This window comes from Phasianus colchicus, chromosome 1 (assembly GCF_987193195.1).
Source record: "Phasianus colchicus chromosome 1, bPhaCol1.hap1.1, whole genome shotgun sequence".
Lineage (NCBI taxonomy): Eukaryota > Metazoa > Chordata > Aves > Galliformes > Phasianidae > Phasianus > Phasianus colchicus.
Window position 1 is genome coordinate 124,767,483 of NC_143436.1, and position 144,179 is coordinate 124,911,661.

The 144,179-nt window shown below is 39.8% G+C and overlaps 4 protein-coding genes across 15 annotated transcripts in view; 1 reads left to right on the forward strand and 3 right to left on the reverse strand.

Moving 5' to 3' along the window:
- Window positions 1-629: 629 nt before the first annotated feature.
- LOC116230739 (toll-like receptor 7) lies at window positions 630-24,351 on the reverse strand. 6 transcript variants are annotated; one of them, XR_016460181.1, is made up of 5 exons: window positions 23,989-24,351; window positions 23,077-23,260; window positions 20,448-20,504; window positions 16,401-19,857; window positions 630-1,304 (listed from the first exon to the last, which is right to left on the reverse strand). XR_016460181.1 is itself a non-coding variant. In XM_090125632.1 (4 exons), the coding sequence occupies exons 2-4, from the start codon at window positions 23,077-23,079 to the stop codon at window positions 16,717-16,719; spliced, it is 3,201 nt and encodes a 1,066-aa protein (XP_089981758.1). In that variant the 5' UTR covers window positions 23,080-23,123; window positions 23,989-24,351; the 3' UTR covers window positions 15,781-16,716. The 6 variants fall into 6 exon arrangements, 4 of the variants coding, with proteins under 4 accessions (XP_089981758.1, XP_089981750.1, XP_089981775.1 ...); XR_016460182.1 differs by lacking the exon at window positions 630-1,304 and adding an exon at window positions 1,315-8,499; XM_090125632.1 differs by lacking the exon at window positions 630-1,304 and having other exon boundaries at window positions 15,781-19,857; window positions 23,077-23,123.
- Window positions 24,352-27,668: 3,317 nt separating this feature from the next.
- On the reverse strand, window positions 27,669-54,400 carry PRPS2 (phosphoribosyl pyrophosphate synthetase 2). 3 transcript variants are annotated; one of them, XM_090125654.1, is made up of 8 exons: window positions 54,192-54,400; window positions 44,217-44,400; window positions 41,429-41,449; window positions 37,771-37,869; window positions 36,533-36,657; window positions 33,754-33,927; window positions 30,612-30,771; window positions 29,467-29,668 (listed from the first exon to the last, which is right to left on the reverse strand). In XM_090125654.1, exons 1-8 carry the CDS (start codon window positions 54,311-54,313, stop codon window positions 29,576-29,578), a joined length of 978 nt encoding a protein of 325 aa, XP_089981780.1. In that variant the 5' UTR covers window positions 54,314-54,400; the 3' UTR covers window positions 29,467-29,575. The 3 variants fall into 3 exon arrangements, with proteins under 3 accessions (XP_089981789.1, XP_031451954.1, XP_089981780.1); XM_031596094.2 differs by lacking the exon at window positions 41,429-41,449 and having other exon boundaries at window positions 29,466-29,668; XM_090125663.1 differs by lacking the exons at window positions 36,533-36,657; window positions 37,771-37,869; window positions 41,429-41,449; window positions 44,217-44,400; window positions 54,192-54,400 and adding an exon at window positions 36,137-36,250 and having other exon boundaries at window positions 27,669-29,668.
- Window positions 54,401-59,247: 4,847 nt separating this feature from the next.
- On the forward strand, window positions 59,248-69,881 carry LOC149920014 (maestro heat-like repeat-containing protein family member 2B). Of its 3 annotated transcripts, XM_090125613.1 has the most exons (31): window positions 59,248-59,327; window positions 59,615-59,736; window positions 59,876-59,998; window positions 60,134-60,299; window positions 60,449-60,547; window positions 60,695-60,846; window positions 61,191-61,334; window positions 61,854-61,946; window positions 62,232-62,301; window positions 62,417-62,530; window positions 62,616-62,689; window positions 63,018-63,137; window positions 63,283-63,390; window positions 63,580-63,739; window positions 63,867-63,907; window positions 64,081-64,222; window positions 64,620-64,672; window positions 65,003-65,110; window positions 65,378-65,497; window positions 65,696-65,818; window positions 65,949-66,104; window positions 66,328-66,450; window positions 66,761-66,840; window positions 67,245-67,380; window positions 67,496-67,588; window positions 67,979-68,074; window positions 68,249-68,372; window positions 68,577-68,686; window positions 69,109-69,261; window positions 69,518-69,672; window positions 69,785-69,881. In XM_090125613.1, exons 1-31 carry the CDS (start codon window positions 59,303-59,305, stop codon window positions 69,834-69,836), a joined length of 3,435 nt encoding a protein of 1,144 aa, XP_089981739.1. In that variant the 5' UTR covers window positions 59,248-59,302; the 3' UTR covers window positions 69,837-69,881. The 3 variants fall into 3 exon arrangements, with proteins under 3 accessions (XP_089981739.1, XP_089981733.1, XP_089981746.1); XM_090125607.1 differs by lacking the exon at window positions 59,248-59,327 and having other exon boundaries at window positions 59,557-59,736; XM_090125620.1 differs by lacking the exons at window positions 59,248-59,327; window positions 69,518-69,672; window positions 69,785-69,881 and having other exon boundaries at window positions 59,557-59,736; window positions 69,109-69,399.
- A 33,434-nt stretch (window positions 69,882-103,315) lies between these two features.
- FRMPD4 (FERM and PDZ domain containing 4) overlaps window positions 103,316-144,179 on the reverse strand; it is a 295,873-nt gene continuing 255,009 nt past the window's right edge. For 2 of the 3 annotated variants that reach the window (XM_090125667.1, XM_090125670.1), the window contains exons 5-17: window positions 135,299-135,344; window positions 127,016-127,120; window positions 125,827-125,934; window positions 122,539-122,670; window positions 118,732-118,851; window positions 117,923-118,059; window positions 116,707-116,833; window positions 114,295-114,384; window positions 113,535-113,717; window positions 110,019-110,157; window positions 108,393-109,451; window positions 106,813-108,084; window positions 103,316-105,587 (exon numbers count right to left, since the gene is read on the reverse strand). In XM_090125667.1, coding sequence (XP_089981793.1) covers window positions 104,236-105,587; window positions 106,813-108,084; window positions 108,393-109,451; window positions 110,019-110,157; window positions 113,535-113,717; window positions 114,295-114,384; window positions 116,707-116,833; window positions 117,923-118,059; window positions 118,732-118,851; window positions 122,539-122,670; window positions 125,827-125,934; window positions 127,016-127,120; window positions 135,299-135,344 — 4,870 coding nt within the window. In that variant the 3' untranslated portion in view covers window positions 103,316-104,235. Of the gene's footprint in view, window positions 105,588-106,812; window positions 108,085-108,392; window positions 109,452-110,018; window positions 110,158-113,534; window positions 113,718-114,294; window positions 114,385-116,706; window positions 116,834-117,922; window positions 118,060-118,220; window positions 118,424-118,731; window positions 118,852-122,538; window positions 122,671-125,826; window positions 125,935-127,015; window positions 127,121-135,298; window positions 135,345-144,179 lie in introns of those variants that run through there. The other variant, XM_031596107.2, reaches the window with a different exon arrangement.

A 144,179-nucleotide genomic window follows, 5' to 3' on the forward strand; every position in this document is an offset into this window, starting at 1 on the left:
ATTTAGATCAACAATGCACACTCCTTTTCTGGCCTTTGTTGTCTCCATTGTCTGACCTGAATTGTCCCCTTATGGCATTGAAAACAAAGATGGAAATGTTAGCAGCAGTGCATGAGAAAATGAGTACTGTTCTTTCTCATTTTGAGCGTCTGTTCAACACAAAAACAGATTTAAACCTTTACAGCATGTTTATGTGGAAATTTTCAAAAGATTGGTGAGTCTTTACAAGTTTGTATAAATCAAAACTGAAATATTCCAACTTTTTCAAATAAAAATAAGACTGTATGCCACTTGCAAGAATTGTGATACCTTACTAAATGTGGTAAGTTTGCTGAAAGACTCTCATGTTCCTGCAGTACACCTCATGTCCTTGGAAACTGGCTGCATGAGTTTGACTTGTACATTGCTGCAGAGTACATAAACTCTATCTTTGATAAATCCTTTCCAGAATTTAAAACTGTCTAATGACAAGAATTTAATACCAAAATTTCCTCAAGCAGACTCAAGTACCAAAGCAAATATATTAACTAAAATGGGAACTCCATCAAGCTACCTGCAGAATAAATACAGGAACAATTTCTTTTCAGAGTATGTAATTGGATATCTTAAAATCAGGAAGTGAAAGAAGGATTAAAGGGAAGTCTGAAACTTTTGATGGAATCAAAAACTATGAAACAGGAACCAGGTGCTATGCAATTTTTTATTGTTGGTGAAAGGAGAAGGAAGATAAAGTGAAAACATGAGTATAGTGGCATACAATTAGTCCGCAGTATAAATGAGCCAATTCTGAATTTAAAAGATCTTAAATCTGTTCATTAGAGAACAATACTGCAGGCAGGACTGCTCTGCATCAAACTCAACGTCAATACCAAGCTTGCAGCCAACAGGGCAGCACCTGACAGGACAGCTACATGCAGCACCAGCTCTGTTGCAGAGAATGCAGAGTAATCAGCTACAGAAAGGTCAACCTCATGAATGGAGAACTGATTTTTGTGGGAATGTTCCAGCACAGTGTGAGGAAAGCAGAATCTGGCCATAAGTGGGGGAGGGACCCCTCTACAGGAAAGAAGTGTGGCTATGAGTCAGATAGGTTTGTTCTCTTTGGTCTGCCTCCTCAGTTTTAAATATACTGACACCAAGGATTTTCTGTAGCTGTGAAGGCCTTCTGGATGTGCATTAGCAGTAGCCAATCAATCCTTGCTGCACATGCGAAGTGGTGCAGGGCAATCAGTCAAGAGCATGCAGATAGCATAAATTTGACACCCGTGTAACAGCTTCAACATTGCTGGGAAACATCAGATGTCCTGCAAAAAAAAAAAAACAACCCTCCGTAGTTTGTTAGCTCACAAGCATTAAGTCTTACCCACACAAATATTACAGATGACATACACTCTGTATTTCTTTGCAACGTCCACAACATGATCATCTTCATTGCCAGAGGGAGGATCAATATTTACATTACAGATGTTTGCCAGCTGTGGGTTGTAAGCAAACTTAGCAGCTAGCCTTGTCTGCCCATGTGAGACATGAAGTTCACAGCTTGTGTAGGATTCATTTGTTAAAATACAAATGTCACAAATTTCATGTTTTCACAGAACTATAAAATCACTGATTTTGGAAAAGACCTCAAATATCATTCTAGCCCAACCATCAGCCCATCATCGCCATGTCCACTAACTGTCCCTCAGTGCCACATCTATAAGTGGCTCTTGAACACCCCCAGGGATGGTGACTCCACCACCTCCTTGGACAGCCTGTGCCACTGCCTGACTACTCTTTTGGAGAAGAAAACTTTTCTTGATATCCAACCTGAATTTCCTCTGGCACAACTTGAGGCTGTTTCCTCTCATCCTTTTGCTGTTACCTGGGAGAAGAGTCCAACTCCCACCTTATCACAATCAGTGCAGTGTGGTCTCCACTGAGCCTCCTCTACTCCAGACTAAAGAATCCCAGTTCCCTGGGCTGCTTCCATAAGAGCTCTGTTCCAAACATACCTTAGCTTTGTTGCCCCTCTCAGAGTACACTCCAGGGCCTTCATGAATTCCTTTGTAATTGGTGGGGAGAAAAGAGCATTTCCAAAACATAAACCATCTCCTTCTAATGCAAACACTGCAACAAGGTAAGATGACTACAGTTGTGACATTGCATACAGAAAGTCAGTAGGTCTGAAAATGGCAGCACAAAACTTCAATGAAAGGAAAATTTATGACATTTCTGTTTTTAATAGCAATCTATAGTATTGAGGATCACCAATTAAAAATTCTTCAATAATTCTGCCCTCCCTCAGACAGCTGTCACAGTTCCATGTTCACAGTATTTCCACTGACCCTTTCTTACATTTCTCATGGGACAGGCACTGTATTTCTGCCACTCAGACACTCTGCACCCATCTGCTGGCCACAGCTTTGCCCATCTCTCAGGTCCTTCCTTCTGGACACATCAAGACCTGTTTGTCCCCTTTTCCTTTCGGTGAAATGAAAGCTCAGCACTTTCTGGCCAGTCATGCTGCTTCTCAGATGTCCTATGGAATATGTTTGGTTAAGTGAATTCTTGTGGATGGTATGAGGGCTTCTCCAAAAGTAACACCTAGTGTGCTATTATGTTGCTCCACAACATCAGAAGCGGATGTTGGTGGTATGGCAGTAGAGGCTGACCCTTTCTACCAATATTCCATTACATGTTTTTACCATGAGACAAATGGCAGTAGAGGGGCAGTCTGACACAATGGCATCTGACATGGAAGTGGGAATGAAGTAATGGTGTGGCACTGAATCCCTCCAGGTGGAAAAAATGGCACCCAGTGACATCCATTGACAGTTGCTGAACTTTTATGGAGACCACCAGTGATGTGAGCTCAGTGAAGCAGTGGGTGGTGCATTTCAGCAGAGACAGCAACAGTGGGTCACTTCCAATGGTGCAGGTTGTTATGAGCATGGCATGCAGGGTCTTGTACTTCACTAGTGAAAATGCGTGGCTTATGGTCATTACTACATTGAAAAAGAGTGTTTTCTTGTTGAGAATTTGCTTTATCAGTGTTGATGTGCTCTTTATATCTGTTGTAGTTTCCATGGAAATAAATAGGACGCATTGTACAGTTGCAAGATAGGAATTTTGTCTTTTCTGAAATGAACAAGCGTGATGAAAATTGTTCCCTTTTCATTTAAGAGAACTTCTCTAATTTCCACTGGGAATGTTGATTTGTCTGAGCCTTGGAGCCGCTTACAACTCAAATCTGGATTTAGTGATCTGCAACTCCATTAGTCAACTCAATAGAAATCATATCAATTTTGTTCTGTTTCAGAATCAGAGTATGAAATAGCTGTGTGAAATTATATAGTAGACATAATTGCATATCTGTCTTTAATCAGTTCTAACTCAAGCAGCTTCATGGATTTAAAGTAGCTAAGTTTTTCCCAGATGGGAATGTGTACTTTGTTGTTATTGAAATACAGTTGAGTTAAGCTCTTTGGCAGATTTTCAAACGCCCTCAGAGAGATATATAAAGGATTATTATAAGAAGAGTTCTAACCTATATAATCCTATATAATTTGTTTCCATTTTGTCATATAATAAAAATATACCTTTCCCTGAAGCTTCATTTCTGAAGGGAAGAACTTCCTAGTTAAAATGTTAATGATGGAGAAATCTCATTCAAGTTTAAATGAGAAATCTTTAATTCAGGAATGTTTTCAATAAATATGCCAAATCTACCACTAAAATATATAATTTGTAATAGCTGCAGTATATTACTTTGAGATTATGCACCTCTTTAAATGCAAAATAACTGGTGTGTTCAATTTGCTAAGAGATGTAAATATCACATTAGGCGAAAGATTAATTCAATGTTGTTGAAAGCCTCACTACAGTATTTGAAGAAAAAAGCAAACAAGCTACACCCTTAAGAAATTTAAACTCATTTATATTAATGAAGAAAATATTTTTCCCCAAATCCAAGATACTTTGGTATTGTTTACAGTGTTGATTATCTGAATAGTACATATGCTCTTTTTATCCATCAGATTATGTTAGTGATGCCTGTGACTTGAGTTTCTCTATCAGCTGAGGGTAATCATTTATACTTATTAAGAAAAATACTATTTCCCCTTGATTGTGGGAATATATGCTTTTTCTTTCAAGAATAGGTCTGCAAGATTATCTAATTCCTTGTATACATGCCTGTCAGTTTTTCTAATGAAGTTTGGACCAAGATCAAGGACATTTACTTTTTTTAAGGGTAAACTGAGGTTTGCATATGCTTTGTTTAGCTCTTTGAAAATGCCCTTTAAGCACATAATTACTTCAATCATAAGTTCATATGCTGCAATGATATCAGGGTTAACAAGTGCTGAGAAAGCTTTAGATAATGGTATTACATTTGCTTCTGGTAATTGAAAGATAAATCCTCTTCCACAAGAGTGCATGAACTCTGTATGAGCTCTTCGAAGGCTATCACCCATGTGTAGTAATCATCCACAGAAGGGAGATTTTTACAGCTCTGCCAATTCTGAAAGCAGATGGCAGGTATTTGGGGAAATGTAATGCTAGTCAAAATTGAAATCTTTGTTAAGGATGCATTTGAATGGGCTTCCAGAGCTGTGTTCACATGGAAAAGTAGCGCTGAGGCATTAAGACTTAGATCAAGGTGCTGCAGAGAAATGGATAAGTAGCATGGCACACGTGTCAGGTTACAGTGAGACAGTGTCCGCAATGTCATGTTGGTGAGAGTGAGAAAGTCCCATATAGTGTGGGAAGAGATTTTCCAGAGCAGATACCATAGCATCAGTTTTCTTCCCCTCCTATCTCCTTCGATTTTGTTGTGCTCAGAAACAGTTGTTATGCACACAGTACTGCTTGTCACAAACCTCAACCATGTAACAGTAGGTGGAGGACCTCCAGGTAGTGTGTTCAGTACTGATTGAATTTCAAATATCATTTCTTTAACTTTTTTTAAGTTGATAAAATTGCCTTTGATGTACAAAAAGGCTGGAGACCTTTCTTAGTGTATTCTTTAGGCTTAACGTATCAATTCCAGTCCAATGTAAAAATCTGAAAGTTCTAAAAGTTGTCAAAAAACACTTGAGTAATCCCTTGAATGCTCTTAAACTGTCATGATTTTAGGATACTTTATTTCTTTAGTTCTCCCAAGCCTCGCTTAAACTCAAAGCTCAGTGATGTTGCTTTTCACATACTAAAATAAGGAATTACAGTAGTGCAGACGAAGCAGTGTGCCCATCATCTGTATTAAAATGGCCAGCGTGAATATAGATTGTATTCTGGTCATTGACTTGTGGGCAAATACCTCCACATGAATAAAATATGTAGGGAACATTTGCATGAGCTACTGCAAGTCTTCAAAGACTCTCCAGTAAGATAAGAAGTAGCCTGAAGGAAAAGCTTTTATGATGAAAAATGTTAAGAAGTCAGTATCTTAGTGTAACTACTATACTAGTTGCTACATAATTCAAAAAATGTTTACATTTACAACAGATGCAGAAATAAGCTTGAAATATAGTTCAATTTGCTAGGATGGCTCTTCCTACCCTACACTGCAAGGCACAACAACACAAATTTAAAATAACCTAAAGCATTTTCATGATGAACAGAAAAAAAATTAAATATGGATTCATGCTGAAGGAGATAACTATTTATTTGTAGAAATGACAAATAAATGGTGGTAACAAGTTTAGTGTTTTTTCTGCAATGAACTGAACAAGAAATGCCTGTGGACTTGCAACGTAAGCATGTCTCTTCTTTATCCATTTAAAATGATATGAAGTTGCTTCCTGGATATACTTTGATTTTGTGTAATATGCAACATGCAATGTGCAAAATCATATGCAATATGATTTTATTTAATGCATAGGCATATGGGTGCATATGAAATATCTCAAAGCGAATACTGCCATGAGAAATTTTATCATCTAAAATGAGGATAAAGCATAATGCAGAACATAGGCATCTGAGATTAATGTTGAGTCCATTTGTTTGCTCTGCAGAAAGAGTTCCCATGAAACAAGAAGTGGAAATAAGATAAAGGAGAAGGTCAATAAAAAGTATAAAGAAAAATAAGAAGTAGAATCAATAAGTTCACTTGCTGGGTGGGCAGGCACATGATGATCAGCAGGCAGGGGAATGTGGGGATTTATTGAGAACTAACCATCTCTAGAACAGGAATACATCAGATTCAAATTCTGATCATGCTGCAGTTTGTATTGTTTCATTCTGCCACCATACAATTTCTATTCAGCTATAGTGGAAGAAATTTTCCAGACCTGTGCATGAAAAATAACTACTATATTGCTGAGACACAAGAGCTACTCTGCTCTGCTGTGTATTTGGCGATGTATTATGATCCATTATGATTAACTTTGATGCCAGGGGGAAGTTCTTTACAGAGAGAGTAGTAAGGCACTGGAACAGGCTGCCCAGAGAATCTGTGGATGCCTCAACCCTGGAGGTGTTCAAGACCAGGTTGGATGGGGCTCTGGGCAGCCTGGTCTAGTGCCAGATCTGGAGGTTGGTGGCTCTGCCTGTGGCAGAGGGTTGGAACTTGATGATCCTTGGGGTCTCTTCCAACCCAAGACATTCTATTCTATTCTATTCTATCATATTCTTCATTAGGGAAGAAGAGAGAAAGAGAGTGCAAGAAGTTACCAGAAATTTAGGAATTTATGAACAAAAGTAAATGTAATTTTAAACTTAAGATGTATATATATATGACCAATGCATCATAGTTAAAAAACACATAGAAGATTTGGAAATTAGTGTGATGCTTTCATGGGATCCATATACAGTTATCTTTCATTCAGGGGTTCTTTGTGTCTGCAGTATTCCATAGTCTCTGCTCATCCTTCTTAAGCTTACTTTCTTCAGTAGAAAGGCTGAGAAAACAGTCAAGCCTGGTGGCCTAAAATGTGACTTTTGGTTTACCCAAGGAAAGAGCTTTAAGGAGAACCTAGGAGTCCACAGCAGATGGTGGCAGCCCAGCTCTTTCTGGAGTTGCTGCTTGTGGCAAAAGCTGGGCTGGGGCTCCCCAGGCTGCTCCCTCCTAGCTTTGTCATGCAACACAGCTGCTTCCATCTGAAGCAAGCTGAGCATTGCTTCTTTTACCTCTCTGCTCATTGTGCCACTTGCTAGTTCAAATGTCTTCCCATGAGAAACTGAAAAAGAGGAGCTTTATTTTTTCTTGTTTGAAAAGCAGAGCTGATTTATTCAAGAGAGAGAAAATTAAGAATTGATTTGATCATAACTCAGGGATAAAAAATGGGGGAAAGTGTCTGTAAGGAGCACATTCTCCAGTCTACTAGATGAAGGGATAGAAGGGGAAAGATGAGACCAGAGAAATACAAAAGAGAAATTGTGTTTGCATTTCTTTTTTTCAAAATGATGAGAAGGCATTAATGGTGGAATAACCAAATACAATTTAAGGTCTTTAGAGCATACTCATCTTGGATAATATACTGTAATATAGGAAGTCTAACAGTGAACAATAGGTGTCATGCTGATAAGAAATGAATATATTTCCATAGTAGATAATGCAGAAGTTGTATTAGTTTTGAATAAAATATACAGTTGCAAAAGAAGCTCAGTGATTAAAAATAAGTGTATAAATTTCTGTAAGAAACGGATGACAAAAAAGCCCTCCGTTCTCCCTATATATTTCTGCCACTCACTGCGTGTAAAATTACTAATACAAGAAAATACTTGAGAACTGCTCCAGTCTTAGACCATCAGTTCATTTTTTGTTCCTGAGAATAGAATGTTACTTCAAGAAAATGTGTTTGTTTTGCACTTTTAGGTTCTTCTTTCTTTAGAATTATTTATGTATTTAGCATAATTTATGGGGTTTGTGTTCTGGATTTTTTTCCTACGAATACATTCCACCACATTCTTTCCGTGAAATTTGTTGACGGATTATTCAAAATAGGTAAAATTGAGTTAATATGACATCAAAAATTACTTTTTTTTCTTTATAGCTGAAGGTGTTTTGGATATACGTGTATATGTACATATATGTCTACATACGCTTACATAACTGCTATGGGATTAATGTCTTTGCTTGAAGGTCAAGAATCTTGAAAAGACTGGATTTCACCTCAGAATAGGATTTTGTTCACAGAATTTCAGCCACGGAAAGTAGAAGTAAATTGTTTGGGAAGGAGTGTGTCTTCAGTCTGTGTTTGCAACTTGTTTGTCCAATAGAGCAAGGGTTGCTAAAATCCTTTTTTGAAAGTTGCTGCTTTTGCATCACAAACATGAGTTCAGAATAAACAAATGAGCACACTCACAAATGAGTGACTGTGTTTCTACCAGCCCTCAAAATATGTTCCAAGATAACTGGAGAATTAAGAATTATGAGATTTTATTATGAATGGGATGTAGCATCCAGCTGCAATGTTCAAAAGCATAATCTTGTCTGAATACAATTCATATATTCAATATAATCCACATAGACCTGTGGATCTCAAATATTCTGAGTCAGTGATGGGTCAGAATAATCTGTGAACAAGAAAACAAGAATATAAGGTAAAAATTCATTTGATTCAACTTTCAGGATTTTTTCCTTCATACACGGAGAGCAATTTCAAAGAAATTGCACACAATTGAAAGTTGAACATTATCAGGAAAAACACAAAACTGGGAATGTGTTTTTAAGCAACACCTACTTCCGGAACCTCTCATTCTTGTGAAATTATTTTAATAATATTAGTTAAGTATGTTAGGCTTGCAGATATCACTATGCGGAGTACAGCACAGATAAACTCAGTAGCTAAGGCAGTGAAAATGAACATAGATTTTAAAAAGAAAGAAAAAGTTCAGAAAAGAAAAAATAACGGAAACCTTAAAACTTCAGTTGTGCAAGTTTACTTCAGTTTCTATGATCATATAAATCCACTGTTAATCCTTTTATCATACCATTGCCAGGAAGAGCCTGAAACATTCTTTCCTTAAATGTTCCTGAGTGAGTTTGCACTGGCAAATATGATTTTTATTTTGTGTATGTTTCCTTTAAAACAGCATAGTTATCTAGGTCTGCTTTTGCTCAGAACTCTGCTATTAGCAGTATGCCTCAGTAACAATAAAGGAAGGAAAGAAAAGAACAAATCGATAAGGCCACAGGTTTATATCATTGGTTATTCTAATATCACATCTTCAGCTGCGTATGTTGAACAAAAATACTCTCCCACCAAAACAAAACAAAAAACATTTTTATGTAACTTAACAGGACTTTCATCTACCTCAGCACAACCTCAATAATCTCTACACACAAATTACAATTTTCTCTCTGTGTACACATTTGATTCTCAGGTTAGCTATATTTCTAAGTAAATAATCCCATGTATAAGTGAATGTGTTCATTAACAAGCAATACATGCAGGTTGCTTTTACAGGTTGGATGGCTACATTCACTTTTCCAGTTTCACCATCAGCAAATGAACGATGTAGAAGTGGATTGACTTCTCTGTACAAGTGGATTGACTTCTCTGTACCTTTTCCCATTTATACTGCTGGAGATAATGGTGGATGAATGTGTATGTCTTTTGCATTTAGACACACAATTTATCTTCCTAAATTAGGAGGCTAACTTCCACACACAATCGATGACGATGAGCTACAACAGAAGCAAGTGGGAAGAACTATAACCTGAATGACCTAATTATCTTGTTCAGCTTATTTCCATAGTTAGGTACCTTCAGATCAACATTTAGGAGAAGAAGAGGCAACCGGTATTCAGAAGACAAAAAATTTTTGCTGTTTTTGATACCCATTACCCAAATGTGAGATCTACTACAGAACAAGGTTTCCTGATCTTTATGGGGTCTTTTAAAGATTCTAAAGTTATTTTACAAGATATCATGTTTCCCACAAAGTATTCCAACTTCATATCATCTGAACAAGGATGTAAGATAATGCTATGTGGAAATTAGACCTGTTTTGACTTCCAGAGGTCCTTTCCAATGTAAATCATTCTCACAGAGAGTCAACTTTAAATTCTTCACATGTGAAGCAAAGTATACATTCATACAAAACTATAATAGAATCATAGAATCATTAAAGTTGGAGAAGACTCTAACATCATCTAGTCCAACCATCCACCCACCACAAATACTGCTCACTAAACCACATCTCTACGTACTTCCTCTACCCTTTCCTTAAACATCTCCAGGGACAGTGATTCCATCATCTCTCTGGGCTGTCTGTTTCAATGCATTGCCATTCTTTCAGAGAAGAAATTCTTTATAATACCCAATCTGAATTTTCCCCGGTGCAGCTTGCAGCTATTCCCTCTAGTCTTATCACTGCTACCTGGCAGAAGAGGCCAACACCCATCTTGCTGCAACCTTCTTTCAGGTAGTTGTAGAGAGCAATAAGGTCTCCCCTGAGCTTTCTCTTCTCCAGATTGAAGAATCCCAGTTTCCTCAGTCACTCTCCATAAGACTTGTGCTCCAGGCTCTTCACAGCTTTGTTCCCCTTCTCTGAACACACTACAGGACCTCAATATCTTTCTTGTAATGAGGGACCCAACACAGAATGCAGTACATGAGGTGCAGCCTCACCAGAGCTGAGAGCAGAAAGACAATCACCTCCAAGCTCCTGCTGACTGCACTATTTCTGATGCAAGCCATGATGCCATTGGCCTTCTTGACCATCTGGGCACACTACTGGCTCGTGTTCAGCTGAGTGTTGACCAACATCCTTGGATTCTTTTCCTCCACACAGATTTCCAGCCACTCTGCTCCAAGCCTGTAGCATTGCCTGGGGCTGCAGTGCAAGATCCGATGCTTGGCCTTGTTAAACTTCATCACTTTGGCTCCAGCCCATTGATCCAGTCTGTCCAGATACCTCTGCAAGGCCCTCCTACTCCAGACAGATCAATACTTTCACTCAACTTGGTGTTGTCCGCATATTTACTGAGATTGCACTCAATTCTCTCATCCAAATAATCAATAAAGATCTTAAACAGAATGGTTCCCAATATCAACCTCTGAGGAACAACACTCACTACCAGTGATCAGCTGGATTTAAACCAGTTCATCACCACTCTCTCTACGCTACATGCATAGTTACATGCCAGTTTTCACTGAGTTTCATTTAGTTTTCATTGTTCTTCTTGTGCCACAATAACGATACCAATATATCCATAAACATTGCATTTTTCTGCTGATAGTACTAGAACTGTAAAAATGTGACAAATTTGCCAACATTCTCCTTCCCTTCTCTTCTTTCTGCTTCTCCCTACTCCATGTGTAGTTGTTTTAGGCCGTGTAGACTAAATACCAAGTGCAGTCATTATGTGGTATAATGACGAAGAACAGTTTTGGTTATCACATTTGCTGTTTATAATATTTCTGATATTTTTCTGTTCACATGATATTGAGGATCAGCTTGGCACTGGCTGCATATGTAAATCTGGAGCAAGATGATGATTCATGTAACTGAAGGCATCTGCAGTGTAGTGGCCCACATCTGACATACTCACCAAAGGAACACTTCATGGCTAATGGGGAGAAATCCTACTTTTGGTGTGGAATTACTTTGACTCACCTTAAGCCTCTGAATTAGGATGACATAAGTGATATTTGTCAAATACCTCTATCTCACCTCTGAAAGGAGAATGAAGTCTAGACCTGTTAATGCAGCTGTAGATGTCTACCTTTAGGTTAGTCAAATATCATTACACTCTTCTTCCTCACTGACTTCACACCAGTTCACAAGATATACCACTATAAAACCTCTCACTCTACAGTGCTGTATAAGTTCAGTCACTCCTACACCAATCATGCAAGCAATACCCAAAGTTCTTTGCCTCAGTCTTCACTGGTGGCCAGGATTCCAGTACTTCTCCCGTCCCTGAGCCCTGCATCCCTACACCTCTGGGTGGGGACTGGGGTGGTAAATACCCCCCCCCCCCCCGCTGTGAGGACAGAGCAGGTCTGAGACTGCCTCATGAGACTGAATGTGTACAAGTCTATGGGGCCAGATGGCGTGCATCCCAGGGTTCTGAAGGAACAGGCTGAGGTGGTTGCCGAGCCACTCTCCATCATATTTGAGGAAGTCGTGGCTGTCTGGTGTGGTCCCGGATGACTGGAGGAAGGGTCACGTCACTCCCATTTACAAGAAATGGAGCAAGGAGGACCCTGGGAACTACAGGCTGGTGAATCTCACCTCTGTGCATGGGAAGATCATGGAACAGATCATCCTGGATGACATGCTTGATCACATGAGGAATAGGTGTGTGATCCATGACATCCAGCACGGCTTCACCAGAGGAAGGTCATGCTTGACCGATCTGGTGGCCTTCTGTGATGGAGTGACGGCATCGGTGGACAAGGGAAAGGCGACCGATGTCATTTACCTGGACTTGAGCAAGGCCTTTGACATGGTCCCCCACCACATCCTTCTCTCCAAAATGGAGGGATGTGGATTTGATGGGTGGACCACTCGATGGCTAAGAAACTGGTTGAAAGGCCACAGACAGAGGGTGGTCATCAATGGCTCTGTGTCCAGGTAGAGGCTGGTAACGAGTGGCGTCCCCCAGGGGTCTGTCTTGGGACCGGTGCTCTTTAACATCTTTATCAATGACATCGATGATGGAATTGAGTGCATCCTCAGCAAGTTTGCTGACGACACCAAGCTGAGTGGTGCGGTTGACATGGTTGAAGGAAGGGATGCCATTCAGAGGGACTTCGAGAGGCTAGAAAGGTGGGCCTGGGTGAACCTGATGAGGTTCAACATGGCAAAGTGCAGAGTTTTGCACTTGGGCTGGAGGAATCCCAAGCATCCCTACAGACTGGAAGGAGAGGTCCTTGAGAGCAGCCCTGTGGAGAAGGACCTGGGGGTCTTGATAGATGAAAAACTTAATGTGAGCCAGCAGTGTGCCCTTGCGGCTCAGAAGGCAAATGGTATCCTGGGCTCCATCAGAAGAGGAGTGGCCAGCAGGGATGATTGTCCCCCTCTACTCTGCTCTTGTGAGGCCCCATCTGGAGTACTGCATCCAAATGAGGAGCCCCCAGTACAGAAAAGACAGGGAGCTGTTGGAGAGGGTACAGAGGAGGGCCACGAAGATGATCAGGGGACTGGAGCACCTCCCCTATGAGGACAGGCAGAGGGAGCTGGGTTTGTTCAGACTGGAGAAAAGAAGGCTGTGGGGTGACCTAATTGCTGCATTTGAATACCTAAAGGGAGCCTACAGAGGGGAGGGGAATCAACTCTTTGAAAGGGTAGATAACAGCAGGATGAGGGGAAATGGTTTTAAGTTGAGGGAAGGGAGATTTAGGTTAGGACGTCAGGGGGAAATTCTTTACAGAGAGAGTGGTGAGGTGCTGGAGCAGGCTGCCCAGAGAGGTTGTGGATGCCCCGTCCCTGGAAGTGTTCAAGGCCAGATTGGATGGGGCCCTGGGCAGCCTGGTCTAGCATTAAATGAGGAGGCTGGTGGCCCTGCATGTGGCAGGGGGGTTGAAGATTCATGATCCTTGAGGTCCCTTCCAACCCTGGCCATTCTGTGATTCTGTGATTCTGTGATTTATGAAATGACTTCAAAAACCAACAATCAATCAATCAATCAAACAACAATAAAACAAAGAAATATTAGAACAAACTCAGTTGTCCTCTGAGTAATCTTTAGCCTGAAAAACATGCAAAGTCCTGGACAATAGGCGGCCTTCTCTGAATATATCCTGAAGCATTTTAAGAGAAGGATGTAGGCCTGTTTCAGCTAATTAGAATCATAGAACCAATCAGGTTGGAAAAGACATTAAAGATCATTGAGTCCAACCACGACCTAACCATACGACTCTAACTGTAACAACCCTCTGCTAAATCATGTCCCTGAGCACCACATCCAAACGGTTTTTAAACACATCCAGCGATGGTGACTCATCCACCTCCCTGGGGAGCCTATTCCAGTGCTTAACAACCCTTTCTGTAAAGAAGTTTTTCCTGATATTCAACCTAAACTTACCCTGGCGCAACTTGAGGCCATAATACATCCTCTCCAAAGTGCCACAGAACACAGAAATAGAATGAGGGACGCAGAAATTATCATTTTAGCTTAAAATAGAAAGAGAGATAGAAATTGGTGTTTCAGTCTTTCTCATTCTCTCCTTATTCCCCTGCCTACATGTTTATTTGCAGGAGAAAAGCACAGATATTCCAAAGTGTTTTGCCACATGAAAGTGGCAGTGGGCTCTATTCTCTGTAATGAAGGATATGTCTGAGAGCACTAGCCCTAACATTGAGCAGTACCATGTCAGTAGATCACTTGATTTCCACTTCAAATCACAGCACAGTTCAACATCTCTCTCATATACTCCCAAAAGGGTTCATGCAGCATCCTTGGCCTGTCTGTGGTCTTGCACTACAGCATGAGTAAGTCCCTTGCCACACCACAAGGTCAGAATTTTGTATATATACCCATTGCCACTCATTGCATACCCATCCTTTGGTCACTTCTCAGTAAAAGAGTAGAAAATACTTCGCTCAACCTCAGGTATGCCAAGCAATTTTATGCCCTGGCACTATCCACTCAGGCTGAAAAAGAGAAAACTGCTCTGGACAGAAGTGCTTTGGGGAGAAAGGGAGGCAGTAACCGAGGGACAGAAGTTCTTAATTTAGCATTCCCTTATGAAGAGAGTTGCATTAGATCTCACGTTATTCTATTTGCAGACACAGATTGTTTAGAATTACAGATACAATCCTTACAAGGTATTACTTAAAATATAACCATAAACACCCACTCTGCTAACTAGGCCCTCCTCTTTCTCAGGCTTCAGATATTCATCAATAAAACTGTTGCGACAAACTGGGAGAAAAATAACTCTCTTATTTTCTGTAACATTAAGTGAAGTGTGTTTTTTTGTTTTGATTTTTTTTTTTGTGTTTGCATTCTTGTGTGCCTGGTTGCCTAGAACTAAATCAAAAAGGAGTTGTTTGAGGAAAGGTCTGGGCAGAAATATAGGTGAATAAGTGCAGGAAGCAGCTAAGTAGGTTCTAAGCAGTAGTGAGGCTTTGAGAGAGATGAGAGAAGCTGTCCAAACTGTACTGTAGACAGAAGTGCAAGGTGTAACACACGTAAGTTTATATTGTCATTGAAAAATCTCCAGCTGAATTACTTCCATGTGTTTGTATGAGGATGCGCTATGAACTAAAGCAGGGAGCAGGCTCAAGTATTTATTTTTCTGAATGGTGTTTCTTTTCCTCTTTAGAATGTGTCTAAAGTCAAGCCCATTCCCAGTCACACTTTCAACAGCTGCTGTGGGAAATAGACCTGCTGGGAGAACAAGGAGGCAAAGGAAGTTTGAAGATGCTCTGGAGCAACAACAATATGGCTAATGAAACAATCAGGTGGGTGCTATCCTTTTACAACTTGGTCTTACATGTTTTGTACTTTGATTGTGTTTTGTTCTGGAGAAAGTCTGGGCAGCCAGAGGCAAATGAATCAGTCATTTTGGCATGGTCCCATGTTCCAGCACTGGCTAGACATGGTTCCAGTTCATAAACACTGAGGGCCTTGATGGAAACAGGGAAGTTGCGCTTCTACAGCTGACTCACAAGACTGGAGAGAAAGTTTGAGACTTCAGGAAGCAGATAGCTCAGAAAGCAATCAAGAAAACCAGTGAAATGCAAAATGAACATATCGTTTGGAAACTACCAGTAAATCAAAGGATTTCTATTACACCATAATGTAGCCATTGTTTTTTGCTATTCTTTCCATCTCTCTCAACTTCTTTTTTCCTACCTTCTTTTCTTTCTCTTCTCTCTTTTCCTTTGCTTTCTTCCTTTCTTTTTTTTTTTTTCTTTTTTTTTTTTTTTTTTGCTTCCCTCTCAGCCTATCTGCTTGCTGTCCTTCCTTCCTTTTTTACTCCCATGTGCCAGCTCCATGCAAAGATTCCCTTTACCTTGTAATTCCTCCTGATCCACAGCTTGCAAGCTCTTCTGACTTGTTTCTCTTCTCTCACACTTTCCCATTTTGGTACATGCAAGTTCTTCAAAATCTTTTCCAATTTACCACCTTTGTGACAATGCAGCAGTGGGAGATGGGAGATCTCCCATACTACATCCAAGCTTCTGCCCTAAGTCCCACCAGCATATCATCTCCCCAGTGGCTAGAGCTGTTGCCCCCTCAAGCAGAATTGGTAGGCTCAGCATCCATGAGTTGCAAAGTTAATCATGCATACATTTCCCCAACTCCTAAACATGAAATTCACTTAAAGTATTTTCTGAAATTAACATGTTGTGTTTTTTCCTATTTTCATAAATACACACAAATGCATTAACAATATTTTTCAATTAAATTACATTTACTCCAACAGTGATCCAAACAGCAGCAACCTCAAGCATAACTGAACTCCTCCTGGCAGCTTGGGAACTAGATTGAGCTGATCAATTGTCTCACTTACATTTGACCCAGCCAGGTGATGTCAGATGTTCTCCAGCGAACTGAAACTGGGAGTGGTGACTCTGTTGCATCTTCTCTTGCTGCAAATGCTGAATGAGGTGTGCAACAGTTAATCATCTGTGCTGGCATCAGTTTATATTTAATGTCGTCATAGCAAAACAATGCAATTATTATCTTTGGGACAGATTGTGCGTTTCATTTTTGGGTATCATATCACCATTATATTTATTCTCTCCACTTTCACATTTTCTCCATAGCAAGTTCAGCATCTTTTCCTCACCACACATAGTAACAGTATTTTACAGGGAGCAGTAAAGCTAAACAGTTTCCTGGAGAAGTTTGTTGTAAGCCAGAGTGTTGTTCATAGCTATGGCATTTTTCAGACACTGCCAGAAGTAGGGCTGAGATCGAGGGTTAGTTGGCCATTCCAGAACAGAACTTCTGCACAGCCTCTTCCTCAGCTGAACATATCGGGACTTCTGTAATACTTTCTCAAGAAATATCAAGATAATCACATCAATTTTTTCATCTAGAAGTCGTTGGTGGGCCATGTAAAATGTTGTCTTGAAAGTGCCACTCTTAATATACTTGTTGGTCAGCACAAATATGGTCTTTTTGCTCAGTTGAATACTCTGGGAAAGGTTGTCAAAGACTGGCTGTCCTGGAAGCCAGTCTCTTTCTTCCAAGCATAAATTGAACTGCCTGGCTTTTTGATCTTCCAGCTTTTCAACCAATTCTGTCATCACCCATTCATTCACAGCCAGATCAGTATTGTCATAGGCAATAAAAGCATCATAGCAGGTGTCTGGTGAAGGTAAACGTCTATAGCCTTTCAACTTGGCAGTGCAGTAATGATAGCTATACCACACATCCCAGAAATAGAGGTGACTCATAACTGCAAACATTATTAAACTTAGGACAGCTGAAGTTGATAAAGCATACATGATCAAATAGGATGTGTCCAGCTCACAGGTATTCAGATCCAGGAAAACCAAGCTCCTTCCTTTGTGTGCCCCTGGGCCAGCACAGGTCACATCTGTGGCCAGAAGAGGAATTGTCACGTGAGTCTGATTGATCCACCCAACAAACCACACTGCATCACAATTGCACTTGAAAGGATTGTTGTGCAAAAGCAGCACCTTCAGGTTGTTTATGATATTTTCAGGGAAGCTAGATCTCTTAATTATTTGGATCTTGTTTGAACTGAGGTCCAAGTATGACAATGTAATGGCACCTCTGAGAAAATATTTGGTTATCCGTGTAATACGGTTGTTTCGGAGTATCAGTTCTTGGAGAGTTGAAGTGCAATTGGATAGCTTTCGGGGAACAGTAGTCAGAAGGTTATTGCTGAGGTCCAGAGTTACTAGCTTGGTCAACAAGTAGAGATTTCCCCAATTGAATGTCTTCAACCGGTTACTGGTTAAGTTTAGTATCTTGAGTTCTGGAGGCATAGCTGAAAAAACATCAGGAGGTAAGAAGCTGAGCATGTTAGAGGAAATATCCAGTTGTTCCAGTTTGGTCAGATTCTTGAAGAATGACAGATATTCGGTCTTCCCATCTGCCCAAAAAATATCTAAACGATTTCCTCTAAATTCTAAAGTTTGAAGAGATTGACTTTCCATCCCCATGCTAATAGAAGTAGAAATCTCATTCTCATTCATCATCAGCTTCTTCAGGTAGGCCAAATTTTTCATAAAACTAAGCACGTGACTAACACCTTCTGCCAGAAAGTAATGTTTGTTATTGCTCAGATCTAGAATTTCTAAAAATTTCAGCTCATTGAAAGCAGTTGAATATAGCAAATCAATCCTGTTGTTAGAAAAATCCAGATATTTCAATCCAGACAGGTAGTAGAATTCGCTTCCATTTAAAGTTTGACTTATGGCATTACCTGACAAGTTGAGGCATTTGAGGAAACTGAGATCCTGGAAGTCTACAGAGTTAACAAAAAATATATTGTTTCTGCTTAAATCGAGAGTTTTTCCATAACTCATGCAATCTCCATTGACTGAAGGTTGGTAGGAATCAGCCTCTTTGTCTTTGGACTTGCAACTTCGACCATACTCATCATACCTAAAGTAATGCATCTCTTGTAAAACTTGCCTGCTGTACTGCTCTACTGTAATTGTGGGGTCAGAGCAAAATCCATAAAAGTTACTTTCACCTGAAGAAGGAGAAATTTTATTCACTGAGAGATCTATGATTTTGAGAGCTTGGAATTTCTTGAACACTCTTAGGTCAGCAATTTTAATAAAATTAGTGCCAAGATCCAACACTGTCAGATTTCTAAGACTGAGTAATGGATCTAGATTTCTTTCTCTCAGTTCTTTAAAGACATAACCCTTGATTCTTAGGGTTTCCAGGTTAGAAAGGGAGGAAAACGTCTTAGACAGATTCAAGGATGGAGAATACATCTGCAATTCAAAATTAAAGGACAGATCCAGCTCTACAAGACTGGGGATAAGCTTCAAAAACTGAGCGTCTCCAATCTCCTTTATGAGGAAGTTTTGGGAGAGGTCAAGATCTTTGAGATTCTTGATGTTTTTAAACCAGCTGCTTGGTATACTCCGAAGAGAGTTACTGTGAAGTCTCAAAATTCTTAATTTTTTCAAGGAATAAAAAGCCTTTGAATGAATCTTAATTGAGATATTAGGGCAGGGAGTACAAGGATATGGGGCGTTATAGCAACGTGGGCAATTGCCACTGAGATCAAGAATTTCTAGGTTGTGAAGGGTACTTAAATCATGTTCCTGAACCTCTTGAATTCTGTTATTGTAAATATACAATTCCTTTAAAGTTGAAGACAAGTTGGGTGGAATAAAAGTTAAGTTGTTAGACTTCAGGGACAGTACTGTCAAATTTTTCAGATTCAGAAAGGCTGTTTTTTCAATTTCAAAAGAAACATTGCATGGATTACGGTAGTAACAATTCTGTCCCAGATACAATAATTCTATATTTCTGAGCTCTGAAAAAGTGTTTTTTTTAATAGAAAAAAATCTGTTTGCTTCCAGACTCAGCAGTCGTAAAGTAGCAGGAAGACCCTGGGGTATTTCTGACAGTTGGTTTGCATCCAAATACAATGACTTCAGTCTTTTCAGAGCAGCAAAACTGCCATTCTCAATTGATGGTGGTGTGCTGCACACGCTATCTTTTGGCCCCAGTCTGGCAGGCACGCAGTTGCATCTGAAGTCAATCTCCACAAGGTTTTCTAGCTGAATAAAGGATGCTGGAGAGATATGGGGGATATGGTTAATAGTCAGGGTCAGGTTAGTAGCATTTCCAGGGATCCCTCTGGGGACTTCCGTGAGGTGACGATCGCTGCAGTCTACTCTCACAGTACCTTCAAAGGCTTCCACATCACAGGGTAAAGTTTTGGGAAACCAATGTCCTGATAGCAGCATTGGAAATAAGAAGAGCAAGATAATCAGCAGTGCATTTGACATCTTTGCATGACGTACCTAAAAATAAGGAAGTAGGGAGGTGTTAATCAAATGCAATGGCAACAAATGTCATAGGACATGTATTGGGGCAAACCAAACACATGGCTAACCTAGCATCTTGTCTCACACTGTCCAGAAATGGATGTGTAGGAAGGATTCTAAGTCTGGGGGAAGGCATGTATTGACATTTCCTCAAATGCTCTTTTTTTCTCTATTATAATTAAATATTGCACTGATTAGACAAATATTACTCTCTAAATAGTGAATCATAAAGAAATTAAGGAATCTGCTAAAAAAAAAAAAAAGACACGGTATGTAGTTAGGTCCGTTTCTGTGAATTTTCTTTATTTAAGGGTAAGCAGTATTAGACAGCTAGCAGAATGCAGCTGTCTAATATACATAAACAAGCAAAGTAAATTTTCAGAAGGAATTGAAACAAAGAAAAAATAGCTAGTTAAAATCTAGTATAAAATTTCAAAAACACACAAACAGCTGCATGCCTAATTCAAATTTCATGCAAGCATTCTTCAGTTGTTATGAGCCAGAACAGATGCAGGGTTGACCAAAACCAGCCAATGAATGTGCTTCAATATTTAATAGCAGCTTACATTTTCACTGTCCAATAAGGAGAGAGAGTCCAGGGGGACCCAGGACTTCCTGTAGGTCTAAATATAAAAATAAAAGGTATTTAAAATTGAGTATGTCTCTTAAAAGTGTTATAGTAATTCAATACATACAAGGACCTGCTCACTGCATAGACAGTATGGGAAAAAACTACTGAGAGTTTCCTTAAACATGTTTTGTATATGACATAGATTAACTGGGACTTCCTGTTTTATGCTCTGTTTACATACAATAGTGTATCCTTTCAGTATGAAAGTGTTTCTTTGTTATTTCAGATAACAATGCTAAATCTCCTGTTCATCTATGTATCTAGAAGAGAGCTCTACTGACTAGCGAGGCAGCAAATGGAAGTGAAGCTAGATCAAATCTCTCACAGCACTGCATTTCTGCTCTCTAGATTCAACAACAAGATAGAATCACTTCAGGGATTCATTCAGTGAGCTTTTGAATACAAGGCCTCAGTATGGATGGAAAAATGCAAAAGTCTAGTGCAGATCTTGAGTTCTCTATTTTTGGACTTGAAAATTATACAATATTCTTAGTACTGGAAGGCTTTCCTCCACTATGATCTCTTTTCCTTTTCTGAGGAAGAGCTACAGAATCTTCTTTTCTTCAGTGAGTCCACGGAAAATGGAAATTTGGTTAAATATCCAGATTGGTAGCCATTATCCAACATTTTTACAATTACTCAAGGAAAGCTGCCCATGAATTCCAAAGCAGTGAGTCATATCTCATTATCTTCAATTCTTGTGAATCATTAGTTGTATCAAAATAATCTTCATTTGGTATACACTAGTTCATTTTAGAAACTCACCCAGACTGAAGACATGGATCTGATCATTCACCAGTGTCTTCAGTACAGTCTAACCAGTCAACTTTACAGGATGCTTAACTTTTCTAATTTCCTAACATAGACAAGCACTTGAATGAAAATGATGAATAAGAATTATCAGAGCAAGATGGGAGCTAATATGGAGAAGATAAAATACATTTGTTTCATTTGACTATCCTACATTTCTTTTTAAAGACTTCCTTATTTCTGAATTAACGTAGAAGAAAGTGGGAGGGAGAAGAAGGGACAGTACACAGAAAACTGAGGGTCTGTCTTGCAATAAAAAGAGACATTTGGGTACGTTATTGTAAAAAATCTGCCTTTCTTCTTTACAAGAAAACACACTGAATTATTAATGTAATGACTAGCAAAAATGCTAAGTAACAGTGCATTTAATTTTATTTACTGGTGCTATTCAACTAAATCCATGCCATGACAGCAAGCCTGGGAAAAAGAATGGCCTTGCCAACCACTGGAATCTGTGTTGAGTGGCTATTTTAAAATAAGGAAGGAAAACCTGCTGTAAACCACAGGTTTGCTGCTGTTGAGGAAAAGTTAGTCAAAATCAAGGTTTTGGGGTTTGCTAAGTTAAACCCCTCCATCCAAGCTCTAAATCAGGATTTGGACAACATGACATTGCTGCCTAGATCATTACCAATTTTCTCTGTGCATTTGTACTCAGATCCTACACTCGGGGACTAAATTCTAGGCACTTATCCATATTCCTCAATGCAGTGCCATCAGCCTGGACTGCACTGGTATATAGGAGTAAGCAGGGGAGGAGGGTGGGGCCTCTCTACAGAGGGAGTTGCCTGGGTGTAGAGGCACTGCACTACTAGTGGCCTGAAGGCAGGTGCAATGAATTTGGGACATCAAAGTCTTCAGGAACATCTTTGAAAGATCCTTGTGGTGTCAAAAAATTGGCTACAGAGACTTGTAAAATGCTCAGATTTTGAATGCACACCTGCTGCTGTATTTTTAGGAATCCAGGCGTCTTTGCAGAGCAAGCCTAGCTCTTACTCTCTTTGCATTTCATTTTTCTGCAAAACTTGCATCTCCATGTCCCTCTAATGTGTTATTTTGCATGCAAATTGTTGCAGTCTGGTGCTGTGTAACTGTTCACATGCAACACGCTTTGTGCCCAATACTGTACTAGAAAAAAATAAAGAAGACAGATGAAATCAAAAGAAATAAACAATCACAGAAAAGGGGTTGGAAGGGACCTCTGGATATCAGAGTCCACTCCCCAGCTAATGCTGGTTTCCAACAGTAGGCAATGCTGACTTGTGCAAAGTCCTTGCATTCAGAAAAGTAGTTTAAACATATTAGTTTAAAAGTACAGCTAAGATACACATGAGAGTTGTCCTTTTCTCTGTGATCTATGGTTTGTTTATAATTTCAGAAATACTTCTATTCCAATATTAACTGAAGATATGCACAAATCCATAACTGAATTCCATCTGATTTGTGGTGTTCTTCAAATATTCAGAAACAGCAGGACTATAAGTGTTCCTTATGCATTTTAAAAGGTGAAAGAGCAAAAGGCCAGAGAGCAATGAGCAACACAGGAATTATAGCTAGTAGAAAACACTTCACTCTACTCTTCCCATAGTACATTAGCATAAAACTCTCATTGCCTATCATTATTAAAACTGCAACTTATAGCCACCCCAGCAAGTTTGGACATTTAAAAGCAGAAATAGAGAATATACTCTTGAAAACTTTTCCCAGCAGTTCCAACCCAAGAGCACTAACAACTTTAAAATGAAAGTTTCACCTACCATTTTCTGTGTGCTGCCACCTCTGAAAGATTTGTCATGAGAAGAAACTGTAAATCAGAGCAGGAAAAAACAGCATAAAAGAGGTCTTCACTGGTTCAGATCCCGTAGAAAGGAGTGGCATAAATCACTCAAGACAACAGCAGCAACCACTGCTTTATCGTTCTTCTCTTCAGCTGAACTGCAGCTTGAGAAATAATTAAACATGAAACAACTGCTGCAATCCACTTCCTCAAATATCTGGCTTTAAAATTAAAACAGCACTACCTCCGTTACTCCTCCACTCCTCATAAAAATAACTGAGTACTCATATTTTTTCCCGTGTTGCTCATAAACCCTCGTGCTGTTGCAACAACAGGGTTTTTTTGTTGTTGTTTATTTTTCATCTCAAGCTGAAACTTTCTCTGTTTTCTGCTACTTCTGAGCATGCTTCTCATTTTAAACTCCATTGTTTACCTGTCCACAGTGTTAGACTTCAAGGATCTATAAAGACTCCAAGATGCCACAGGGAACCCCAAAGGAGTACAATTGTCAAATATTTGGAATGAGAAATTGAGGTTAATCAGACAGGAGGATGTGTTACGCAAGGGCAGCATTCACTTCAGGCAATATAGATTTGCAGAAGCTTGAGTTCCTCTTTTTTTTAAGTGCAAGTTCTATGACCACAAAGAGACAAAGCGAGCCTGACATTAACAGTATTTTAGATTTGAAAGTTCAATCATTTTTTTATTATTATTGAAGGTTCATTTCTGCTGCTAACAGCTTTAAGAACTGGCCTTTAACCGAGACCTGTAAGCAGATAAGTCTCTTTAAGATGAATTCTTAGTGTAAGAATGTCTATTAAGTGAATGAGACTTTCAGAAAGGGAACCAAAACAAAACAGAAAACCAGAGTAGAAAGTGAGCTTTAACTTACCTGTAGCTATTCACCTTGTTGTAAAGCAAACGTGCTTAATTAATTGCGTCATCGTACATAGGAGAATGGCAGGGAGAATGGCAGGGCAAAACTGCAGTTGATTATTTCAAGAATCTAGACGCGTCTCTGGAGCATTACACTGGAACAGACTTTAAGCATGAAGTGCTTCATGCCCACTAACATGAGTTGCACGTCAGTTTTCTAAGGCACAGTGTGCAGCCACTTAACCCAACGACTGTCTATGGCTACTCAGGGCCTTTGGAAACCTCTCTGGCAATCTGCAGCTTCAAACTTTGAAAACTTTGATAGCTGTCACATTGTGCCTCTTTCGGACTAAGACTGATTTAATTTTTCTCATGTTAGGAACTGCCTTTCACTCAGCCAAGAGCTTGAGAGTTTCAATTCCGTGCAGAGTGAAACTGCAACTTTAGCTGAACACAAACTGAATCGCAAAGTGTGATTTTTTTTTTTTTTTTTTTTTTTTTCCCAAGCTAAGAAATATGGTCATATTTTCCTATGGGTGACAGAGTGACATAAGCAAGGGGGAGCTCGGGATTCACAAACTTCAGAGCTATAATTCGTTTCCTAGAGGCAGAGGGAGTCACTAACTTGCTGAGTTTTAAAGCACAGGTTTCCCTCAGACTTTGTGCAAAATCTCTTTGGCCTGCTGTGAAACACAAAGTAATTGAAAGCAGCAAAGTCCTTTCTACTACATCAACCTGTTTGGAAAGGACACATCAGTCACAACGCATGTATTCTGCCACCTCTGTGAACAGAGAATGCAACTTAAACAAAGCAAGGGACTTTAACATCCTTCATTCTCTGGTTTGCCTTTCATTGAGCTTGAAATCAGACTGATGAATGTGGAACTGTTATGTGCTTTTTTCTTCTAAATCAAAACTTACAGAATATTGCTGTAGCTTATTTACAAAATCAGGATGCCACTGCATTTGCTTTAAAGCTGGGTAGCATATTTCAAGTCGTAAAGTTTTACATTAATGTATTTTCTCTAAAGAGATAACCCTCACGCCAATCATTATGATAGCACCCCAAGTATTCATGGTGAATATCCCTTTCAGTTTAGTGTTGCCTAATTTACCAAGGAAATTATTACAGAAATTGCTCAACTTTTAAAATAAATAAGCTGACTCCTTAAACTACTGCAGACAGATGTACAAAGAAAACCACAGAGAAAAATGGATAGCAGAATTGAGGAAATGATAACGAAATCATTTGCAGAAACTTTAAGGAGCACACAAACATAGAATCTCTGCTGATAGCAGTTGTAGAAATGCATTTGTAGACACTAAAAATAACCAAAACAGTAAACTGAAAACAACAGCAGAAAAAAACAGACTATACCAAGGATTGAGAGTGGCTTTCAGCATCACAGAAATAGAAATTCCTATTTCATTTCAGAAATTCCAATTTCTAAAAACCAATTGCCCAGGCAACCACTGCACCAAGATTGACCACCTGATGTTTTCAAATCAATCATGCATTTTCTGAAAGCATAGGTACTTGGCATTTCTGTTCCTGAGTATCCAACAAAGTAGGGAGCAGGCATCTAAAAACGCCCGAAATAAGACAGTTTCTATGCTCAGTGCTGTCTCTGTAGCATTTCTGTTCCCCTCTTCCTAAGGGGTCAGTAGGTAGGATAGGCAGAGGCATGACTTCTTTCCTCTGCACAAGGAACAGAAGTGCTAAGGCAGCAACGCTGGAAGAGCACAAATGCTGACAAATCACACAGCTGGCATGTTCAGGGGGAGTTTGGGCATTTATAGCTTGGATATCCTCCCATCCAATTTCTTCCTGGTGAAGTGCCTAGTCTACAGGACCATGGTGATTTGAAAAGCTTAATGTAGATAATCTCGCCACGGTATATGACATTTTTCTTAAGAAAGAGCTCTGAGGGAGTGCTAAAATAACTTCTGCATAACAAACTGAAACATGGACACTGATAAACCCAATCAAACAAAAAAGAAAGAAAATAGCTTAAGATTAGGCCAAACGATGGAAAGACATACAGATACACCAATCTATCAGGCTTTTAGAGGTGATGCAACCTTATATTCTCATTTATTATGAGGCTTCATATTGTTGCCTTTTAAAAAAAACTTTTAAGGCTTCTCAAGTAAATACATATCTATTTGTATATACACACATTGATGTTAGCTCAATTTTTGCAGTAACTACCTGGGAACTCAAATCAACGTTTAATAATCATTCCCTTCTTTTACCTTACCCTCCAAATACAACACAGCCCTAGAGAAGAGATGACTGAACCCACTCACAGGTGTCTGACTGGGATGAAATAAACTTTCTAATTGCAGCCTGCACATCACTGTTTTGGGTTTGTGACCAACACTGTGTTTTGCTGTTGCCAAGCAGCGATTGCAGCATTGAAGATTTCTCTGTTCCTCACTCTACAGGATTAGGCAAAGATGCTAGGAAAGGGGACAGCTGACCCCAGTTTACCCAAAAGGGACATTCTTTACCCTATGACACTGTGGTCAGGGATAGAACCATGAGGGGAAGTTTCTTCCAAGTAGCCGTTGCTCAGAGTGTGACTCAGGTACCAGGCTGCTAGCAGGAGGTGGCAACTGATTGCTTCTGCACCACATTCACCAACCACACTCCTACCAGCCACACTCCTATCTTCCTTATTAAACTATCATGATCTCCACTCACAAATCTTTCTCAATTTCTGTCCTTCCAAATCTCTCCTCCCACCTGCTACTGTGGAGTGAACAAGCAGCGAGGTGTGAGCCAGCCTGCCAGCCAACAGCAACCCACCTGCTGGCTAATAGAAAGGGACCTGTGCAGCACACATGAACATTCATACCTGTGCTCAGATACATTCCCAATCTCAACAACATAACCTGGTCCTTTGACGTTAAAACACTGGAGTCAATAGCAAAAACTTTCAGAAAGACTGCAAACTTTAAGTACTTTTATTGAGAAAGGCAGAAGTTTGTACTTCCCATTAGGGCAGCAGAATGGAACTAATCAAAACAAGTTTTGTAAATGGCAGCTAAAATTTCTAAATTCAGCTATGCAGTCTAGTACTTTTTTTTTTATCTCAAAATTTCTGTTCATAATTCCTACCTAACTGAACTCTGCTAACTAATCTTCATACAAAAATCCCCAAATGGGCCAGGGAACATTTAAAGCACTAAAAAAACCTTAAAATAATAACATCAAGTTTTCTACCTCCACAAGAGGCTATTTCTATGACTGCTGTCAAAATGGATGGGATATTTCAGAGTTCTTCGAATTCACCAGTAACTTCATGATCACTTCAAACGTGAAAGATGTGGCAGACACAAACATTACTGCATTCTCCTTTTTCTCTTTCCCTACCACCTAATCTTGTTAAATACAGTGAGTGGTCTTGCTTACAACAACTTGAGAAATAAAAGCTTCAGCTGTTCATAAAGCATTAATTCAAATTCCCATAGATATTTAAACATTGTGTCATTCTCAGACTGTATAAAGAAGGATGATCTTACTACTTAGTTGTGTACCAGTCTGGTGTGAATAACAGTTCATTCTTACACCCAAGACAGCTGTGGCGTGATTTGCAAGCAAGGTTTGCATGAGTATCACCACATTCTTCCCTATTTGACCTGTGTAGAAGAAAAAAGTAACTAGAGAAAAAAAGCAATCTCTTTGGACAAGTAATTTAAGTAATTTTAATGTTATTGCTTACAATATTCGTGCACAGTAAGGGCAGACAATTCAGCATAAACAAAGATGTGATTTTTAAGAAGTGCAACTGACATCACATATTAAGTATATTGCAGACCTTATCACTATGCTTAAGGTCTACATTTTAGTATAATTATGCAGCCATAGACTTCAACTGAAAAATTTAACTGCAAGGTAATACTTTCAAGATGGTAGGAAAAATAACCTTACATTTAAGAATTGTTTTACTAGACAGAATAATCTAATTTTCATTGTATTATGAAGTATTTAAAAAAAAAAAAAAAGAGCTCATGAGAACTGAATTCCCATCACAGTATCTTCTACACACATTTCTGTATTCATTACTAGAAGTAGTATGTTTGATTCACAGAATAGAGAAACACAGAGGAAAGTCTTTATTGTCCTTTTAATTATTTTTTCTTCCCCTAAGAAAGTTTCTGGGGAAAATACCATCTGTCTTAAGACTGTCTTACAGGAAAAAAATCCACTTCATAGTACAACACCACATCACTATAAATATACACTAAAATAAGTAAGGTAGCCTTATTTCATCCTATCTTATGCTCTTCCATTTAACAATTGCAACTCCAGATAGAAAATCAGCTTCTCCCATTACCTAGGTGCACAGATGGTACCTCAGCACACACCAACTCTTACAACCTAGCAGGAAGACTGCAAATGCTAGGTTGAAATGCTAGAAAATTTGTAGACCCAGAAGTACGATGTCAGATACATTTTCTCCCCATAATCCATTACTGTCTGCATTACCACTACTTAACCACAGGTTGTAACAACTTAAAAGAGAGACAAAACTGTTTTCATAACAACTTTAATTCTCTAATGCTAAAGGATAAAAGACTGCCTCATCTACCATAATGCACTGATTGCAGAGTTAAGTACTGCAGTACTTCATGATAGCAAACTGAAGCTCTATTGACCATGCAGTTTAAGACCAGTATTTCAGATTCTTTTTAATCAAGTAAATGTGGGTAGAAACCAATGTTCATGAATGTAAGTGTATTTAAGTTTACTGTTTGGACTGTGCATAATGAAGCATTACATTACTGACTGGAAAACAGCCATGAAATGACTTGTATGGACTCATGGAATGTTAAAAACTACAGGAAAAAAAAAATAAAAAATCAAAGCAAACTGCTCAGGATTAAAGATTGGTCCTTATTACTGAAATGCAAGAAATGAATCATCCCAGGATACCTAAGCATAAATCCGACAACAACAGTAACTGCACAAAGTAGACATCAACAAAATGATTTAATTCAATGAAACACAGAGCTTTATAAAAGAAAACAGCAGCCCTATATATCATGTGGAAAAGGAACACGAGGCGTATGAAACAGTTAATACTATGATGTGTCAACAGTTCCTTAAAATTAAGAGGAAGTTTGAACCTCTTATGGCTTACAAAATAGCAGCCTACCATGGTTGTTAAACAAAAGTCGTCATCTGCTTGCCTGAAAGATTAATAGATGCAAGATTTCCAACCCTGCACCACTTAGCTTAATGCAGACAAACTTATGCATAAATTCCATTCAGTTCTGTGAACAGACATTCAGTAGCTCTGTATATAAAAAAGATCTGAAGCAGCAGCTCAGTAGAAAGTGAGGAGTACATAAAAGAACTTGCACAACACAGAAATTTCCCAAACTCCCTGGGGAATCCACAGAAAGTTTCTGCAAGACAGATTTATTGTCCATTTACACAAAAAAAAAGTTAATTACAAGACAAATATAATAATTAAACATACAAGCTCTGGAATTTTACAAGTATATCGATTTCTTGTGTTTGAGATGCATTGCTAAAAACAACAGTGCTAGTTGACAGGACCTTCAAAAAGCTGTGATGTAACCTCCTGCAGTTACAAGGGGACATGACTGAACAGGTAAGATACAGATTCACCATTATGTGTTCTTCGAATGGCTTCAGCCAGGATCATGGAAATGTCAATAAACTGAAAGAAAGAAATACATAAAAATAAGGATGACAATTTCTTACAGGATAACAGGAACAATAAATTACACAGTTTATAGAGAAACTGTATACAAAAATTCAATTTACTATTCTATTCTCTTAGATCTTCTAGGTAGGAAAATTACATTAAAGCATTAGGTAATTAACCTACATGAAAATAACAATACAATAATAATAAAAATTAGAAACTCAAACAAGATAAAAACACTGATTTCCTTCTACACAGGCATACTGCTGAAGACTTCAATGTTGCACAGGGCACATTGCCAAAAGAAACAGAAACTGTTCCAGCCATCAGATGGCAGTGTCCACACAAGTACAGTTTAATGGAGATACATCTTTTAAATGCTTGTCTTGTACCAATAAGTAAAAAAAACAAGTACTTTTTCCTTAATTCAGAGTAACATTTAAAAAGCACTATTTTAGGCTTTCCTCCACTCTGCACTAAGAAACAGGACACAACTTTCCAGAATAACCTCATGTAAAAGTTATTGAGGTAAGCTAACTTTTTACTTTCAGTTTGGTTTTTGAAAGCAAGCATATGTTAAGTTTTTCTTGGACATTTTCTATACTGTATTTTCAAACAAAATGAAGTAGCCTAAGGTTTCTATCATGACAAACTAGAGTTTCTACATTCAGACTTCATATGATTAATATACATTTAAAAAAGAAATCAGCAAATTCTACATTTGCTACTCTTTCAGCCAGGCACACTCTATCTGCTGCAGTATCATACATTTTTAATAATTTATTATGCTACCTCAATCAGCCTTTCTTTAGCATGATTTAGCAGAATGTACTGCAAACAACAAAGCTGCACAGTGTATTTGAGAATATTTTTTTCAGCAAAAGGCACAAATCCTAGCACCAGAGAATAACGAAAGGTAAATCCAGAGTTTAAGCAAGTGACAAAAACAGAGTACCTGAATTTTGGGGCAATGTTTCATTTTCTCTTCCTGGGGGATTGTATTAGTTACCACAACAGCCTCAAATGCTGCATTATTAATCCGAGAAATAGCAGGACCAGAGAAGATGCCATGAGTAAGAATAGCATAAACTTTGGTGGCTCCAGCAGATACTAACCTGCAGAATACAAAGCAGTAAACTGTAATGCGTGTTTAAATATATGGCTATACACAAAGACAGGTCAGACCTTCATGAGGCTAAAATTTCACAAATTGCCCACACTAAGCAATTTTACACATAAAATCCTCTGAAAGCTACAGGAAGATAAAAATATCTACAAAATAATTCTGACAACTTGAACTTTTTCAGTTTACATGACTACTAAGTCTTACCAAAAGTAACTGCTAAAAATCTTATTTAATTAACAAACATCTTATCAGTAGCAGTAATACTAAATGAATATGCTGTACTTATGACCACATGAACAAATCATAGAACTAGTTCACAGCATAACTTTTCCTATCAGAAAGAACTTAAGTATGGATAGTGGTATTCACGACTACGTGCCTCCATTATTGTGCATCTTTGCTTTAATTTGTAATTCAAACTATTCTTCTTGGACAAAGTTACTGAGGAAGAAAAATATTTAATGATTAAAAGCCTAGCTTCTTGCAAAGCTTGTGGGAAGACATGCTGCTGATCCAAGCACACTGCGAAATGATACAGCACAAGAGAAAACCTGCACAGATTGAAGAGCTAGAAAAACTTGTGAATGAGTCACAATCACTTAATTTGGCTTTGATTGGCCTCTCTGCCTCCAGACATTCACAGCTATGAAAGACTACAAATGCAGTTAAGACAGATGGAAGCCATCAACAGTAGATATGTTATCAAATTGTAGCATGAGCACAAAAAGACTGGAAAAAGAAAGAACACAAATATCTTATTTTGAATGACTCATCAGAATCAAAGGATTCTGATCATTCCTTGCACTACATTTGGTAGCTGCAATCTACAAGGAGGGTCACTACAATAGAGCAAGTGTGTACTAGGAGGGCAATATGAACACTTCAGCAAGTTCACCTGCTATATCTAGAAACAAATTCCTTAGTTCACCTGCTAGATATTCATCTATGTTGCTAAGATAAAGAAAGGTCTAAGGTACTTTGACAAACAAGTTTGATTAATCATAATGTACACCCCATTTAGATTTGGCATTAAGGAAAATCACTACTTCCTGACAGGAACATGATATAAGACAGTATCACTCAAAAAGGACCTTTCTTTTTTCCTTCTTCACTCTATTACTTCAGCAGAACTGAAATAACTCAGGCAGGAAGTATCACATGGCCCTATTCTGGGTGCAAGTCTATTCTGTACATTCACAGCATCTACAAATATATCAGGCAGGAAGAAAAATTCCAAATATCTCAATTGAAATATTAGCTCTATAAAGGATTACATGCAAGAGAAGCAATGCTGCAGTAAATGTTCAGCAGTAGGCATTTAAAATAATCCCATGCTTTGTTCCTTCCCACTTTCAAAATGCAACTACATACAGTCATACAAAAGTGGCCTTTGATATCAACTATATCAAGACAAGGTCTTTGAAGCAAAGATTTTAAAACTCAGGCTTTTGGGCCAAATTCAGAATGCAGCCCTCGACCTCCAAAACTTAAGTTGACAGCACATGCAGGGATATAGGTGGAAAAGCTGGAGCACAGCAGTCTAATATTGCTCACTTCTTAATTGCTAACATCTGTTCTTAAAGTTACTTCTATTTCTCCAGCTTCTCAAGATGTCTTTGAAGCTAGAATAGCTGTTATGCATTTTTGAGTTTTCATGAAGCCACAACAGTAAGGATTAGCATTAGCAGTTCTTTTTTTTATTTTTGGGGGGACTTCTTTTTAAGGGGGGGTGAGAGTTACAGGAGATGTTTAAGGCTACAAACATTAACAAAGTTCAGCACAGTCAGTAATTCCAGCTTCCGTAGAAAAAACATACAACTTACTAATACTCTTAAATATACCACTGTAAGGCCAGTCTGAAAGTCATAAGTAATACTTCCTAATGAGCATTAATAGGACCTCAGTTCAGATAGTGAATCTTTCACATACTTTACATCAAGAATTAGACAACCTGAGAAGAACCATGAGGGCATTAGTAAAGAGAAAAGGCCTAGAAGTCTCAGAAAGATTGAAGAAAGAGAGGTTATTTAGTCTGAAGGGGAAGTGGGGGAGGGGGAATGAAAACAATCTTCAACTACCTTCTAAACAAAAAGTGAGAAAACCTATTCTCAACTCCTAGGATGAAAAGGATAACTGTGCTTTAAACTGAAGATGTATGTTAAAAATTTAATGTTAAATCTACACTGAACATCAGGAGAAAATAGTTTTTTTTTTTTTTAATAAATCTAGTGAAGAAAAGAATCATTTTCTAACTGTCATTTTTGCTTCAAAACGGAAAAAAGCACTAGATGGCTAAAGTCCCTTCCACAACTTTTTCTTTATTCTGCCCTCTATCCAAATCCAGATATAGAATAATAGAAGGGCTACAATGATCATTGAGTTTCAACCCCCCCTGCCATGGGCAGGGTCACCAACCACTAGACCAGGCTGCCCAGAGCCATATCCAGCCTGGCCTTGAATGCCAGTTTATACGCTCCCTTCAAGTACTGAAAGGCCACAATGAGGTCTTCCTGCAGCCTTCTCTTCTCCAAGCTAAATAATTCCAGTTCCCTCCACCTTTCCTCATAGGAGAGGTGCTCCAGCCCTCTGATCATCTTAGTGGCCCTCTTCCAGACCCGCTCCAAGAACTCCACATCCTCCCTGTACTAGGGGCCCATTGGGTCCAGATTGGGCCTCATGATCACCTCTTTCTCCCTGCTGGCCACCCCCCCCTTTTTTTTTTTTTTTTTTTTAAAGGCAGCACAGAACACAGCTGGCCTTCCAGGCTGCAAGCACACATTATATTTCTGTAAGTCTTCTCATTTCCATGTTATAAAGAAGAACATGGTTTGATTACAAGACAACGAATCAAGAATCAGAGTGACTTCACTGCACAGAGGTCAGATTGAGTTATAAGTTTGTAGCAGCTGTGTTCATCTGCTATCTGCAGGTTACAGCATGAGACTCTGAACAACTTCATAATAATACTTACTTGTCTGCTGCATGACATATTGTGCCACATGTATCAGCCATATCATCGACAAGAATGGCTACTCTGTCTTTCACATCGCCCACCAAGACCATTCTGTCCACTTCATTTGCCTTCTTTCTTTCCTTGTGAATGAGAGCAAATTCCACATTCAATCTATCAGCAATTGAAGTAACCCTAGATGACAGGGAGAAATACAATACATTCAGAATACTATTTTAAAAGAACAGAACGATACTCAGTTACTTGCCTTGAAACAGTTTGCAAGTTTTCTTGCTTTTAAGTAACTGCACAGATTTTTGCAAGTAGTGAGACATATGAGAAATGCCCTTAATTCACTGTTAACAAACTCAATCAGTGATTTAAGCTGTAGTCCAGATGAATATTTTCTAAATTCTAAAGTTTGGCTTTGAAAACATTTCAGCTGTTCACAAGCTTTCATTAAGTTGCTGCAATACATAGTCTAAGATAGCTGTAATTATAAGCACTTCAGCATCCTAACTCATAATACCCTTGCTGGAACGTGAAACAAAACCTCATGGGAAAAAAACACAAGTAAACAGCAAATAAATCAGTTGATTGTGATTAATAATTCTTTCAGCAGTACATGACAAGCAATCAGTTTAGTGATAGGACAACAGGGAATGGTTTTAAACTAAGACAGAGGAGATTTAGGTTAGATATTAAGAGAAAGTTTTTCACTCAGAGGGTGGTGACACACTGCCCAAGGAGGTTGTGGATGCCCCATCCCTGGAGGCATTCAAGGCCAGGCTGGATGTGGCTCTGGGCAGCCTCGTCTGGTGGCTGGCGACCCTGCACACAGCAGAGGGGTTGAAACCAGATGATCATTGTGGTCCTTTTCAACCCAGGCTATTCTATGATTTGCAAATCAAGTAGCTTACTTCACCAGCAGTTCTCCTAGCAAAACATTGGATTGACAAAAATCTGTTAAAATTCTTCAGGGAAACCTCTGATGGCCAGACTTCCTATAGCAAACTTTGTTATATACTTCTGACTGATCTATTCAAAACTTTCAACATACCAGGGCTAGCAAGATAGCAATAAACACAGGAATAAATAACACTAGCACAGCCTTGCAGCCTGTCTTTTGAAGAATATTTTGATATTGCTGTTAACAAGGTTAGTAACGTGCACATTTAAACAGAAAACAGTTTTTGCCACTTAAAAATGAAGGAGTTTTTTTTGTTATAAACTCACATGGACATTTGTGCGTGTGAATAATAAAGAAACTTCACAGTACATCTCACTAATTCAGAGGCATTGAGGTATCAATAGAATTCATATGCCTTATTTCAGCCACAAAATTTAGTAAGCTACAAAAACAAGCAAATGGTAAGAAAAAAAGATATTTTAAATGAGTGCACATATTTCTTTAATACTTCCGAGTTAAAAGTTATTAGTGTGGAAAAAAAAAGAATTGTCTTCAGTTTCCAGTAACTGAAGAATTATTTTGAAGGTCCACATGTTTCAAATGGAAATGCCCAACCATCTTCTTGTCATCATACCAAATGATGTGAGGGAGAAGCTTTGAATTTACAGAGAGCAAATTCTTTCCCTGCTTCAGCAGCAGCTGCTTGGTTGCCTTGCAGTAAGGTAGCAAAAATAAATTATCATCAACTTGATAAAATACAAATAAAAATAAATGATAGAAATAATATTTGATAAAAATATTTGCTATGAGAAAAAGTGTTTTCTGACTTGATTTTTAACTAGTGGATTATTTTGTAATAAATTGTGTGTATTTTCATTTGAAAAAAATAATATTCACATAGTAATAGAAAGAAATGTAATTGACTGGAGTTCTTTGACAAAGACTGCTTTCTATAGTTCACATTCTTCACATCTTTAACTTGAAGAATCTAAATAGGAACAGCTCTGTAGTTCTAATCATACTTCCAATTATCTGAATATGAACACCATGAACACACTCCAGCAGACAAAAAGACTTCAATTAGAATCACAGTGTGGCAGTGTTTCATTATTTCCCCTAAGTTACACTCCAAACATCTAAATCATTTTGGGATTACAGGATTCTTATTTTATTTCTCTTCATTTCCATTCTGTTTCTAGCAGCCTTGTGACCAGTAACTTGAGAGTAAATCATGGTTATCACCTCTCAGATAGTGTGCTCCTGAGTTTCTGCATTAGTTTTTACTGAAAAGACTAGAAAACAACAAAACAGTTTTCCTAAATGAGTAACACATACTGCAAATGAAGAAATACTCCAATTAATTAGCTTTTCTATTTTCAACTTTAGTCAAACCAAAATTTCATCCTCTTTTTCCAATATACACAACGTGCAACTTGAAGATAGGCTTGCAATAACTTAAAGAAAAAAAGAAACTTGATCCAAGCAAGAGCTTACCTAGATGCCAGCAGGTACAGTGGAGATAGCCAAATGCTTTAAAAGAGAAGGGAAACTTAGGCATTTCCAGAATAAAGCAGGAATAGGTGCAGCAACTGGACTAAAGCAAGCAAGCAGCAGGAAAAGTATCTTCCCTCCTGCATAGGGATTCAGCTAACAAGGTCATATCCAGGGAGAGAGAAAGAGAGAAAGAAAAAATTTCTTTAGAGTACAGAAAACTCCTGAACATTTTCAAGCTTGAAAAACATTGGAAAAGTAGTCATTCTGTTTTTACAATGCAATTAGATTCATCAGACACGTACTCTATATCTTGCAAGTCATAATTGAAAAGATGACTAACAAGTTCATTAATCACTGACCGTATGGAATGCTAATGCTTTTAGTCTTGTATAGTACCTTTTTGCACCACCTGCATCAGGTGAGACTATGATACAGTTTTTCCACTCCAAAATGTTTTCTTTAATCCACTGCAGCACTGCAGGTTCTGCATACAAGTTATCTACTGGAATGTCAAAGAAACCCTAGTTGAAAAAGAAAAAAAGAGTTTCATGAATACACATTTACACCTTACTTCAAATGAAGGCACAGGAAAAGAATCAAGCCTTTGCATTTCAGGTATAGCAAGGTTTTAATTAGTATTTCACAGTGGCCTAGTTCTCCCCTCTCATTTCTACTAAATTCAGTGGAAGTTCAACAAATAGTGAAGTCTCTCAAAATCTCACTCAAGAGCAGAAAATGAAGAATAATTGTTATCAAACGATATTAAATTAGAAAAGATTCCCTTTAGGCACCTGCATAAACTCATGCATATGAAAAGCTCTCAAAAAATCCAGTGAGGAATATTTAATTCCCATAAACTGCAACTACTTGACACAAACAGTAGTATTTAAATATGGAGAATTTAAGTTAGCAATGGTCAGCAGGAAAGGAATGTTTCTTTTTGTGCAGTTTTTAACAACAAATCTATGCTGAACCACAAATAAAACTGCTTTTTATCTACATGACAAACACCTAGCATAACTGAAGCTGTGAGTAAACAGAATGCCAAAAGGGGAAAAGGTGGTATTTCCTTGAAGGAAAAAAGAAACAAAAAGCAAAAGTTAAATTGAGAAGTTTTACATGATAGAATGACAAACAATGTCTGCTCTGTGTCTGAGCAGCAGTTTTGTGATTTTGTGGTTCAGCAGTAGAGCTAGCAAATGAGTTTCCAGTCTCCATCTCCACTTCTTTTAAGTGAATAATATTCCCCTGGCTGTACCAACCAAACTCTGTATTGTGCACTGTGATAAAAACCAGTGTGAGATTGAGAGCTTCTCCCATAACAGTACATTATATGTTCTAGAAGACCATATACTAGCCTTGAAAAATTCCACTAAAGGCTCCAACTTCTAATAACTATTCAAAATGCCTACAAAATCACCCCATAAGAAAAAAGCTGGTCTCCTTCAAAAAGCAGATTAATTTAGAAACTGGTTCTGAGATGATCAAAACTTTCTCTGAACCCTGAGGATTGTGCTTCTGAATACAACCTTTCAAAACAACGAGGAAAAAAAATAGACAGAAGTAGTATTTGTCTTCCATCTTTATTCATTTGAGCACCTACTCACAGTTAAGAAGAACTTATAGTTAGTTACCTGGATCTGAGAAGCATGCAGGTCCATGGTGATGATGTGGTCAGCCCCTGCAACTGACAGCATGTTGGCAACAAGTTTTGCAGAGATTGGAGCACGACTCTGAGAAATAAAGCACAAATATTTACATTATAAAAGCATTTAGGCAGAATACATGGTGTCAGATAATTAGCTACTTTTATCTCTTGTTCTTTAGAATAGCTGGAATCTAGGTATGAAGAGCTTCATAACTTCAGCCAAACTAGCCTGTCAATAGCTACTCGTGCCACTAGGATTTTTGAACTCAGCAAAACATTTAGGAGCTTTAAACTAGTTTGAAAAATCTGCCTAATAATGCCTCCCATTAATTTTTAACAACAAACAGAATTGGAGATATGATTTACCAGCTCCTTTATTTCAAACTTTTAGTTAGCTTTTCCATAGCACAAAAACAGAACCTCAATTTCTCTAAGCCGCTACCCATATGTACATAACCAACTCTCAGGCACCTATCCTGTTTAAAAAATGAATAATTTTTTTTAACCAAATAGGGAGAGCAAAGGGAGAGGAAACCCAATTTTTGAGGAAAAAAGCGCTTTAAAACAACATTAGTATCAAGCATTTCTTCATCACAAAGTAAAGCCTAAAGAGATCCACGAAGGCAGAGGAACAAGCCCCCACCTATTTATTTATTCTTTTTTTGTGAATGCAGGCTTAATTATTGGATGTGATTAGTAATCTAGAACAACCAAAAAAGGCAAGGGAAGGCGTGGAAGATAAAACTACAAAAAAAAAAGAAACAGGGAAGTGAGAAGAGCAAAGGAAGAGTAAAAATATAATTCGCAAAATTAAACTCAAGAGCTTTTTTTAAGCTGACAATGATGCAGAACAAACAGTAATGTGAAAAGAAAAGGAAATCATGACTGGAAGATACCTTTTTTCTTTTTTTTCTTTTTTTTTTTTTTTTTTTTTTTTTTTTTTTTTTTTTGCAATCTTTGTCAACTTTAAAGTTCTTTCAGATTTTTTAGCTATGTTGCCTATTACAGACAATGGGCTGTAATGGAAGCATTAAACGAAACCTCCATTTTTTCTTTTTACCAGTCTTTAAATATGACAGCTAGCACTAACATCATTAGCATTAAAACAGGATCGTAATTCAGAGGTGCCATCTCACTATTAGACTTTGGGTTTTGATGGCAAGGTATTTCCTCCCGCTACAGTTCTTTATCAAATAGCATCATTTAACCTCTCAGGTCCTCCACACATAATTATAAGGTATCTCTGCTCTTCTTCCACTGATGCTCAAAGGCATCACCAAAAATAATCTGAACTATTGCTAATTAAAAATGGATGCTGTTTTGTCCATGTCAAACCAAGGAGACAGTACTTTCCTCAGAACTGTTGGCGATTTAGATACAAACTCAGCACTTCCATGTTTTAAGGTATGGAATGACAACGTATTTCCAGAAAAGAGAACAATATACTGCATTCATTTTTTATAGTTTGAAGTTTATCATCAAGAAAATTCTCACTTAGAAAATGACACTACTTTTGATTTTGCTTTGCACAAAAATATTGTCCCCATTTGGTTTGTCTAAGAAACACCAAAGATGTGAATGGCAGCTGAGCTTCCCTTGATCTCTGCAGTTCATATGCATATGGTTTCCATAGCAGTTCGCAACCACTATAGCTGCAGCAAACATGATTTTCTATTAAGTGAGGACTATGCTGCTCCTCATTTAAGATCAATTCTATAAGGATTCTGTTACATGCACGCTGGTCAAAACTCTCTGAATATTTCTATCAACTAATAGAAATGTTCTAGTTCATGCCATTCAGGTTCCTAATCATCCCAGTTCACCTTAGCAGCTCAAATTGACATTTCAAAGCTAGGATTTGTGATACTCAAATCCCTGGCAACATCCAAAAGAACAAAGATTTAGTACCTACTCCACCACCACGCATTCTCTTACTCCTTGTGAAAGCATGGTTTGATGCTACAGCTGAGGTAGATTAACAGACAATGCTGAAACCAGAAGTCTGCTCCCCTGCTTATCCCATCCCTTCCTTCTTCCCTTGTGTTTGACGTTGCTACTTGTCTGAACCCATAGCAGCCAGACAAGGAAGCTAAAACAGAAGGGAAGATAGCTAAAGAGGACCACTCCTTCTGGTAGAAACCAGTAACTGCTTCAGCCTAGCTGATCAAGGCAAATTCCCATAAACAGTTTGCCATTTCTACCTCCATGTGGAACAGTGAATTTCTTTTGTCCAATTCTGTTGAATGAGATTACCACTTAGCTTGTCTCATGTGTCAATACCACAACTATCATCAGCACAAATAAAAGCCGTAACAACCACCTTTCCTGCACCAAGTACGAATGAATACATTACCAACAGATACTTCTTTCAGCTACTGGCCTTGCAGGCTGAATTCCAGAAGGAAGAACTTGGAAGTTTTACCACTAGGTAACTTCATTTAGTAGTTATGCACATCACAGATTGCCTACATGTTGGACACAGGGTCTCGGAGGGAAAGATAGCCAGACATCAAAACCTGTTTTCCAAGGGTGGGTGGGCTAACAGGAGGTTAAGACAAATGAAGCGTGTGGCCATCTGACAGTTTCCTCTACACAAAATTGTGCATTAAGAAATATACAAAACCAACACATTTGATGACATGTTCAGAAGAATTTAAGTTTTAAAAAAACTTTTTTCTGGGTACGCAATTATTATAAAATGATCAAACTGAAGTTTATTTTCAAATCAAAAGAAGTATATTCATGAGAACCTCAGATAACCTGGCTTCATTATTCAGAAACAAAGATAGATGAGAACTGAAGATTTCCTTTGTATCTCGGAGAATTTGTGATGTTTGCTTCAGATGAGAAGTAAGAACACAAGAAGATTCACTATATTCATTATCTCATTTTTGATACAGTTTGAGATTAGTTTCAGAATTATAAGCATGAAATGACATTAAATTTTGTACAGAAACTAAATTGTAAAAAAAAAAAAAAGCACTGTTTTTAGCTCCTAAGCAAATTTCCCACTCACTTATAGAGACAGTTATATAAATGATTTCTTCCTTTATGATGTGTTACAAAGTTATTTGCAATTTTTAAAATTACCAGGGGCAGAGGAAGAATCCACAAAGCTAATAAAAATACCCTCACAAGAATATCTACACAAAGGAAAGTAAAAGGAGTCTGTCAAGATTAATGTTCCGTTGCCTTTAAGCATCTTATTACATTGCCTTACTCAAAATACATCACATGCAAACCAAACAAACAAAAAAAATAAAAACAACAGTCCAAGAAAATCCCAAGATTTATAACTGGAACTTTCACTTCCAAGAAAGCCAGTTGTGAAATGTACGGATACTGAACATTAACTAATTTATTACCTAAATTTATATTTTGGATATGAGGTAAGCTTTGAAGCTTTAGAAGTTGACATCATTAAACATCCAAGTAAATTTTAAGTAGAAGCTAGGACTTCTCTATTAGCAAATTCCATAGAATTAATATCATGGCCCAGGTGAAACACAACTGAAATCAAGAAGTGAAACTGAAAATGTTTCCAGTTATATATAATGTAACCCAGTAAGTTTCACCCTTTAAGGCCATGTTAATGGAAATATATAGAGTTAGATTTAAAAAATTAAAAAAAAAAAGATACCTACCCAACGTTCCACGGCTCCCTTCTACAAATCAAAAAAACAAAGTTACATGAGCTGCAGAACACCAAACTCACCTGTTGCTATACTTCTAACATCTCATAGGCATCTCTGAAGCATCCTACATAGATGTGTCTTTCCCATGGCTTTGAAGGTTAGCATAATTAGAGGATGTCTAAATGCATGGTCAAAGCACCTGAGCTAAAGTAGCTAGCTTGTGTATCAGAAGTATTCTAGATTATGACAGCACTAGATCACGTCTAAATCAATTCATCAACTTCTCTAGGACTCTGGACAAGTTTTTTTGTTTGTTTTTTTGTTTTTAATATCCTTTTCCCTTTCTTTCTTTCCTCCTTTTTTAAACCTCTGTTTCTTCAGCTGCATAAGCATGAAAACTGGCACAGACCACTGGAACTGCTGTTGACAGCCAAACTACCTCATATATAGTTAGTCCAAGGCTTAATACTAATATTCTCATGGTGAATTACACAGGCCTTGCTCAGAATACGATACTTTACTACAAGGCCCTTTAGTTAAATAAATAAATCAAGACTTGCAATGTTTTGAATCATCTTAACTCCATGAAGAATAAGATGGTATTTCAAACAGCAAGGACTCATTCAATTCATAAAGAACTAAATGGAAGTCAGCAACTTAAATCAGAAGCCAGCATCCAGACTCAATGATAGGGCTTCACTTCACATTCAAACAAGTAACAGCAGTACATGGGCCAGAGAGAAGAAAATTTACTTATAACCATTGTAAGAAAACAGTGAGCACTTCACTGATGCTTCAAGCAGCACACACAGAGCTCAACACAGGCCAAAGACCAAGTGACGTGATGCAATCCACCAGCAATGGGAAAGATCTCATGGTCAATAAGCTGCCTAATGTCGACATCTATGTTATAGCTTACTGTGCAACATGCAGGTTAACTACCAAGGTTAATTTCCAAAGATTACAAATGTTTTCTCAATTGCAAAACAGAGGTCAAAAAGAGGAAAAAAAGAAAAAGTTTGCCTAGAACTGCAGGAGAACACAATGATGACTAGAGAACAGTCTGAAATAATACTCAAAATCTCTATTGGTGCCTTACTTTCCCACACTACTCATCTTCCAATGCTATTTCAAAACAGTATGTTCTTAAGAAAGATACTGAACCACCACAGCAAATGGTTTAACTATCTCTTGAAAGCCTGGTCATGTGGATTTTGGGTATCCCTAACAAGCTATTGCTTAGATGCACATAGAAGTTGGGACATGCTTATCCTTTCCCTCACTAAAAGCTTTTATGATGGTCCAGGAGAACCTTTGAGTACTAATTTGGAAACAAAACCATACCAAAATACCTTCCTTCCCTTTCAGAGAGTTTGTTTTCCTTTCAAGCTCTTTTGAAGAAAAAAAAAAAAATACATTCATCTCTCTGCACTCCTAGTCAAGGGAGAATTTTAATCAATAGAGGAACACAAAATGAAGTTCCAAAAGATCTACATGAATAACAGGGAGGTTCTACCTAACCCCTGAATTCAGTTTTTGGAAGCACAATATCAGTACTGTATAAGAAAGCCTACACTTAAGGTGTAAACATACTAGAAAGTAATTTTGTTCCATTTACCTTTTCCATTAGAGGCTGAGAATTCTGCCTTCCGTAAAACCTGCAAGTATTTTTATCTTCTGCATTGTCAGTCTTGTTACATTATAAATAGTTGAATGAAAGAAACAGAGCTTTCAGATTTTGCCCAGTGTATAAAGCAAAAAGGAAGGGGCAGTCCATTTATACAAAGTATGAGCGAGGAAAACTTTCTCAAAAGACAAGTATTGCAATTTGATTTACACTTGTTAGTTCTTTTCAAGTGAGTTTTGATGAAAGTAACATTCACGTAACATCAGGTTTTTTGTATATATACTGGAAACAAAAGTTTAAGTGTTTCTTATGCTTTGTGAATTTTATTTTTCTTTTTTTTAAAATCAAACTTGTTAGTGTCTTATTAATTTGGCTTAACTGGTATATTATTCATCAGTTAAGCAGACCAAATTCAGGGAATCACAGAATGGCTTGGGTTGGAAGAGACCTCAAGGATCACCAAGCTCCAACCCCCCCTGTCACAGGCAGGGTTGCCAACCTCTATATCTAATAGAAGGTGAGGCTGCCCAGGGACTCATCCAACCTGGCTGAGAAAAATCAGAGAAGTGTTTCAGGTTTTCCACTCAATTTTTGGCCTTCATCAGTTAAAATTAATTTTTCCAAATTGTTACATACAGATAATTCTTTTTTCTTTTTAGATCTACCTTACAGCATAAATAATTGTTTTCATTCATTATTCTCACATATTGTAGAACAAATCAGTTCCTTCCATTTGGGTAAAAACTACCTGCAAAATGCTCACAGCACTGCAAATTTAGGATTTAATTCTATGCAACTGTACTAATTATGTGTACTCTCTTCATATGGAGAGAGGAAAGAAAAAGGAAAACTAGAAAAAAGCAGAAAAAGCAGTCCCACAAAGTGAGGTTTGCTAGTAGAATACTCTGCAATATCCCACACATAGGATCAATCTACTTTTTCAAAGTGAAGGCCTCATCAGTTAAGAAAACATACAAGAAAAAAGTTATGTATTGCATCACTTAATTCACTTGGAAATTATATAATCTCTTGCCACAATAGAACATTAAAGGAAGAGCAAAAGGAAGAACATCTTATAAAACTCTAAAATGTTTATGAAAGTATGTTTAATCTCAAAGTTTTGAAGGAAGAAGCTGAGAGGACACTTCAGAAATCACACTTCTCACCTACCTTGTCTTTCTTATCTTGCCTGGCATATGGAAAACACGGAATTACTGCAGTGACTCTGGAGGATGATGCAATCTTGCAAGCATTGATCATGATGAGCAATTCCATTAAGTTGTCATTTATCTCTCCACAGCCACTCTGGATAATATACACATCTTCTCCTCTCACACTTTCACCAATCTCTACACTGAAAGAGTAGAAGATGGCTGTTTAATCACTAGAATTACAAGAAGAGCATTATTAAAGAGCAGACAAACAGTTTTATTTTAACAAACATAGGTTTATGTCCATTTAGAGTAAGATTTTGGTTTTTTAAAACATAGGTTTAGACAAGTTTGCCCTTGATACAAAGTCTATTGAAATAAAAGCCAGACTAAAATTTACTTCAGCCTAAAAATAGAGCTTTATTTTCTATTATAAAGACAAGAGTAAATTCAAGAAATCACTGCATTTTAGAAGACAAAACTATCAAATTCTCCTTGAAAAAAAAAAAAACCAACAGTTTCAAAAATTAGAAGTTAAAAGGCACACCACAAGATCTAAGCATGGTATTTAAAACAGGAAAAAAAAATCTTAGCAAGAAGTTAAAGCAAAAACCTGTTCACCAACAGCTGAATGCAACTCAAATCTTAGCACATTTCACCAGTTGCTCTGTTTGCTCTACATAAGCTCATGTACTCATGTTGGCATCAAGGAGTTACTTTACTCTTCTATAGATTAAGAAAATTCGAGCAGAGCAGTTGAATATGATTTTTTTCCATTCTAGATCAAATCAAGAGAAATCTACTGTTGAACCATACTCAATTTTTATACCTGTTACTCCAAAAATTACTCACAAAAGTAGTAGACTAATCTGCATTTTCCCCTGATTCCAGGCAAAACACCCAGAAACATAGACAGAATTCCAAAATGAGGCAATCAGATCTATCCAACCCATGCTACCAGAAATTAGTCTAAATCACTGAAAGCTAAATATCTTGGGCCCTTATTTGAAAGGTTAACTACTGATCCAAGACAGAGACAAGCAAAAAGCTCTAGCTGGAAACCATCTAAATGGTCCAGATATGGGTAAAATGGTTTCTCTGACACATTCTTCACAGTGATGCTTGTTCTAGTCAAGCAGAGTCCAAACAGACTTACTTTCTCAGCTTCTAGGGTGCTGTACAAGATTATTAGCTTTTTATAGCTGCAGAACTCAAAGGAATTTACTGCTTAAGAACATCTTAATGAGATGCAAACATATGATTTATTACCATTATGATAGTTGAGTGCAGTATGACTAGCCACATTCTGAAAGCTGCCACAAAGTACCTGTCAGAGAGAGAATGCTTGTCCATTTGAATGTGTGCAAAATAGAATAAAATTAAACTGCAGCAAACAGACTGTGCTGATTTAAGTAGCAGCTATTATTTTGTTTCCTCCTCATTGAGCAATGTGCAGCTTCATGCTGAGCACTGAAAGATTGAGTCTTGTGGAAAATACATGTGATCATGCAATTAAAGACGTCATAAACCAAATGCAGAAGGTAATATACAAGCACCCTTTCTTCATAGCCATATGACCTAAGTGCTTTATTTTGCAACCTTAACTCTAAACCTAATTTCTGGTCCATCTTCCTCCTGGCTACTTGAGCCTGCTCCACTATCCATACTCATACTTGAGCCTACCCTATTAGCCATATCCATCCAGTTGTGGCCTGTGACTCCTTGTATCAGTAGTGGCTCTCTCCTAATTTAATCTGTTTATCTATCCAGTTACATATTATTCTTCAACTTCCTTGACTCTCATCCCATTGTTCAGTCTCTGCCTCACTGCACTCTTCTGCTTTCAGTTTTTGTTCAAGTCACTGTGTTTTCATTTTCACTTCACCTATGGTACCATCAAGAAGGCCACCAAGATCACTAAAGAGAGAATGAGTGGCTCCTTGTCCTCAGTCCTTGTATTCCCAAAACAATTTATAAAAAGAACCTCTCCATCTCATTAATTTAATAACTTTTTGCTTAAGTATGTTACCAACACAATTTCTTATGGCCAAATGAAAACAAAACGTCAAGTAAAGATAAGGAGGGAGGACAGAGATAGTCAGTAACAGTGCCATCTTCAGATAGCTCAGTGGTAGCCTCTCCAATCTTTTGAGGCTCCCATCAAGGTGGAGAGATTAAATTTGTGGTTACACAACTGTTACACACTGTTTTTTCTGAGTCATAGCTCTATTAGAAGAAAAGCGTTTAAATATTCCTGAAATTCTAAATATTTTTCTAGCTTGATTTTTATTCAACACAATTTAAGTTCAGACAGAAGCTAGAGCATCTAGTCCCATGACTAGAAGCTGTTGACCTTAATTAGAAGCTCTGTGCAAAACTGATATGTTGGAGTACCGTGGTCCAATTCCCAGATTAAACAAAATTAAGAAACCTGTCATTCCTCCTCATCTCAGAAGTTTAGCTATGAGTAAAGCATCAACCCATTAGCTTGCATATGCAGCTTTACTCACCATTGATGATTACAGCTATTATGACAAGGCTTAAAAAAAAATTATCATCACTTGGCACTTGCACAAAACTGCTTAAAGCAAGTGCTGTCACATATCAAACCTTTGGAACAGGTTTGAAGACCACCAGCATACAGCAAAAGTTCTATGACAGATGTTTCAACTCAAGACTGTGAAGTTATACTTCTGTTCTTGATGTTAACCTAGGAACCACTGCAAAGGAGAAGTAAGGAGAAAGCAACAAAGAAAATACTGCCAGTTATATGGAAGAATGTCACTGGAGTGACAAAGAACGGCAGTACACAATTTTAGTATGTGCAGAAAAAGATGTAGCCAGTAATTTCCTAGATGCACTATGTAATAGGAAGAAGCTTTGTTGAAAAGCAAAAATATATGATTTTAATGTTCGTTATATACACAAAGAACACCGAATTTATAACATACTGAAAATCCTTTAAAACAGTCATTCCTAAGCACCCCACTAAGAAATAACAAGTTTCAAAAGGGAAGGGAATATATTTTGAGATAAATATAGATCTGGTTGATATAATGGCCCCGAAGTGATGCTTCTTACACTGTCATTAACCACTGTCTTTTCAATGCCCTTGGGTTTGGGATAACTTTTTCATCTTGTAAACAACTTAGAAAATAAAAGTGTTGCTACTTCATCTCTTGGCGCATTTCTGCATTTTTTGCTTATGTTTTTCAGGGCAAAATGACATACAAATTCAGCACACAGAAAGGTAAACTTATCTATATTTATATATATATATGAAAATATATATTTCCTCATGGACACAGAAGGTACGTGCAGATTAAATAAATCAAGTTTAAATTAATACTTGTACGTAGCACTGAGGAGCGATCTAATTACAGCTGCCAGAGAACAACAATGTAATTATTGCACAAATCTCCTCCCAATCAACTAGAAAACAGATTAGCATCTCTCACTGCCTACCTTCTTAAAGTCAGGTATGAGAGCTATTGCCTAGGCTCAGCCAACTGCTGCTTATCTCTACTATTTAAAATTTGTTATTATTTATTTTTAAACACTCAGGTCTGAACAGGCAGACAATAAGACACTATCAACTACAGCATCAAATATTGTATGAGGTATCTTAAATTTCCATTAAAGACCATAAGCTAGCAGCAGACATCCTCATGCTTGTTATTATGTTAGCATTGCTACTAGATTTCATTTCAGCTATCTGTATCATGACCTAATTAACTGTCAATACACTTGGGGCTGTTGTTTAAACAATTTCCCATGGTCAGGGCACAGAGGAAGGACACAAGTACAAGCTATTGCCTTAAGATTACAAGCTCTGTTTGTTTTATGCAACTGAATCAAATTCAGCTATTTGGCAACAGTTTACATAAACTTTTCATTCAAGAAGAGTAAACAGAACTTGTACATTAAAAGCCCTGAAATCACCTAATAGTGTTTTAAAGTAAAAACTACACAGATTAATAGCCCACAAAGTTAACTAAGTTTACTCAACCCAGTTGCATGGAATCCACAACCACATGCTGCTAGCCAGGAAAGATGAGTGCAAGAGAAGACGCAATGAAAATCAAGTCTGAGTGTTGATACTCATTTTCATCTCACGAAGACTGATTCCAGAGCTCAATTTAATAAGCAGGAACTTAGGCTGACTTTTAACCATACGTTAAGGATAAGCTTAGAGAATGACTTATATACAAAACATTTAAATGACTGAAACATTCATAAAGCAAAATTCAAATCTGGGATAACAGCAGGCTGAGCTACAGTACACTCTCAACTGAATTAATAGCACTGGTAATTTTAAATTTGTATATCATAACTCAGAAAGACACTGCAGGGATAGTAAGAAGGTGAAGCCACACTAAATGGGTAAATAATACAAGACAATGGCTAGGATTCAGTCCGAAAATCAAAATCATGCAGTTCCTAGAAAGAAAATATAAAAGCAGATGAGTTTTCTAGCAATACTTGTAATAATTAAGTTTTGTCAAGAAACTTAGGTTGCCAGTAAGAGCTTTGTGCTTCAGACATTTTTGAAACTAACAGATACCACCAAAATTTAGGGTCTAGAGTCCTCACACAGTGTGCAAGAGGAATCAATACCTCAAAAGCAATCTGAAAAAATCCATGTACTGAATCTGCAAGTCATCAAAAAGCATCCAATAGGAAGCGCTAAGCAGAGGGGTGTGCTTGAACTTTACCTTTGTGAACAAATTTGCAGAGCAAAGTCTTTAATGCAAGACCTCCAATTTATTGAGTAAATATTTTAACTGCCATGATGTTATATAATGAACATATCATTTTGTACCAGTATCAAACAATAAAAGTGTCAGATTCATGAGATCCGCCTCCACCAATCATCAGCTCCTGAAGAGCTGCAGAGCTGCTTGATCAGCTGAGCACAGCTGTGTGCTGTAGAGCACAGCTGAAAGTGTGCTGAAAGGAACTACAGGACTGTGGAGCTGCACAGGGGTTACATCAGTCTGGCTGGTTTGGAGACAGGCTGTGGTGAGATTTTGCTCCCTCACAGTACATGAGCTGATATTCTAGGAAAATTCCCAATTTGCTTGATGTTGGAATTTCCCTTGGGAAAAAAAAAATAAAAAATCAGGTCATTTAAGCTGCAGATGCTTTTAAATTCCATTTGGGGCGGGGGATGGGGAATCCCAGTTTCTTCAGCAATTTTCCTGCTCACTCCCATCCCCTGCACTGTGCACAATTTTTTAAATAACAGAACATCAAAGCAGCAAGCAAACAAGAACCATGGCATTTTTATTGTAGGTTTGTAAGTATTCCACACCTCCTGGCACCTGTATTCTCTCTTCAGCTCTTGGCTCTCTCGCTGTGACAAACAGTTCCAAGGCCAATCTCCAACTAGATTTTCATTTCCAACTGCCCCTGTCCTCATGGTGGGAAAAAAAACCAAGCAATTTTCTTTCTTTTTCCCCCTAATTTCATGTGTTTGGCCCCCATAAGAAGCACACAATATAGAAAGTCAATAATGCAGAAGTCTCAAATCAGCTTTCAAGGAGTTTTAGGTCTTTTTATAAGTCTGAGCTATTAGCAATACAGTACACTAGCATATTAACTGTATCTTGAGTTCCTGTGTAAGCAAAACATGCAATCTGAAAGTAATTCTTACCCTAACCAGCCACATAAGTAAAAAAAATATTCCTCCAGTCTCACTATGCTCACTATGGTGAGAACCAGAAATGAGAGACCCAGCCAACTCAGCTACCCCAAGCAGAGTGGTACAGCTCCAGGTGTGAATCATCTGCTAAGTACTTGGGCTGTATGAAAAGAGATGCACATCCCACAATACCCCAAATCCTACCAACTGAGATCGCTTGCACCACGACTAGAGATCTGCAACAGAGCCCAGAGAAACAATAGAGAGGGAAAAATACTAAAGTTGCATCCCAGATATATACAGTAACTGCAAGAAAAGAGTTGAAGTACACCAAGGGGGAAATGGGAAGAAAATGCTATGGACTGTGCTCAAGAAAAGAAAATATCAGCCATTTGAATTGTGCATCCATGGTAAGTATGATAAGTAGCACTGATAAAGTTTCCAGGTTTGTTCTTGATTTATATTACATAACAAACTGATGTCATGATCCCATTTTGAAAAAGAGGGTTACTCATTCTTGTAAAAATTAACTGAGAAAGCATCAGCTATTTTCTCCTCAAATGATTAAAACAGGTAACTTGGACTAAAATGTATTCATTTACAAATGACCCTCACACCAACAGCAGAGCTGTTTTCATACAGTATGCAATGCATCTCTGTAGCCAATACATGCTCCTCTGTAAAAGCTGAACCACACGCACTTTAAGCAGATGATTTGAAAATAACCCAGCTCCAGCAGCCAAAAAATTCTGCAGACAGGCAGCATCCAAATTCACTCCAGCTCCCTTCTTCCTGAGCCTGCTGAGACTAGAAGGACTTCAGTCTGAAAGTTAAGAAATTCATACGAATGGGTGGAAGGCAACTCCTCCCCTGAGAGAGAGGTGTGTGAGAGGATGTAATCTATGACTCCAATTTCTCCATTTTGAGAATAAGAAGTACTTCAGATAGAGAGTTAAAATAAATAGCCTTTAGAAAACTAAACATATAGAATCACAACCACAGAACTGCTTGGGTAGGGAGGAATCATTTAGTCCCATCTCTTGCTAAAGCAGGCTCCCTACAATAAGATTGCACAGGAAACCATAGGTTTTAAATATCTCAAATGGAGATTCCACAATCTCTCCATACAATGTATTTAAGAAGTGACATACAGCATCATTTAATTATGTATCTATTACAATCAGGTACCTTTCTAAGTATCTTTAGAGACAATTTTGTGAAAACAGCGTGTGTGTTTATGTGTTTCTATTATATATCCATCAGTTTCACATGGTGCCTGTTTAAGGATTTCATTCCTGCCCTCTTGCTCCAGCCTTCCAAATTGCAGTGATGGCAGATGCTTGTGGGGATTTGAAGATGACAAACTAAGCACCCACAGCAGTCCTAGCATCTTACTGGGTGAGTGAGTGGGTGGTGCCAACCATGTTCTGAAGATGACACAGTGGCCAGCACACGTGCTTAACGTACAAGCTATAAATAAAAGAATCATCTTCCAGAATCAGATATCATTTAAGAGCTTTCTTCCTGCTTTAGTTAAGGTTAGCTGCTCTGGTAGCTGAAGAAAAGTATTCCCATATTGTTTAGATAGAAAAAGGAGAAAAAAAAAAGGATGATGGACATCTGTCAATGCTACCTGTGACTTCCATCACTTCTTCTAGCTCTGATATGACATTTCTTAGTTCCAAATCTGTAGGAATATTGAATGACTGAAGAACATGAGAACAGGGATACTGACAGATGCCCTAATCTCAGTATAAATTACAATGAGCACTTACAATTTTAAGTTTTCCTGACATTGATAAAGCACCTGCTCATTTAGTTACACTTGTCAATAGCAGCCCTATCCTTGGCTAACCTAAGGGTTTAGTTCTTCAAAATCACTTGCATATGCCAAGGATAGGGACATAGAGCATCTCTGAGCCAAAGTATAATGTAAAATCTTTAATGTCACTTTCCAAGCACTCGATTCTGCAAGCCAGACTAAATGAAGTTCTCAAGTAAAAGGCTTCCAGCTTGGACCCCGTGGCACATATTAAAGCCTACGACTGCACACATTTATCAAGATACACACGATTCAGATTTACTTCTAATATAATGCAACAAACAGCAAAAATGAGATTTTCAACAAAAGAGAATCTTCTCTGAAACCTGTTAGCAGATCTGACGTAATGCAAAAGTCAGTTAACCCTCAGGCCACAGCTTACCTATTTGCACAAGGTTCTGCCCCGACAGCCATTGGAAGGTTTACAGTTTCCCAAGTCCTTTAAATATTAGGTTATATTATTCTGCAATATTGCAGTGTATTCTGCAGTGCCAATTAACTTACACATAAGTTTCCAAGTACTACTTTTTAAAGAACTGGTTTTTATATGGGAAGAAAGACTTCTGTTTATATACACACTAAGAAAACTTGCTAAGGAGACAGTATGATAAACTAGAAAAGGAGCACTGCAGCATAAATATCTTAAACATTTTAGCTGTAGTTTAATTTTAAATATATTGTACAGGAATTCTCATAGTCAGTCTACAAAACTGAAAGGCCAAATATCCTGAATAGTTGTTACTAAAATATCCTGAGTAAGTTGCTCAAGAAAATTAAAAAGATTACCCACTCAAAATTTACAGTACAGTTTATATAGTTGGTAGAAATGTACTTGCTGAAGGGGAAACATGAACTTCATTTCAGAATCTGAGGAGTGTGAAGCTGAACAAGAAAAGAAACACTTAAGAATGTAAGTGTTAAGACATTAAGTTCTTGAGGAAGGGAAAAAAAGCAACAAAAATGCATGTCTGCCTAGCAAAGCTGCAACAGAAGCAACCAGAAATAATTGCTAGATTAGATTCTATCCTCCTATCTATACCACAATATGTCCCTACTTGCCCATGAAAAATAAACTGGCATTGCTAGATTAGCCAAACTACTGACATCTTGCAGCCACCACTACCTACCTACTTGATGGCAGAGACCAGTATTGCTCACCAAGAAAAATAAGCAGAATGGCAGACGAGTTCATTCTATCCTGATGCCTAGCATTTATTTCACTTGCATCAAACTAGATAGGCAAACTTTGGGGATAAGTTTCTACCTTGGACAAAATATAAATCAAAGAATCTCCGCATAAAACTTAGCAAGCTGCAGAACTAAAGAGTCTCTGGAGAGGAAACAAACAAACAAATGAAACAAGTTAGCATGAAAATCATGCAATCAAATACACAACACAAGTTAAGTTTAATCATGCAGAAAAGAGATCCAAAAGCAATAAAGTGATTATGGGGTTGGAAAGAACTGAGATTTAATTTAAAACTTCATTCAATCAAGAATGAAGAGAGTAAGAAGGTGAAAACATCAGGTGGTGTAAATAGTGGAAGAAGAGGGCTTAAAATACTGCCAGTAAGTATAAGTAGTACAAGAGCACGTTGATTAAGAAAAAAGACACAGACTGAACAGAACAGAGAGCTTTGTGATAGCAATTTCAGAGTGCAATATATTAATCTTCCACAGAAAGCAATGTAAACACGTTTGTTTGGGAAATTCAGAGCAAGAACAGATGAAAATAAACATACAGTAATCATAAAGGCTAGCCAGAGTCGGGAACTGGTGTTTCAGAAGCAGGTAAAAACATAGGCTCATACAGAATCAGCCAACATTAGAGGAAGGGAACTCTGGAGCTCATCTGCCCCAGCAGCACACTCAGAACAGGGTGCCAGGCCCATGGCCAAACAGCTCTTAGAGATCTCTAAGGAAGAGACTGCACAGCCCCTCTGGGCAGCGGGTGCCATCTCTGTGCACCTACAAATAATGCTTCAGGTGTTTATAGAATTTGATAAGATAGACCGCTCTGAGCCTTCTCTCCTCCAGGCTGAACAGCCCCAGCTCTCCTCCCAGGCGAGGCACTCCAGCCCTCCAGCACACTGATGGCCCTTCATTGGGCTCCTACCAATACAACCATCTCTCTCGTACTGGGGAGCTCGGAACTGGAGCCAGCACTCAGCAATGTTGAGTAGGATGGAATGATCACCTCTCTTGACCTGCTAGCAATACTTTGCCTAACGTAGTCCTGGATACCATTAGCCTTCTTAGCAGCAAGAGCACGTTGCTGGCCAGGAAGCTAACCTGTCTGTGCCTTCAGCAGCAACACGAAAGCAACACAGCGACTGCACCGTGCACTTTCGGCACTCAGGAAAAGGTCACACGGGAGCTAGATACGACCCTCAAACACAAGACTGCTCACAACCCCGACCGTACCCTCACCGCGCTCCGGCGGCGGAGCTCAAGAGACGGCGCTCCGGGGCCGTGGGCAGGGAGAGGCGGCTCCGCGCGCCCCCAGCGGCCGCCACCGCGCCACACACCTGGTCTCTTGGTTGCTGAACTTCTTGGTGACCACCTTGCCCAGCTCCAGCCCCAGGCGGTCGGCCACCCGCTGGGACAGGTCGTGGTGGGAACTGCCGCTGAACAGCACGATGTTCGGCATGGCGTGGGGGGAAGGGGGGGTGACGGCGAGCGGGCACTCCTGCAGCCGGGACAGAAAGAGAACGATTCCCCCAAGGCGCGGGGTCAAATAAGCGGCGCCGCGGGTCCGCCCCTGTCCTGCCGGGAGCGGGAGGGGCGGGGCGGGGCGAGCCGGGGACGGATGCAGAGGCAGATGTTGGTGGTACGGCAGTAGAGGCTGAACCTTCCCACCAATATCCCGTTACGTGTTGTTGCCGTGTGACAGATGGCGGCAGAGGGGCAGTCTGACGCAGTGATGTCTGACATGGAAATGTGGATGAAGCAAAGGGGTGGGAACTGAGTTCCTCCATTCCTCCACGTGGGAAACAATAGCACCCACTGACGTTCAACGACGTTTGCCAAATGTTGATGGAGACCAACCAGTGAATGTGAGCGCAGCGAGGGGTGGGTGGTGAAACACTGTGAAGCTGTGGGTCAACTCCACTGGTTCACATTTTTATGAGCGTGATATGCAGTCCCTACTTCAGTGCTGTCAAAAATGCTAATGGTGGTGACAACGTTGAAAAATAGTGTTCTGTAAATGAGAACTTGCTCTACCAAACGATGTTATTGTGCTCTTTGTGTCAGTTATTGTCTCTATGGAAATAAATAGGAGGCATTACTTTTGGAGTGACCTATGCAGTATTTGCTACTAGAGGTGTCCTTGAATAACCCAAAGTTAGTGTTATAAATATGCCACTCATTTTCCACTAACGTGTTTATTTTTCTCAGTTACTGCTTAGAAATAGGCTCTACCTACAAACTGCTGTCAGAATACTGAACGAAGACAAAAAGGTGTTAGCTTCCAGATGAAGAAATTTTGCTTTTCTGTATAACAATAAATGTGTTGCACAAGGTAAGTGACATAAAAACCACGTCATTTTTCACGAATTATGCAAAAAAAGAGCAGAGTTCTGAACATAGTGCTTCTTAATACTTCATTGGTGGGATCACTCATGATTATATAATCCCCAGCAGTGCATAGTTCTTCCCTATGGTCAGTTTTAGAGCTGGTAAAAAGGTCCTATCAAAGTAATTTTTTAACTGTTCAGTGGATTTTCAATAAAATGGAATTTTTGAAAAGAAATTTCCTGAAAAGAAATTTTCTTCCCCCCCCCCCCCCCCCCCTTTTTTTTTAATCTTTTCATTTTCTTCTAGTAAGGAACTTTCTTCACCAAAACAAACAAACAAACAAACAAACAAACAAACAAACACAAAATCACTTCCAAAAGAACAAATGTAAATATATGTTCCAAAATGAATGTTTTAACCAACATCTGAGTAATAAATAGTTTGATGTAAGGAGCTAGGAGTTAATAGCTTGAGTGCCATTCTCCAAGGTCTAAGCCATCCAGCCACGTGTATATGTTATGTATATATACCATGGACATTTCTTACTAAGTATTGCTTAATTATAGAGGCAGTATATGTAAAAAGGGGACAAAACTATAGGAAGAATAAGTATTGACTTCCCACAACATAACTTCAGAATCTATTTCTGTATATGATCATAGAATCATAGAATGGCCTGGGTTGAAAAGGACCATAACGATCATCTAGTTCCAGATTCCCTGCTGTTGGCAGGGTCGCCAATCTAGACCAGGCTGCCTAGAACCACATCCAGCATGGCCTTAAATGCCTACAGGGGCATCCTTGTAGGGCATCCACAACCTCTCTGGGCAACCTGTTCCGATGTATTACCACCGTGTGAATGAAAAACTTTCTTCTCATATCTAACCTAAATGTTCTCTGTCTCAGTTTAAAGCCATTCCCCCTTATCCTATCACTATCAGCCCATGCAAACAGTCATTCCCCCTCCTGTTTATACACTCCCTTCAAGTACTGGAAGCCCACAGTGAGGTCTCTGCCAATCCCTTTAGTGTCTTTCCAAGGGATGCAAAGTCTTTTTCTGATGTTCCTCATGGCAGCCTCCCATGACCCTACTTGAATGACAAGAAGCAGATGGTGGATGAACTGGGAACTACTGTTGAGATTTCAGAAGAAAAAGAGAGCCTACATCCTCTGGAAGAAGGGACAGGCTACTTGGGGAGATTACAAGGAAGTTGCTAAGGTATTGTCATGGTTTTGTGATTTTTGGTTTTCGGTATTCCACATCATAACATCGTGTGGGGCAGTGGGAGTTTAACTGTTAATGCTCAAGCTCTGGGTACCTGCCTGGAAGAGAAGAACTACATTCCCCAGGGGACTTTGTGGTCACAGAGAGTCTCGAGGTATAACTCCTGGCAAGGTCACCTGATGCGCTCTTCTTTGCCTGCTCTTCGTCGGCTCTTCCCCTGTCTCCCTGCTGCTCAACTGGACTGCACATCTCACCTCAGCATTGTGGTGAGGCCTATCCACCTTTCGGACATTCTCTCTCTCATTATATTTGATTTATTAGCTTCAATTCTAATTATATTGTATTATAGTGTGTTATCTTGCATTCCGATACTATATTTAGTAAATTTGTTTCTCCTCAGATCATTGCCGCTGTTTTTAATTATTTTGGGGTCCCCTGTTCCCTTTTCCCAGAGGTGCGGATCTGCAGATCCCTCCGCCCTGCTAGTCACGGAACCGGGCCGAACCAGCCCGTAAACCGTTGACAGGTATGCAGGGTGGAAGTTAGGCAGGCAAAAGCCCAACTTGAACTCAGATTGGCGACTGCAGTAAAAGAGAATAAGAAATCCTTTCACGGATATATCAGTGGTAAGAGAAGAACCAAGGAGAACTTCCATCCTTTACTTGATGCAGCAGGGAATGTGAATGCCGAGGATAAGGAGAAGGCTGAGGTCCTCAACGCCTTCTTTATATCTGCCTTTAATAGTCAGATCAGTTATCCTCACGACACTTTACACCCTGATCTAGAAGTCTGGGCTGGTTCTCAGAATACACCCCTGTGATTAAGGTGGGGACAGTTAGAGAGCTCCTCTTCCATCTGGACTGTCACAAGTCCATGGGACTGGATGGGCTCCATCCTAGGGTGCTGAGGGAGCTGGCAGGGTTGACTGCCGAGCCACTCTTTGCCATCTACCAGCATTCCTGGTTATCTGGAGAGGTCCCAGAGGATTGGAGGCTTACCGATATGACTCCCATCTACAGGAAGAGCCATAAGGAGGATCTGGGGAACTACAGGCCTCTCAGCCTGACCTCGGTACCAAGGAAAGTTATGGAGCAAATCATCTTGTGTGAGATCACATGGCACATGCGTGGCATCCAGAGGATCAGTCCCAGCCAACACGGGTTCATGAAAGGCGGGTTGTTCTTGACCAACCTCATCTCCTTCTCTGACTGGGTGACCAGACTTGTAGACGAGGCAAAGGCTGTCAATGTAGTCTATGTAGACTTCAGCAAAGCCTTTGACATGGTCTCTCACAGTATTCTCCTGGGAAAACTGGCTGCTCATGGCCTAGACAGGTACACCTTTTTTTGGGTAAGGAACTGGCTAGAGGGCTGTGCCCAACGGGTAGTGGTTAATGCAGTTAAGTCCAGCTGACAACCTGTTACAAGTGGTGTCTGTCCCCCAGGGGTCGGTACTGGGGCCTATCTTGTTTAATATCTTTACTGATGACCTAGATGAGGGGGTTGAGCGTACCCTCAGTAAGTTTGCAGATGACACCACACTGGAAGGTAGTGTCAATCTGCCTGAGGGTAGGGAGGCATAGATAGAGGGTAGGGAGGCGTAGATAAGCTGGATTGCTTCAGCCAATGGGATGAAGTTCAACAAGGCCAAGTGCTGGGTCCTGCACTTTGGCTACATTAACCCAATGCAGTGCTATAGGCCTGGGGACAAGTGGCTGGATGACTGTGAAAAGGAAAGGGACGTGGGGGTGTTGGTTGATGCTCAGCTGAACATGAGCGAACAGTGTGCTCAGGTGGTCAAGAGGGCCAATGGCATCCTGGCCTGCATTAGAAACAGTGTGGCCAGCAGGAGCAGGGAGGTAATCATCAGCACTGGTGAGGCGGCACCTTCAAGTATTGTGTATTCTAGTATTGTTCAGTTTTGGGCCTCTCACTACAAGAAAGACATTGAGGCCCTGGAATGTGTCCAGAAAAGGGCAATGAAACTTGTGAAGGATCTGGAGCAGCTGAGGGAGCTGGGATTGTTCAGTCTGGAGAAGAGGAAAGTCAGGGGAGACCTCAATGCAATCTACAACTTCTTGAAGGGAGATTGTGATTAGGAGGGGTTTGGCCTCTTCTCCCAGGCAACAAACAGGACCCGAGGAAATGGCCACAAGTTGTGCCGGAGGAGATTTAAATTAGACATAAGAAAAACTTTTTCTCTCAGAGAGTGGTCAGGCACTGGAATGGCCTGCCCAGGGAGGTGGTGGAGTTGCCATCCCTGGCAGTGTTCAAGAGGCGTCTGGATGAGGAGCTACGAGATATGGTTTAGTTTGTGGTAGGAGTGGCAATGGGACGACGGTTGGACTAGATGATCTTGTAGGATTCTTCCAACCTTGTGATTCTAGGATTTTATGATTCTATGATTGTGGTCTTCTTGTTTGGTCAGATGCGGTGGAGTCTCCCTAATGTCTCTGACACGTGCCCCTGGAAGATAGCAAAGCTCTCTGGAGAGGTTGTCTGGGCAACAGATGGGGGCCTCAGTGTTTCTCGGCATGGAGTTCCCAGTCACCAAGACAATGCTAGGCAACAGTGCCCAGCAGCTGCTCCCTGGCAGGGGCTCTCCCTCACCCGCTGAGGTGATTCCCTGCGTCAGCATGGAACTGGAACCCCAGAGCCGAGTGCGTCACAAAAACATGCTGTGTTTGAGGGTCTGCGGGGTTGCCTTGCATGCTGTCTGGTCCCCAGCCCACGACACGTCATTCTCTGTGAGGTGACACTCTGCGGTGTGATGTCACAGTGGCTACCTCATACACCCTTGTGGCAGCGGTGGGAGCGGTGGCTCAGTCCGCTTTTGGGACCCGCAGGAAGTGAACCCAGAGAGAGCGTTGTGTCTGTCTGGACATATCCTGCTGCGATGGAGCGGCTGAGAGCCCTTCGAGGTGAGCTCCCTCCACCTCTCTGGACACCGTGACGCTGCCCGAGCACATGTGTGCCTCCAATGTCTATTTAGGATGTGCCAGCAGCACTGTCCTTGCTCTGCTGAGTGCAGCTGCCCACCGTGGCTTCCCCAGTACCACCACAGGGGGAAGGCTCTCTCCCCTCTCCCCGCCAACCACACTCAGCACTGTGCTGTGGGGCTGGAGGAGAGTTCCTGCCAGAGCTGGTCGGATGCTCAGCCCTGGCTCCAAGCAACACCAGCGGCAGCTGCTCTGCTCTTTCCTTTCAGGTCTCTTTGCCTGTGTGGGCTGCATGCCCAGGCGAACACGTCGCAGGGAGAGAAGCAGGGTGTCAAGCCCTGTCCCTACCTGCGCCGTGACTTTATTGCTGCAGCGCCTGCAAGATCACGAGGTGAGTTGGGGACATCCAACCATCAATCCTTGCCCTCTGGCCCAGTGCCACGGTCCCGTGGGTGCCAGGCCCCAGCAGCACATCCACATAGCGATGGGTGACAGCGGGCAAAGCGAGCGTGACTGATCCTTGTTCCCAGGGTGACCGAGTGCAGGCGTACTGTGAGCTGGAGAGCGCCCTGAGGGAAGCCGACAGCCGCCCGCCCTGCGGAGTGGTGAACCGGCTGCTGGCAGAGGTGTCCCAGGACCTGACAGCAGCCCAGGTGAGGGGTCACTCCCAAAGGCAAAAGGAGCTGCCTGCCCACGCTGTTGTTCTGCTGGCGGATGGCAATGACTTAGGCCTTCCAAGGGCCTCAGGCAGTCTCCCGTGCCACGTGTCACCAGAGACTCTTTTTCAGGGCGTGACAGCCAATGTGAGGACAGCTGCCAGCAATGTCCTGGTGGCTCTGGCTCGGACGCACTTCACCTTGGTGATGGCCGAGCTCCAGAGCCACCTGAAGGCCACGGGGGATGCATCCAAGGAGACTGTGCTCATCACCCTGAGCAAACTCTTCAGCACATATGGTAGAGTGCCCTCAGCCTGACATCTATAATAACTGTGAAAGGGTCTCTCCCCTCCGCGTGTGATCTGTGTTAAGCTGAGGGATGCAGGGCTGCAGCCCCTCCTCCCGCACTGCCAAGACTGACTGTGGCCCTCTCCTTCCTCTCTGCAGCTCCACAGTGCATCCCCTTTGTGTGGCTGACGCTGGCCGGCCTGCGCAGTGTGGTGGGCCAGGTGAGGAGTGGCCAAACTCTGCGCATCGCTTGTGCTGGTGAGTGCCGGCCCCAGAGCAGGGGGCCTCGGGACAGCCCTTGCACCTCGCCCTGCTGCAGACTCTCACAGGCTCCCTTTTTTCTCTCTCTTTTTTTAAAAAATAAATTATTCTTTTTTTAATTTTTATTTTGTTTTGTTTTTTCAGTTGTGAAACAGTGGTTGGATGAAGTCAAGATTAACTTGTCCTCGGGAACCCAATGCCCCTGGCCTGCCATGGAGAAAGAGCAGATCTACGAGAATCTTCACAAGCTGCTCTTCTCTGTGTTGAGGAACTGGCAGGATTGCCAGGAGGAGGAGGTGAGCACTGCTGCATTCCCAGCCCAGGACGGCAGCAGGGACACCCATGTTGGCAGCTCTGTCTGTGCCCAGTGGGCTGAGTGCCAAGGTGTGACAAGAGGGAGTGGGCTGGCTCTACAAAGGGTCCCAAACTAGCTCTGTGCCAGAAAGCAGCCACGTGTCACAGCACTGTGGCAGGAAGAGCTGGGGATGAGGGTGTGGGGAAAACCTGCCTGCTCTCCAGAGTGAGCCCATCTCTTGCTGGGCATGGGGGTACGGGGAAAGGGAAGGGAAAGTGAAAGCCCTCTCTGTTGGAAGGGCAGACCTTCAGTCTTTGATGCTGAGCCTTTGCAATCCCTCTCCAGGACAAACAGGCCGTCCTCGGGGCCATTGCTGCCATGTTGGATGTTCTCCTGCAAGAGGAGCTGCACAGAGAGCATGTCTGGGAGCAGCTCCTCTGGCTCATTCACCCATGTCAGGAGATCCAAGACACCTGCAGGGTGGCCAAGGTGAGATGCTGCGCACAACTCAGGGTGGATGTGGGGCCTGTGCAAGTGCCACGAGGGGTTAGGGGGATGCAGGAAGGAGGTGGGGAGCCCTTGGAGAAAGAAGGAACAGGTGTTCAAGGGAGGTCTGAAGCTTCCTGAGCTCTTCAGTCAAAGAAGGAACAACCCAGACAGGAGCCAGGAGGGAGCCAAGAGTCACTGGGGCTCACCTCCTGGGGATGGGAGGTTTCACCACCACACCATGGGGCGCTGAGTGCCTGAGGAGCTCTGTGCTAAGAACCGGGGGGACCACGTCCAGTTGCATCTGATGGGGAAGAAGAGGGCTGCTGGGTGGGAAATGCCTGCAAACAGTGCCCAAACAGAGCTTGGTTGAGAGCAGCGAGACTCTCTTGGTGCAGCTGGGAAGTGGGGAAAAACAAGAACGCCTTTGTGAGAGCTTCTCCCTGTGCGGGAAACAGTTTCTCCACTCCCAAGTGGCTAGATGTGGCTTCATCCCTTTCTTCCTCTTCTGGTCTCTTGCAGAGCCTCACTATCTTCCTGGAGGCCTTAGAGGGCATTGACTCTGTCATCCCCAAGGACAAGTTTCAGGACATCACCAGTGCCATATTCTACCAGGTAAGGGGAGCCTATCTTTGCACCCACAGCAGTTTCCCTCTTGGCTAAGTCTCAGGAGGACTGCAAAGCTCCAAGCCCTTGAGTAAGGCGGCTCAGCCTTAGCACCTGTATGCCCGAGGCTGCTCCAGAGCCGTGCATGTGCCCCTGGGGATGCTGTGGGGCGGGCTGGGTTTTGTCTGCCTGTCCTCTTCCCGAGAGTGCCAAGGGAGAAGAGAGTGGGCAGCACAGTGTCTTTTCCATCCTCAGTGCTGATGTGATTTTCTCAAATGGACCTTGTTCCCACAGCTCTATGACGACACCAAACAGCACAGCGAGGCTGGTCGTGCGGAGCTGACTCAATGCATCATGATGCAGGGTAAGGAGAGGAGCTTTGGCGATGCTTGGCAGTGCCCTGGCCAAAACCTCTCTCACAATCTTCAGGAATGGGCGTGAGTTGCTTGCTAACAAAGCGTGGGATTTCCTCCCTGCAGCCCGGATCTGCCCAGAGGAAACGATCCTGTTTCTGCAGTCACAGCTGGGAGATGACTGGGAGGCTGGATGTGTGGCAGCCCTGGGTCTGCTTGGTGCTCTGGCTCGCTCTGATGGTCAGTACCACAGGTCAGGACTTCCAGGGATCCCTTCTGACATCTGGGTTGTGGCTCCACTCATGTTTCTGCACATCTCTTGCAGAGCCCATGATGATGGAGAAGCTGCCCCAGGTTGTCAAGGCTGTGCAGTGTCTGTGCAGTGACTCCAGGATCCGGGTGAGCTGGTTTGGGAATGGAAAGCGCTGTGGGGTGGTGATGCTGCTGCCAACACTGGCAGGGCTGGGGTGACCAGGGAGGTGCTGGGGCATTGACCACACGGTTGTGATGGTTTCTGTGGGGAGAGCAGGCAGAGTGGAGCAGGCAGGTCCCTGTGCTGTGCATGGAAAGCACACAGCTTAGTGCTAAGACCTGGCCCTCACCTCAGAAGCCAAAGCTTCTCCTCTGTTCTTGTCTCTGTTCATGCCCAAAGGGCTGCCCCGATGAGCAGGTGGCTTCCCTTTGCTTTCTGACCAGGAAAATCACACCCACAATTGACCCCTTTCAGGTGAGGATGGCTATTCTGTATTTCATCAAGGATCTGCTCAGTTCTAACACCCGGAGCTGCTCAGCTTGGGATGTGGTGGGGCACATTTTCAGTGAGTTCAGCCGCACCGCAGGAAGAAGGGTAAGGACAGTGGGCAGCATCTTCTTTTGGAAGACCTGTGCTGCTCAGAGGGTGGCACAGAAGCACCGGTGGGGCCACACCTGAGCCTCCTGAGAGGCTCCTGAGAATTGAGCATAACCAGTGTTTCAACACCACTGTTGTGCAGGCAGCTGGAGACCTTTCTGCCCAGGAAGCCCAGGAAGAAGGAGCTCTCCAGGGGCTATGCATGGACATCCTGGGCTCACTGGACGTCTCTGGGAGAGGGATGTCCAAAGTAAGTCACACTCTGCCCTGCTGCTGCTCCTTGCCTTCGCACCACACGTTCCTCGTCCTATTCCACCACCCCAGGTCTCTCCTCCAACGTGCTCTGAAGCACACAAGACTCAGGGAAATTGACAGAGTCCTCTTCATCTCTGAGCGGAGGCAGGAATGCTGACTTGCTCAACTGTCTTGTTCCCTACAGCTCCTGTGGCCGCGGCTGCTACTGTTTGTGGTGCCAGCTCAGTACACTGGCATGCTGATCCCGATCTCCCGCTGTGTCCAAGCCCTGTCTGAGAGAGAGGACCTGACAGGACGGCGGATAGAAGATCTGGATCCCCATTTCATCAGCTCCATGTTTCAAGGTAGGAGCAGAAACTCCTCCAGTAAGCACTGCTGACCTGTGGTAGCACCCAGAAGGGACAGTGGAGGTGCACGTGACTGGGCACAAAGTGTCTTGGAGTCTTACTCAGCACTTTTTTCTCCTCGCAGGCCCAATGCTGACTCCCCAGACACTGCTGGCGCGCCTGCTGGTGAGTAGATGCTCCAGAGGCCAATGCCATGAGCCCCCAGGAGGAAGCAGCACAGCCATGGGCAAAGCTGTTGACTGCTCCTTGCCTGCCAGAGCAGGGCCAAGCTGCTTCCCTCCTGGGGAGAAGCAGCTGCTCTTGCTGCAGAGGTGACTTTTCTTCTTGCTCTCACTCAGGTGGTGGCAGGGAGTCCTGTTGCAGGCAGCGAACTCCAAGCCGCTGCCTTACTGCTGATGAAAAACCTCCACAGCAGGTTCCACAAAGCTGTGGGGGTCATGTGGGCTACTGAGATCCCCCTGCTGCTGCAGTGCCTTGAAGGTAAAGCGCTGGTGGGGAGGGAGAGGCAGACGCAGGGAAGGGGTGAACTGAAAATGTATCTCTGCAGTGTGGCAGAGGGGAAGCATTGTCTGCAGCCCAGTGCTTGCTCTGCTGCTGCTCCCATTACAGGGAGACAGCACTGAGGCCTGGGGACCTTTCCCCCTGGGGATCTGCCCGTTCCAGGACACAGATGGGCCCTTCATGTCCCCTCAGACAGCAGTCCTGGAGCAGTTAGTTCTGTGTTCCTGTGGGGACAGTGTTTGTGGGGAGGGACAGGTCATTGTGGAGGGGCTGCAGGTCCCAGCTTGGCAGTGTTGAGTGCCCAGGCCAAGCCAAGTTTGCAGCAGCTCTTCTTCTGTGGCTTGATCCCAAGTTTTTGCTTCCTATTGCTGTGCAGGGAAAGAGGAGAGCTTCCCAGACACTGCAGAGTTCGAGCACCGTCTGCTAAAGGTACAGCATTGCCGGGAGGCGCGGTGCAGAGAAGTGCTTGCCTGCCCCAAGTAGCCCCACTCCCATATGAGCCACTGTGGGACAGGAACAGCCTCTCCAACGCTGCTGCGGAGCGGCCGCACGCCTTTGTGGCGCTGCCTCTTCCGCTCTGTCCCAAGCCCAGGGGGGTCTTAGGAGAAGAGCGGCAGGCGGCTTTAATGGAGGGAATGCTGGGGGAGCTGGGAGAGGGACTGTTCTTCCAGGCACCTCTGCCCAGAAGACTGCAGCCACTTGGGAGTGAAGGAAGAGGCAAAGGGCAAGGGAACATTGTCTTCTCCTGTTCTCCAACAGTTCCTGAGGGCGTCGCTGGACACCATAGAAGATGAGGCCTGGACCGAGGCCCTGAGCTGTGAGCTGAGCCAGCGGCTGAGCAGCTCTGCCAGCAGCTCTGGAGAAAAGGTGAGTTCCCCCTGGCTCTACCCAGCGGTGCAGCTGCAGGTGCCCAACTGGGGCTGGGGCTGCGGCTGCGGCTGGTGTTCTGCCCACATGGGATGCTCACACTGCTCCCCTGACCCCTACCTCCCAGAGGACCTTTCCCTGCAAACTGCCTGGGCCCTGCAGCTGCTCTCAGCGACTCCCAGGGAATGTGGGTCCTTCCCACCTGGCTCTCTGCTAGCAGGTCAGGCTGCTGCCACATCTCAGCTTCTTCCTTCCCTTCCCATACAGTCTTTCCTGTACAAGGCTCTGGGCACAGTGCTGGGAGCCTGTAAGGGAGACCTCTTCATCCAGGAGAAGCTGCTGCAGCACCTGGAGGAAGCAAACATGGAGGAGTCATCTGAGGCCCAGGTAAACTCTCCTCTGTTCCAGCTTCTGCGAGCATCCCCACTCTATCCCTGGGGCAGAGGACTTCTTCTGGTCCTGCTCTGGGCCTTTTGATCTCCTCACTGCTGCCATTTTCCTCAGGCGAGGACCAGCCCGGCCACTATGGTTGACCACGCCAGTAGGTTCAGGCCTGTGCCAACTGCCCCTTGTTCTTTTGTGCAGGGAATGATCTCGCTTCTCAGCCATGCTGCTGAGAGCAATTTCCAAACAGTCCTGGCCACACTCACCACGTTTGCATCCAGGCTGTGCAAAGGCTGCAATGCAAGGATTTCCAGGCGCAAGAAGGTAAAGCATTATGGGTTTCCATCTTGGCATTCTTTTGCCTTATTCTCAGCTCCTGCCTTGGGAGCCCAGGTGCATCATGGGGCACTGGGGACCATTGAGCGAGTTTCTCAAGGCATTTCTTCCCACACAGATGGAGCTGGACAGCAGGAGAGCTCATGCCACACGCAGCGCTCTCATGCTCGCCCACGGCAGCTTGGCACTGCGTGCCTCCAAGGAGCAGCTGCTTGCCCACCTGGAGGGAGACATTGTGGGCAACATCCTGATGCTGTACAGCTGCAGCTGCCGGGTGAGAGCTCAAAGCATGCCAGGGTGTCTGAGCGCCCAGCTGCAGCCCCTCCACATGGGGGGATGCTGAGATGGGCCTTCTCTTTCCAAAGGTCCCTCAAGGAACCTTGTTTGTACCCAGATGAAAATCCAAGCCCTTCCCTTAGCATTGCCCCCACATGTCCCCCTTGCAGCCCTTGTCCCTTCCCACAGTTCAAAGAATGTTCTTCTCTCTTGGGCCTCAGGACTTGCAGAACAAGCTCGCACTGGTGCAGAGCATCTCTGACTTCAGCTCTGCCTTCCACGCTGTGGGTGACTCTGCCTTCTTTAATCCCTCCTTGAAGTGCAAGCTGCTGGAGATCTTGATGGTGAGTGCCTAAAGCCAGGGCTGTCTGCAGAGGAGTTCTGGGCTGTGCCACGAGGCTCGCTTCCCTGGAGACATACAGGTCTCCCCCAGCTACACGTCTCCAGCTGGTGGGGACCTTGGGTGCTGGCAGGCAGAGGCTGGGCAGTGGGCTAGGTGCACCAGCTGTGGAGCAGCTGCATCCTGCAGTGCTTCCATGAGAAATGTGGGAGTGATGTGGCTGGTGTGTGACAGTTGTGTTTGTCTCTGGGCTGGGTGGAACAGCTCTTGTGTGCCCCCTGCCCACCTTGACAGTGTCTCTCTGGGACTTGCAGGACTTGATGAAGAAGTATTACTCGGGCATCCCTGTCTCCCCGGTGCCCCTCAAGGTGGTTCTGGCCCTGGAGCAGTTGAGGTAAGGTCTGGGGCTGCAAGTCAGGATGGTGGTCCCCATTTTGGGTAGCTCCTGAGGGTTTGGAGAGGGCAGGGGGTGAGGAGCCGCATCTACAGGAGAGAAAGCTGGGCTGTTTTGCCCAGCAAAGCTGAGTTCTGGGCAGGGAGAAAGGCCCTGGTGCTCTTGTTCCCTGCAGGGAAGAGAAGAGAGAGCTGGGGTCTCCTTCCCTTCAGAGCGGGAGGTGGTTCACTGCTGCCAGGGAGGAGGTGGGCGCTGCTGGAACTGAAGACAGTGCTCAGCAGCATGAGCTGGGGGTGTTAGCTTTGCAGCTGTCAATTAGGAGAAACTCAGATGTTGCCTGAACCAGTCTGGAGAGCACTGGTAAAGGGCCTTTCTGAATTCTCTTCCTTTTTTCCTCCTGTCAGCAAGCTGAAGCCATCTTTCGAAAGCAAGGACATGCGTGAAATGTTGGTTCTGTGCTGCAAGAACATTGTGACACACCCTTCAGCAGAGGTGATGGTGAAGATCAGGAAGTCACAGCAAGCAGCGCAGTACCTGCAGGTAACCTCCCGTAACTTTCCCGGCTACCTCTTGCTCAAACCCTACCTCAGCACACACAACCTATGCTCTGGCAGCAGCCGTGATGCTACACCTCACTGCCCTCTTCTGCTTTCAGCTTCAGCAAAGATCACTGAAAGCTCTGGGCCGGCTCATGGCGGTTCTGCTTGAGACAGAGCCCACCGGCAGCTTCTTTCAGAACATAGTCCACGTGAGTATGTGTAGGACAAGGGAGAAAGCATGGTGCCTGTCAATAGAGGGGACAGAGATCTGGGGACTGAGAGGACAATCAGAGGGGGAGAAATCTCCTGCTGACGTGCCAGCTCACTGCGAGCTCAGAAATGGGCAGAGAAATGGGCCTTGCAGTGGGGAAGGCAGGAGCCAGCCCCTGGCAGGCGACAGTCGAGGAAAAGCTCTTGGGTAAGAGGTAGGAGTGTCTGCAAAGAGTGGGAGCAGCAGTGCCAGTGCTCAGTGAGGTGGGAGGCCACATGGAGCAACAGGGCAGGCCTTGAGGAAAAGTGCTGGGAAAGGAGGGACAGGGAGAGGGGTGGCAGGAAGGGAAAGAAAAGACATCCTCAGTGAGACAGATGCTCTACCCCAGGTCCTGCAGAGATCGGTGACGTCAGGAAACGTGTGGGAGCGCAAGAGGGCCCTGCAGACCTGCTCCCAGCTGTTGGCTGTTTGCGAAGAGCTTCAAGTGAGTAAAGAGCCCCATTGCATGCCCCCTGCTCCCTCCCCAGTGCCCCTGAGCTGGAAGGTGAGCTTCACCAAACTGTGCATGCTGTGTCACGGCATGGGGAAGGCACAGGTGGGAGAGGCTAGAGGGAGCTGGGGCTGTCTACAGCTTTGTTCCTGCCTCTTACCCCTGCAGAGAGGAGATGTCTGCGAGCACTTTGGCTCCTTGGTGGGATTGCTGGCACCTCTTACATGCGACCCTATGCCCGCATCCCGCCAGCTGGCCGTCACCTGTCTGAGCTCCCTTCTCCAAATCCAAGGTGAGTAGAGCAGGCGTGCTCTAGCCCTCTGCCCTCCTCTTTAGCACTACCAGAGCCCCACGATCTGGGCCCTGTTTACAGGACGGAGAGGCACTGTGCGCAGCTCTCTCTTCTTGTACCCACCCTGTCCTCTGTCTCTCCCCTGTGGAAAGCAGTTCAATTTTCAGAAGCATGACTTCCCTTTTCTCCCTGTGCTCCTTCCAGCCAAAGCGAGCAACAGAGTTAGTGAGACAGGTGACATCAGGAGCCTGTGTGAGGGGCTGCATTCCTGCAGTGTCATCTCTCAGCTCCAGACCTCATCCAAAATGGCAAGAGTAAGTGGACCCAAAAAGAGGTGGTGGGATCTCTATGCATAGGCTTCTGCATGACCCTATGCTGCCCCCAGCCTCTCACACCATTTCCAAAATGAGCTGTCACCCTGAGACTGCTTTTCTCAGCAAGTAGCAGGAGGTTCTGAGCTATGTCTGGCCTTCAGGCGCCCAGTGAAAGGAGTTGACTCGATGATGTGTGTGTGTGTGTGTGTGTATTTGTGTGCAAACACCATGGGTGCAAAAGCTGAGAGAAGGCTTAACCGTCTTCCATAAAAACAGCAGGGTACAGACAGCAGGAGCATTGTGATTGCTGCCTGAATGACCGGCAAACTACTGAACTAAGAATGCCTTCAAGACTCATTTATGTTTTGAAGAGCTACCGCAGAGCAATGATGGGATCTCTCCTGCTTCTCATTTCTCTGCAGATCGTGTGCAGAAACTTCCCCCTCGAACGCACCGTTGACTTCATGTTGGCCATCAAAGAGACCATCCGGAGAGCCAACGGAGTGCGTGTGCGTGCTGCTGGGAAGTGGATGACCACCTTTCTGCAGATGCACGGGAAGGACATCTGTCGGGACGTAAGAGACTTTCTTCCATGTGTCTTGGACTTTTACTGGCTGTTGCACTACGCCTTGTGCCGTTTGCCTCTTGTGCTAAAGAAGCACAGCCTGAGCACAGAGGCAGGGCTTGGACAGGGTGGCTGGCATGAAATTTAAACTTAGGCCTGGGCAGCATGTCAAGGGAGCAGGCACTGCTCACGTGCTGAATGTCCATGTTTAGGCCCTGAAGAGTCCAGGATGCAGCAAGTCATTCTTTCTCCCCTTCTTCTTTCAGGTGCAACCGATCCTCTACATCCTGCGCAACTGCACGTCATCTGCACAGCAGAGCCTATTCATGCCCTTCCTGTGCCAGGCAGTGGTCATCCTCAGCTGCTGTCACAGTGCAGCCATGATTGACAACTTCTCCCGTCTGCTTGGGCCCACAGACAGGTACTGGCACTGCTGCCTTTGCTGTTGCTGCAGTCACAATTGTAGCTTGCCTCTCCAAGTCTGTTTGAGGCAAAAATTACCCAGTCACAACTTGAGACTCTCCTTTTTCTAGTGAGACATGGAGGAGAATAAGAGAGTTTTGCCTTCAGCGATGGAGACGATAGAAGAAGAGAAGAGGAAAGGATTTGAGAGAGGAGAGGAGAGGAGAGGAGAGGAGAGGAGAGGAGAGGAGAGGAGAGGAGAGGAGAGGAGAGGAGAGGAGAGGAGAGGAGAGGAGAGGAGAGGAGAGGAGAGGAGAGGAGAGGAGAGGGAAAGGGAGAGGGAAAGGGAGAGGGAAAGGGGAGGGAAGGAAAAAGGAAAGGAAAAAGGAAAAGAAAAAGGAAAAGAAAAAGGAAAGGAAAGGAAAGGAAAAAGGAAAGGGAAGGAAAAAGGAACGGAAAAAGGAAACGAAAAAGGAAAGGGAAGGGAAGGGAGAAGTGGGAAGGGGGGGAGAAGGGAAGGGAGATGAAGCGAAAGGGGAGGGAATGGGGACGGAAGGAAAAAGGGTATGAAAAAGATAAATTTAAAATGGGAGGAGAGGAGAAGAGAGGAGACGAGAGGAGAGGAAAGAGGGAAGGGAAGGGAAGGGAAGGGAAGGGGAAAGGGGGAAGGGAAGGAAGATGAAGGGAAAGGGAAAGGGGAGGGAATGGGGACGCAAGGAAAAAGGGAATGAAAAAGATAAATTTAAAATGGGAGGAGAGGAGAGAAGAGGCGAGGAGAGGAGAGGAGAGGAGAGGAGAGGAGAGGAGAGGAGAGGAGAGGAGAGGAGAGGAGAGGAAAGAGGGAAGGGAAGGGAAGGGAAGGGGGAAGGGGGGAGAAGTGAAGGGAGACCAAGGGAAAGGGAAAGGGGAGAGAATGGGGACGTAAGGAAAAAGAGAATGAAAAAGATAAATTTAAAATGGGAGGAAAGGCGAGGAGAGGTGAGGAGAGGCGAGGAGAAGGGAAGAGAAGGGAAGAGAAGAGAAGGGAAGAGAAGAGAAGGGAAGAGAAGGGAAGAGAAGAGAAGGGAAGAGAAGGGAAGAGAAGGAAGAGAGAGAAGGGAAGAGAAGGGAAGAGAAGGGAAGAGAAGGGAAGAGAAAAGAGAAGGGAAGAGAAAAGAGAAGGGAAGAGAAGGGAAGAGAAGAGAAGAGAAGAGAAGAGAAGAGAAGAGAAGAGAAGAGAAGAGAAGAGAAGAGAAGAGAAGAGAAGAGAAGAGAAGAGAAGAGAAGAGAAGAGAAGAGAAGAGAAGAGAAGAGAAGAGAAGAGAGAGGAGGAGAGGAGAGGAGAGAAGAGGAGAGGAGAGGAGAGGAGAGGAGAGGAGAGGAGAGGAGAGGAGAGGAGAGGAGAGGAGAGGAGAGGAGAGGAGAGGAGAGGAGAGGAGAGGAGAGGAGAGGAGAGGAGAGGAGAAGGGAAGAGGAAGAGGAAGAGGAAGAGGAAGAGGAAGAGGAAGAGGAAGAGGAAGAGGAAGAGGAAGAGGAAGAGGAAGAGGAAGAGGAAGAGGAAGAGGAAGAGGAAGAGGAAGAGGAAGAGGAAGAGGAGAAGAGAAGAGAAGAGAAGAGAAGAGAAGAGAAGAGAAGAGAAGAGAAGAGAAGAGAAGAGAAGAGAAGAGAAGAGAAGAGAAGAGAAGAGAAGAGAAGAGAAGAGAAGAGAAGAGAAGGGAATACAAGCTAAAAAAAAAATTGTATTATTATGTATTAAAAAAAAATAAATGCCAGAATCCTGGCTAAGATGTGAAGAGTATTTTTTTTTTTTTTACCAAATCTTCATTTTTATAGCTGCTGTCTCTTCTCCATACCGATTACAGAATCACAGAATCACCGAATGTCAGGGATTAGAAGGAACCTGGAAAGCTCATCTAGTGCAATCCCCCTGCCTTAGCAGGAACGCCTATATTAGGTCACACAGGAACACATGGCAGGTTTTGAATGTCTCCAGAGAAAGAGATCCCACAACCTCTCCAGGCAACCTGTTCCAGTGCTCCATCACCCTTACCATAAAGAAGTTCTTCTGCATGTTAGTACGGAACTTCCTACATACAAGTTTTAGGCCATTACTCCTTGTGCTACTGCTACACACCATCGAGAAGAGCCTGGCCTCACCCATTTGCCTGCCGCCTCCCTTGATACCATAGAATCATAGAATGGCCTGGTTTGAAATGGATCACAATGATCATCCAGTTTCAACCCTCCTGCTATGCACAGGGTTGCCAAACACTAGACCAGGCTGTTCAGAGCTACATCCAGCCTGGCCTTGAATGCCTCCAGGAATGGAGCATCCACAACCTCTCTGGGCAACCTGTTCCAGTGTTTCACTACCCTCTGTGTGAAAAACTTCCTCCTAATATCTAATCTAAATCTTCTTTTTCTTATTTGAAAACCATTCACCCTTGTCCTGTCACTATCAGCCCATGTAAACAGTCATTTCCCCTCTTGTTTATATACTCCCTTCATGTACTGGAAGGCCACAATGAGGTCTTCCTGGAGCCTTCTCTTCTCCAAGCTAAACAAGCCCAGTTCCCTGGGCTTGATATGTTACCAAAAAATCTCTGTTGATGTGCTTACCTTTTTGCCTTCTTCTGTGTTTTGTCTTCATGCAATTAAAAATAAATTGATTTAATTGTTAATACCATAGATCCATAATAAAATCTGAAAGCTTGTTTCTTCCAGTTTATCCTTCATTTTCAGCAACTACTTCTGTAGCTACATTTTGTTCTGAGTTATTTGCTGTGACTTTTGCCAGCTATCCTGATTTCATTGTGATTTTTAATATTAGTTATTCTAAAATCTTCATTTTCTATGGCAGGAGATCTCAGCTTTCATTAATACTGCAGGTTTTTATGGCATGCAGAAGAAAACTGGCTGGTGTGACCTCAGAATCATCAGAACTGAAAGTACTGCGAGACAGGAAAGAGTAATTTAACATCAAAATAATGCAACAAAAGAAAACTAAACACAACTGTAGAATCAAAACACTAGAATTTTTATAATAGTCTGTAGCAGACAGGAAAACAGCTTGGGCTTCCAGGAGGTTTATATATATATATATACTATGCGTGTATATATATATATATATATATATATATATATATATATATTGCTATATATATATATATAGTGCTATATATAGTATATATATATACACATATTTGGCACCATTGAGCCCAACAATGAGCTAGGTTACTTGGTGAATGTCTTTACTCACTTTTTTATCAAGATGTCCAGTTAAAACTCCCTCATTATTATCTGACTTAATGGGAAAATCAGACAATACTTTTTTTGGCTTGGCTGGAAAAAAAAATGTAAGATTTTTGTGCACAACAGCTAGTTACTGTTTACCACATAGCTACAATTTAGAAATGTTCTAGAGCAAAGTATTACTATTTCCTGTTTCTGTTTTGTTTAAATAAGCAGAAAATAAAACTTTCAACAGGAATTTTTGTTTCATTGCGCTATCACCTTGTGGGTAGAAATGGTCTTGCCTGATGTAGGACACAATAATCAGCAAAGAAGCAATGTTTCTTAGCTACCACATGTTCGGAATTACTGGTCAGTTTAGACAAAGTCTCACAAGTGCAACAACTACTCCTCAGCTGAAGAAAGTATATGCAATTCAGCTTTAGCAACAGACAGCCTGTCCAGCTAAGGTATGAGAGGAAGGGTAAAAACAAGAACATCTAAGAAATCAAAAGTAGAAATTGAACTACCATGAGGCTGATTTTCAGAAATTTGGCAAGTTTTCACCTACCTTAGTTTAATTGGCAATGTACAGTGTTGCAAGTCTTAGCCTATAACTTGCGCTGATTCTCCTTACAGTATTAAAAACATTATACACTGACAAAAAAAAGACTATCAAAGCAATATTTTTTTTTGTACTTTTCACATCACAGTGACTTCTGACTACATTTTTCTTCCAAATTACAAAATATCTTTACTTAGGAAATAACTTGTTGGGGAAAAAATTACAGCCTTTTAAAAGTCCAAAACCCATGTTGGTTCTCCAATAATGTAATCCGAATATCAAGCTATTCCTTTCTATCTTTTCACAGTAATGAAATTCCATTGGCCATTTTTTTGCCCCCAGTTACAACAATTAATTGTCAATTGTTAACAAATCACACTCCAGCCCACAGAGAACTGATCATGAAAATCTAAGATTTAAAATGAACAGTTGCAGGCTATTTTATTTGTCACGTACATTTTTAACAGTGTTTATTTGGGTCATGATTTAAAGGTATTCCAATAAACAGCAAATATCAGAGGCCTTGATCTGGAATAGCAGCAGCAGATGTACATGATGTGTACACAATTTGTAGACATATTATCACTGCATTGTGTGACCTGTAATTCTTTTATCTTCAAATGCTGATCTGACACTTCCAGAGCTTGTAAAAACATAAGTTCCTAAATGCATAATGCTGCCAAGCACAACAATTTGTCAAAAGACCCCTATTCATATTCACCAGTAATTCAGCATGTTCTCCATAATCTTGGCTACCTACTGCTCCCAAAATGACCTGGATGTTCCCATATTCCACTTATCTATCTCCAGCACCCCCCTCCCCTGTTTTACTCCTACCTGTCTTCTAGTTCCCCATTGCTTCCTTGTTTAGCTAAGTGGCCATGTGTTTCTCTGATTATTTCTAATATTACCTCTAGATATTTTCTTAATACTGAACATTTCTTCTGTGCTGCTCTTTCCAATCCATGTTCTATGATTCATCTTCTAGACAAATCTCTTTGATCATTTACCTCTGCTTCTCTTTGTCAGTAGATACAGCTCCTGCTGTCTCACCTACTTTATTCTGCTAAAAAAAAAAATGCTTATTGTGCTTACGTGTAGTCTGAAGGAAGATGCTAAGGCAAAACACTCTCATAAACTTCTCCTAATGCAGACAATAACGTTTGTTTCTTAGCTTTAGCCATCATCTAACATGGCATCTAAAGAATACATGATCAATGGAGAGATAGGAAATAATTTTCAAACAGCAAGCTATATGTATATTCTTAACTATACACTATTTGCTGTGTATGTTATGACATTTCCATGTTAGTAATGTAGGATGTTTTATACCACCTATTTACCTCCGTAGTGATGTTCTGTCTTCTCGAACAGATCTTCTCTTAAACTGACTTTAACTGAGCAATGGGAAATGTCCTTTGGTGCTGATAAAATTTGAAAACTTATTACTGTTTTTTGCAGCCTGAGCTCCAATGGTTATGTTTCAACTACAGTATGCAATCATTTAATTATTCTTGCAGTTATAACAAGCTCTCAAACTTTTGCATATATTTCACGTTATAATGCTGCAGTTGCCTCAAACAGCTTAAAAACTGCCTTCCTGGATTGTCATGTCTAAAAAGTACTATCTGGGATATGTGGATTGTCTTGAGCACAGATTGTCAGCTATGCAATAATAGAGAAAATCTCTACTGAACATAGTTTTGTAGGCACTGTAGATATATCATGGAGGAAAGAGTCAGACTAGGTGATTTCTTAAGATCCTTTTAAAGTCTCATTTCCAGTATTGCTACTATTATTCTAGATTTTGTTTGAAGTTTCTTATGGCTTTCAGAGTATTATAATTCCTGACCATTTAGACTTTTTCCATACTAAGGTATGATAGATTCATGACATTTTGTTCCTATTTTAAAGCTTCTCTTGGATGATAATAATGAGCATTTGTGTCCATTATGGAAGTGTTTTGAAGATGAAATAAGTTAAAGCACCGTTGGCTTTTTTGTTGTTGTTTTTTGTTTTGCTCTGTTTTGTTTTCCGTTGCATTTATTTACTGCAATATTAATTTTTTGTCCCAACCAACTCTTGAAATGACTTATCATGGGGAACTGGCAGTGGTTCTAAAACCTCAAGAATTGCCATTTATTAAATTCATATTGTCCAGCCACTTTTGGTACACATTTTTTTCCTTCTCAAGATGAAGTCTCAGTTTTTAAAGTTTTTGTTGCAGATTTTCCCTGTTAGGAGAATCCTGGTTGAAAGATATTATCTACTTAATAGGAAGCAAGCTGATTCCCCTTGTTTTGTCATGACAGTCTAGGCTGAAGCCATTCAATTTTGGTCTCCCCGGTGAAACGTTGTAATTATATACACAAAGATTTAATTCCTACTAGATGGTCATTTCTCAACTTTTTCTAAGAAAACATATGTGTGTTGCTTTCATTCTTTTCTTGCTTTAAATCATTTCTAAAGTGTTCACCAACATTACAGTTTTTTTATAATACCTCTTACTTTTTAATTTCTTCCCACTGTTTTGCTGTTTCAGCCATGATTTTGCACACTTTAGCTCTAAAGGGGCATTAGTTCATAACGCTCTTCCTTGAAAATTGCATCTTACCTCAAGTATGAGGGCTTTTACCTGCAATTCCCCCAGTTAGTCAATAGCCAGCGTTCAGCATCTTCATTTATCACTTGCATGAGTATATAAAAGAAAAACAGCCGACTAACTTTGAAATTAAATTTCTTTGTAAGTGTGTATATGAAGAAGATTGTTGTTACTTCACAGAACGCAAGCTTTAGGGTGAAAGAGTACTGGCACCAAGCAAAGGTGAAAGGTGGAAGGAGATCAATATGTATCATCTATTCAAGATAACAGAGGCACAAGACCAAAGCCGTATAGAAAACCATTTTATACCCCTTTTAAACTTTTGGAGAAAAATAGCCTACTTCAAGATAAAAGATCAAAGCGTTTGGTTTCTTTTGCAAGACAAAAGCTTGTGCATTCTGCTTCAGGCTAATTTAGAAAGTTTTAGCTCATCTTTTATGCATCTTGGTTCTGTCTGGGCAGACATAGGCTGCAAGCCTTTCTGCTTATTCTCCACTCTAATCTTCTACTAAATCAACACATCAGCATGCTGTGTCTCAATTCTGTCAAATCACATTTTCCAAAAGAAAGCCATTCCACACGGACATTTTTTACTTGCAGAAGATAAGGAAAGAGAAGAAACAAGATCATCTCTCTTCCACATCATACTTTCACAACCACAGGCATTTGCTTCTGGCTCTAGTCAGAGGCAGAATGTCAGATATCTGTGTCAGATTCTGTATGACCCGGTATAGCTTTCTCACGTTGTTTTGGTATGTTCCTATGTTCTGACAGCATAGAAATGTTAGGGGGTCATGTTGAACTAAAGAAAAGATTCCACTAAAGGAGACAGCCTGAATTCTATATTGAAAATCTCAGAGTAGGTTGCTGCAATGTCTGTGGTGGTCTCTCTACTAACTTAATTGTGGTTCTTCTTCAAAGTGAAAATCACGTATTTGGATTATATAGACTCAGTCGGTCTTGTTTAAAGCTCACTAAGAGAAGCTCCTAGAAGTTGTCCTATTGTTTCTCTGGCTGTGTTGGCTATGCAGTGACACCCCAAAACACTTTCTTGCTTCTACATATGAATGAATGTTCCATGTCAGGAAAATAATATCTGCAAGTAAGCCATTAACAGCTACCTGGTTCAACAGAAACAAACAAACAAACGAATGAACAGACAAAAAGAACAAAAACAAACAAACAAACAAAAAAACACATTCAGCAGGAAAGAGATCTGAAAAATGTTCCAAACAAAATCAGAAGTACAAAAGAGCCCATATATTCCTAAGTCAAACCCACTTCTCTTCCCCTACCCTGATCCCACCACATAGTTGCTATACATGCTAGATATTTAAGAAATGGGCATAGAATCTTCATACAACAGCAGACAAAAACATAAACAAAGATTAACATAGAAGGGCAGAAAATGTAAATATTTTTTTCTGAATTTGAAATTACCAAACATCCATAGAAGATCTGATGTAAACACTGACAAAATAATAGAGGTAAAGCAAATTAACTTGAATTTCTTTGATTTTCAAAAACAAAAAACCAAAAAGAAACCTAAACTCAAACTTCTGTTAAAGTTTCTATAAACCTTTTTGTAAAATTTTAAAAATGAAACAAAACAGGTTTTTATTTAACTGTCTATTCTTTCCAAATTATTAGCATTTAGAATTAATATTTAAATTCTAAGTAAGGAATTGACAAGGACTGGAAAAACATTTTTCCATGAACGTTTCAAAGAAATCCAAACCAGTTTTGCCACAACAGTATCAGTCTTTTTTTCATTATTTTAGCTTCAATTGTAGTTTTCAGGATTGGACACACTGTGTTTTCTTCTATTCTTGCTCCGAGGAGAAACTACAGTACTTTATGTTCATAAGCTTTGTTCTCATTAAAAATAAATTATTTCATTCTCCATGATCAGGTGCAGACTTACAACAAAATGAAAGTCAGGAGAGTGAAAAAGATCAATACCTGTTTACAGCACTGACTGCTGCGATGCATGTATTCAAAGGTTGTGTAATTTTAGAAGGAACTGCCATGGGCTTGCTGAGATTGCCAGTTGGGCTGCTACTCTCCTTTGCAGAAGGGTCATTGACTTCTGAAGATGAAACATACGTAGAGAACATTTCTATTTTAAGTAGACCTACTTAAGTCTTGAGTGTTATAATTGCTCTGAGACACTTAGGGTTGTTTAAAAATTAATACGTGACCAAAAAAAAGAATTTTTAAAACAGACATAAAAATATAGCAGTCATTCCCACACAGCTTGGCAACTAACTGTACAACTGAGTACAGTTGCTTCACACTAAAGGTTTCATCCAACGTTAGAAGAAATTGGAGACTTTCAAGCAAATGTATGAAAATTTGTAATTGCATAAGCTGGAAGCATTGGTCATACAGGTTCAATAAACATTTCTACATACAGTCAGATTTTTGATACTTTACTATAGTAAAAAAACAAAAACAAAACCAACAACAGAAATTCTGAAGCCCTTATTAAAGTAAAAAAAAATACACACATATAGATATACAAACCTGCTTCAAACCATCCATGCATTAATATTGTCTGTTACGAGATGACACAGAGAAAAATAAATATTGAAGCAGTGTAATATGTCTGCATATTTCTTTCTGAAATTATTTTAAGACATAAATGGCTCAAATTTAGCTTCAGAATCATGGTATCATAGCAACAGATCATAGAAGTACTATGTAGGTTTGCTTCCTGATGTTGTCTTGTATGCTGACATGAAATTACTCATGAGATTATGCTATAATATTCTATGAAGCATTTAAGTGAATAAAATTACCCATAAGGAAAATATAGAACGAATATATTGAGGAGCTTCATGATTTTGATGAAGGTTAAAATTATACTTGTGTACAGACTTGTTGCCTTGTGCTTGAGGCCCATTTTCATCCGATCATTCGTCAGGGTTTGTGTATTATTTATACTGAAAGATAACTATACTTTCAAATCTTTAGAATCTTTTAGTCTTTTACAAATCTTTCAAATCTCTGTTTTTTCCTTCTGCGAGTCCTATCAGCCCATTCTCTCCTGTTCATCTTAAGGAGACATTTTCTCTATGGAACAAAAAAAATAAAGACTATGTATGCACTTGAAAGCTCCAGCAAATATTCTGTACCATTAAAGGTGAAGTTAAATCATTTCTGTGAGCAAATATACTGTATCAGTATACAGTAATCTATTGGCAATGACAACCATTTAGGTTTGTTTCAAAAGCCAAAAGGACATTTGCTGCTAAAAATATACAAAGGTAGAAGTGTAGAAGTGGTGAAGTGAGTTCTGGACTGGAGGAAAAAAAGTTTTTGAAAAACACATTTCTATTCCTTCCTGAATCATAACTCTCTTCCTACTATTCACAGTGTAACTGAGAAGAGCTTGGAATAGACAAATCAGGCAGCTGCCTAGTGCAGTACAGTCCTTGGACTTCAGGGAAGAAGACTTCATGCTTTAACTATACTGAAAGATAAAGCTGCTACAGAAGCATGTATAGCCTAAATTCTCACCTCCTGCTTGCACAGGCATCTGTTTTCCCTGCTGTTATGGTAGTACTGTTATGGTATGATGAACCTTTTTATAGCAGGGGACTGAGAAAGAAAGAAGGGGTGACAAGAGTGAGAGCGCAGCTAAAAAAGAGGGGGAAAGAAGAAATATTCTCCTTCTTGTTCTTGCTAGCCCTTCTAAAGCATTTCTACAATGTTCTGACATCCCATAGATCCTCACTTGAATCATCTTCTTTCTAATTTCCAATGCATTGACTCCCTAAAACTTCCTAAATCCCATAGTGTGACCAATCTTACAAGCTTCAGAGCATGTGCTTTTATCAGCCTTCCCCTTACGAATCATTTTAGCACTTTAACCCCTCTCTCAAAACTGCATTTCACCTATTTTCTGTCAAAGTTCTGTGACTCAGCTCTTGATCTGATTCTGTAAAATCTGTCTGTGCCTGGGTTTGCAAGAGATCTTTATTTTCATCTGCTTAACCTTGCATATATCTTTGTAGAACTTTGCTCACAAATGTTACAGTGTTTCAGGTGTATTAAATTTAGACACTATTTTTAATATTTTACCTTATCCCAGTGAAAAGTCAACAGGATCTATTTTTAAAACTGCATAGAATGCATAATTTCAATTACTTAGAATATTAATCATTTAAAAAGTGCTGTCCAACTAACTTCTGAGATATGGTGGACTCTCAGTCCTCCCTTGAGATATCAGCATCAGAATCATCAGAATATCTAAATTTGCCTCCAGTGTTGTGCCTTGGAACCTGTTTGGTTATCAGTTAACTAAATCTTCCTATCTATGAGTATGGAGAGGCAAACTTCATTAAGTCTGATCATGACTCGATTGGTGGTCAAGCCATGGCCACCAATACCACTGAGAAGAATACAGACAGGCACGTCATGGTTGTTATTAAAAGGCCCTTTTGGCTGGGAAAGGCATAGATGTGTCCTCTTGACTAAGAACAGAAATGCAAGACAGTGGAAAAACTGCCAAGGCTCATGTCAAGTATGTATACATGTCTGTGAAGCACAAAAAGAGATGAGATGCAGACTTATTTAACCATGAAAATCTGCAAAGTTAATCAGGAGGAAGGGGGATTTTTGAAACTGTCATCAGAAGCCTAGACAAGACAGCAGCGAATGATACACAGAGCCTTCAAATCTCTGGGAGAAGCAAATGAACAGGATGCAGAGCAATATTCTGTAATACAGAATTAACACACGCAATATTTTTTTCTGTGCATTAAGGTGAAATACTGTGAAAATAAAATAAAATAAAATCTCCTATTTTCCAAGTCAGTGTCTGCATGACAGCTGCTTAGTGAGAATGAGCCCCAGAATGATGATCTGTAGAACTGCACTGAAGAAGTATCTGGGGCACTGGCTGGAAGGGCACCAAAGCACAAACAGTTTGTTAGCATAAAGAATTATGCAATAAAGGTCAGCAGTACTCTCAGGCAAACTGAAATCTCTTAGTACAGGCCCAGGTAGTCCAGTAAGATCGTAGGGCAATTATTTCTGCCCTGTCCTTCCTCCTTCTCTTACCTCCTAAAAATACACAAAACCCAAAGCCAACTCAGCCAACTAGCAAAAGAAACAGAATAAAACATACAAACAATGCCCCCCAAAAAAGCAAAACAAGACAAAACAAAACAAAAACCCTAGAAGTGGTTATTGAGGACATGGATATATTCAATTTGGTTTCTGCCAGAAAATGACTGAAAATGCAAAGGTGAGAATCAAGGTTACTGAAAGTGAATGAGAACACTTTATTGTTGTAAGGAGAATAAGGAGTCAAAGGACTAGAATAAAAGTAAAGCATACTGCAACAAACTCAATGATTTGGCTAATGGAACCTTCTGGAAATGGAAACTTAAAGTGACAGAAGATTGCCAAAAAGGTAATGCTAACTGAAAGGGACTTTAGATGGAGAACAGAAAACCTCTGATGCAAGGCAGAAAGCAAAGGTAACAAATCATTTCTTCAAGAATTAAAGAGAAAACATGCAAATCACACAAAGATAAATTCAGAAAGGTTAGGGAACACATTAGGGGCTCAAAATAAAATAGAATAATGATTTACCAGGAAAGAAGAACTCTTCTGGAGTTAATTCAGATTTTGGCAAATTGATTTACTTTTGGAAGTGCCTATGCTGACTCTTAAAAGCTAAGGAAAAAAAATAGGCATCTCTATCTGTCAGGACTCTGATAGACAGTTTGTTTTCAGTGGTTAATAGGGAATGCTCTACAGAATGAATGGAGAAGGAGGAGAGGACTAAAATAGCAAATTAAAACAGTCCATTGCAAACATTCCTAAAAAGTATAATGCTTTTGACACAATCTTCTACTGTATCCTTAGAATCATAATACTGAGATGTGGATTGCAGAAGTCAGTGACAAGATGGGTGAAAAACTGGCATTGGGTTCAGAGGATGGTGGCTGATTGTACAAAATTCATCTGATAGCTAGTTGACAACTGCAGGCCCACGGCATTGATACGAAGGCTAATACTGTTTAATTTCTTAATTAACAACTAAAATAATGGTTTGAAGGTGCACACTCAGAAAGTTAATGAACAGTACCAAAGTGGGGAGAGTGGCCAGTGTGCTGGAGGGCAGGCCAGCTGTTCAAAGGGACCTTAATAGGATGTAGAAGTGGGCCAACAGGAACCCCACGGAATTCCACAAGAAAACTGTTAAGTCCTACACCCAGAGAAAAGTCAGGCCAGGCAGCAGCACATCCAGGAGCTGGTCATCTCCAACAGAGTTGTGAAGAAGAGGACCTCAGGCTTCTGTTGGGCAAGTTGAACATGAGCGAGGAATGCACCCTTGTGGCAAAGGCATCCAATGGCACCCTGGGATGTATTGGCAGGAGTGTGGCCAGCAGGTCAAGGGAGGTGTTTTTCTCCCCCTCTGCTCAGTGCTGCCTACCTCATCCTAGGTGCTGCCCTCAGCTCCCCACTATCAATGACAGTGACACGCTGGAGTGCATCCAGCAGTGGGCTGGCAGGATTGTTCAAGGGACATTCGGGTTCAGCCTGAAGCCAGATGGATATTACTGCTGCCTCCAGCTACCTACTAAATGTCGGGAGGTTATGGACTGAAATAGTGGAGACAGATCTTTTTCAAAAGATACACAACATCAGGACAAGAGGCAAAGGATACAAGTTGGAGCAGGGGAAATTCTAATTAAAGACAGGAAAACCTACTTCACCTTGGGATGGTCAGACACTAGTACAGGCTGCCTATCCCAGAAAGGCTGTAAAATCTCCATCCTTGAAGCTGTCTTAAACTCAGCAAGACCCTGAGCATCCAAATACAATTGGATGTACTTTGAAAAGCAGGCTAGACTAAAACTCTAGATATCCCTTAAAACCATTAGAATATATATCTAATTATGAGTAAGTGTTAATTGCATTCGAAGGCTATCAAGAGTTGGGCTTTTTAGATACCTCAGAGAAACCAAACCTTTTCTTTCACAGAAATAGTTATCACTTAACCTGTTTCTTTTACAAAGCTTTTTTTTTTTTTAACCCCAATGTATATTTCACACCAAATCACAACGTAAAAATACTCCTTCCAAGTGGTCTTCCTATGACCTGGCCACTCCTACTTGTCAAAACATAATGGTAACAAGGTTTAAGCAATAGTGAGCCTAATGCACAGAAGAAGCAAAATCACTTTTCCCAGTAGCCTGAAGGTCCTCATTGCCACTATTAAAAATTATTCTGGTCTAAAAGCATTCAGAGAAGTTTCTGTGCTAATGCAGAGGGAAACCTTTTGCTACTGTTTTACAGTTCATTAGGAATCCTTTACCCATTTTCCAATAGTTCTGATAATCTGAACAGCATAGAATGATCTCTGCTAAGGACTTAAAATTGGTCCATTAACTTACATTTTCCATCAGTTATAGAACTAATGTTCTGCATATAAGTACTTTTTAAGAAATGGGTGGTTCAGAATTACTTGAATAATGAGTACTTCTTAACAGTAAACTATAGTACTTGCAAGGCTACAATGGGGAATGGAGGGAGAATTCTTTAATAGTTATCTGTTCCCAACTGATTTGCCCAGGGTGGAAAAAGAAAAATGCAGACACTTCTCTCCAGCAAACTAAAGCCCATCAGTAAGGGCAAAACAAATCTGCTTCTAAAGCCTGATCTGTTTTCTGTAGGTATAAAAACATTGAATTCCAGCCAATGCTGCAAACATACAGTAATACTACTGATTTTCTTTCCTCAAGACCTGGGTATAATTGCTTGGGTATTACAAGGCTTTGCTTCCTGCCCCAGGTCTCACACTGTTCCAAAAGAGTTTTAATTCATTGGCATTCTTTGTCTTGCTTTTAACAACTAGAGGAAAAATGAACTTCAGCTCATTTTCTTCAATGTGAGATAACTTTATACTTTTTTTGTCCTAACGTTCTCACTGTTTGGATTAAACATCCTTGTAAAAGGGAAAACCTAACCTCTACTTGTAATTGAAAACACAGTGTATATTATTCCCTGGAGAAAAAGAAAACACTTGAATGCCATTTCAGTAGCACTCCAGAAGAGAGACAGAGAAGATGAAGGTGAGTGAGACATGTGAATTCACAGAGGCAGTGCACAACCTCTTTTCATTAAATAAATAAGTTGCAATTTGATGCTTTGGAAGTATGTAGATTTCAGAGCTGAATTCTTGACTGTGAGCTCAATAGGACAGGGCTACTGTTCTTCCTTTACTTATGGTATGTAGTTTGCACGTTATGAACGCTATCTATTAGTGTCTGTCTTTGTACCTTTCAGTTAAATATGAAGACATTAAATTATAAAAACATATTACTGTGCCTGTGTTCAATTTTGAACATAAATTTAAAAATTACGTGGTGTCATGGTCAAACTTTTGAGACCTATTAATATGTTAAGAAGACTTAGACTATAGGCATTTTTAGCAACCACAGAATAAGACACAGATATTTTCACCTGAATTTCATTATTTTTTTCTGCAGCAACTGGAATTTCATGCAAAAGTTTATGTGGTCTAGCTAAGCAATTTAAATCACTCCTCTACCTAGAATGAAAATCAAATGCAACAATTCCACAAATGGGCATAGCAAGAACAATTATTTCATTAGAGAGGGTGCACTGTGTTCTCATGAGAAGGAAACACCTGTTTTCTCTCAGTGTTTCAGATGAGGCTGGCACTTGTTTTGCCTTTCGATAGAAAAAATCGGTCTCTGCTTTTTGTAGCTACTGAATGAGGAGCAAAAGGTCAGTGCCACCACACAGCTTTATAAATATGCTTGTTTTTCTTCAAGGTATTGTCCTGCTAAAGTGGAATAGTTCTTAAGGCACTAAAGAAGAGTTGCTGCTCCAAACATTTTCAATTTTCCCTATTAGTCTTAAAAGCAGGGGAACGGAGTGCATCTCTCCCCTTCCCTCTCCTGCACGATCTGCTAACTCTGTTTCCAGTTACCACTTGGCAAATGGACACTAGGCAAAAAATATTTAGGGATGTTGCCCCTTTTGCCATTTCTACAGAGGTGAACTAAAAGGAAGCTAGATGTGAACTACAAGATGTGGCAGAGGGCCTATCAAGAAGGGAATGCAACTTTTACTTCTACATTTACCCTTTGCATAAACATTCTACATTCTACAAACATTCATGAAGCCTCCAAGAGCCTCAGGAATACATAGGAATAAAATATTTATGTTTTCTGTTAGTTTGCATGCAGGCCTAAGGCTCATACCTGGATGCAGCCTCAGATTAAGATATAAAAACGTCAAATCAATTTTGCCACTGGGAGTAGCTTGGTTTCTGTTTATCGGGAGCACAGAAAAATTCTTCAGTGGTTTTCCAAAGGCAGTTTCAGGAACTGTATTGACTTGGTTATTTATTTATTCATTTATTTTTTATTTTCAGCAAATATTTAGATTTGATTTTTATATATATAATTGTACCGCAGTCAGGTTAGAATGGCTCCATTACTTTTTATCTCCTTATCATTCTTTGATGTTACAGCACTGCAGTTTGTGCTGCTGTAAAAGAAGCAATACTTAGGATTCAGATGATAAAAACCCTGGATCATCTGTATCTCTCCTTGGAAACAACATGCTGATAGATGTGTGGCTTGAATCTTTCACAAGTTTTCACGTTTATTAATTTCAGATCCAAAACACTGCATCCAGGCTCTGAAAATTAAAGTAGGTTATTTCCAACTCTGTAATACTGTTTCTGAAGCCCTCATACATGCTTTATCTACACCTATAACATTCTCAAATGGCCCAGCCTGCAAAGGAGATGCTCGCCTTTTATATCTCTCATAACCCGGATAAAGTGTGAGGAAAACACCAGGATTCCAGACTGTTATTTATCTGGAGTGTTTTGCCCAAGGCACATATCCTATGGGGTAGGAGGGGGAAAAAATTACCTACAGATGCATTTTGTTAATGGAATCATTGTGTATAGATGAAGCTGATGTAATGGCTTGTCCGTTGTGCCAGGGTCTCCTAATCCAGCATGCTGCACAAAGTAAAACAGCTGTCACAGAAGCAACTGCAGGAGACATATCATGCTTATAGCCCAAGTGTGGAATGTGGGCCCAAAATAATCCAAGGCGAGAGAAACGGTGAATTTGAATCTCACCTCCTGATGGCTCTGATCGCTGGACTATAAAATATGAGGACAAGTCTGTTTTTCTCCCCGTCAGTAGTGCTTTGTGTCTCCAAACTTGAATGCTTTCTTAGTAGAATTATTTGGAGAATTTGACCCTTACTCAGAAAATGTTTTGAGATAGTGCAGACAATGAATTTAGTACTTTGTGTGACTTCTATCTGAGCCTTATACATACAGATGCATGCCTCTGCTTGTTTTTACTGCTAGAGCAAAGAAAACATCTGCAGTCCTTTGAATTTCAGAGATCACAAAACAAACCTTCAACCCCTCCCATCTCAGTAGAGAAATGTACAAGTTCTGATTCTTCCTATTCCTCCAAGTCAAAAAAAAATGAGGGGGGTAGGGGAGAACGGGGAAGATGTTATCTGTCATGTTCTTTCTGCTTTTAAATTCTAGTTCTGCTTCAGAATTACAGCAAATCTCAAAAGCGAGAGAGATGGGAGAGGAAACAGAACTTCAAAGATGAGATAGATATAAACTATTTTCACAAAACAGTAGTTTTAAGAGTGACATTACAATGGCAGAAAAAAAAATTGGCATAATGGAACAGAGGGTTTTAAAACACAAACCAGTCAAGGACAAGTATTTGGCCCCAAAGCCTCCCTTTCTTGGACAGGTGTGGGGCCTCCTACTGATCTGACTGCACATCCCAGGCTCAGAGAACAGTGCTGTATCTGAAGACATGCATGCTGACACGGCTGTACCCTATAAATTCCTATCTGTCATGCATTGCTGATGAATTAAACGATCACATGCAGGTTTTATACCTGTACAGATTTTACAGTAGATTGAGAACTTTAATGAAAAGAGCATGAATCACACAGCACTGTTCGAATCTAATTTCCCTCCAGGTGTTTTGGGCAGTAATTCTTATTGACCTTTAATTTTTTAAAAATTGATAAATTAACAGCATTAATAAAATGCTACAGTCATTAACGTTTCCCCATAATTGAGCAGACAGTAGCTAGCAATTTACCAACACCACGAGTTTCTGTGATTTGATCCCATCTCGCAGTCTTAATGCATGCCATTACATTACTTTTTGTAAACATTTGCATTGTCTCTCATCTTTCTCCTGCCCCGACCTAAGCAAATAAACTGACTGCCAGCACCAGCCTCATGATTCTCATGTGAAACCTATTGTGAAGTTTCAAAGCCCAGTACTGTAAGAGAGAATCTGGCGTACTTCTAAATAAATTCACAGACTAATTTGCTTAATAGTTTCGAACAATTACGGTTATGGCCCTGGCCATTTGTCTAGAAAGCATTCCGTGGGAAATTAAATGCAAGTAGGAGAAAATCATTCTTGAATGACGTTCTTTCCTTTTTCTTTCCCAGTACTAAAAATGTCTCTCCAGAATAAAGTATTTTTCCCACATTCATTTCCACTACAAAAACAGGGCTTCTTTCTTACATTTTGAAGGCAATTTTCAGGAAATAAAGAGACATCACTTATGTGGGAGATTTCTGTAATAAAAAGTTGGCTTTCTACAGTATGGGAATAATACAGCACTGCTGAATATGGAGAGTTTGCAGAACTTTTTATTGAGATTTCTTTCTTTCATATATACTAGGGCTGCTCCTAAAGTAATGCCTCCTATTTTATTATGTTGGCCCAGCAGGTCAGAGGTGGATCTTTTAGACATCTTTATTAAGAATAATGCTGCAGAAATGAACCTTGTCTTTCCTTTGAGTCTAAAGCCAAGGTGGCGTTACTAGGATCTGTACAATAAATATCATACTGAATCTTAATGCAAAAAATTGCAGTTGGAGATTTATGCAAAAATACACAGATGCAGCAACCAGCAGTCCTTGCCTTTAACAGTGCCAAAAGATGTACCCATAAATTTAGAATGTGGCTTTTACCAGAAAGGGCAGTAGAATAAGTCATAAAATGAATAAGCAGTGTGTAGTTCATCCCACATTTTCAAAGGTAAATTCAGTTTAGATAATCTCTATCAACATTTTCTATTTTTTTTGTGAGATTCAAAGCTATATATTAAATATTATTTTTCCACTTCATATCCATTTAGATAGATAGGAAAGAACTGCTAAAATCTGTATCTGGATAGCTATGAGCCTTGAGAAAGCTCATATTCTCCCATCACTTTCATAGTTTGCTTGCAAAATATTATTTCTAGGATTTTTCCCTAATTGGTCTCCATATTTTTTTTCTTTTGGTTTCTCTAGTTTTTGGAAGAAAGATAAATATGCCCCATAATGGACTTCTGCTTTACTTATTTAACCTGATAAGGATCTACAAAGATTAATTTTCTTTTCATACCTTTGCCAATAAGGAGACATTAGCAATTGGAAGATATTCCCATTAAGCCTCTGATTCACACCATATAGAGATACAGCATTACATTGCTCAGGCAGCATTGCCCTTGTTCAACAGATCTTAATTAAGGATTGATTTTAATTCCATCTGTAATGAATACATGAACAAAAAGATTAAGTCTTTTAACCAAGCTTATCTGAGACTGAAAATAATTGAAAAGTTTAAGGTGACAGACTGAGACAAGACTGCTCTAATGTAATCAAGCCACTAAATGCATCAGGATGCTAATTTGGCTATCAAACACTGATCTAGTGTTTGCACAGAAGAAACAGAAGTGATTTTTTTTATTTCAAAATTAATTACAGTGTATTCCAGAATGATTCATTGTTTTCCATTACTTTGTAAATATTCCAGGGATCTCAGTAAAGGTACAAAACAGAAAAACAAGCACAGACCTTGTATCACAGAATCACACGATCACAGGGGATGGAAGGGATCTCTTGGAGGTTATCTAGTCCACCTCCTGCTAAAGCAGGTTCTCGATAGTAGTTACATAGAAAAGCATCCAGGTGGGTTTTGAGTATCTTCAGAGAAGGAAACTCCACAGCCTCACTGTTCCAGTGTTCTGTCACCCTCACAATAAAGATTTCCCTCATGTTCAGATAGAACTTTCTATGTTTCAGTTTGTGCCCTATGCCCTTCGTTCTATAGCTGGTTACCACCTAAAAGAGTCTAGCCTCATCCTTTTGATATTCACCCTGTGGATAAACATTGACCATATCCACCTTCAGCCTTCTCTTCTCCAGGCTGAACAGTCCCAGGTCTCTCAACCTTTCCTCATAAAGAGATGCTCCAGGACCCCATTCATCTCTGCGGCCCTCCGCTGGGCTCTCTCCAGCAGTTCCCTGTCTTTCATGAACCGAGGAGCCCAGAACTGGACACAGTACTGCAGATGTGGCTTCATCATGGCAGAGTAGAGGGAGAAGATCACTCTCCTCGAATTGCTGGCCATGCTCTTTCTAATGCACCCCAGGATACCATTGGCCTTCTTGCCCACAAGGGCACACTGCTGGCTCATGGGGATACTCAGGTCCTTCTTTGCAGAGCTCCTTTCCAGCCTAGTTGGAGACTTTCCAGATAGGTTCCAACTGGACTGTAAGCAGCTGATCACAACCCTCTGAGCTATGCCAGTCAGCCAGTTCTCAATCCACCTTGCTGTCCATTCATCTGTCCCATGCTTCCTATGGGAGACAGTGTCAAAAACCTTCCTGGAATGAAGGTGCACATCTATTGCTCTCATCCACCCAGCCAGATAACTTGTTTACGTGATACCCTGGGGCAACATCAACTTTTCCTGGGTAGATTTAGACAGTGTACAATGAAAAAAGACGATTGTTGGCCACAACATAACTTAGGTTTTCACACTTTTAAGAATGTAATCTTCTATAAACTTCTAATTCTTAACGTCATTATACTCAATGTAATTTAAAAAATCAATTTCCTTAGTTCCTATCTGTTTTATGTAAAAAGTCGTGTAATGAATTAAGTATCAAAACTGAAAATGACAGAGCTGACACCTATTTCCCAGTCTAAGTGAATTTTCCTTCTGTAAGTTCTGCCAAAACTAAATTTGTGAATTTTTAGTCTATATCTCTATTTCTTTGCTGTGTTTAGTGATCCAAAAAGTTATTCTACTGATCTGATGGTGCTTTACCTTCAGAAATCTTGCTTTGAGCTCCAAGAATAATGTTGCAGCAATCCAATAGGATGAGCCGCAAATAGAGAAAATAGCAACAACAGATCTTTAATGACTTCCCTTTTTGGGAAATTGGTAGCTCTAATCCACACAGAAGTAAGGATGAAGCAAATATGTGTCACAGAATTTCTCCATGAGAAAAAAGAATGGCACTCATTGACATTCATTGACAGTTGCTAAACAGTTATCAAGACCAAACAGTGGATGTGAGCACAGTAAAGTGATGAGTGATGCATTTCAGCAGTCATTACAGCAACATGAAAGACAAGCCATATTCCGGGCAGCCATGCAGATGTTTATAAGTGCAGCATGTAGCCTCTTGTTCATTGCTGGCAAAAATACATAGCTAATGGTGGTGAGTATGCTGGAAAACAGTTTTGTTGCTGAAAATACTCCTTATCAAATAATGTTATTGTACTCTTTGTATCTATTGTAGTTTTCTAGGAAATAAAAAGGAGGCATTACTTTTGAAGCAACCTACGTACTCTGCCAGGGCTGGCACATTCAGTGAGGTTCTCAGTCTGTTCTATTTATAAGAATGAGAAGTGACAACAGCTTTCCTTGCTTCTTCTTCCAACTCCTCTGGGAACAACAACCTTGATTTCAGGTATCTTCTTACCCACCTCCCCATTTCTCCTCTAACACAACTTGCTCTGCTGAGCTTTGACACATTTGGGACAAAATTCGATTCTTTGAGGACTACCTAAACCTGCACACTAGTTTCTCTTTGAAATCTTATCAGATGCCCAATGGCTGGTGTTGTGGCTATTCATGCATCTGACGGATATTTGGTTTGTAGGCTTTGTTGCACTGTTTCTTTGATATACTGAAATAGAAAAAACTCCAGCTTAAACATAATACCAATTCTATTCTCATGAGAATTTTAATCTATGGTTATATGACTCACATTGACTTCACATAGCTGTTTGGAAGGCCAATTGCCAAAGACACTCTGAATTTATGATAATTGCAAGATATCTGGCCTTTTCAAGCCAGGCCATTTTATGATTCTATGATGATTCTATGATTTCCCCAAATGCTTGTGCCTTATAGTAAGAACTTTTCTACTGACCTCTTGAATGTTCTAGAAGTTCAGCCCTTAAAGACCCATTCTTACATAAAAGCTTCACAGCACAACTATTAACACGGACTACAAAAATTAACTAGATAGTTAACTAAAGCTACTCGTGTAGTCTGTGAACTGTTCTGCAAGGATACCTGAAAGGAGATAAATAACACCAGGCACCAATAGAGGCAGGGACAACTGTCTAGAAGGCAGCTTTGTAGATAAGGAGGTGCTGGTAGGCAACGACCTGAACAGCATCCTGGGCTGCATTAGCAAGAGGGTGGCCAGCAGGTCAAAGGACATCATCCATGAAGCTGTGCCCATTTTGGGGCACCCCAGTAAAGGAAAGACACTGAGCAAGATTGTTAGAAGATGTGATGGAAATGGAGAACCTGAGAGAGCTGAGGCAGTTCAGACTCAAGAAGATGAGAGGGATATTGCTGCTGCCTGCAGCTACCTGCAGGGAGGTTATGGAGATGACAGAGGCAAAGTGTTTTCAAAGTTGCATAATGACAGGATGAGAAGCAACGGACACAAACTGGAGCTGGTGAAATCCTGAATACAGACAGAAATCCTTTCCCCAGGGGGTTCTCAGACACTAGTGCTGGCTGTCCAAAAAGTCTTTACCCTTGAAACACTTGAAACTCAACTGGTCCCAGAGCAACTTGATCTTCCATCCTGTATAATTCTATGGCTCCGCATCTCAGATATTGAAGGAGTAAGGCCTTATAGCTAAGCCCTGCTCTCTCCTTAGTGGGAGGCATAATAGCTGTCAGTCTGTAGCATTTGTATTCCAAGTGACAGCCTGCTATGACATCCATTGCTTTTTTACGAGTATTGTTTTCACCGCAGGAATTCTGTATTTCATTTTCACAGTAGAAAATTATGTTGACTATTACTTTTTCCTCTCTATCTTCTATACTACTGCAAGTTTCCAGTGTTTCCAAAACAATTCTAGAGAAGTGTAAAAATGTTTTGGTGTATATTAAACAACATCGTCAATTCAAAACAAAACAACTATTTATTTATTTTTAGGTTTTTAAAGAGGAAGATCGGGATAAAATTAAGAAGAATCAGATGTCCTTAAGGACTAGAAGTGATAGAAGTGGGATAAATGTGCTGTGTCAACAGATAATGCTAACAGCCTTAACTGCTGGTACTAATCAATGCCAGGATGATAAGGAACTACTGACATGCTGATACTGAAAAATGTAAATGAGATCATATTATGCACACATGTCAGCAGAGACAGATGACTATCAACGGCCTGATTAAGTAGTTTCTGATGAATCTCCTGCATCAAAACAGTAGAAGAGGTGTTGAATTTAGCTAAAGAAAAACAGAGGGAACCTGTCTGTATTCAGAAGATGCCTTCAGAAGTTGGCCAAGAGCTGTTTAAAGGCTACTGCTACAGCAAATTTTAAGTATTTTAATCTGGAAACTAAAATGAAATTTCTAGGGTGAAAGGAGTAAGGTTGAAGATCAACTATCCAGGAGGATGTTTTACAAAATGTAAGTGAATATCAACACTGTGGCTTTTTTTTAAATTCTGGTTTTGTTTTGTTTAGCTCTAGAAAACAACTAAAAAGAAGAATTAAATACATCTGAACAGGTCTCTAATCAAACACTTAAAATTTTTCCTAACTCAAAAGTTAAAAAACTTCAAACAAGTCTACCTCCTCAAAATTTATCTTACCCTTCTCATATGTGTGATTTCCACTGAAAACTTGTTTGGTGCACAGGCACTGGGATGTTCAGCCATGTAAGAAACAGGACGTGCAAAAAGAAGAGATGCAAAGGAGACAGCAATGAGACACAGCTCTACAGAATAGGATTGTACTCCTCCTACACAAATTTGACGTTGCTATTTCAGGATGGCTTACAGCATTCTCTTTATCTTTCCCCTTACAGTACAACACAAGTCCAAAAGTCCTCTGCATTTCTCTGAATTTCCAGAGTCAACTTTGACTCTCCACTAAGTGAGATGAGAAAATATGGATGTTTAACAGACAAATGGTAGCCATTGTTTTAAACTAAAGGAACAATTATCCACAAGGAAAGGAATTGGCCTTAACAAATGAAGGATGTTAAAATGATATACATTTTTCAGTGCTTATTCTGTACAGATTTCTTTTACATTTGAAAAGAGTAAGTGATATTTTTCTTGTCTGTAATTTTCTAATCTTCCTATATAAACCACCGGTATGTTCTGATATTATATTTGCAGGAGAGCATCTAAAAAAACTTTAAAGACTTCTAATCCATTTCAGATTTGCAATGTCTATTATTTTACTGTGTTCAAAAGGACACCAACACTCTCGGCTGTCATCCAGGACCGAAGTGCTTGCAGGAGCTAGCCTTACATTAACTCATTGATTTTAATGATCAAATGGAGCAAGCTTGATAGGGTCTGGTCACCAGTTGGGAGAATTTGATAACTTTAAAATATCTTTAACATGTTCTAGATAAATTATTAATAAGGAAACAAACAAATCTATGTTTGCACTTCAGGCTTCTCCTACAACATTCTGTGCTTTCATTCTGCAGTACCAATGAAGGGACATAAGTTAATGGACAACTGCTTTACTAGAGTCCCAGTGACATCACTGATGATGCACATTCAAAGCAAAGAATGAATGTCACTGGATGGCTTCTGATAGAGCTCTTTTCTGAAGTGCTGGCAGAATATTTTAAAACCATCAAAATGTACTTTGCTCTCTGTCAACAAACTGAAGGCTTTTGAAAAATTAAACTTCAGGTAGATACCATGGTTGCCCATTTTAAGCTCAAAAAGAGATTTAACAAAAGCTGTGAGTATGCAGTGTGTGTAATTTCATGGAAATTGATGTGCATTCTAAACTACAAGAGTAAACAAACAGCTGCTGCAAACCCATAAAATGGTCCAGGTGAGATTGAGAATCATTTGTACAAAACCTGAGCATTTGAATCAGAATGTAAGAACTATGTGAAGGTATTGGGAACCTCTGCCAAACCATCAACATACGTATTACAAAAAAAAGATAGCATTTGCCTGAGAAAAAGGAAACAGTCTTCTGACTTCTCATTTCAAATCGTGACATTATACCTGAAATAATGTTTCACATTTCCCATCTGCCTTTTTTCTACTGGTTCATTTATTACTGATATTATTTACTAATATTGATCTGAATTTACTTGATCTAGGACTTAGAAATATAAGGAAAGATGTAGTAAGGTATCCTGCTCATTCTAAATTTTGCAAAATACAATTTAAGTGATTTCTATACTAATGAGGATTCAGTGATAACTATAGTTAAACTTTGAGCAATGATGAATTCCTGTTAAAGACTTCTTCTTAGGTTTGGTGCTAAATAAACTACTGAGATTTAAACATTCCCAGTGAGGCTTACAAAGCTCTTTGCTTTATTTGCTTTATTTTCAGAGCTGATGGCATACAGTGTGTAGGGACACAACACATTGCATGTGTACAAGGTGCTCTGGGAGGCAGTGCTGGGCTCAACTGAGGGAGAATGAGAGGGCTGAGATGTTCCATCTTGACTGAACATAAGCATGATTGGGCCTATGAACTTGTGCAGTGCTATCAAAGTTATTCTACTCTGCTGACCCCTACTGGCTTGATTATTTGTTTCAGAAAGGCTAATGCAATCTCGTGACATAAAAGTAAGGAGGGAAAATACCATGAAAATGATGCTCCATGTTAGAAAGCAAAAATATAGAAAGCTTCATAGATCTTCTGAATCCATACATTCCAATACCCTTACAAGTTTTCCAGCTGAGTGCTTTCATTTGCGGCCATACAGAACATGGACCTTTAAACACCTACAAGGCAAAGATGAACATCTGAGCTGCTTACTTCTGGCTGCCTTAACAATTCATCAGATAGAAGAAGGTAACATTTACCTCTTTATAATGTCTACTTTCAAATGATGTGAGTAGCATCTACTAGTGCCAACTTCTCTCCAGTTTGAAGGGAGACCAGCGTGACTAGCTCGCATTCAAACACATCTAATGGAAACATCTAGATTTTTTTAAATGAACCCTAATTTTTCCTGTTTCACTAAACACATTCAACTTGCTTTCCAGAGAAAGAAATATATGAGATTCAAGAACCTCCATAGTGCGTTTGAGCAAAGTAATATTCAGCCCTTGCAGCTCACATAAAATCTCTCATTTTACTAGGAGATCTGGAACTGTTGTTTATTCTTCACTGCTAAATTGAATTGAAACTTTATTCTTAAGCACCTTTGGAGGAATTCATATTCTGTTCAGTCTTAAATGAGCAGAAAGATCAAACAGAAGAAACCAATCACAGAATTACTCAGTGGGAAAAAATGTGAGAAGTGACCACAGAAATTTCTCTAGTCACAGTAACTTTGACAAAACTATCCTATAAATGTTTAATGAATCAAAAATTCATAAGCAAAACATTAAGAAGTACAAGCATGAATAAGGCAAACAATTAGCCAAGGAAAAAGAATGAAAAGATGGGGTTTGTGGCCTAAATGCCTTGAACAGATACTGGAAAAAAACCACACGTTCCTTAATTTGAATGCATTTCTTCTGGAGAAGCAATGTGCCTACTGCCTTTTGGGGCACATCGTTGACTTGAAGATGAGAAGCCTCATCAATTCAGAGATGATCAGATGTCGCTAGCAAAAATGAAGAGCAGATGACCTTGACAAATACTAATTGATGTGAATTAATATTTGAAATAGTGGGAAGAAAAATGGGGGAATATTAATCTCCCTATATTAATCACTGAGACCAAGCTGGTTGTCTAGGCTGTACTGTCAACAGGAAAAGTGCACATACAGAATGTGATTTATCCCAGCAATCTTTGAATGCACCTCTGGAGGTGCCTCTTTCTCTTCCTGCATTGATTGTAGAGAGTATTTAGGAGATTTATACCTGATTCTCAACATCTAGACAACTAAAGTCAAGCAAGATGGATTCCACCCTGGGGAGTAACAGCAAAAAGGTCCACCTAACTTCAGTTTTAATTGACTGAGGAGAAAGAACTGAGCATACCAATAATTCACAAAATGTCTCTAACCTGCTAATACACTTCAGGCGTGAAAGGCAAATGGGGTCCTGTGACGTGCCAGACAAATGTTCCATGGACAGAGAATTAATAATGCCCCTATAGAAAGACAGGTAAGATCCCATTTGAAATCTGATGTACAGGTATCAGTGAGAGAACTACTTAACTATAAAGACAGTGTTACAACTTGCCTTTTATCATAGACTTTGACTAGCAATTCAAAGCCAAGGTCACTCAAGCTTACATCAGTGATGTACTGGTACAGCTTTCTACAAAAACAGAATCAAAAATATCAAGAAGGGTCCTGGTGCTGCCTGTCTTCACTGAGAACACACAAGTAGACACAGTGAGAAGATGGCATCTTTCAATCCAAAGGTTCTATGGACAAAACCGATATAAATTGCATAAATTACTCTGCAAAGAAAAAAGACTTCCAACACATTCCTGTTTAACTTGCCAAATACAAACAAGCAAATTCAGGAAGAATAACAGAATTTTAAATGAGATTCTTCTTTCACAAACTTTGCAGAGCAAGCTGCATTTTCCTGAATTTCAAAATAAGTTGGAAATGGAAAATATAGCTGAAAAAAACCCAGCAAATAAAACCCAAGCAATATAGACCATAGTATCTTCAGCTATTGTTCAAATAAGATGTCAGTGCGTAACTCAATTATAAAAATCAAATTTCTTTTAACATCTTTTACTATACTTGGAATAGAATATTCTAAACCCAGACTGACGTATTGTTTCAAATATAAGACAAGGCATCAAATCAGTTTTCTTTTTATCATCCACAGGTCTTCCATGTAGAAAGAGGGAAAAAAAGCCATTAAAAATAACTTTCTTTTCTTTTTTTAATCAGTAAGACTGGAAGAAAAAAAAATTTAGACAGGAGGAAGACTGATATCACTGGAAATGACTTTATAGAACATGAAAAATAGTTTCATTTGCAGTCTTACCTTCATGTCACAAGTGATGGTGTGAGGATTGAGCTGATTGTCTCCAGGGACACTCCTGCTTCCAAGGCTCCTCAAGATGTTCTCTGAGTTTTGCTGGAGGTTGCTGAACCTTTCCACCAGGTATAACTTCATCCTTCTGGAAGGCATGCTGGCAGGTATCTCCACAGAAGCATCTCCAAGGTGACATTTTGCATTTTTCCTTTAGGCACTGTATTTTACCTGAAGTCCAATCACTATACAAATGAATCAACTGAGAGGCATGCTCCCATTTATACCCTTTCCCAGATCTCAGAGAATGCCTTGCTCTCATCTTTCTTCCATATATTTAAAATAGATTTTCTTTTTACTATTCTGTTTCAGTAATTTGAAGAGAAAATGCTGCAGTAAACATTTTCTTTCTTTCTTTCTTTCTTTCTTTCTTTCTTTTTTTTTTTTTAAGAAGGCAGGAACTACTTTAAAAGCAAAAGCCCGTGAGGAATCATTGATGAGAGGCATACCCACTATCTCTCTTTTTAAGACGTGGCATTTAAATGTGAAAAAGTAAAAAATGAAACGAGAGAGGGATAAAATAGGAAATAATAAAGTCTGGCAAAAAAAAAAAAAAAAAGTGTAAACCAAGAAGAATTAAACATAACTATCGACAGTGTATGAAAGAATTGAAAATCACAGTTATAGAAAGCTGAAAGCATGATAAATAGCTTGGATCTAAGTGCCTAAGCCAAGCGGTGTCCTGTGTATGCTTCAGAGACATTAAATCTTTTGAATTGGAATAAGTTATAAGGCACATCTGCCTGCTTCAGTTAGTGATGGTTCAGCATTATTAAGGAGAATGTCAGCAATGCAATTGGCTCTATTTGTAGCTATAAATGTGTTTGCTTGTAGAAGTGACCTGTAGCAGAAGCCCCAAAATAACTATTCAGTGGGGCTGGGAAGCTTTGAAGCTTTCCAACAAAACATGCTGATCTTGGCTTAGAACGAAAAGAAGGCATACAAGCAGTTTTTTTTGCTTTTAATGCAGAAAGCAGTTGATAATAAGATGGAGAAATAAGCCTGGTCTTACAACTAGAAAAAGGTTGATTTTGAGGCTGTTCTATCTGAAGACTGTCAGTTCTTTGGGCCATCCATGAAGATATGAGAGGCATCATAAACGGCAGACCTGGCAGCAGGATGATCAGTCTTGACACAATTATGGAAAAATCTTCAGGCATCCATGACCATCCATTGCTGACTCAGGGGCACACAAGACCCTCAACTGAGTTTGTTCATGAAAGAGAGAGAATCAAAGTAAAACCAGATCCTTTGGCATCTTTTTCAGCAAAACCAGCCCTGGCCATTTGGAAAGTAGCATTTCCATGAGGCTTTGCTAACAGTACATCCTTCCATGGACAGTGGGAAATACCCTGTGTTATATTAAGGAACTTAGCACTTCTACTGAAACCAAAGTCTGAAGAACCAGCTGAAGTCTTCAGGTTGTCAGCAGTAACATCTAAATACACCAGCCTCAAACCTATTCTACATTTGAACTTTAAGTTTAGAACAGAAGAAGAGAAGCATGCTTTCAAGGATAAAGCTATTGATGACATTTACTGTCACCTCATGCTGTTGTTTTAATGGCATATGCAATGCACAAGAATCTTACAATGCTCTGCCAAAGAGGATTTACAAAACATCCTTCTCTCTGAAGCGCAAATTGAAAAACATCACTCTAAAAATTGCTGTGTAACAACTCAGTGTCTCCTATATCAAATCACAGTGTAAAAACATGCTTTTATGTTTGTTGCTATCTGTTCTCAACAAATTCTATACTAAAGGTAGCTAACTTCTTTCTGCTCTCTCTTACAGTAAGAAACAACAAAAATACTGTTTATTATTATAAGTTTAATTCCATCTTTTTTGAAAGTCTTCTGTCCTATTATCTTTCAGCAGTAGCTCACAGGCAGGATAAAGAATAGAATCTGACTTCAAGAAAGAAATAAAACTTACCATTAAATAGCCTTCTCTAAGATTCACAGTCTATAAACAAATATGTTCTGGGGGTTACACCTGCACCTTATCACTCCAGAAGGCAGAGTACTTTCCTTCTGCAGTAACTATGGAGGATGCAGTCATACTGCTGTCACCACCTCTGGCACAACAGTATAAAAAACAAAGTATGCCATAAACAATTTTAATCCTTTCTTAGCCACAAAGTCTAAAATAGTGAAGGAAGTTCTGCTAATAGAATTCAGGTTGTCTTATTTTTTTTTCCCCCCATTCTCAAATTAATATCTATATATTTGTTCCTATTATGGATCGTTAAACAACTATCTGCCATAAATTATTTAGCAAAGGACCTTGATGTCCCTCATGCAAACTGCCCTTCTAGATTGACTCTACAAACTGCTATGGCAGCTCTTTGAGACAGTTCAACAGACATGGCACAGTGCCTGGGGAAACAATGACAGATATACAACAGTTTAGAAAGCCAACAGCATCACAGAAGTTGTATAAGCTCCACTGGAAGTATCAATTCCAAACTGCAGCACCCAACCATTCTTTTAGGTAACTGCTGGATCTGTTAGAAATGCCCACAGCCTATAAAATTTCTGAGAAAGTCTGGACCTACAAATATAAAAAAAAGTTCTTTTGCTATTAAAAATACAAAGGAATGAGTGCTTCTTAGAAGCAGAAAGGGATGTGAAGGAAAACATAAATAAATCAAAGTGACACTATCTCCAGTAGCAACGATGTCTGCATCTAAGAGATGATCTGTCCTTGAAGAATAAGGTCAAGGAAGGAGCAACCAGAGGGGTATGAATTTGTTTCATTTTACAAACAGAGATGACAACAAAGAAAGCTGCCTTTATTCTGAAGGAGAATCCATGATGGCAAGGAACAACAAATTCAAATTCCAACTGCTCACTGACTTGGCAGAAGGAAACACCTTGATAATCTTGGAGCTCAAGGCTGAGATGGATATTAAGTTGACTCGCATGGAGTGCAGGTGAACTGGAACTTCATGACACAAATGTGAAGCTTCCAGTTCTTTGGACTAGTCCTTGTTTGAATCTGTTTCCCAAACAGTGTCAGACCTTTCAGACTGGACAAGGCAAAAGGTAATCCTGAAATAAATCCCTGACAATTACATGAACAAAAAAGAACTTGATTGGTATCTGTGGAGCAGTGAATTAGTTGCAGGATATCTTCTGTCACAGATAATGTTCTAAAAACAAGAGAAGATGGGTGAAGGGCAGGTACCATAACAGCAAACATCCCCCAAAGCTGATAAGATACACATGAACCCAATTGCAACTGCAAGAAAGAGTTTTAAAAAAAAACAAACAGAAGAACTTAGAAGATTTGTTTTGTGGAGCAGGAGACTCACTTATGCACTCTTTTTTTTTTTTCACTTTTCCATACTATAGAATAGTAAAATAACTGTAACTTTTTTTTCTCATTTTTTTCTCCTTTTCCATAGAAAATCAGAGACCAGCTCCCAGAACTTGCAGGACAAAGTTGCTGAGAGGCCAATTTCTCAGCTTCAGATAATGCTCTAGTATAAGACAGATTAGTATCTCATGTCTCAGGTGAGCAGTGAGGATATAGTGCAGCATTCTGGCTCCCCCAGTGGTCACAAAATGATTTAGTTACACTTAAACAGGAGGAGAAATGTCACTATGTAATTTTGTTTCTCAATTTCAAAGTGGTAATTTGCCAAATAGTATTTTAGAAAATAGTCTGAACTCAGGGATGTAAAAATAGTAGCGTTGTCAAGTTAAACATCACTAAACATGAAGTATACTCCAGACCAAAGTATCTTATTTAAAATTTTGTTACTAATTAAATGCAAGAAGGAGGCCAAACTGGTGGCACCTCTTGATGACTTGAAGTTGAGACGTGTATTTATTGCAGGAATTAATGAGGATACCACACAGAAGGACAGAGATACCTTAATGCTGAAGATTAACTGAAACAGGTTATAATTCAGAAGTGCAAGGTAATGCATTTCAGAAACACTAACAGTTATCACTGTTATCATCTGGTGGTGTCCTTAGCTGAACATGATAAGCAGAAGAAAAATGAAAATACTTGTAAAATATGATTGTGAGCCACAAATCTAGTATGTCTGTGAATACACGTGATTCTAGGAGACCACAGCCAAGTATGTCAGCATGGAATGGAAAGTACCTATGCCATTGTGCAAGGTCCTCACAAAGCAGCATTTAAAAGCCTGCACACAATTCTGCACAGAAGTATTAGGAAAGGGAAATTCACACCATACCAGGTGGGGTTATCACAAATCCAGGGGAAAAGAAAAGTTGAAACTGCCTTCTATGAAGTGACTTGGAGAGCTTGGGTAGATGATACTATTTATCAAAATTGAGACAGAAATATAGCAGTGATTTATGAACTCACACCAGTGAGTCCAGTGGGAGGCTATCGTGCTGGTGAGGGGCTGGAGCGTGTGATAAGAAAGCCTGAGCAACTGGGTTTATTCAGAGAAGGCTCAAGGTAGACTTACTTGCAGCCCAACAGAAGGACAGATGAGACAACAGAGCCTGACTCCTCTAAAGTGTGGACAGATATAATGAAAGATGTTGTTGGAACATGGGAAATTCTGACTAGAAATATTTTTTTATAGAAATAGAAATAATTATTTTACTTATTTTTAATCATAAGGATTCTCAAACGTGCTTAGAGAGAGTGTAGGACCTCCATCATTGGAGGGTGTCCAACATTCCAATACTCAGCAACCTGGTAACCCAATTTGATTAGATCTGCTTTGAGAAGGGGCTGGACTAGATGAACTCCAGAAGTGCACTTAAAACCCAAATAATTCTACAATTCTATAAAAAAGTATTAAAAAGCAAAAACAAAAATAAAACAACAACAAAAAGAATAGTTAATTATAGGGAGCAAAAATGATTAAGCTTCCAATCAGAACATTTCTTTGATTTAAGGGCAAAAAAACCCAATTACCTTTAAAATACAGTTAGATCTAATTATGAAAGGGAGTGGAATGAAAATGACTGGACTATCAACCCTGAAGGAATCATGTGCCTATGCTCTATCTTGATGCCCAGTTCTGATGACTCTGTATTTCCAAATAACTGATGAAATTCTTACATAAACTCACAGATCAATAAAGGGATATGTATATTAAAAAAAAAAAAAAAACCAGCATCTTTTCATCAGTATAAAATAGTCAAAAAACATAGGAAAAAAAAATCTCTGGCAACCACAGCAAAAGAGCAGCACGCTCAGCCCCACACAGGAAGTGGCTCTCAGAATGAGAGCACTAACTCTTAGAAGTATGTAGGACATGCTGCCATCTCCCACCATCAAAGTAATTCATCCTGCAGCCAGCCTCTGAGCAACAGTCAAGTAGTGGACCCACTGGTCCTCCTGCAGAATGAGTTGGCCTGGGAAACTAGATTTTTCTACTACAGAAAACACATAAAGTTTCTATATTGAGTTTCTGGGGATGTTTCTCTGAAGTCAAAGAAAAAACACTTCTCTGGGTTTCATAATGATGTGTATTATTCTATACAAAAAAAAAAAATTCCTTAGCAAAGGTTTTATTTTGTTGGTTTAGTCCTCCTTGTCCAGCACAGAAAGCTTCATGCTTGCTTCAGTTGGATAAGTTTCCAAAACATATGGTCATATTCTTTACACATGACATCATGAAAAATGGATGAAAACTGACTATACCAGTTTGGAGAATGGTGTTTTGCACTTCTCATAAGGGTTGCTGCTTCTAAGTGGCTGGAAAGATTAACAGATGTTTCTGATAAAGCCTACTTGCCATGTGAAACAGAGCTTTCGGCTGCCTCTCTAGTGCAAGACTATAAAATGTCTGGAGACCAGATTGGGACAGATTATTCACAAACTGCCTTTGTCATCACTCAGAGAAGGACTGTTTCTGGCTTGAAATATTTCATAGATATTTATTGTATTCTGAAAACTTCATTTTATTTCTAACTTATTTACAGTTAAACATTCAGAATCATAAAATATGAAGTATAAAATATTTAACAAAATAGATGCAGTTCATGTTGTTCAGATGCACCATAGATTTATGATGAAACAGTAAACAGCAAAGGAATTTCCTGACGGTTGTGTCTCTCATTTACCAGGGCAGATCTGCCCTATACATTCTGATCTGATCAGTATGGCATCAAATTCTCATTTCAGAGACCACCACCATTCTGGTTCCTATGTCCTCAGTATGTCTTCCACAGTTACGTTCACTGTCTGAAATGCAACACTGTAATGTTCAATACATCAGATACCCTCTAAAGTCGGCATATTCAATACTTTTTTTTTTTTTTTTTTTTAATATAGACTTTCTAGAAAAGAAGAATCAGGTAATTCAGGCAATATGAACAAAAGAGTCATTTATTATATATATATTCTCTAGTAACTTATAATAGTCTCTTGGATTTTAAATGTCTCTTTGCTATTTTCAATGCTTAAAAATTATAATTTTAAAACATTAAATATTGTGTTATGTACATTATGATTTCATTTTTCATTTCTAAATATGGAGCATTCTCCAAGTGAAAACTTGGATGAAACAGAAAACAACTTCATTGACATAACAGACTTTAAAAGTTCACTTCATACAACCATAGGTTTGACTATATGAAAAATAGCCAAAAGTCAATTTGCTCCTCCACGGGATTTTTTCCGTTTGTTTTTCTGGTCATGGGAAGAGGGGATTTTTTGGCTTTTGTTTTTGTATAAACGGAAGGACAGATCTGGTCAGCACTGTTGCCAGTGTTCAGTATTTTATCTTGTTTTTAATCGCTTACCTATTTTATATAAAATAACAAAATATACAGAGAGAGCTGGATTTGTTACATTAGTTCATACACATAGAGTAAATAAAAGTTTTTTTTATGTATGGCTTTGCAAAGGTAGATTATGAAGTGACTTTTGTATTTTATTTGTTTAAAAGCATTTTAAGAGAACGTGTTAGTGTGCTTACAATAGCGGCCATGGTAGTTGAATGTCGAGCCAAGAGTTTAATGCTAGGATCACTGGAGGTCTTGCCTGACACGGCTTCTGCAGCCTTCAGAAGACAAATGTAGTTTATTACAACCTCATCTATCTTAGCTATAATTTCCTGCTGCTGAGTTTCAGAGTTCATGACTTTAACTAAACGCATGCAGGCTTCTGTTAAGCAACAGAGTACTTGAAAGCTGGAAGTCATAGCTAAAAGCATTTCCTCAGGGCTTTTATCAGCCATGGCCATTTTCCTGCAGGCACTTCCCAACTGTCTAGATTCCATAGATAACAGTTGTTTGTATTTAGAAAGTTTAAGGTCATATGTTTCAGGATGTAAATCTTCTCTCTTGCCCATGCTTGCTCGGACCAGTGAGAGTAACTCATTGGCATCCTTTTGTGCTGCAATAAATCCATCAGGCATTGCATACGTCTTCTCTTTCATCACATTTATTTGTGTGATTCGTGCATCAAAGGCCACATCATTGAGATTCACATCAATTTGGCCACCTTGAGTGTCAGCACTGCTCTTCTCGTGTTCATTAACTGCCTCGTCTTGTGGGAACTCAGCAGCTTTTGGGGACTCCAAGTCTTTCTCATCATTTTCACTAGAAAAAGACTGACTGGCTGGTTCTGCGAGCTCACACGCGATCTCCGGTTCGAAGAGACACGAGAGCTGATGGCTGTCTCCATCATCTTCATCATCATTGTCATCATTTCCCCTGCTCAGGAAGCAGTAGCTAAAGGGACCACGGCACCTCCAGGTGCTGGTGTCCAGCTTCCGCAACGGCAACGCTCGACACTGCTTGGAGTGCTTCTGACTGGTGCCTGTGCCCGAACACCTCTTACTGTCCTTCCTATCAGTGCTGACATAAACACAGCTCTGGGAGAAACTTTTTGACAGCTTTTTGCCCGGAGAGAGTTCTACCTTTTTCTCGGATCTGGATTCTTCTCTTTGTGTAATATCCAGGCTTTTCAAGCTGGCTGTGCCTGCCTTACTTTCAACCAGCATCTCAATGTCTGCAGATCCTCCAATGATGCTGCTGCTGCGTCTCAGCACTTTCCTGTTGTGCGGCATCCTGAGGCTTCCTCCTATCATGTCATATGGCCGTAAACTAACTGTCGCCCCATAAGCCTGATTTACTTTGGGAATGTCACAAGAGTCTTGATTTTGACTTGGCACCTTTGATTCTGATAGCATGGATGATAGCATGATGGAGTCAGCTAGAGGCTGTCTAGGAAAAGCTGCAGGCATGCCTCCTTGTCTTCCCTTTTCAGGCTCTGTGAAAGCTACACTAGGGGTAGTAGAAGAGCAGACAGAATAATTAAGCATCACCCTGATAATATTCAGAGATGAAGATTTTAAATATCTTTAATAGTAGGGTAAATTGATTGCTGGTGTTTTCCAGTGGTCTCAGTTTCTCAAAGTATTTCACAAAAACAGGCATTTCTAGTTCCTCATGTCTTTTTTATTTCACTACAATGCCTTCCAAAATCTATCAGCAAATTTTAACTTAAGAATAGTTAACTGTTCATCCTATTACAGCACACATTGAAAAAAGGGAACAGAAAATAATCTATAAAACTTCTTACATACTCCTCAACATATGAGCCGGTTGCTTTCTATTAAATAATTAAATGAATATTTTCAGTTTAAATACCTTCCTTAACTATGCCCAAGAGAGCATGGAAAAATGCATTCATGGTAATTTTGGTTTGTTATGTTAGAGTTTTTTTGGCAGAGAATTCACTTTTCTCATTCTTGTTTCTAGTCTGCTTCATTTTCAGATTTTCATGCATTCCCACACTACTGCTACATGTGGGCTGCAACTCGAGAAGAGGGAAATGTTTAAAACCCAACAGAAAGCATTTCCAGTGCTATCACTGAAAAACTGCACTTTTAAAAAACAATAAGTTCATTAAGACGCTCGAAATTGGAACTTCAAAATATAATGATTCAATATGTGCATTATTCTTAAAAGAAACACCTACTATCAGATGGTGAAGTAAATACATACTTGATATTGACTATTTCTCGCCTTTACGTTTAAAGTTTTTTACTCATACTGGCATGCTTCTGACAATCTGCTAAAATAGCAAAAAAGCATAACTGAAGCACAGTTTTTTCTCTCCTACATTAATACACCTTGTGAAGTCATCTTATAATCTAAAAAGTATCCTAGAACTCAAATGAATTTGAATTTTGGAGAGGCTTCCACAGAACACTTTCTCCTTTAGGCTTCTACATAACTACATCACAAATATTAGATATAAAATGTAGGAGACTTATTCTTAACTGTAATAGTTTTTTTAAAAAATTAGTATTTGTAAGCAGGTCTTAAAAACATCTCAACATGTATAAATAAAGTGAATACATACAGTAAAGTCTAATCTCACCACAAGCTACAGATTGTTGATGTAGTTTCAGGTAAACAGGATGCAAACCACACCTAATCTTCAACCTTAACATGCAGCTTTAAGAACAAACACAAGAAACGCTTTATTACTGCTGTACCTGTAGTTTCTTTTATCTTGGGGATCCGATGACATCCTTCCCTCAAAGTGCCGAACAGTGGCTCAGCATTAATTGCTGAATGCACGACAGGCACTGCCATCCTGTGACACACAGCTTCAGGCTGCTGATGCAGGTCCTTGTATGTTGTTCCATGGTTTGGATGAATGGCAGCTCTTTCATCTGCTGGAATATAGGCAATGCCCTTCATTGATGGGTCAGAGATAATGTGCTTAACGTCAGAGGTACAAAGGGGAGATTCAACGGGGGTAGCACACGTGCTACTGCCTGTGCTGCATCCTGCATCCACCGAAGAGCACTGAGAGCTTTGGAGCGAGAAATGGCCTTCGCTTTGCAGAGATGACATGCGCTTAGCCAAGTGATATTCACAAAGTCTAGCCACACTCTGCTCAGCTTCTGGAAGCTTTGAAGGATGGTCATCTGCAGATAAATCGGTATCTTCTACATCGTTTAGGTCTTTGGCTGAAGACACAGGAGTCATATCTGACAAAAAGTTTTCACCTTGGCTAAGCCCTGAGGTGTCGTCCTGATCCACCTCAGGATCCACTTCATCCTTACAGTCAGTTTCTGTTTTACCACGGACAGGAACTCTTGGAAAAGTCTTCCCGTTTGCTGTTTCTGGGCTTGGCTTATCTGCTGCCCCATCATCGGCACCATACCATCTTTGGCGAAAGGCAGTTCTCTCCACATTGAAAGTGCTTAGGCGTTGACTGTCTCTTGCTGAAATAGTTCCAAATTTAGCTTTTAGCTCTTCATCAGTCTCTGCTTTTTTAGTTCCCTGTTGCTTTTTCACAGTAGCGTTCCCATCAGAGGGTGCTTTTATTTCGCTCTCTGTCATCTTATTTTTCCTTTTACCAGTGCAAGAATATACCAAGGATCCCATGTGCAATTTGCTAAAATAATCAGTGACAGATTTTGTTTCCATGGTCTCTGGCTCCATTTCCATGTTATCTGAATGAAGAATCTGCTTTGAAGGCACAACTTTTGATTGCAGGTCTGCAGCCTGACGACCAGCCAAAGGCTGTGAGGATTTCATGCCTGGCCCTCCAGCCTGACTCTTAGCAATGGGGAATTCAGTCTGCTCTTCCACAAGAGGTTGGTAGCCTTCACTTGTGGTCAAAAACATGCGTGCAGTGTTTTCTGAGTGTTTCTGCGCTGCGGCTAATTCAGAACTTTCAGTCATTTCAGAGGAATTTGTTTCATTGCCAGAATCTGAAGATGACTCAGGGCTATATGCTCGCAAGATAGCTACACCTGCAAGCCACAAAAAATAAGAGTCAATTAATGACAGCAGCTGAAGCACCTGCACAAGTGACAAGCAAAGGCGTGTGTTAGAGACAAAAATATTCTTTGTAAAAATACTCTGAATTTATTGCACAGTTCCCAGGACAGGTAGCTTAACAACATTAACAGCAGTTCCATTACATAATACGGAATATGAAGTATGGAAAATGATGGCCAAAAAAAAAAAAAAAAAAGGAAAACCAAAAACCCTCACAAAATGGAGCATTGGATGAGATGGAATGATTTTCAATGAATAAATGTAACTATGGTGAAAGAACCTGAATTGTCATTCGTCTGCTGTTCCTCTGAAGCAGCCAAAGCTTCTAGTGCTTGAAGTGTAGAGACTACAGCATCATCTAGCCCCTTTTCACACTTCCCCTCTGTATTAGTAGGGACAGCATCGATAAGCGACACTGGAATGTCATCACTGCCTAGATTACTGGCTTGCTCCTTGTCATCTCTAGGCTGCGTTGCTTGATTCTGAGAGTCTTCCTCATCTGAACTGTCCCTGAAGCCGGGTGGAGGAGCAGCAATGGCCATGTTTAACGTATGCAATAGGAAATCATCTTCATTATCATCACCTTCTGGAGGTGGAAGTGAAGTCAAATCAATAATGTCATCGCTAGAACCAGAAAGGCTGAGAAGAGCAGGCCTATTGATTTCTCCTACCATAATGTCTTCTTCACAGCTTACTTCATCTTCGTCTTCGGCATCATCTGTGTTTTCTGCATAACAAATATCATGCAGCAAAGGCTCTTCTATCCCTTCTGCAGCTCCAAATATTTTACCATCATTTATGGTTGCATAAACAGCATTTGTAGCAAACTGAATGCTTTCAGCATCTGGTGACAACTCCAGACCTTTAATGTCATTGGCATTATTAATATAAATGGCTCTTTGTTTTTCTAGTACTTCTGGACTTTCATCCAAAAGCCTTTCATAGCCAAGAGTCTGGGGATTGATACCATCCAAGTTGTGATCTCCAAATATAAAGGAAACTTTTGCTCCCCTGGGAGAATCCTGTGCTTTCTTGCTAGATTCCAAACCTGAGAGTGACAGTAGTGAAGGCTGATTAAAATTTCTACTTTCTTCTGCGTCAGTAGGGTCTTGCTTGGTCAGATGCTGATCAAATCCGCCTGAATTATAGGTATTTTCTATGTACAGATGTCTGTGTTCTTTTTGACATAACAGACTTTCAGAAACATCTATAGTTTTCTGTTTAGGATCACCAAAAGACATTTGAGTCTCTTGATCTCCTTCAGCCAAGAAAGTGGTAGTTTTTGGTACACAGTTCCACTCAGAAGCAAGGAGATTATGCTTCCCTCTATTTTCAATTCCTGCCACATGGGAGAAAAAAAAGAAACACTGTGAAAACACAAAGCAAGTTTATGCACTTTTTTAAACAATAACTTATTAATAGTGAGCAATGAACATTCTGAACAGGACAGCCAGTCCACCAAACACTTCACAAAAGCATTCTGAAGCTCACTTTTGCTCTGAGATAAATAGCTGTTGATTTAATGACCTAAAGTTTAACTATTGCTTTTGTACTTTGGAGCAAAACTAAACCATAGCTAGGTACAAATGCTATTCCAGGAGCAGCAACACAAAACCAAATTCTGAGCTGGTTTTCCCAACAGTGTATGTATTCTTATAAAGATATATTTATATAACACAGTAACATTCATAGGGAGCATGCATCTGTTTCACTACAGTTATGAAAGAAATTCATGCTATCAAAGGCTGGGTATCAGAACATCATAAAGCTGAACGAGTATGCTGTAGTGCCAAGTCTAAGGCAGCAGTCTTCCCACTTGGCATTTGTATTTGTCTGGAGTGCACTGGCTTAAGCTGACTTCTGCTTTACATCTGAGATCATCATTATCACACTGTGCAACAAATACCTGTTTCTCGGTTCCCTGGATTTTTCTTGTTGGCCATGTTGAATATGGAACGCCTTGAGTCAACCAGCAGTCTATAGTATCCAGCTGTTAGGCAAGCAAGGTTCATTGCATCTGATGACTCCATCAGTAGAGTAATAGGCTGAGAAGAATACAACCAAGTCTTGGTTAAGGCTGTTCCTTCTCAATCTGTTTACTTGCCAACTACACTACTGCATGGAATCAAAGGAAATTACACTGCAAACGCCACACTGAAAAATACACAACTTATTTTCCTCACTACTAGTATCAAGCAATACCAAATATATTAAGAGAGGAACTTATAAAAATAGATAAATGCTCAAAATGAGGGTGAAAAGAGCACAGAGTCAGGCTCTTTTCAGTAGTGCCTAGTGCCTGGGCAAGAGATGACAGGCAGAAACTGGAACAGAAGAGGTTCCCTCTGAACAGCAGGGAGCCCTTTGTGAGGATGACGGAGGACCGGGACAGGTTGCCCAGAGGCTGTGCAGTCTCCTCTTTGGAGATCTCCAAGAGCCATCTGGCCATGGGCCTGGCACCCTGCTCTGGGTGTCCTGTTGGGGCAGAGGCTGGGCCTGATGGACTCACAGGGCCTCTTTGTACCTCTATAACTCAGTGGTTTAGAAAAGACTGGAATTGGGATAAAGCAGAAGTCCAATTAGACATTTTAACAGTTGTCTTTCTGAATGATTACTTTAAGGCTCGGGTTCCATCTTTCTCTTGTTTAGATGTAAACAGAAGCACTGTTTACTATTACTTTGAAAATGCAAGGACTAAAAGCCTGGTACATTAGGGGCTGGACTGTTGCAGTAGTATGGGAATCGCTTGCCATAAAATCAGCTGTCCTAAGCCCATGTAAAGAAGAAAAATGGAAAAAAAATCAAGTTGAAAAAATACAGCAGTGAGGCTAAAGCTATTGATACACAGCTTCAGCAGTGAGTATTAAAATGAGATCTTAAAAACTTTCAGTATTTATGGCCTTGTGGCATTACTAAAAAGACATGCGATGAAAAAACAAGCAGACAAACAGAGACAGAGAAGAGAGAGTGACCCTTAGAAGGGAGGTCAGCACAGAAAATAAACTCAAAGCATTTAAAGAAAACAGTCAGATTTAACAGAAAAAATGCCATGGTTCTGAAAAACTGCATCTGACAGGCTAGAGAGAATTAAACATACAAAATTCGAGTGAAGCATACTCTCTTTTATTTGTTTTCCTTTTGCCACAGTAAAGAAAATAAACTTTTGTTCATGTTTCTGCAGACTTTAACACCAAAAGCTGCCAAAAAGCTCAAATTCCTTCTGAGGTGGCCAGCCCCCTGAACTCACAGAGGAAATAAAAGTTTCGAAGTCCTTACCATGACACATAGGTAGAAGTTACATGTAGACAAACATTATAGCAGTCACACAGTTTGTAGTGACTCACAGCTATGAGGACTTTTGCAACCTGAAGGCAACTGATTGTGATGGAGCTAATGGCCAAAACATAATTTATGTTCACAGCTTACCACCAGTCACAAAACTGCTGTATGAACAGTTTTCAGCAACATGAAAAAACAATGCATTTTGCTTTCTTTAAAGTATTCTGTGCTACACTATGAGGTTCTATTCAACACATGCTTCCTTCAAAAGAATTCAAAAACAGCTATAAAATTAATTGCAAATTATCAAACCTACAACAGGCTACTTAATATTTTTTCTTTTGGGTGACTACTTGAAATGCTATGAGTATTGATCTCAATTTTTCTGTAGTGATTGACAGGAACAGATAATCTCCAAAGAAGCCTCAGATTGCTGAAAAGAGTGCTGTGCATTGCTGTTAATCTGATGAACTGCCTTGTGATAACTAACTTTTTATTGGCTGCTTCTCCCAAGTGATTTATGGGTGAGAAGACATTACAAGAAATCAAAACAACTGCTTATTCATTATGAAAATGACATTTATTGGCATACTGAAATCTGGATATATGAACCCGATACCTTAGCGTATGCCAAGGTATGAAAACATCAGTTGAGAGTAACTACCTGTGTGTGCCCACGTTTACTCCATAAGCAACTGTTATATTCCATACTCATTTCCCCCACTTTTTTTTTTGGTCAAATTCAATCCAGGGCCTCCTAACTTTGTAATTTTGATGTTAAACTAATCTCTATGGGTTTAAGACTGAATGTGTTGAAAGGCACGGAGATGGGGATTTAGATGGGAATATCCATGGTTTTCAATAGGATAGTAACAGTATTATAACATTAAATATACATATATATATCATGTTAATATAAAATTCCATGGCATACAGTGCTACATTTTATTTGTAAGAAGATGAGAATAATTTAATTTCTGCATTACTTTCTCCATCAGAAAGAGGGGATAACAGCTTTCACTCAAGAGGTCTATGGGCTGTGTGTTTAGCACACTATTACGAGCAAAGAAGCCTGATATGCTCAAATTGCTAAATACAGTGAAAGAGATGCTGTGTTCCAGCCTATAAATTTCCATGAAGTTGCAGTCAAAGGGTATCTGTTAATTTATAGCAGTGTTTTTTCATTGACTTAAATACAGGGGAACACTTTCAGGTCAGTAAGCTGAAAGCATTCAAAGCAAAAGCTTAGTAAAACATCGCTGTGTATGTTTTTTTTTAAAATGTAAATCACCATAAGTAAAAAGGCTTACACAGGACTATTTAGGCTTATTTATTTTAATAGACTCTATTTATTTTAATAGTATATTTAAGTTTCAAATATAATGAGAACTCTTCCTTTAATCTCTTATCATTGTGGTTAATGCTCTACAAGGTCTGTGAAGCCTTTCATTTCACAATGTAATAGGAGACATACAAAGAAGATCCGGGAAACACAACATAACAAAACTCCAGTCATTGCCACTAAATGCCACAAATGTTAATTGTTGGGTGGGATTACAGAGAAATTTAATGACTGTAGGTAGAAGAATAGCATCAAATAATGCATTATTAATGGCAAAGAACTTAATTAGAATTATATGGACTAACAGAAAATAAATTGTCTTTTTACAGGTTATTTCACTGGTAACCACTATGTGGTAACATGCAGTGTCCTTAGTAAATAAAACACTGGGTTACATGGGATGCTGGTCTCATACAGCCGGTAATCCTCTAACAGTAATTACATTATTATGACTAAACAGACTTCTAGGATCTCAAGGAACTTCAAAAGAAGGTCAATCTCATCATCACCTCTTCTCACCATGGAAATCAAGGAATACAACAACAAAGCAAATTGCCCAGGGCCAGCCAAGAGAAAAATCAGAAATAGAATGTAAGAACAAAGCACTCCTGTACATTGTGGACCTTTCAAATTCCTAAGGAGTGCTCTCCACACAAAAAGAGCTAAAAATACAATTTCAGGGTATCACTCATGAAAACATTTGGAACAGTTAGTACAATTTAATCAAATTTTCAAAGAAAAAAACCCAAGAACTTTATTTAAAGATATTGTGTCATCAGAAATTAACCAAAAAACACTTACTTTTACATCTAAGACGTGCAGCTCAACTCTAACACTGCTTTCGTCTTCTGTAAACATCTCAATCCTGTTCACGTGACTGAAGTCTGCCAGAAGAGCCACCAGGTTTGTTTTGGTGTTTATTACATGACTGATGCCATACCGTGGCCCTACTAACAAAGTCACTTCTGAACGCTTTTCTCCCTGCTTTAGCATAAAAAGGAAAAAATAAAATAAAATAAAACCATGATAAGCATTGCATAGCCACTGCCTTCTTTCATTTTCATGAAGCTTCCTTTGCATGACTAAAGATCATCGTATTTTTCTAAGACAAAACATAAAAGAGTACACAATACTGGTAATTAAGTACAAAAAGAAAAGGAATCTGCTCCTGGATATTGACTGTAATGTAGTTTTTAGATGGATAGGATGTTGGATGGATGGATGGATGGATGGATGGATGGAGGGCAGGCATTTCCTGCCATTAATCAAAAGTTTCCGTTATCAACTGTTTTCCAGAGTAACAGCTTAAGTATTCTTCAGTTAACTGGATGGCATTATTAGCCAAATGGATGCTACCTATCTCCAAACCCTCAGTGAAAATTCAAATTACACCAGCAATGTTATTTTCAACATGAAAAAATAAAAATGATCCGTTCAATTTAACAACTACTTTTTAAAATGTGTGTATAGAACTTCTAAAGAAAATGCTGTGGTCTAGTTTTTGCAAACAGAAGAAAAAAACATCAGGAGAAGAGAAAGACTATTTCAAGATAAATATTACCACTAGTGTTGCCTTGAAAACACGCCCTCCATATAATCGGAGATCACTGAGGAACTTTAGATAATGCACCTTGGCTTGCAGTGCAGACAGCTGAGGAAAGAGAAACAGTACAGTAAGATGTAGTGGTGGAAACCAACACGTTACCCAGTTTACAAAAATCAAAATGTATTAATGTATTCTAAGGAACTGAAATAAGAGCTCTTCAGAGTCTGAAACCAAACCATCAGATGCTTGAGATTCGGATGAGGAAACAGTTTCGTTCTCAAAATTCAAACTGTGGTTGTTTAGTTCAAATGCATTGAGGACTTGGCTATGGGCTACATCAGGGCACTGCAAAAACATCATCACTGCTCCAATGAAGGGAAAACGTTAAACTACTCAGATTAAACATCTGTTCATTGAGGGATTTCAAGGCCAGTCAACAGCTTTCAATTCATAATCACCACCAGTTCTTAAACATTTATGTACCAATACAGAGAAAGAGATGAAAGAATTTTATTTTGTCAGCTATGTGTATTACATCTTGTTAGGTACTTGCAGCATATGGCATATTATTCCACCTCATTACTGCAACATCCATTTTTTAAAATAAAATTATTCCACTATATTTAGTAGGGAATAAATCTACAAGCCAAATACAGAACATCAATACATACAATCCCATCATGCATTACATACCATAATTTACCTCCTTTTCTCCTTTTAGCTTAAACTACCTACTTAAAAAGAACAAGCTGGAACATATTTTATGAGACTGAATGGAACCAAGAAATAGTTCATTTCACCCAAACAATCTGGAGCCAGAACTTACATATCCCTTGTGTAAATCTTTACATGTGGACTTTATCGAGCTCATCTCATTTTCTATTCTCTCACCAGCCACTGGATTTCTAGTTCAAAAACTTATTTGATCTCAAACAGCATTTTAAGAGTCCCTAAACTAAGGTTTTTGTAGACTCCAAGGAGGAAATGAATCTGAAGCAGAGAGCCAAGGGGTAATGTGTTCTACTTCCCTTCAGTAAGTGCTCAGTTGGATGGAGAAATACACAGGGCTTGTATAAAAGGGAGAATCCTAAGAGTTACGAGCTGCCCCTCATGCAAAAGAAAACAAGACCCCATAGGCTTGTCCTAGCTAGTACCTACAGGTGAGACAGAAGGTGATGATGAGCTCAGATCTTTGTTTCTGAACCTGCCTGCTAAAAAAAAAAACTGGGTAAGCACACAGTGTATTTCCAAAGAGCATATAAAAAAAGAATAAAGCAAAAATAACAAAGCGTGCAGGAAGGCATTATTGCAACTTCTTTTCTAACGAAGAATCAGCACTGAATGCCACTGCCATCATCCACGATTCCAGCAGCAGTGATGGCTCTCAAAATAAAACTAAACATACAGTATTATGATAAATGAAAAGTAATCGGCATTATTCAGCTTTAACTTCAGCAGTACCAGAGACATACTGTGCCCCATTCAAAAAGATGACTTTTCTCCGTGGACATTACAGGTCAAACACAAAGATCTCCAAGCAGGATTTCTGCTGATCACAATGACCCTTAGATCAAGCAGCTGAAGTCTGGGGCTTTTCCCTTTCAAAAACAAAGTCTCATGGAGCAGGACTCAGCTCATTTTGTGTCTCAGTTATTCACTCTTAGGTCCTGTTTATTGTCAATGGAGAGAAATAGGCATTTCTAGGACAAGTAATCTGACCTATTTCTAGTGCCTAATGTGGGATGGGATGAGTTGCTCCCTAACGTGCCTACTTCTCTCTGTTGACTACAAAGAGAGAATAGTTGACTTACATAATGAAACCTCTTTATGGTGTCTAAAACCAGACACCGAGCTATGCCTGCAACAATGATGAGTGCATTTCTCAGAGACACTGTCTTCCACATTTCTTTCCAGCTGAAATGAAAGCTTAGTGCTAAGAAAAGCATTTTACAATAGCAAGGATGGTCAGTTCTATAAGGAACATCATCTATACTGTTAGGCCTTGGACATTAAACATATCTACAGCATAATGGAAAATGACCCTAAAAAAAGCATTTACACTGGCCCATAAGTTAATGCATTTCAGATCAGAGCAACAGAGAGAGAACAATAACATTCTAACAAGTCTGCCATTAATAGGAAGCCGCACATGAATTAAATATATATATATCTTTATCATACCTGAAGTGTTAATAATCAGTTTTCTGGCATTCTCCAGTTAAGAAGATAGTTTAGTTGGGGTATAATTAATTATTTTTAATTGTTCTTGGCTATGCTGTACTCAGCACTGTAAGTTAAATTGTCTATATTCTCTGAAAATATAATGGCTAGGTGTTTCTCTAAAGGATTAATTTTATAGGTTTCCCATGCATGCCACCCCTTCTGTTCTTTAAAAACATATTTTCCATTAAGATGCAAATGCAATACCTTTTTACCCGGAGGAACTAGGTTTTGATTTGCTTTGACAAGGTGTGAAAGTGCTTTCTTTATGTTCTTTTCTTTCATGCTTTGCAGCACAGCAGATGGAAGAAAAGTCTCTAATCCCCATTCTTTTCTGCAATAAAAGGCATATATTTAATTTCACATTCTTGTGATGATTATTTATCTAAAGACTGGTGACTGTGATTACAAGTGAATGAACTTTTGTAAACAGGAGAGTTAAGTCCAGAGTTTTGCAAAAAAACATTATTTTCTATATTCAAACTATATGTTACTTATGAAGATGATATAAAATGTATTTAATCTCTTTTCTATTACTTCTCTCTCTCCCAGCCTACCATGAAGAAGTTTACAATCTCTATGTTTAAAATCTAGACTTTGTTAAATCCCAACTAATTATATAGGCAAGTACCATCATAGAATTGTTGTGTGAAAAGTCGTAGAAAAAGTTGTAGAAAAGTTGTAGAAGACTTAACAACAGTGTCATATTTAATTTTATTTTCTAAGGTTCTAGAACATGCAAATCAGTCAATCATTGTTTTTATCACTTTGCCAAATTGACAGCCTGTTCCCCTCCTTTTGCCCAGATTGTTTTTCTACTTGATGCATCCCTTTTGACAGAAGGCTGACTCTTCACTTAGAAGTAGTTTTTGCTGATTCATTAATAGGATACAATATAACAACAGAACAAAAGTTGTTGCTTGTTTTTATCTAGTAGATATACACAAATCTGCATTTTGGATTTTCTTCTTTCCTTGTAGTTCAATACACATAATGCCTAATCTCACCTACAAAGTCATGAAGATAACATAACACAAATGCTCAATGGATTCTTCTGTATTTAAGAAATCTTTCAAATGGAACCTAACGCCCTACAGTCTTATGAACCAAGAAATCAACTGAATCTACTATAATAATCTACTAAAACCTTTGGATTCGTGCTATATAAACTTAAATCTGACCACTGAAAGTGTGTGAATTAATCTTACTTACATTTATAGCCTATCACACATGCCTAACCATGACTAAATGGTAAAAGTACTGTCCACACTTACAGATCTTAAACCACCAGAATAAATTTCAGTAACGTATAATGAACTTAAAATAGGTGCACTCCCATAGGAATATTAAAGAACCAAACAAAGAATCTATGAACTTCTCCAAACGTTTCACTTTTAAAGATCACACTGTATCCTCAACTTACTCTATATATTTGAGGGAGATTTTCTGAGTTTGCTTGGTGGTCACAGTTGCAATATACATTTGTAGTGCAGCCAACCGCAGGGCAATGTCGTACTTCAGTTCTGGTCCAAATCTTTCCTGAACCACATCATTACAGCTCTGCCAAGGAACCAGTAGAGGGAGCATCAAGTTCAAAAATGTTGCAATAAAATTGTAATCCATTTTCTTAAAATAAGCACTGTGTGAAGATAAACCCTGAACTCAGAAACCAGACCATGCTGAAAGTAGAAGTGCTGCTCTCAGAGATGTCAGATGCTCACCTGGATAAAGGTACTTCTGGGGAATGCGAATTCATCCTTCCTCTGAGGAACTGAGTAATCTTCTTTCATGAGTGTTGGGAGGGTGCTAGGCTATCTGGGCTCAGGATAGTAGAATTCTGTCTGGTGAAATGCCCAGGAGAAGAACCACATTGCTCATACATCAGTTTTCTCATCCATTTTACTGGAAGTCCCTTTTCAGACACTATTTCTGTCTGATATTATAATACCAGAAGTAAGTATAAGCAATTATTTTGGCTTCACTCTTTTCAAAAGCCAAATATATTTTGGAAAGACATCAAAGCATCACTATTTGGCAGGACTTAGAAAGGAAGGGAACTTTGCAGATGATAAAGATTTGTACGTTCCCCAAGTGCATTGGCTTTATGCAGCAAAAATATAACCCAGGGCTTACTGCAGCCACAGTTTTGTATATGAAGATATATATATGTATATACCGAGTACAGTCATCTTTTTAATTCTTTTTGTTAACAATGCCCATGCTTTCTCTTACCTGTACATAAAGATATTCAAAAGCAACTGGATCTCTTCTTAAAAGATCAATGGGATCCTTCGGAACAAAACTAATCCTGAAAAGACATCTCATCTTATGCGAGCTTGGCCTCTGAGTCACCTAGGATAGCAGAATAATTATAACATTGTGTCAATTCTTGATGTGCGATAGCCTGTAGTCATTGGCACTGACCTTCCTTGAAGAGAAACGTGGTAACAAGAAGAATAATTCTGCCCAACAGAAAGCTTTATTATGGGCTCCTTATTAAATATTGCACATCAGAATATCATATATATAATATAATATAATCTCACGGAAAGAATTAGATTTGCATAGGCATGACTGCCTAAAGTAACTCATTCTCAAAACAGTGGAATTCACTTATACAAAGTCAAAGTGAAAAGAGTGGAAAAAACAGACCTTAATGGTAACCATCCCAAGTAAAATACAAAAAGTGAGGTGAACTTCAGCAGGATCAAAACACCTGTGAACTAGAAGGGTGATAAGGCTTTTGGGGAGAGGTCACATCTTACTTCTCAGACCAATTGGTAACACAGGTAGGCAACGTACAGCCTGGTAGCTATTACTCTCACATTCTCTTGATTGAATCATAGAATGGCTTGGGTTGGAAAGGACCTCCTTTCAGTAAGTATTCATATCTGGGATTGCCTCAAACCAAGTGCAACACCTCATTATATTCTCATGTGACCAGTTTTCAAGAGTGTCCAGATCCCTCTGGATGGTGTCTCTCCCTTCTATTTTGTCAACTGCACCACTCAGCTTGCTGAGGATATGCTCAATCTCGCTACCTATGTCATTGATAAAGATGCTGAAGAGCACTGGTCCCAAGACGGACTCCCGTGGAACACCGCTTATGATCAGCAACCACCTGGACACAGAACCATTGACAACAGCTCTCTGACACAACCATCCATCTAATTCTTTATTCACTTTATAGTCAACCCTTCAAATCCATCTGCTGCCAATTTCGAGGTAAGGTGTGGGACCACATCAAAAGCCTTGCACAAGTCCAAGTAGATGACATCTGCTGTTCTTCCCTTGTCCATTGATGCTGTCATCCCATCATAGAAGGCCACCAGATTGGTGAGATACTGCCTGTCCTTGGTGAAGCCGTGCTGGCTGTCAACTCCTCAACTTGTATGTGCCTTAACATGTCTTCCTAGGCCTGCAGTTCCCCAGGTCTTCCTTTCTCCCCTTCTTGAAAATGAGAGTGATGCTTCCCTTTTTCTAGTCACCAGGGACTTTGCCTGACAGCCACAACTTTTCAAGTATGATGGAGAGCATCCTGGCAACCATATACACCTGTTCCTTTGGAACCTTGGGATGCACGTCATCTGACTCCATAGACTCATACACATTCAGCTTCTTGAGATGGTTTTGGACTTGTTCTGTTCCTATACTGGTAGGGATTTTGCTCCCCTAAACCCCACTTAGAAGCTTAGGGATATGAAAGGCACGAGAAGCCCAAATGACCATGAAGATGGATGTAAAGAACTTGTTAAGTACCTCAGCCTTCTTCACGTCTGAGGAGGCTCTCTCCCTTTTCATTTATCAGAGTGGGTACAGTCTCATTTGTATGTCTCTTCTGCCCAATGCATCTCAAGGATTCTTGCTGTCTTTCACAGCCCTCACCAAGTTCAGTATGATCTTCACCTTGGCTTTCCTGATCGCATCCCTGCACATCAGGTCAGCATCCCTATATTCTTCCTAGGCCACCCATCTCCACTTCCACTGCTTATACTTTTCATTTTTTCCCTTCAGCGTAAACAGAAGGTTCTTGCTCAGACAGGCTGGTTTTCTGCCTCATTTGCCTGATTTCTCATTCTGGGGCATGGAGAGCTCTTGTGCCCTTAGAAAGACATCCTTAAAGTGCTGCCAGCTCTCTTCTGTTCCTTTGTCCCCAAGGTGAGTTTCCCAGGGGATCTCATCCAACAATTTCTTAAACTGCCTGAAGTTTACTCTCCTGCAGTTCAGGATCCTGACTTTACACTTTGTCAGGCCTGTGTTCCTCAAGATCACGAACTCAACCAGGACATGGTTGCTGCAGCCCACTCTGCCTCCAATCTTAACTTCTTTAATGACCTCTTCTGTGTTGTTTTCCCAGCGGATATGTGGCTGGTTGAAATTTCCCATCAGAATGAGAGCCTGTGAGCACAACTGCTTTAATCTGATACAAATTTTGCAAGATACTGTGTCTTTTCAGTTTTCCTGAGTTGTTCTGGATTAAGATACCTACCCTAGAATTCTGACCAAAACAGGTATCTCCCATTACTTAAGAAGGTCAAAAAGACTTTTTTTTCTGTTGGTCAGCACAACTGTTTGCTAAGAATATGATAGAGTAGTCTGGACATATACACTGGACACCATCAAAGAGCTAATAAATAACTGGATGAAAGAGTAACAGTCCAATAAAACTATTGTGAGCCATGATCAGCAGCAGTGCTATAATAGCAAATTAGAGTATTGCTGACTTTACAGGAACTTTCAAGAAGAAATTAATGTAGTCTATGTAGTTTATTTAATTACGCTAATGTAGTTTGAAAGTTAGAGCACTTTACTATCAGCATCTTTAATTGGTAAGACCATACTTTTAAAATTCTCCAGTGGACAGTCTGTATTGCACTAACAATGTTCAGAATGTATGTTTATCGCACATTGTCTCTGACCTCATTCCCAAGTATCCAGCCATAGTCTGTATATATAAATAAAAGCTCAGGATGGGATTTTCAAAAGCTCTTTGTGTTGGTTTATTCTGATCCCTCTGATTTCAATGGGAATTTTACCAGTTACTTCAAAGAGAGACAGATAGGCCATGAGGGCCAGCACTGAGTACTCCTGGATATTGTGCATTCATTGAGTAGCTCGTACCGCAGAAAAAGAATGCTAACATGGCAAAGCTAGATGTTTTTAAATTAGAAAACACTAGAAAGATCATAAGTGGCTGAGCTGACTTCCTGGTATCACTGCACAGAGTGTGGTTATATGATCAAGGGAATTCTGACATTTAAATTAAAATACTGTTCTCCTTCTCTTTTAAAAAATCCATTTATATTTTTTTGAAAATTTAGGTGAAAAAGTTAAAAATGCAAGCATTCTCCTGACAGAAATGGCATGGAGAATTTCAGGCTAAACAGCCTGGTCAAAAGGAATAGAAGCTGAAATCAGGGTTGTCTGCTGGGAATCATGAAACAACGTTATGTCTACCCAGAACTGGCCTGTCAGCAGCTAGATTTGCCTCCCTGATTTAAGAAGAAATGTCACAATAGCATTTTGTGAGTCACAGAAATGACATAGTGTATCACTGCAAAAACAAGACAAAAATCTTCATCAGAAAGAGTATCGTTTCCCATTATCTAGATACAGATCTGCATAATCAGACAGGAATCAAAGATCAAAATACGCTTTTAAAGGAATTTTGGCAGACTGGGGTTCTCAGAACTATTACAATGGATTTGCCAGCTATTGAGAATGTTCATTAGCTGTGACACATACGATATGAAGAATGGCCTTGATAAATATTTTCTTTAAGTTTGATCTTTGATGAACTTGTCAGTGTACTTTAATGGCCCAGTGAAGCAATGACATGAGATGCCTATGTAACAGAAAAATAATTATTCCATGACAACTTGATTCTTATAACCACATGTAAATACTACCATTATTTGACAGACTATAACAAACTAAAAATCTTGCAGTTAACTCACTTGAATAGTTAAAAGTTATTTAATATTTAAATGTACTGATCAACAAGCGTCTTTAATATGTTTCACATATAATCCCACAAACCTGAGTTAGAGTCTCCTGTTCATGTAGCAAAAGAAGTTTTGTTCCAGATCCTTCCACTCTTTGCTCCAGCATCAGTGAAAAGTGTTCAATACACTTGATGGAAAGCTTTTCTTGCAGCGTTAAGATGACATCCTAATTCACAAAAGATTTACAAAATATGCTTTAGTTTATGAAAAGCTTGGGTCCAAGTTCTTCACACACTCAGCATGTATGTAGCTTAGGGTGGAAGCCCAGCAATTACAGGAGAGAATGGATGTATTTCATGCATGTTCTCCATGAGACATAAGATAACACCCACATTCACCATGGGAAAAAACTGATGCCTTTATATTCAAACATCTCTAGTATCAGATATGTATGCAAAAAAATACGTACATGCAGTGAAATTACAGCTTTCTGTGCAGCTTAATATGCAGATCATACTTGTATGACCCTTAAATCATGTCTCTTGGTCTTTCTGTACATAGAACCTCTCCATCAGAAAATGAAAGAGGGTCTTGTCACTCTGCTCTTATCACAGAATCACAGAATGGTTTGGGTGGGAAAGGACCTCAAAGCCCACCCAGCCACCACCCCTGCCATGTGCAGGGCTGCCTCCCACCAGCTCAGGCTGCCCAGGGCCCCATCCAACCTGGCCTTGAGCGCCTCCAGGGATGGGGCACCACAGCTTCTCTGGGCAGCTGTGCCAGTGCTTCACTGCCTTCTGAGTAAAAGATTTCCTCCTAACATCTAACCTATATCTCCTCTATTTTATTTTAAAACCATTCTCCCTTGTCCTATCACTATCAGACAATACAAAAGGTTTGTCTCTCTCCTGTTTATAAGCTCCTTTTAAGTACTGAAGGGCTGCAATGAGGTATCTCTGGAGCCTTCTCTTTTCCAGAATGAACAAGTCCAGTTTCCTCCCTTATTTTTGATAAGGTCACCAAAGAATATAAAAAGAATTTATAAGTCCAAGGCAAAAATTAAACTAATGGCCTTTCTTTGTTCTTACTGCATGTTGCTTTTCTTCTGAAATCCACTTATTGATAGTTGTGCTTCATGAGTATACTTGAGTTTAAAACACTGATGGAAAATTCAGTGACGATACCTGTGCCAAGCAGCAGCTCTGAATTCAGGGAGCAACTGAAGTCATAGTATAAGACCTATTTCTAAGAAGTTTTTATTATTTTTTTTTTCACACTGGCTTACATCAAAGGGGAATCAGTTTGAGAGCAATTATTTGTGAAAGAATAGCTAAACAAATTTCAAAAAACATTTAACCAATCTGTACTTTATTTTCATAGAGTGCTTTGCAAATATACCTGAAGTGTTATTTTATCTGGTAAAGTACCTTTTGCTTTAATGAATGCAGTAGCAAAAAGAAATATATAATAACCTATCTTATAAAATAGTTTCACATCATGCTCGTAAAAAGATTAAAGCATTTCTATCTAAGACATTTTTAGATATGCATAAGTATCCAGATGGATAGGATTTACTAAGGAGATCATGCTGAATCATAATCCAAGTGTTTTAAAATAAGTTAGGAAGATTAATTGATCAATTACAGCCCGTTTATTGAAAATCAACACCACATTGGTGGAAGGATGAAAAATGTATGTAGGTGGATGGGGCAAACTCTGTTTGCTGTAAAGAATAAAAGACAGTATTAATGGATAACGAGCAACCACTTTAAATAACAGAGGTTAATATTGTGCTGTTTTTACTGAAGTGGAATTTATTACTTCTACATTAAATCTACTTATACTCCCGAACACTGCCTAAACACGAGAGGTGTAACAGTAACATGAAGAGACATAATACTAAAAGTATGCTATTATATGCTGGTAATAAGGCACTTACAGTGCATTGTTTGCTGCTAACTGTAAGCAGATTAAAAAATAATTATTCCTACAAATAATCAGAATGGCTAAGGTCAAAGGAGGCTTGAAGATCAGTACAGCTTGGTCATGGAACCCACACTGGGTATCTTCCAGTTAGATATATGATCTTACAGTACATGACACAGCCATGACAAAACCACTAAAAAACTTGTGTGATTGATAGCAAAAGACTGATCCTTGGAGGCAAAATATCCTGAAACAGGTTGGCTGGTTGGTTGCATGCTTATAATATAAAATACTAAAAAGTGGGCTCATAGGAAAGTGGGTTCATAGGCCTTAGAAGGGTATGGAGACCTCAGTATCTACGTAAGACATGACTTACAATTTTTCACCCAACCAAATTCTCAAAACTTCCTTGTTTCACAGCTGTAAAATAGAGGTTTTTATCCATTCCTTGGATTCAATTTATGCCTCGGGTACATATATGAGCTACAATCAGAAGTTGCAGACTGCACTTATGTGGAAGTTCAATAGCTGTTTTGCCCTTTCACCTGAAGACTGGAGTAAAATGCCCTGTGTTTAACTCAGTAAATCACTCTCCTTGCCATTCCAATTGATTAAGCATACTACATAATCACAGTGAGCAGAAAACCAGCCTTTCTTCAAACATTACAATCTCTGAAAGCCAGCAAAACCTTGCATGGCACTTGAAAATTACCTCCTCAGCCTCTGCTGCTTATTCCCACCCATACATCTCTCATCTCAGTGTCACAAGGTGCATGCTACTGTGCAGTGACCTAGATTTGGTAGCTGATCTGGGTTAAGCTAGCTCACCAAAACAAAATCCTTGAGAAAATAACAGCATGTGCTAGTCTTGCTGCTTCCTACACTACTCCATGGCACTGACAAACACCAACAATGGCTCTGGTTTAGGAACCTATGGGAAAGAGTGTCACAGAAACTCCCCACTAGTCTGCATTGCATGCCAGGACTTCACCATTTTATTTCTCTATTTGAAAAGTGTTACAGAAAGTTTAGATGACATTACACTGAGATAAGCAATTTATGACCAGTGTAATCCTGCAGTATCCCATTCCAAGTTCACAGGACAGTAAGCTAGATGATATTCAATTAGCAACTAACGTCTAAATCTTTTAAGATCTTGACTTTTGCTGACAAATCATACCAACATTTGGCAGTGTATCACAGTGGCACGTCCATGCAATTTTAATTGGACTCCAGTCGCATTAAAACAATCACTCTGCTTTTTCTTTATTGACAATACAACACATTTTAAACAGCTGAAAAATGGACCAAAGCCTCATTATTTCTTAGCTGTGAATCCAGCACCAGTTGAAGACACTATTGATTTTGTTCTTTAAGCATACAAAATAAAAAAATAATTACTGAAGGTCTTGCAAGACAGTTAACCAGCATTCTTAGCATTGCATATCAAGCCTACCTTTATTGAAGTGCTGCAGTCAAAACGGAAAGATTTGGTTTGTCCATTTTCAAGATACACCTTCAGAACATTTGGCATGAAAAGAAGTGAATTGTCCTTAACTGTTTCCTGCCAAGCAAATTAGTGAATCATATTACAACACGTAACAAGGGAAATAAAAATGCTGTTCTACAAAGAACATCAATCAGATGTAAAGGTAACATTTGAAGATGAGTTTGTTGAGTAAAATTTATAGCAGAATTCACAAAGCCCTGCAAGCGTCCAGCCATGCTTGTTACAACCATACTTCATCAGTCTCTTTCCTGGAAAAATATAAACCTTCACTTACATTTTATGTCCAACTGGGAATACTTTACGTACATAAATACTGCATCTCAGAAACACTTTCAGTAGAACAGAAAAATATATACCTGTTTCTCTGAATGAAGGGAGTTCTTTAGTATCTTTACAAAACAGGAACTGCAGATTCATTAGTAACAACTACAAAAATGATGTTTTACATTCTCTTTTTAGCAAGGTATTAAATGCTAATCTCTGTCCTTATTTAAGGAGAGTAACATATAATATTGCGACTAAATACTGACAATTCATTAAAAAGATATTGAAATAAATAGAAAAAGGAAGGGAAAGAAAGCCTTTTTGTTTTTTTAAAATATTGCTTTTGAAAAAATTTAGTATCAATTCATGTTTGGAATAGAGCTGGATAAAGATATCAGTTCTATGCCATTACAAACATGAGCCAGGAGTTCATTTCTGAGGACGATCTCGGTGCCTCTCAAAACAATGCTCATTTTGCTGGAAACAACTTCAGTTTGGTAAAACAAATCTCTAAGAGGTCCCTAAGGTAGCGTTAATCTGATTTGCTGACACGCTACTTGCCTTGAGTTTATGATTTCCTTTATGTATTAAAGAGTATAAAGAAAGACATCTACATGCTATCATCACAAAATGCCTTCTCCAACATTTTGATTTTATTTTAAGAAGGGACAAGTTTATCACAATATTATAGGCCCAGTGGACTTCAAAAACAGACCTTCTTGAAACTTCAAAAAGAGAAAAGCCCTCCCCTTTGTAAGCGTATCACTCCTGTTCCTATTCCTGCCATATAATTCCCTCACTTTCTAGCCTGGAGGCATACCTTTGGATGAAATGCTCAGTCCTTCCTAAGCTGAAATAGTTGAATACTCACCGACACCTGGCCATTGATTATTACTTCTTCTGAGAATCGCACTTTGACAGGATTGGACTTCAATCTTGCCTTTTTTGCAGCACTAATAAAAGCTGATTTAGGAGACTGGAAGGAAAAATGATGACAAAACAGATCACATAAATTCAAGTTAACACTTATCATTAATTTTTCAGTTTTTCCCTGTTTCTCATACTCTGGGAACTCCACATACACAGCAACACTTTGCACACCATTCACTGAAGAATAGAAACGTAGTCAAACCATAATGCTTCCAGAAATAATACATATGTACATACATACAAGGAGTCAGTGATATATTTCATGTACTGAAACGTATCCTGCAGTCAGACTGCAGCAAGGAGAGGGGCTCCTGATGTATGTACAAATTCCTTGTAGATCACTGTGAAACAAACTTGCCTGCATGAATGAACACTGTTCAGTGAGCAGTGTGCGATCTTTCCTTCAAACACGGAATGAGAATTTTTTTCTTAAGTCTGTCATTCACTACACACAGTTATAAACACAACTTCTGCAAAAAAAAGTGTCTGAGAGCTCTGCAAGAACAGTAGCACCTCATTGTATAAGCTCACTTCAAAGCAGAGATTAGAAACACCAAGAGGCACCTACAGGCTTCTCCTGGAAGTATCCCCTACACAAACCTTGTACACATTTTGTGGGACCTCACCGATTAAAAGATCAGACGCTTTCCATATTTTCTTCTGTGAACTAATTAGCTTTTACCTGTTACCCTGGAATCAGCTGAGATCCAAGTGTTCAGCTCTTGGAAAAAAAAAAAAAAACTCTCCAGTTAAGAGGGGTTTGACTAACAACTGGGATATCTGACCAATTTTTGGTATTCACAGTAAAAAAGATTTCCTCTTTATTCTCAGGTCAATTACAGATACAGACCTTCTAGCATTGCCCAACTCCATAACCACTGTAAGAGGTGATGAAAGCAATTCTGGCCTTGTTAAAAATCACTGTGTTCCTTGAGGCTAGGTTTTGGTGTATCTGATGTGAACTAGGACTTTCAGAATTTTTTCCAAACTTCTAGGAAGTGGCCTTATTATTTTGGATACTGAAAATACTAATTCATGTGGGTCTGCTTATGAGAAATTATAGCTGGCATCAGTGGTGATGATCCTGAAATAGCTTCCTATTATCAGTGCAGCATGACAGCAGTTCTCGTAAACACTGAAGGTCTTGTTCACCATCACTCACTTTTTGACTTGACTAATAATCTGCAGGAGTGATGGAGTAGTTCAGTGCCCCTTGTTCTTGTCTTCACTGATTTCTATTGAGAGATAGATGAAGATGTGAAAAAGTTTTTGTTTTGTTTATTTATTTATTGTGATGGAGAAGCCTTGTTTCTAGATACTGTCAGGAGTAAGTCTTTAGCTCATTTCAGAGTGCCTCTGATTTATCAGCACGTTGAATATATGGTAGCTTTTACCACAGATTCAGCATCAAGCAGGATGAGCAAGGAATGAAAGATGCCTCACTGTCTCAAGAAAAATCACAGTCATCTGATATCTCCCAGAAATATCACAGCCACCTGACAATTGCTGGAGTGCAAAACAGAACCAGGAATTAAAAATGAACACTTCTCCATTTTTACAGTTCATTCTTACCTTTTCTCTAACAACTATGTCCATACATGCTTTTAACCAGTAAATGACAGAAAGTTTAACCCCAATATCAAACCAAGCCCAGTTTCTAAAACCAGTGTTAAAAAGTAGAAGGATTGCAGAAGATTAGAAACAGTAAAAGGAGAAGGAGGGAAAAAAAAATGTTAAAGAGTCAGTGTCTCAGGATGTGGGACAAAAAACAATACACTTCAACAAGAAGAGACAACAGAAATGCTGCAGTGCTTACATACTGTAGTCTAGAAATGAATTCCTAGAAAGACTCAGGTTACAGTAATACCATGACAAATATAATCATACACATGCCTTGTCTAATTTCCCTCCTCCTCATTTAATCCCTTCCTGCAGTGTGTACAGGAGATACTCTACATGGCATCCAATAATGGACTGCACCCTGTCTGCTCCTGGTGTCATGGAACAGCACAGCTATCTGAGTTGGCTGACTGGTTCTTCTTTGCGAGGGCAAGGGAAAAGGAGTGGCTTTCACTAGCTCTTCTTGCTGGAAGGGGCATTTTACAGCTGTTTGTTCTTATCACAGGTGAGTCACTAGCCTGGCTTCTCTTTACAGGCAGACTGCCAAATTTTCTTTTGGAGTATGGCAAGGTTATTCCCATAGAGCAAATACGGCAATCTGGTACGTGGCGTTGTCATTCTTTCCTTCTACAATCTCAAAACTCACTTGCAGAGAGCACAAACACTTATATACTATTGAAAAAATAGGGACTGAAAATTGACCACTGATGAGGAGCCCAACAAGACTGCAAGGTTTGATCATATCTGCATTCCCTGGGACTCTTCTGAGTCATGGGTTTAACGTGCATTAGTGCACAGCCAGAGAAGCATATTGTACCCAGGTACAAAATGTGCAGCTTCCCACCCTTTTCACTTCTGCTGGCACTTCCTCCTACATGTGGTAAAGGGGCTGCGACTCAGGCCAGACAATCTGAGTAAGCGTGAAAGTTGGTTGCTTTGTACTGTGAAAACTCAACCAGCTGAGCTGACTGCTTGGAGGGGCATTGGTTCTTTAGAGATTTGAGTAGTATCACAGCTTTTGCATTTAATTGCATAGTCTCATTGTTTCTATCTCTGCATCAACTTGGCACTTGACATTTTCCCTTTGAGAAAGGAACTATTTCTAAAAAAATGAGGCAAATACCTATGAAAAATTTGATTTTGATTATCAAAACTTGCTTGTCTAACAAAACATTAGCAGAATGATCTGCCATTCTATTAGATTTTAATGTCTTTGGATGTGCTGGCAAAGAATGCTATTAATTAATGATTCTCACAGTGCCATTTTCATTTGTTTCTGATACTCCGTCTTTTAGCCAAATGGAAGCCATTATCCTCAGTTAATGACCTTAAGCAGGAGGTGTTTACAATACTGCAAAACATTTATCAGTGCAAGTAAAGTATTTGCATTGTCACAGATAAAAACAGCTTAATTAGAGTGACTTCTGCAAAATGAGGGGGCATTTTAACAGTGAGTCAAAATACTTCAACAAAGGCAAATTTCACACTGTGTGACCTAAGCAGTGTTTTCTGTTAAAAGCTCAAATTTAACAGAAATTTAAATAATCTTTACTTGTTTGCACAGAACTCAGCTGATCATTTCAACACTGCTTAGAGAAATTGCTAACAAGTGAGATGAGTCACTGCATAGAGTTCTGCTTAGAGAAAATAACAGTAAAGACTGAGACTCCCCTTTTAAACCCAACTTACCGGGGAGAGCAATACATGCGCATCCCATTAGCTGAGCCAAAACATGAGAGACTACCACAGTAAGAAGAGGCTTTCTGGAAAGCATTATTTTTGTAATGTTATGGACTTTTCAGAATCAGATCCTATTTTTGACACTAAGTTATTTTTGTTTGAAACAATAGCCTTCATTTTGAGGGAAAACGTCTTTCAATGAAAATAAGACTGTCTAGTATGATGTCCACTTTTGCAAGTAAACTAATTTGGAGTCAATTCCAGGTGAAATGGTCTTAATTTGCAACAGAAGGCCCTTTGAGCCACGTCTTTCTGAATGAGTGCTGCAAGAACAAAACCTTTACTCATGCTCAAGGCAAAAGGACATAGCTCTTACAAGAGGATACTTGTAGTAGTACTGATACTTGTAGTACTGAGCTGACAAGGCAGCAGTATGGGACAGTCCCAAAGGTAAAAGGAAAACCTTCTTCATGACCATGAGTGTCAAATCAGATAGAAATAAGGTAGTTTTAAATAGCCAGACTGTACATATGCAATTAATGTTAAGCTTGTTACCCACAATTAGTTATTATTTTAACATGAAATACTATGTTTCGTAGAAAATAGGGAATAATTGCATGACTGCAAAAATGTGTTGACTTTTTGGTCCATCCCTAAAGGCAATTATGTGAAACCAAATTTAGCGAGCAAATAAAATGTGAATAAGAGGAAGTATTAAATTTATTAAGTGGAACAGTACATAATGCCCAAAGGCAAACTAAAACCCACTATTCAGAGCTGTGAGCAAAGCTGAAACGACACTGGCTCACAAGAGCATTGTAGAAGAGCAGGTAGGGACATGTAAGTAATAATGTTGAGAAATTTTACCATGCAGTAATTTGTTATCACCACAGGGTACTGACAGATCATCATCAGAAGTATTTCCTTGTTAAACTTGGCATAAATCGAATTGCTGAAATAACAGTCAGATTTGGGTCCTCTCTTAGATTCCTGTTTTGTTCTTGCATCAGATATATTTTACTACTGTTTGATGGTAATCAATATCTAATCTATATGCCAGGTGAGGAATACCCCAAACTTTAATTTAACCTAGGCATTGCAAATGGTAAGTTTGCAAATGCCTTGGTTTTCTTCTATTGTCCCAAAAACTATAGATGAAATCGCAGATCTGCTTTGGATTTGCCGGAGAATGCAGACATCAAATATGGAGGCATTTATACACTCCACTGGCCTTCTGGGTTCCTGCTTCTCCAAAGTTCAGCTCATTACACTGACAGATTGCTGTTTTAAATTAATGATTATTTCTCATACACTTTGTCACAAGGACTTCTGGGTATGAAAGAAACCTCTGGTCCATACAAAACTAAGAATTAAAAATGAAAGATAATGGTAATGATAATGCATCAGAAATGGGAGATACGTCTCATGATGAGGGAAGAGACCAAGTGGTAACTGTTGGGGAGAAAGACTGAAGAAAGAACTAGACAGAGGAATGGATGGATAGGCTGAAGGAGCTTTCATTTTGCTGAAATAGCACAGATGTTCACAAAGAATTTTCTCAGTGTTCACTGATGAACAGACTATTTTGTACAACTGTATTCCATAAAAATTCATACAGCCAAAGAAGAAGCCTTCTGAAAGAAAAGATAGGAGCAGCAGTGCTCACTGGCATTTGCACAAAGGTGAAAGATGAAGGCTGTGCAGCACAGTTTTGACATGAGTGGAGTCTGGTTCAAACAAGAAAGAGTTGCTGGGAAGAGGCCTTGTATCAGCCTACATTTCTAAGAAGGAACACAGTAATGTTACATTTATCAGTAACCACACCACGATCTCTAAGAGTGCAGAGTTAAAACTATGCGTATAACTGACCGTACTAAAAAAGCTCATATGAAGATATGCAGAGGCAAAGGTAATAAGGATGGCTGAGAAAAAGGCCATTATGAGTACAATAAAAAAAAGTTATCATTTCTACACAGCCCTTACAGCTTCAAGTAGTAAAATCATCCTATTCAACACTCATATCTGACTTCTGAAGGCTTCCTAAAACTACAGCCTTAGGATTCTTTCTCATTTTTGAAGTCTTTGGGATGGACTTGTTTATTTTTTATACCTGTCTTTGTAACCACAATTCTAGATATTGTAGTTGATCCTATTAAATGACTCCATAAGGCAAAGCAGCATGAAAAACATTGTGAGTCTCAACAGGATCATTTGTTGCTACATCATTACAAGTCAGAAATAAGTGTTATCTATCAATAACTTTCTGTAAACATTTTATCTCAGACATGTAACTATGTTATAACAAGAAGCATCTCTTTCAAATGAAAGCAAAACCCATAGAATATGTTATCTTTTTCCCGTAACAAAGCTCATGCACAGCAAAATTGCTATAGACCTTAGCTGGGCCTGGACTGTATCCAAGGAACTTAAGAGATTAATCATGAGAGCAACTTATCAAATTATCTCTAGGCATAAAATCTGATGAGATAACAAAACAGGCAAGTTATTTGTTTTGAGCAATGCTTAAAACTTAATAAGGCATCAATAAGAATAACAGTCCATTTACAGAATAAAATGCTCAGAAACAATAATCAAATGTTATACTTGCAAAAATCAAAACTTTAAACTGCTTCAAGTGCTTCAGTCATCTTCTTCTGAGCAGTGGTGATATTAACATAGAAGAGATTTTTATATTGATGGAAAGAACAAGAAAATCTAATGCTTTGGCTTGGTAACAAATTAAATTTTAATGAGTTTAAGCATTAAACGAAACAGAATGTACTTAAGCAAAATGATTTGCAAAAGCTTTCAAAATTACTAGGTGAGCTGCATGGTACTATAAATCTAAATTACCTCTACATTCACCTGCAATCATAAAGAATTAATTTAAAAGGATGAAAGCATGCTCTAAGTAGCACAAATAAAAACTATTAAGAAGTAGCACTCCTGTAATCCACCTTGGCAGATATTTTTCACGCAATTATAGAAACAGAAAGGTTCACCATCACAAAGTCAGCCAGCTGAAATATTTCTAGTGATGTTTTTCTGACAAGAATGCGGAAGAGGTTCCATCTTTATTTAAAAGTTCTTGCTTATCCTTTGACTGGTTTCTATTTCATCTTTCCAGTTTTACAGGCAAAATTGTAAAAGGAGAAAGGGAGGGAGAAAAATTGAAGGGGAAAAAGTGAATATCGTAATTTTTGAAGACACACTGTTTCCAAACTGTGAGACAAAATGTATTTGCCAGAGGACCAACTACACTCATTACAACTGCTTCCTGCATGGAAGAATACAGATGGAGTATGGCAATACCCAGGAAGGAAAGCCGAGGTGGATGTCATGTAACAGGCTCAGGCACTATTAACAGAAGCAGTACGAGGTCCAGCATGGGCCAGCTGTTCAGAGTGGCTCAGGAGCCCCTAGGAGACTTCAGAGCCCAAGGTTTGCATAAACTGAGAGAACCTGTGCAGCTGCAGGGAACAAACCTGGTTCCATGCATTGGCAGCATCTCAGCTGATTCCCATCTCTATGCATACCTTGTTTCCACTGCAAGAACAGTTGGGCTTGAAAGTGGTGAGGGAAGGACACTGTGAACCAGCTTGGCCCTGAACTGGACAGAGAGTGAAATACAGTGGGAGGGGGACAACTGGAGATCTGCCAGGTGCAACTGTCCTGTAGCTGAGGCTCACCCACTAAGCGCATTAAAACATCCCAACTTTGAGATAAAAAAGGATCAATTAAAGCTAGCACTGATAAGCACCACCTATCATATCTACCGACTGCTCTGTGGACATTCTTAGGGAGACAAACGCCATGCCTATATGAGATAAAACTTCCACAATTCCCAAAAGCATGAGTGCCTCATCTGCAGAGGTAGAGCTGGGGGACTCCAACAGACTTACCAGAAAGGAGCAACACAACTACATGTATAAGCTGAACACACCAGCCCACAAAGCTGACACAAAACACATGTAATGCTTCGGTGCCATTTCTGGCTCAGTAATATCTGGAGGTAAGTTAGTTATTGATTAGCTTTAGGTGCTATGCAATGAGTGGAACACCTCCTGCTTTGCCACAAATAGGGCTTGGACCCAAAGACCTGGAAGATGGAAGGTCATGATGGCCTTTGACCTGGTCTTCTCCAGGTCAAAGGCTGGAGAAAGACTGTAACTGTGCTGTAAAGGTCTCCCACTGAATAAGGAGTACACAGTTCATTTAGGTTTCAATTTCCCTTACATTCACTATACAAAGGTTTGCCCTCACACCAGCAGCACAGCAATGACAAGCCACAGCACCTCAAAGGCATACAGTACTGCAATTTACAGTCCACTTCTGAGGGCTACACATAACCAGTAGCACCAAATCACGAGCTCTTCTGTCATCTGATAGATAAAGAAAAGGATGAAACCTGACAGCTGATGAAATAATACAATCTGTATAAGTGTGTGAGGACTTTTCCCCCATATTACATACAATTTGGCTAATTTCAAAGAATTTAGGTTCTTTATTTAGTTGGACTGTGCTGTTAGTAGTCTTACTGCACCATCATGCCCACTCCCCACTTCCCTTTCAGGCTCTGAGAGGTGAGTTACTCCTGCTTCACAGAGACAGAGGCAGTGCAGCAGTGGGGACTTGACCTAGGCCACAACCCAAGACTCAGAGTGTGGCAGAAGCAGAACTCAGCATCCCACTCTGTGTACTTCCCTGGCAGGATTTAAAGGTGCTGTTACTATTCAACTTGCATTACATTCTTTTTTGTGCAGAAGGCAGTAACACAGTCTGAAACATCACCTTTAAGAGACACAGCCCTTATCTCCTTCGTTCTTTTTATTGCCTAGATAAGGTAAAGCAATAGATAGAATATAGGCAGAGAAAAAGCTGCTATGTTGCTAGGAAACATTCAGAAAACACTGCAGATACTTACAGGGTAAGGTTGGACAACGGTAAGAAGGATTGATTCTTTGCAGCTTCTATAAAAAGAAAAATAAGTAAAATCAAGTAAAAATTCACATTTATGCACTACACATAACCAGCTTTTCTTCCTCATACAGAAAACTACATTAATATGGCAAATGTTTATTACAATCATGTATCATAGAATTACAGCAATTAATAATATGCCAAAATTGCAATGAATATTAAAAAATATTTTTTCTCCAACTTAACAAACTGAATTGACTTAATTTTGCAGCTTATACTGTGAAATTTTTGCTCCAGCAGAGACCTGAATCCTCTAATGATGGCTTTTTCCAGTAAGAATGGAATAATATTCAATTAACTATATCAATTCATCATCTATAGATTACACATTTATTTGGGCTACTTTACAAATGAAAGTAACTTTTTATGTCATCCAGCTCTTGTACACTTAATGAAGGCAGCAGTGTTTTCAAAACAGAACTAAAGGCAAAATATAGCTCCAGATTCCTTAGTTGGCCTTTCAAATTGGTAGATTAAGAATAATATTTGTTGAATATCCCAGTTAGAATGTTCAGTTTTTACAAGATTGCTGAACAAAAGCTCTTTTTTGAAATGGTAAAGCTCTTCTTTAGCATGAAACTAGTGAATGGAGAATAGATGAGCAGCTCTCAAACAAAAACTGATTAACAGCATAAAGAGAAGAAACTCAGTAAGATCAAGTGATCCAGACAAATGACAAATAAATGCATATTTTATTATGAATTGCTGAGCAGTTGGAGCTCGTGGATAACTAGGGAAAAGAAAGGGTAAAGTGGAATAATGAGGAAAAGACGTCAATTGGAGTCAATATATTTTATTACCCTGTTGGCCAGAGGCCTTCTGAGGACAAACGTAGCTATGAAAAATTCAGTTGCTATATTGTTGAGATGGAGTTGATTTTCCATTGCTTTCACTTTTGAACAGAATTAATTGCTTATTTATGTGATTTATTGGTTGGCTAACTGAAGTACAACTGATTTAACATGCCTGAACTGTTCAGCAGTACAAACTAAAATAAATCACACTGTATTGGTCTTATGTAGTGTCACCTTATACTACATATTCACAACATTGACACACCATTTAAAAAGCCAAAAAGCAATGAGAAAAGAGAAGAGTCTGTGAGCTCAGTCAGAAAACTGGTCCTGAAAGTCAGGGTATACTTGAAGCTGGCAGATCACTGAAAGCCAACTGAGATGGTAAATTCTACTTTTCTGTCTAAGCCAGCAGTCACACAAGGGACAAGGTCTGACCAAATATCTCCAAACTGAAGTAAAATGTGTTAACCTTCAATTTTTGACTTTTCAAAAGGAGGAATTGAAGGTTTGCATTGCTTGTCTGCGCTCAGAACAACAGAAATAAAATTAGTCAGAAAAAATGCTAAAAGATGTTAAAAAGAGGAGCTACATGTAGTGAAAATTAAATGTCACAAAGCATAATTGTTTTTTCTACTTCAGATATAGTTATAAATACTTCAAGGAATTTCCCACAATCATTTTTCATTTTAATATAACCTTTCAAAGCTCTGGAAATTATTTACTCAATCATGAAATAGTCTTTATTTACAATGTTCATTTGTGAAAACTTACAGTCTGGTTTTAAGATCTGTAAACTACTGATAGCAGTTTTGGAAATCTCTGCAATTATTCTTTATCATTCTCTATTGCTATTCTTGAAAATTTTATAGCTTGTAGTCTAAAAAGAAGCAATTTCCATTCTGTTTTGGTTAACAATAGGTTTCCCTCTACTTCTTTCTATTCTACCTACCATACATTAGAGATTCTGAAAATACATGATAAAGAACATAATTTATTTCAAGAATCTCACATTCCCATCCATTCTATCTGCTTCAATCCAATCTGTCACTGCTCTATTAATCTAGGAATATGTGTAGATGGAAAAGTTCAGAGTTGTTACTTACAGGATAAACCACATCCCTGGGATAAGTACTCCATGTCCAATTGACCTCTTCAGTTACTTTCAATCCATTAATTTATGTTTCTCATGAAATCTAAGACTACAACCAGCCCTGCCTCCTGCTGTCCGGTTTCCTTGCAGAGTTGCCGTTATGAGAGAAAATCAGCTTCTAAGGAATATGTTTTCCAGTTCTTCATTACTCTTGGATCCAATCTGTCCAAGTGCCAGTGTAGGCAAGACTAACAAGAGCATTTTCAAAACAAAAGGTCATTATCTAAGATTTATTTTGGAGACAAGACTTTCTTATAAGACAGGCACTTGCACTGGAAGGACACCGGAGCCAGGACCTACTCAATATTTGAAGCTATAGTAAGGCCATTTGGAGTATCCAGACTCAAGCATGTAACATATACATAAAGCAAGTGCTGAGCACCATTTATAGCCCTCTCATAATTGGAGAAAACATATTCTATAAAACACGTTACATGCATAACACAGCATAGTTGCAAGAGAAATACATATTTTATCAGTCACAACTCAACCATTTGTTCCAAAACCTCCTCAACGTATGATGACAAAACTTCACATCATTTTCTACTTCCAGTGCTGTTAGAAAATCATATATAATTAAACAATAATCCGTGTATACTCTGGAGACTGTCTATTGTGCCATATATTGTATATATTGAAACAGTGGAAAAGTACTGGACTTACTGACCACACACTGTGATCTGCAAATTCTATAGCTTAAATGTATGTATATATATTTTTGACAGTAGAATCTATCAACAGTTTAGATGAAATCGCATAAATGAGGTATATTACCACACTTAGGTTACTACTTCTAAATAACTTCAGAAAGATAATGGCAAAGGCTAAAGAAACAACTGTAGTCTTACTTTCCCTCTGAATTGTCTTTTCCCCCTTCAATAATCTGACTAATGTAAAAGAAAATAGATATGTATATATTGCAGATATTGAATTAACTTCCACACTCATTTAACCATGACCTAATTATTTCTCTTTTAAATTTAGACTCATCTACATATAATTTTTGAAGCAAAACTCAAGATCAATCATATGCATTCGCAAGCTTTGATAACACTTTTGGAGTCTCTGAGTGCCCTGCTATCTGACCAGCTGACTACAGGAAAAAAAAAACCAACAACAAAAAAAACAACAAACCAAAAGAAAACAGAAGTTTCATAATGTTTTTTTCATTTCCTGACATTAGAATCAAATGGTGCACAGGGCTAAAATCTCAAAATTGCAATGGGAATTTTGGTGATTCATCTATTTGTCCTTTGCAGTGCCCTGAATGATGATTTCATCTGTCTGTTCTGGCACTCCTTACAGCTACTTAGGCTGCAACAATGAGAGAATATAGATGGTGTGAGAATCAAATTACAGCACATTATAAAGGTTAAAGTTGCATTACTAAGCGTAAGGCCTCTTGGACTGCACAAGATGTTAACATTCTGCTACAATTCCAGCCATTGACTTTGTCTGTAAACTTGCATCTGGAAAATACTCTTCTGCTTCTCTTTGAGCTGCAAGAGAAAAAGGCATCTGGGGACAGATGGGGGCAATGGGAAGCTTTCCAGTATCCGAATGATATGGAGCAAGTGTCTCTGTTCTTTCCACGTGTATTGTAGCAGACACAGTACATGAATAAAGACAAAGAATGTATATTACATGTATCCACTCTTAAGAACAGAAAATGGAAAACTATACTAATTTATAAACTTTTAACATTTTTGTATACTAGAGGTGTACGAAGTTTCTTTCCCACTGAAGATGATGAAATTAGAAACTGACATATAATAAACAATATAGTTTACATTTATGAGCGATATAATTTAATATGATTTGTTCTGTTCTATTTCTGGACTTTCTATTGTGTGTTGGGTCTTATGAGATAGATAGGTCCAAATTTCACAATTACAGAGTGAGATGCCGTGACTGGCAGTATGTTTCACCCTACATTTCCAAAGTAAGAAAATGGATCTCAGTGAGTCAAAAACTACCTACAAAATATATTGTTACCTCAAATGCCATGTTCAAATGTAAGAAAAGTAGAACTCATCTTTATCTAGTATCTAGGCTAGAGAAAAATCATTCAACATTTGAATGTCTTTCATTATTATGAAGATTAAGGCAGTAATAACGAACAGAGTTTGCATGAGAAAGATAAAGTCACTCTATTGTCGTACATTAGGAATGATTTCTAAGGGATCATTTTGATTTGAGCAGTATATACATTTTTACATAAAACCCGTTCCCTTTACAGCACTTATTTTCACCTGAGGGAGCTCCAAATTTTACTTCTCCAGACTTCTGTCACATGTGATGGCTCCTGTGGGAAAGAACTGTTAGCCTGAGATCCACCTGGGTTTATCTCCAAGACTGGAGACAACTGTTGGAGGCAGGGAACTTGGTGGGACAGAGTGGACTTGTCTCAGCCTTTTATCACACAGCTTCCCACAGTGTGTGCCTCCAGGTCATGCAATGTTGTCAGCCTGCCTGGGTGGATAGTAGAACCGTGACAAGCTGGGGACCAAATTCTGTACTCAGTGAAGCCTATGAAACAATGTAGGGGGATGAGAGAGAGGGGCTATAGGAAGATAATGACTTTCCCAAGGCTACTTTTGTCACAGAAGAGGCAGCACTGCACAAACACAAACTTTAAGCTAAAAACCCATGCAGCCCATCTCCACTTAACAGAGCTCCTCCAGCAGGAATAATGGTATGGGGTTCTCTCTCCATTTTCTGAAGGCAACACTAAACCACACAAACAGCAGACAATTTTTCCAAGATCCAGTAGCTTTCAATTAAGAATTAACATTAAAAGGAAAAAAAAAGCCAAGGTATTCTGGGCAGTCTGCTTCTGGCCTCTGCATTACATGCACCCACAGATGAACACTTTGGTACCAGCTGAAGAATCTGACTTCTCAAACCCTAGGCAGATGATGTTTTCCAGACAAATTCTAGGAGAAAAAAGGAAAACAAACTTTCTCAAAAGGCTTACCACTACACAATGCAATAACTTGTCAAAGGACAGCAGAGGGATTTCAGTCTGTGCCCATCCAGCTGGTTGCACGGACCTCTGCAGAGTCTCTCTGGAGATCCCATGCACTGCTAGAATGGGCACTGCTGCCATCGTGAAGGCAAGGCAGGGTATGCCGCACGTGGCATTGGAACTCAACTTCATCTCAGAGAGCTGCAGAAATGCAGCAGGCAGAAAGAATAGCAAGAGGCTTGTGAAATAATGCAAGTTACCATAAAGGATGAGATGTGGAGTCCAAGCAAGGGGAGAATGGGTAATGCTGCATGGTATATGGATAAAGAAGATAAGAAAGATGTGTTCACGCCCCTGCTTTCAGAAGACAGAGGGATCACACATTTGGAAAGCTTGCAGTTACTTTTTTTTCCATTGTTACTAGCAATGTAATTGCCTTAGCCTCACTGTCATTGCAGTAAAATCACCTTGACATCCAAGCAACGTCAACTTGTGAACTCGAGGCCCCCAGTTTAATTAGAATAGCTCTTCTGCTTTGCAGCATCCTATAAATTTATGTCTGCTATTAAATATGTGAGGACATTCAGTGGCAGAAGCAATCCACACAAGAATCTGGGAATTTTACAGGATTCTGGTTCAAACGTCTGAGCACTAAAAGCAGCAAGCAATGGATGCCTGAGATGAATACTGTCCTATAAAGTTGAAAAGATGTAAGCACAGGATTATTACTGCACTGCAGGATCAAACAGCAGCAGAAACTCAGCTGAGAGAAAAGATACTCTGATTCTAACATAAATAACTTCAATAATAGCATACAGAAAATTACTGTCAAAGCAAATTGTGTTTTATATAAATGTGCTGTCTTTTAAAGGTCTGGTATGGTGTGAAAGTCAATCTTCAAAATTGTCACAGTCTGCAACTGGCACTAATTGGAACCCTGGTTGGCATTCTCCATAAGGGGCCAAGAAGTGAGTGTGTCTGCAGGCTGAGTTACGCTCTCCTCTGACAGAAGTGGTCCCTTCAGATCAGGGCTGTGGCACACTGGTGGGCTTTCATACAGAAGATACCTTTTCAGATGCCTCTGCAGTACTGGCTTTGAGAATAAAAAAAACCTTCTTTTCTCTAAGGCTTTCTATCTGTCAAGCTTTCACATGTATGAAATTCACTCAGTTTCCTCCTTTATTAGCACTGTGGCAAGGAAAACCCTATGAAGCAGAAGTTCTTGATTTTCAGTAGTTCACAAAGATATATAATAACCTCCAGCCAAAATATCCTTCTGTCCACAAAAACCCAGAGTTGCCCAGTTGCCCAGCTGCTAACATTCTCAACTGTAAGGTTATAATTTTTGATAACTGAGTTACCAAACTGTTAAACTGTAAATACCTGTGTGCACTGTACAAGACTGCCTTGGTAAGACTGCTTGGAATATCAATAGCAGTGTTACAGTGCTATCTAATTATTGAGCAATGCCACCTGCAATCTTTTAACAGGCAGTACCTTGCTAGCTTCTTCTTATTACATCAGTCTTCAATTAATTCTGGAATGCAACTCTGAGTATCAGCAATATACAGAAAACCCTGCAGTGACTGGTCATTCCTTAAACAGCCATTTTCCTATTTGGACGTATTTAAGATGTTTCCCACTAAGCCCCAGCCTAGACCAGGAGAAGAAAACTTATTAGCAGTTAATAGCTTTGGTGTACTCTACTGCAACAGGATCATTATTTGCTTATTTTGGCCACTGGAAAAAGAGAGAGACAGATGGGTATATATGTGTATTTGATGAAGTGAGATTTTCACCAAGTCATGCTGTTAGCATGTTACTGACACAGTACCATAGCATAAATCATTTCACGCTGCATGGAGATGCTATACTCCCAAGGAGAAAAACAGAGAGTTTACTCCCCTATTAATTAATTCCTCAGCTGTCCTCTTATAATTAGACTTTCTGCACATTAGTTCTAAAGGATCAAAGGCAAATAAAGTGAGATAATATTGGTCTCTCAGGTCACATTTCAGTGACCAACATTTCAACGCTGGTTTTCCTACTATTAACTGCCAACGCTTCAGTAACTCTGAAGAAAAGTTAATTCTCAAAGTGCAATAAACACAGTGCAATATACATCAGCCTCAGGATGTCTGTTTATGAGACATCTTTAGGAATGGTGTTTTGGAGCTACTAAACAATACTCTCAGATATTTACAGAACAAGGTGGTGTCTGTATCTCATCTTCATTCACCAAACTGTTGATTCCATCAGATAGCAATGACATTTAGGTGTGTTAAACCAATGCAAATAACTTGGTGACAACTTACCCTTTGCACTAATATACTTACTGAGGACTTTCAGGAACTTGGACTTTACCGAAATAGTGAAGTTGCAGAGCAAAATGCACAGAATGATGAATTATAACCATCTTACAAGATCTAACCAAAGCTGATGCAAAACACAATGTCTTGAAGCAGTGGCATGAGCTCACATACCGATCCTTCAGTGCAGTCACCAGAGACCTTGTAATAATTATGAAATCCAGTCCCTGTCATTTCCTAAACTCAACTTCCAAAACTAAAGCCATCAAGAATTTTGTAACACTTGCACACATGATAACAGCAACATCTAATTGAAAAAAAAAAGAAAGTTAAAATAGTCTTCTAATTTTCTAAATTTTAAATTTTCTAAATACATATGTACAGATACAGAACTCCTTTATCTGTGACAGAAAGAAAAAATGCTGGAACACCTTGAGTGCTTTTCTGTATGTGTTCCAGATGTTTCTCTGCCACAAATACAGATTGGGTGGAAAATGGCTTGAGCACAGCCCTGAGAAGAAGGACTTCTTAGGAGTGTCGGCTGATGAAAGACTCAACATGAGCTGGCCACGTGTGCTTGCAGTCCAGAAGACCAATTGTATCCTGGGTTGCATCAAGAGAAGCATGACCAGCAGGCCATGGGAGATGATTCTGCCCCTCTACTCTGCTCTTGTGAGACCCTACCTGGAATACTGTGTCCAGTTCTGGGGCCCCCAACACAAGAAGGTCATGGAGCTGTTGGAGCAGGTCCAGAGGAGGGGGGCCACAAAGATGATCAGAAGGCTGAAGCACCTCCACTATGAGGACAGGCTGCAAGAGCAGGGGCTTTTCAGCCTGGAGAAGAGAAGGCTTCGAGGAGACCTTATAGTGGCCTTTCAGCACCTGAAAGGGTCTACAGGAAAGCTGGGGAGGAACTTTTTACAAGGGCATGTAGCAACAGGATAAGGGGAAGTGGCTTTAAACTGGAATAGAATAGATACAGACTAGATACCAGGAAGAAATTCTTTACTGTAAGGGTGGTGACACACTGGAACAGGCTGCCCAGAGAGGTTATGGATGCCCCTCCTTGGAAGCATTCAAGGCCAAGCTGGATGGGGCTTTGAGCAACCTGGTCTAGTGGGAGGCCTGTAGCAAGGGGTTGGAACTAGATGATTTTGAAGGTCCCTTCCAACCCAGACTATTCTGTGATTCTATGATCTGAACTAGATGAAGAGGAGTTTTCTGGTGCTATACTGAATTTTAAGCAGTTGCTTATAAATCCTGATGCAGACATATAGGTGTTTGAATTTCAATATCAAAAGTGGAAACAGACAAAATAATGGAATGACTTTAGGAAATGAAATGATGAGGTGACTTTCCAAGCCATGAAAATTGGTGTTATTCCATTCCTTTATCACATTGCAAAAAAAGAGGTTAACAATTTGATCTAGAAATTGAAAGTGATTCTTCAGAGAAAAAAACTAACTCAAACAATTCACATAGTGAAGCCTTGTTCATTCTAGACTTTTTGTTCTTTCAAGGAGACTCAATATAAACTTATGGTTAGGAAATAAATTCTCTTGTCTAATAGTTTTATTTTTAATTACTCTTTTATGTGAAAA

Coding starts and splice junctions, on each gene's coding strand:
- LOC116230739 (XM_090125632.1), bottom strand. Junction 19,858..20,447: donor CCTTATTGGACAGTGAAAAT/GTAAGCTGCTAT, acceptor CCTTATTTTTAG/GTACGTCATGCAAAGATGTC.
- PRPS2 (XM_090125654.1), bottom strand. CDS start 54,313: ATGCCGAACATCGTGCTGTTCAGCGGCAGTTCCCACCACGACCTGTCC. Junction 36,658..37,770: donor TGCATGCTTCTCAGATCCAG/GTAACTAACTAT, acceptor TTTTTCAACTAG/GGTTTCTTTGACATTCCAGT. Junction 29,669..30,611: donor AACATTGCCCCAAAATTCAG/GTACTCTGTTTT, acceptor TCTTTCTTTCAG/TTTATTGACATTTCCATGAT.
- LOC149920014 (XM_090125607.1), top strand. CDS start 59,557: ATGCTCAGCCCTGGCTCCAAGCAACACCAGCGGCAGCTGCTCTGCTCT. Junction 64,673..65,002: donor TCGAGCACCGTCTGCTAAAG/GTACAGCATTGC, acceptor GTTCTCCAACAG/TTCCTGAGGGCGTCGCTGGA. Junction 65,819..65,948: donor GGATTTCCAGGCGCAAGAAG/GTAAAGCATTAT, acceptor CTTCCCACACAG/ATGGAGCTGGACAGCAGGAG.